The sequence below is a fragment of the Vicia villosa genome, linkage group LG3 (assembly GCF_029867415.1).
Source record: "Vicia villosa cultivar HV-30 ecotype Madison, WI linkage group LG3, Vvil1.0, whole genome shotgun sequence".
NCBI lineage: Eukaryota > Viridiplantae > Streptophyta > Magnoliopsida > Fabales > Fabaceae > Vicia > Vicia villosa.
The window spans coordinates 175,162,364-175,306,542 of record NC_081182.1 but is presented as its reverse complement, the minus strand read 5'-3'; the positions used below and the strand labels follow the sequence as shown (position 1 = coordinate 175,306,542).

The 144,179-nt window shown below is 37.5% G+C and overlaps 4 protein-coding genes, 2 long non-coding RNA genes and 4 other non-coding genes across 15 annotated transcripts; 8 read left to right on the top strand and 2 right to left on the bottom strand.

The window, feature by feature from the left end:
* Positions 1–45,187: 45,187 nt before the first annotated feature.
* LOC131662598 (uncharacterized) lies at positions 45,188–52,604 on the top strand. 5 transcript variants are annotated; one of them, XR_009301727.1, is made up of 6 exons: positions 45,188–45,530; positions 45,974–46,397; positions 46,537–46,864; positions 47,571–47,899; positions 48,398–50,418; positions 51,269–52,604. It is a non-coding gene; the product is annotated as an uncharacterized LOC131662598 (long non-coding RNA). The 5 variants fall into 5 exon arrangements; XR_009301730.1 differs by having other exon boundaries at positions 45,188–46,006; positions 46,235–46,397; XR_009301729.1 differs by having other exon boundaries at positions 45,188–46,397; positions 48,398–48,621; positions 50,286–50,418.
* On the top strand, positions 47,234–47,305 carry TRNAQ-UUG (transfer RNA glutamine (anticodon UUG)). The gene has a single exon. It is a non-coding gene; the product is annotated as a tRNA-Gln (tRNA).
* Positions 49,629–49,700, top strand: TRNAQ-UUG (transfer RNA glutamine (anticodon UUG)). The gene has a single exon. It is a non-coding gene; the product is annotated as a tRNA-Gln (tRNA).
* On the top strand, positions 51,001–51,072 carry TRNAQ-UUG (transfer RNA glutamine (anticodon UUG)). The gene has a single exon. It is a non-coding gene; the product is annotated as a tRNA-Gln (tRNA).
* Positions 52,472–52,543, top strand: TRNAQ-UUG (transfer RNA glutamine (anticodon UUG)). Its single transcript has one exon. It is a non-coding gene; the product is annotated as a tRNA-Gln (tRNA).
* A 21,578-nt stretch (positions 52,605–74,182) lies between the features above and the next one.
* LOC131659426 (uncharacterized) lies at positions 74,183–75,445 on the bottom strand. The gene has a single exon (XM_058928617.1). The coding sequence runs from the start codon at positions 75,443–75,445 to the stop codon at positions 74,183–74,185; it is 1,263 nt and encodes a 420-aa protein (XP_058784600.1).
* Positions 75,446–79,956: 4,511 nt separating this feature from the next.
* LOC131659425 (uncharacterized) lies at positions 79,957–83,146 on the bottom strand. Its single transcript, XM_058928616.1, has 4 exons — positions 82,612–83,146; positions 82,371–82,469; positions 81,869–82,328; positions 79,957–80,386 (listed from the first exon to the last, which is right to left on the bottom strand). Exons 1-4 carry the CDS (start codon positions 83,144–83,146, stop codon positions 79,957–79,959), a joined length of 1,524 nt encoding a protein of 507 aa, XP_058784599.1.
* A 23,470-nt stretch (positions 83,147–106,616) lies between these two features.
* Positions 106,617–113,240, top strand: LOC131662597 (protein IMPAIRED IN BABA-INDUCED STERILITY 1-like). 2 transcript variants are annotated; one of them, XM_058932415.1, is made up of 10 exons: positions 106,617–106,776; positions 107,023–107,260; positions 108,189–108,473; positions 109,133–109,450; positions 109,656–109,877; positions 110,010–110,107; positions 110,975–111,050; positions 111,340–111,801; positions 111,935–112,053; positions 112,188–113,240. In XM_058932415.1, the coding sequence occupies exons 2-9, from the start codon at positions 107,048–107,050 to the stop codon at positions 112,004–112,006; spliced, it is 1,746 nt and encodes a 581-aa protein (XP_058788398.1). In that variant the 5' UTR covers positions 106,617–106,776; positions 107,023–107,047; the 3' UTR covers positions 112,007–112,053; positions 112,188–113,240. The 2 variants fall into 2 exon arrangements, with proteins under 2 accessions (XP_058788398.1, XP_058788397.1); XM_058932414.1 differs by having other exon boundaries at positions 109,653–109,877; positions 112,188–113,236.
* A 3,124-nt stretch (positions 113,241–116,364) lies between these two features.
* On the top strand, positions 116,365–117,162 carry LOC131656936 (uncharacterized). Its single transcript, XR_009300385.1, has 2 exons — positions 116,365–116,738; positions 116,833–117,162. It is a non-coding gene; the product is annotated as an uncharacterized LOC131656936 (long non-coding RNA).
* Positions 117,163–120,958: 3,796 nt separating this feature from the next.
* Positions 120,959–122,508, top strand: LOC131659424 (uncharacterized). The gene is made up of 4 exons (XM_058928615.1): positions 120,959–121,916; positions 122,037–122,184; positions 122,233–122,416; positions 122,494–122,508. The coding sequence occupies exons 1-4, from the start codon at positions 120,959–120,961 to the stop codon at positions 122,506–122,508; spliced, it is 1,305 nt and encodes a 434-aa protein (XP_058784598.1).
* The last annotated feature ends 21,671 nt before the right edge of the window (positions 122,509–144,179 follow it).

The following is a 144,179-nucleotide window of genomic DNA, read 5'->3' as shown; positions in this document are numbered from 1 at the left end:
TACATGCACATCAATAATTATGCATACGAAATCAACATCGAATCATAGATCCGAACACGACTATCACAATTTATCATCAACTCACATCAATTATATGCAATAAACATCAAATCTAACCACAATTCACATGAACATTATCGATTCGAGCAATAACAAAGCAAATTCACCGATCAATCATCATCAACCATCCATAAATCAAGAACAAGATATAGATCTAGATCCTAATTCACATAATGATCAACAATTAAGCACTTAATTCAAGACCCAATAGCTTACCGGAAGAAGATCTCAACTGAAGCGCGAACACGAACACGATACGAACGCGAACACGACACGAACGCGACACGAACGCGAAAGCGGAATCCGAGGTGAGAGAGAGGTAGAGGCGCACGAGATTTGAGGAGAGAGAGAAGAAAATCGAACTTCGAATCTCAATTCTTCAATCCATGTTCTTGATCTTGATGAAGATTGATGAGTTTTTTGATGAAAGTTTGATGCAATTTGTGGTTTTGATTCAAGAGAATTGAGAGAGAATTGAGAGAAAGTGTTTTTGATCTTTTTGGTGAATTGAAATTATGAGAGTCCTCCTTTGATTTGTGAAGAGCAAAATGTTTATATATTGTCAACGAGAAATGTCCAAATTGCCCTCGGTGCGTCTTATTTTGGCTCGTTTTTAAGGAAACTCGGTTCGGCTCTGAATCTCGGAACAAAACCAATGCCACTGTGAAGATGACCAAATTCTTGACTCATCACCGCGAGAATCACCTCAATCCGATCAGCGATGAAGAAATTACACGCATTTGAATGACGAGAAACGTCGATTCATCTGGTGCGACTGTGCAGAATTTTGTGAATACCGCTCAAAGAACTCGATAAAACCCTACCTTCGGCTCAAAATCTGAACAAGCGTGTGTGAAGAAGAAACGAAGCTAACGAAATTTTCGAGAGAATTCCGCTGGAATGGACTTCATACGATAAAAATCGAAGAAGTTATGAATTTTCAAACTAGGCGCGACATACTCGAAAACACACTTTTTACCGAAACAACGCGACGATCCTTAAAATTCTGGGAATTTTCCGTGCATAATTGGCCTTCGGTCCGAACATATGAAATCTTGGTAATGATGGTACGGAGCTTCAGTTAAATTTTCAAGTGAACCCGGCGAGCGGATTAGGAGATACGAATTTTCCGAGGTCCGAAACCCTACATTCAGCACTGTTTTTCACCACGAAACCTCAAGTAAATTGCAAATCTGGCGACCTTCCTCAAAGAATTGGCTTCCGAGCCGAACACAAAAGTTGTAGATATCGTCGAAACGGTCAAGAAAACTCAGGAACTTAGCTCATATCACCTTCCAAATATGACTTGCGAATTTTCTCGTACTTCCACTGTTTAAACCATTTTTCACGCCTTTCTTCTTAAACCCATGAAAACTCTTTATTATATTTCTTCAATTTTCGAGTGACGAAATAAACGTCGTTAATAACTTATAGCTCAAATAAAGAGGGCAAATTTTGGGGTGCAACAGCTGTCCCTATTCAAACTTCTTGAACCTGACGAGTGAGAAATGAAAGTTTCGAACCGTTGAGGTGGAAGGAGATTGAATACTAGAATGAACTCGAAAATTTGCACTCTTGATCAATAGAAGATTCCATCTTGTAAAAATAAAGAATGTACCACCCCGCAGGCGAGGAGAAAAAACTTCAATCGATCTGGATAATAAATATGTTCCAACTTGCGATAAGAAGGAACGGGCACCCACAGGCAGGGGAAACACTTCAAATGATCTGGGCATCAAGAGAAGGAACATCTCGACTGATCTGAGTATCAGACGTAGCAAATGTCTCCGAACATGCATCGGGATAGATGTCTTAAGTCGATTTGGGAATCGAGGGAGATACATCGGTTGAATCGGACATCAACGGGTAATAGGTATCTCTGATCTGGGAATCATGATCTGGGAATCTGGGCAGACATCTCTTCTGATGCAATTAAATCATCAGGTAGATATTCCTACTAATCTGGGAATTAGTGGCTAGCTCCTTCGTAAGACCACGGGGATCCGGAGGCGGTTCCTTCGACTGAACTGGGAATCAGGATAGGAACAATATCTCTGTCGAACTGTGTACACCGGGGAAAGAATGCCTTTAAACTGATCTGGACATGATGCCAGAAAATAAGTAGGACAATCTTCATCTGAAAGACAAAGTCGATCAGGCAGACATCTCCATCTGATCTGATGATATCAGTGGCTTGCCCCTTCGTAAGATCTTGGGAGATCCGGAGGCGGTTCCTTCAACTAATCTGAATCTAAATATTAGGAAAGGAACAGATATCTCTTCCGAACTGTGTACGCCGGGTAAAGAAAGCGTCTTCAATTGATGGTTAGGCATCAGGACTGGGCAGACGAGTTTCTTCTTCTGAACGAACTAAATCGTCAGGGAGTAGATATTTCCAACTAATTTTATGTATCAGAGGGCTTGCTCCTTCGGAAGATCTATAGAGATCCGGAGGCGGTTCCTTCAACTGAGCTGGATATCGGGATAGGAACAAATATCTTCCACCGATCTGGGGGCATCGGGAATAGGAATGTCTTTGAACTGATCTGAGCTGCGCCAGAAAATAAGTAGAACAATCCTCTTCTGATTCAAAACATCAGGATAAGCGCCTGTAGTGACTGGGTGAATATTGCTCTTTGGGAAGCATTTGAATCTGGATAACTTTCCTGCAGAAAGAGACAGATATATATGATTAATGCATGATGCATGTATGAATGTGTATGGAATAACGCTCCCGAGAAGGAAGGCGCTACACGCTTAGAGAATGCAATGCGAATGATGCATGATTCGAACGTTGCTTAGGGAGACAACGGAAGAGCACTGAATTGCTGAAGCAGTCCTGGAGAGAGTACGGAACTCTGCGGGGAGGACAAGATGAGTGACCAGAAGTCACAAACTACGAGCTGGCAAAGATGGATCAGATATCTGCTGGAGATGATCAAATCTAGACGCGAGCTCTGGTTGGGGAATAAATCCTGCTTGGGGATATGGACATCCCAATTAACTGCTTAGGGAATACCCTGGCAACTTCACTGGAGAAGCAAATTCTCGACACACTGGGGATGAGGAGATAAGAGCAAGTCATGGAGATAAATCCGATGAGGAGTAACCAACTTGCTTGTATAGGACACATTCCGCTGGGGAAATCCTGGAAGGACATAGATTCTGCTGAGGATGCATGGGAATCTTTGCTGAGGAAAGAAACTCAGTGGGGAAGATGGATACTTCTGCACAGCAATCTGCTAGGGATATGAGAGATCCGCTGGGTATAAGGAACTTAACATAAGAACCTTTTGTTAAGGCAACTCCACCGGGGAGTAAGATGACTCTCCTGGGAAAACAGGTCAATCTGTTGGGGAGATAAACGCTCTACTGGGGAGAACGAGGAGTTTCGGGCAAGGAACCACATTAAGAGCTTGTCGGGGAATTAGATACCATCCAACCATGACTCAACTGGGTAGAAAACATTTTGCCGGGGGAATAAGGCTTCTGGAGCATAGAGAATGCATTGAGATGTGCTTTGATGAGGATATGAGAATCTTGGAACAAAGAAAGTCTCATCCAGATATACTCAGCTGGGGAATGAGAATCTCTCATTAGGATGCACTCGGCTGGGGAGTGAGAATCTCTCATAGCCATGTCTGCCAATATGTTGATACGAAGCGCTTGCGGGGACGTACCTGCGAGACAAACAAATGAAAAATGCCCCAGGACATAGCATGGCATCTTGGCCTGCCGTCCTGGTTACACAAGACTTCGAAGTAGATTCAAAGGTTTCATCATTTCTAATCATGTATCGTAAAAGCAATGCAGTTTTCATATGCAAAGTTTAACACAAATTCAGGACGTTTTATGCAAACAAAACAGTAAAAGAAAACATTTGTTTAAGATAAAGAGATTTTTATTAATTGCGAACAGAATACTCGTAAAAGAGCGAACACATTTCAGAAGTAGTTCCTAGTAAGAGGTAACCACGCATTTATTGAGTACAAGAGAAATGGCAATGTGAAACGGATATCCATTGGTTTCGATCCCGGTATCACTTTTATGACTCCGATGTTCTCATCTCCTTGCTTTGGAAGACCGTACTCATTAGGATTGATCACTGCCCGATTTAACAACGGATTGGTGTGACATCACCGAACTTGTGGACCCGACGGGGTTTGGTAAGTGCTTTAGGGATTTGAGCTGCTAGGTGCAAACTCAAGAACACGGAGTCTTGCTTATCCCTCGGTCGGGAGCCCTAAACAAAGTGATTGGAATTTGGGAATGCTTTAGGGATTTGAGCTGCCAGGTGCAAACTCAAGAATACGGAGTCTTGCTTATCCCTCGGTCGGGAGCCCTAAGCATGTATGAAGAGTGATTGCCAAGGTGGCATGCGAGATGTAGTCATTCGCTTTTGTCCCTTTTTTGCCTAAATCGCCCTTTCGGGTTTTCAACTTAGCGGGTATATTTGTTTCTTTTTCATTCTTTTGCCTGATTCACTTTCTTTTCTCTCTTCTTTTTCTTTTCTTTTTTCCTTTTATTTTCTCTTTTTTTTTTCATCAGGTCTATGCGAAGTATTTTTTGACTACATCTGCGTTCACAGGGTGCGGAAAGTTCTCGCCATCCATCGTTGCAAGCATCATGGCACCGCCAGAGAATACTTTCTGCACAACAAAGGAGCCTTCATACGTCGGAGTCCACTTGCCTCGAGGATCACCCTGAGGAAGGATAATTCTTTTAAGCACCAGATCACCTGGTTTGTAGCTTTGGGGTCGCACCCGCTTGTCGAAAGCTTTTCTCATCTTCCTTTGGTACACCTGACCATGTCCAATAGCCGCTAAGCGCTTTTCATCAATGAGGTTCAACTGATCCATTCGATTCTGTACCCATTCTGACTCGTCAAGCTCGACGTCTTTCATAATCCTCAGGGAAGGAATCTCAACTTCAACTGGGAATACCGCTTCCATACCATAAACAAGCGAGAAAGGAGTTGCCCCAGTCGATGTACGCACAGAGGTGCGATAACCATGCAAAGCAAAAGGGAGCATCTCGTGCCAATCTCGGTAAGTCACTACCATCTTCTGCACAATCTTCTTAATATTCTTATTAGCCGCTTCGACAACGCCATTCATCTTTGGACGATACGGAGAAGAATTGTGATGCTTGATCTTGAAGGACTCACAAAGCTCCTTCATCAACTTGTTATTGAGATTCGATCCTTTATCAGTAATGATCTTCTCAGGAATCCCATAACGACAGATTATGTTGTGCTTGATAAAGCGAGTAATCACTTGCTTGGTAACATTCGCATAAGATGCGGCTTCGACCCACTTGGTGATATAATCGATGGCGACCAAAATGAAGCGATGTCCATTAGAAGCAGTAGGCTTAATCTCTCCGATCATGTCAATGCCCCACATTGCAAAAGGCCACGGAGAAGTCAAGACATTCAAAGGCACAGGCGGCACGTGCACTTTATCAGCATAGATCTGGCACTTGTGACAAATTCTGACATGGTTATGACAATCAGTTTCCATAGTAGACCAATAGTAACCAGCTCTCAAGATCTTCTTAGCCATTGTATGCCCACTTGAATGGGTACCAAACTCGCCTTCGTGCATTTCTTCGATGATTTTCGAAGCTTCTTCTTTCACAACACATCGGAGCAACACACCGTCATGATGCCTCTTGTACAAGACCCCACCGTTGAGGTAAAACTTAGCTGCAAACTTTCTCAGAAACTTCCTATCAGTCACCGACGCTTCGGGAGGATACTCTTGAGTTTCGAGGAACTTTTTGATATCATGATACCAGGGATTTCCATCCAGGTCAACATCAGCCTCAAAGCAAAATGCTGGTTCGTCCAACCTATTGATGGTGATGTTAGGCGCTTCATTAGCCCATTTCTCTTTGAACATGGAAGCCAAAGTAGCGAGAGCATCAGCAAGATTGTTCTCTTCTCTAGAAATATGCTCAAATGTGATTTCATCAAAATACGGAATAAGTCTCATCACATGCTCCCTGTATGGAATCAGATTCTGATGGCGAGTTTCCCAATCTCCATTGATCTGACTAATGACAAGATTGGAATCCCCATAAACTTTCAAGTACTTGATTCGCAGATCGATCGCAGCTTCGATACCATAGATGCAAGCTTCATACTCAGCCATGTTATTAGTGCAATCAAAACAAATTCTGGCTGTAAACGGAATATGAAAACCTGAAGGAGAAGTAATTACAGCTCCAACACCGTTCCCGAGTGCATTAGAGGCACCATCGAACACGAGCGTCCATCGCGATCCTGTTTCGGGTCCTTCCTCTGGTCCGGGAATGTTACAATCTCTGATGTACAAAACATCTTCATCGGGGAATTCAAACTTCATCGGCTCATAATCTTCGACCGGCTGATGCGCAAGATAATCCGCCAACACACTACCTTTGATGGCTTTCTGGGTACTATATTGGATATCATATTCAGTCAAAATCATCTGCCACCTGGCTACTCTTCCGGAAAGAGCGGGCTTCTCAAAGACATAATTGATAGGATCCATCTTGGAAATCAATAAGGTGGTGTGAACCAACATATACTGCCTCAGCCGGCGAGCAGCCCACACCAAAGCACAGCAAGTTTTCTCGAGCAGTGAGTATCGGGATTCACAATCGGTAAACTTTTTGCTAAGGTAGTATATTGCATGCTCTTTTCGGCCAGACTCGTCATGTTGACCCAGCAAACATCCCATTGAATTTTCAAGAACTGTGAGGTACATAATCAAAGGCCTTCCTGGAACTGGAGGCATTAATATCGGAGGTTCCTGCAGATACTCTTTCACTTTTTCGAATGCTTTTTGACAATCATTATTCCACCTGGCTGTCTGATCTTTTCTTAGTAATTTGAATATCGGTTCACAAGTGGTCGTAAGATGAGAGATGAATCTAGCAATGTAGTTCAACCTCCCTAAGAAACCACGAACCTCTTTTTCTGTTCTCGACTCAGGCATCTCTTGTATAGCTTTTATTTTTGCAGGATCGACCTCAATACCTTTTCCACTAAGAACAAAGCCCAACAACTTTCCGGATCGCACTCCGAAAGTGCATTTGTTTGGATTCAACCTCGGTCTGAATTCCCGAAGCCTCTCAAACAACTTCTACAAATGAACCAAGTGCTCTTCTTCAGTGTGAGATTTTGCAATCATGTCGTCGACATACACTTCAATCTCCTTGTGAATCATGTCGTGAAAAAGAGTCACCATGGCACGCTGATACGTTTCCCCTGCGTTTTTCAACCCAAAAGGGATGACTTTATAGCAGAAAATTCCCCACGGTGTGATAAATGTTGTTTTCTCCATGTCTTCTGGTGCCATCTTGATCTGATTGTACCCAGAGAAGCCATCCATGAAGGAAAACACTTTGAAATGAGCAGTATTATCAACAAGCACATCAATGTGGGGAAAAGGAAAATCATCTTTCGGACTCGCCCTATTCAGATCTCTGTAGTCCACACACATCCTGACCTTTCCGTCCTTCTTAGGCACAGGAACAATATTCGCAACCCACGGCGGGTAGTTCACAACTTGCAATAAGCCAGCATCAAACTGTTTCTCAACTTCTTTCTTAATCTTCTCAGACATATCTGGGCGAGTCCTTCGAAGCATTTGCTTGACAGGAGGACTATTTTCCTTGAGAGGTAGACGGTGTACCACAATATCTGTATCAAGACCCGGCATATCCTCATAAGACCAAGCAAAGATATCCGCATACTCTTTCAACATATCAATAAGCCTCTACTTCACACTATTCTCAAGCGCAGCCCCTATCTTGACTTCTCGGACCTGCTCTTTAATACCAACATTTACCATCTCAATTTCCTCCTGATGCGACCGAATCGCTTTCTTTTCCTGTTTCAACAATCTGGCCAACTCGTCGGGAAGATCACAATCTTCATAAGCTTCCTCCTCGGCTTGGTAGATCGGATTGTCAAAATCATAACAAGCAATAGCGGAACTGTTACCAATGGAATCCATGGTAGTGGAACATCTGCATGATTAATGTCTTATTTTAGTTTTATTTTTAAGCCATGTGCAAGTGTGTGCAAAAAACATTGCCATTTAAAGGAAAAAGTTAAAAAGAAAGACAAAGAGCAAAACATTTGAATGCAAAAACGTCCTTTTATTTCATGATTAACTTTGAAAAATGCGAACTGCTTGGCCCTACAAATGATTCACTACGCCTTGGGCAGAGCATAGGAATTATGTCACGATAAGAAAAGTAAAAACAAGGAATTTACTCCTGAGCCTGTGTAACTTGGATGACATCTTCAAATGTCCAGTTGCGAGGCATCTCTCCAGGAATACTTGGACGAATCCAGCTATCAAAGTCACAATCACTATCCACCTCTTCACCATTGACAATGGCGTCAACATGACCGTCTTGAATGACACCCCCGCTCACGAACTTGATCGGGCTAAGGATACTAGGCTTGGGCGATGCATTCTGCCTTCCAGGATTGAAACCAAGACCATTCTTATCAAATTTGGGACGCACGTCAATTACTTGCCCCCAGCCTTCCACTCTTCCAGTCTCAACGACAACCTGAGCATCTTTCAAAGAGGACATAATCGTTTCTGGCTTTGTTATCTCATGAGGAGGAATTCTCACAGCATTCACAGCCTCAAACGCTTAGAAAGGCGTCTCATGTATCTCACCTTCGATCTCTACATATTGGAAAGAGGACAAGTGACTCACGATATAATCTTCTTCACCACAAACCGTCACTACTTTACCGTCAACCGGATACTTCAGCTTCTGATGAAGAGTGGATGTCACAACACCAGCCTTGTGAATCCACGGTCGTCCCAACAAACAACAGTAAGCGGGTTGAATATCCATCACATAAAAGGTTGTGGTAAAAATCTGAGGACCCACTTGGATAGGTAGATCTACCTCCCCGAACACAGACCTCCTTGAACCGTCAAAGGCGCGCACCAACAACTCACTAGGCCTTAACTCCACACCAGCATAGTCAATTCTCATTAGAGCTGATTTGGGAAGCTCGTTTAAAGAAGACCCAGTATCAACCAAAACACGAGACAAAGTCGTCCCCTTACACTCAATCGAAACATGCAAAGCCTTGTTATGGTTTCTCCCTTCTGGAGGAAGATCACGATCCGTAAATCCCAAACCGTTCCCAGCAGAGATATTATTGGCTACCGCCTCTAGCTGATTCACAGATATTTCATGCGGGACGTAAGCACCATTAAGGATTCTCAAGAGAGCATCTCTATGACCTTCTGAACACATCAGCAGTTGCAAGATGGAAATCTTTGACTGGGTCTGACCCAACTGCTCAACAACTTTGTAATCAGACTTCCTGATGATTCTCAATAATTCTTCCACATCCTTGGAAGACACAACACTATCAGGTGCCCCATTTTGGGTCGGAGAATTCTGAACATCAGTCACTACTTGTTTTCCTTTGGCCTTAGCCAAAGCATCTGCATTGTTTTGAACAAGCTGAGGGGAGTACACCATACCACTGCGAGTAATTCTACCAGTATCGGCAAAATTATCAGTGTTTGCAACTGAGGCCTCAACAAACTTCTCTTTAGATGGCTCGCCTTCCTCCTTCGTGCCATAGTAATATACGTCTGAACCATAATGCCAAGGGATGGCCTTCTCACTCTCATGTGGAATAGGCCCTGGCACAGTAATCATTAACGTCGCTGGTTGATCCTCATACGGGATACTGACAGGTGTCTGAATAGGCACTTGGATACATATTGGACCAACTGGATCATAAGGAATTGAGATCACAGACACTTCACCATCCTTACTCTTCGCACCTTTCAACCTTCGATAGAACTGAAGAGGACCCTCATCAATTAGCTTTTGTACCATACCTTTCAAATCAGCACAACCTTTAGGTTGACTTTTGCAATTCTCACAATCAACTCCACAGCCCGGGAAGATACCGCTATTAATTAGATGTTGCTTCACAGATACAAGAGGAAAAGTCAAATAGCTCACATCAAATACAACACTTATCTCTTCACTCTCAATGGCATTCACACCCGAACCTCCGTGAGTAGGCATCAGATTATTGACAATATTGGGTGTAGGAGTGAATTGGATTATCTTCTGATCCAACAAGTCCTGGACTTTATTCTTCAACGCAATACACCTCTCTGTATCATGCCCAGCGGCACCTGAATGGAAAGCACATCGTGCGTTTGCATTGTAATTCGGAGATTGTGTATCCGGAGCATTCGGAGCATCTCTCAAAGTGATCTTCTCAATCTTGAGCAAATGTTGAAACACCTGAGCATAGGTCATAGGAATCAGATCAATCTTTCTGTGAGGCCTAGTCCTGGGAGGATAACAATCATTATTGGAACGCTGTCCCTGCTGTTGTTGTTGTTGCTGTGGCACTGGGATCATAACATCATTAACCTGTGAATTGCTTCTCCCTAAACCCCTTCTTCCATATATGGCATCCGCATTTCCTTCCTTCTGGCATAACCTTCAGCTTGTTTCTTACCACCAGCAGAATTAGAAGAAGCTCCTAACTGAATTTTCCCCATCTTTAGACCCATCTCGACACGTTCGCCATATCTCACCATTTCAGAAAAGTTAGCTGAAGCACTGCAAGCCAAATAATAGTGTCCAGACAAGGTACTGGTGAACATGTCAATCATCTCACGTTCAGTCATAGGTGGTTGAACCCTTGCGGCTAACTCACGCCATTTCTGAGCGTACTCCTTGAAAGATTCTTTAGACCCCTGAACCAAACTTTGCAACTGGGTCCTGTTGGGTGCCATATCAACATTGTACTGATAGTGCTTAATGAAAGCCTCCACAAGATCTCTCCAAGAATGGATATGAGTGCGCTCAAGTTGAACATACCACTCTAAAGAAGCCCCAGCAAGACTATCCTGGAAGAAGTGCATTAGAAAACCCCCATCCTCAGAGTATACGGACATCTTCCGATAATACGCCTTAACATGAGTCATAGGGCAAGTCGCCCCATTGTATTTGTCAAAAGATGGAACTTCGAATTTTGGTGGAATTCTCACACCGGGAACCAACCCCAAGTCATTGATATCCATGCCTAACACCCCTTTGCCTTCAACAGCCCTGAGACGTTCTTCAATCAGACGATACCTTTCAACTTCATCATGCGCTCCTTCAGCACTATGCCTTGATACCTGATCAAAGTTCTCAACATTGAAATCCAAATTACCACGGTTCTGATTATCTCTCCTTCCCAACAGACGAGACGGAGGTGGAGGTGGAAACCCGTGATGCTGATTGAAAGGATTATAGTGCCCTCCCACGTGATCAAACTCATTCGGATCATGGTGATCATCAATCCTACCAGACACATCGTCAAACAGCCCTGGATGTCCTCCATTCTCAACCCTTCTGGAGTTCTCGATGAGAACCCGCAAGTCATCCTGCCCCTTGGTCACATTAGTCAATGCTTCCATAAACTGCGCCATCTGCGCATTCATCTGCTCTGTCAGTTGAGCTCTCATCTCTGCCATTTGTTCCTGAATCTGTTCCATCTGCCTTCTCTGATTGCTCCTAGTCGGATACGGGTGATTAGCCGTCTTAGAACTCCTTCTGATAACAAAACAGCGAGACATAAGATATAAGACCTGCAAAACCTGCAAATGTATGACATGTATGATATATGAATGATATGCATGAAATGTTTGTCAATTTTCAGGTATCCAAGAGTTCATCCCACTTTCAGATAGGACATAGAAACCCTGATACAGCATATATTCGAACAATAATCCACGCACGAGAATAATTTAGCAAACTGAGCATATTTCATTCAAACATAACTGGGAATTTGAGTTCATACAAACAAAACACACAACCGTGTCACAATGTGCTCATAAGGCATACAAAAGGAACCCAGAACATCAAAATGCGACCCCATCCAACAATCCTGGACATGGGCGACAAACATCAAGAATACACAGCAAATCGACCATGGGCCAACCAAATCTACTCTACAGCAGCACTAGGACCGTCTGATAACAGAATGAGCTCCTCCATCTCCTCTCCACTGGGCTCGGAGGCTTGCGAGCTCTTCTTCAAGTCGAGCCGACTTAGATTTTTCTTCGATCAATTGCTTTTCCGAATCCTGCACCTTTCTCTTGCTATTGTTTTCGGACCTTCGCAACTTCGCACATTCCTGCTGTTTTCGGTACAAGCTTTCTTCCATCAAGTCATGAGATCGCCTTTGGGCACGTGTCATGTTTGAACCTTCACCTTGCGCATGCTTGAGCTTACGAGCCAATTCCGCCTTTTCGTGATCTTGAAAATACCTCTCCAAGCCAACCTCATTGTCTTTTGCTTTTAGTTTGATGTTGTCCGCTTCGACTTGAATATAGAGTTCAGCCGCAACTGTATCATATAAAACCACGGGAGGTTGCTCATACAATGGACATGACCTCGCAAATGGAAGCAACAGATTTGCCACTCTTGCCTCAACCCATTTCCTGTAAGGACCCATAGCAATAGGAACCTTCTTGCTCAAAGTAGTCTGATCCCTTCTATGGACTTTAGTCCAAGCATACGATATCTTCTCTAGCTCCAGAGGATCTTTACCATTAGCAAAGTACACTGGTTCAAACTCTTCTACATCATTCTGAGCCCTTTCCATTGCATATCCCAATTGACGATAGGCGAGCGTGGGATTATAACTAATACAACCTCTGGTTCCCATGAGAGGAACGTTGGGATATTGACCGCAACTAGTGATGATGTTCCAAATCTTCCCCACACAATAGTTCCACCTGATGTCATAAGATGTGAGGTTAACAATCCTATCTGACCACTTAAGAGAACTCTTCTTGAGCACAAAAGGTCCTCTCACCGGCAAATGCAACATGAACCACTGATACAACAACGGAAGACAAGAACCAACAACATATCCTCCTTTCTTACTTCTTGAATGGATCAAAAAATAAGCATCTGCAAGCAACGTTGGCACGGGGTTTTTGTTCATAAAGACACAAATCACCGCCAAACTCACAAAGTTCTCTCTTGAGGGGAATAAGACAATACCATAAATCATGATAGCAAGCAAACGACTAAAATCAACCCATTGCTCCTTCTTAGCCGCATCCTCAGCCCTACTGATCAAAAAGCAAAGATAGAAACCAGAAACACCGCCCGATGACTTCCAATTTCTTTCCACCTCCTTTATACCCATGTGGAGAGCCTCAGCTATTTTTTCAAATCTCACAACCTCGGGAACTCGAATGAAAGGTACATCATCAGTGATTCGGATGTTGAGTATATAAGAAAACTCCTCGAGTGTTGGCACCAATTGATAGTCCTGAAATGTAAAACACCTCAACTGTGGATCATAGAACTGAAACAGGGTGATCAAAGCCATTCGATCGAAATATGTATTGAGGATGGAGAGCAAACTGCCATAATCATGATTGAAGTCACGGAGAACCTCCCCTTTCAACCGAGAACTCAAACATATCAACCCCGAAACATCAATATCCAGAATCTTATAAGCTCTGGTGTGCCTTGTACGTTCTTTGACAGTATCAGTGGGAATGTCCATCTTCAACTTGGGTGAACTCCTGAATGTCCCTGAAAATATGACATGCAAATGCTTATTATTATATCCTTTTTTTTTGCGTTTCTTTTGGAAATAAATATGCTATGATGCAAAGTGGTGGGACTTATTGCCGCCCACCAGGCATTCTGGACTGCCGGTAACACACATAGTACAGAGCCAAAGGTTCGGCCCCCAAATGGTATACCACACGGAACACGGAATGTCAATCCACAGAACCAAAGCCCATAGTCAATAACACACTGGAATAGAACACAGACTACCACTCGAACAAGAACCATAGTACCCCACGAACAGGAACCAATAGTACACTCGAACGAGAACAGCGGTAACCCTCGAACAAGAACAGCGGTAACCCACGAACAAGATCCAAAGTCACCATCAATGTACCTGTTAATCAATGATTGATTCCCGCCCCACTCACTGGTAAATCTAGGCCAAGGTAGGTCAAAAAGCCAACAGAGGATCGAATGTAGGCGCTATCATACGATATTGCCTTATTCCACCAAGCTCTTCCCGTGGATACGTGATCAAATCAATCAAGCATACGTGTCGCAACCCAATTTTTGACCCATATATTTCATTCATTTGATATTATCGCATTCGTATTTCATTTGCATTATATCGTCGCATTTCTTGCATTTCATTTTAATTTTATAAAAAAAATATCAAAAAATTGGGTTTTAATAATTTAGCTTATTTTTTTTGTTCATTTATTAGTTTTATCATTATCTTTTTATTATTTTTTTTTATTCTAATTTTTTGTTATATAGAATAGAATAGAAATTATTTTTTGTGTGAGGCCTATTTCTTTTTAAGAAGATTTTGTTTTTGTTTTAAACTATGAAGTTTTTTATGGTCCCACATTGTCATGTTCATATATTCTTTCTCAAGCAAAACGTTCCAAGAGGCCAAACACTACAGTCCACATCTCTGTTCCAAAACTCTATCCACGCCTCTGCTCTTGCTGCCCTGCAATTTGCTGCACTATACACTCCAAAATATACACCTAAATGATCATACCAAAACTGCATCAAGAAAGAACATAAATTAGCAAGCCACAATTGTTCAAATCTGATCCCAATTTCCCCCCAAAACTCATTGATATTCATCTATAAAAGCAGGGGGAATCGGACAGCCACAGGGGGAGAAAAAACCACAAGGAAAAGCAATAAAAAACTCGGCAGAAAACTTGTTGATCTTCCTCCAAACTTTTTCACCAAATCCACCTCCATAAACTGAATCTTACATGTCACCCTTACAATGCTAACTGAACTTTCATCACACAACTTCATAACTTCCCTGAGTCACTACTCCCTCAGCCTACACTAACCTCACACATCGACACGTAACACTGACGCTGCTCGAGGGATTTCACGCAGAGCAACAACATTTGTTAACATTTTTCCGACAGCTTCGACAAATTCTCCGCGAGATTCAACCAAAGTCTGAGTGGATTTCTTCTCCCGGTAACTTCCGGACGGTAATCGTATACTTGTTGCATTTAGTCGATGATTTAGACGTTCTCCCGTTTGTTGCATTTTGCTGCCAATGTGTGTTAAATGTTGCTATAATGATTGTTTATTGCATGACCATGCTCTTATGTTCTTCAATCTGGAACTTGTTATGATATTGTTTTGATTTCTGCCGTGTATTGATTTTGTTGTTTTCGTGTGAGAGCGCGAGAGAGAGAGATGAACAGAGGGAGTTTCTTTTCGTGAGGATTTTCTGGAAAATGTTGAAGAAAAGTTGAGCGTGAGATTTGAGAGAGTGAAAGAAGGGGCTGACCGAATGAGGTTAGGGGTTGGAGGCGGATCACTCTAGTGGGCTTAGGGTTTATTTTCATGTTTATTGATGTTTTGGGCTTTGTGGTAGAAAGTCTAATCTGATTTATTTTCATGTACACCCCTGCCAGCAATGCACCCTTGTCTATTTATTTCGCACTCCCCTATTCAACTTTTTTTTAGCCTATGTTATTTTATTGTTATTTGTTCCTATTTTTTAAGATTTGTATGTTTTATTTTTAGTCTCATATAAAAATTCAAAAAAATATGTTCTCAATTTAGTTTTTTTTTTATTTTTTATATTCTTATTAAAAATGCCAAAAAAATATTATATTAATCTTTCAATCCAAAAACTAATAAACCTTGGTCCAATGCCAAGTCGTTTCAAATAATTTCTCGATCCAACGTCGAGTTTCTTATTTACAAAAATTCATTAAACCATATCGAAAGATCGAGTGACAAGAAGTGTACACCTCTTGAATACCTTGATCTTTTGAATCAAAATACATTAATCAAACCAAGAGATTAAGTGACAAGGGGTGAACACCTCTTGAATACCTTGATCTTTTGAATCAAAACACATTAATCAAACCAAGAGATTAAGTGACAAGGGGTGAACACCTCTTGAAGACCTTGATCCTTTGAATCAAAACACATTAATCAAACCAAAAGATCGAGTGACAAGAAGTGCACACCTTTTGAATACCTTGATCTTTTGAATTAAAATAAACTAATCAAACTGAAGTGATCAAGTGACAAGAAGTGAACACCTCTTGAATACCTTGATCCTTTGAATCAAAACACATTAATTAAATCAAAGTGATCAAGTGACAAGAAGTGAACACCTCTTGAATACCTTGATCTTTTGAATCAAAATACATTAATCAAATCAAAGTGATCAAGTGACAAGAAGTGAACACCTCTTGAATACCTTGATCTTTTGAATCAAAATACATTAATCAAATCAAGAGAACAAGTGACAAGAAGTGAACACCTCTTGAATACCTTGATCTTTTGAATTAAAACAAATGAATTAACAAGGACAACAAGTGACAATGGGGCTCGCTCCTGTTGAGTACCTTGGGTAAAGACGCGCTAGGTGCACACCTATGCTTAATTCTTTGCTAAACGTCCACAAACATCTCCTTACCATTTTAAACCTCTTTTCATAAACGAATGCGAACATACTTCCACATGTGAAGATCGAATATCTTCCACTCGAATGCGGTGATGGCCAAAATCTCGTCTTACTCTTGATTTAGTCATCCATTCTTGTAGTGATCTCATATCCATGTGCGCGTAGTATTTCCATTTGAAAGCGATCGAGTACCTCTCGCTAAAGTCAATCAACAAAATTATCGTGGTTCTTCGTCCGAACTACGATTGCTCTGACTTTCCCATTGCACTAGGGAATACGTAGGCACAAGATACAAACGTCTTGGCGAGCATAATAATAAAAAATCTTTTCTTTTTCTTCATAATAATAAAAATCCTAAAAAAATCCTTTATTTTACTTTTTCTCGATTAATAAGTTAAAGAACGCAAACATTACACTAACACTCAAACACGAAACTAACTGAATGGGTCCCATCGAGTACGATGGAGGTGAGGGGTGCTAATACCTTCCCCTTGCTTAACCGACTCCCGAACCCTAATTTAGTTGCGATGACCATTTTATCCATTTCTTTTCATTTGTGGGTTTTATCGATATTTTCCCTTTCCTTCTTGGAATAAATAAAGTTCGGTGGCGACTCTGTTCTATTTCGAGTGTGTAAACATCTCGAGTAATTTTTAGCGCTATAGAAAGTGGCGACTCTGCTGGGGACATCCTAAGAGAGTCAACCCTAGTTTAGTTCATTTTGCGTTTGAGTGTTTGCTTTTGTTTGTTTATTCTTATGTTCTTTATGCTTATTCTTATATTCTTTATGTTTACTCTTATGTTATTTATGTTTCTTTTCTCTTGCTTTATCGCTTTTATTTTATTTCTGTATATATTCATTTATGGATATGGGAATGATATTTGAGTGAAGCTCTCAACCCGAGCTTTTGAAAAACAAGAGAAAAACATAAGTTAGGAGGTGGTTGTGTAGTGCTAGTCCCCAAGGTGAACACCTTGAATGGCTAATACGAGAACCCCACTTGGAGGAGACTTAGTCATGAGATTTGTCATAAGATGGTTCGCCCATCGCATGGCAGAAATCTGATTTCGTCGTTAACTCCAAGGACCTTTAGAACCCGTTCCATCTGTAGAGGTTATGTTATATCCAAAAACTCTAGAGCTAACCTTGTGAGGGGATTCTTGGGTAAAAGAACATAGAACTGTCCTATTATAAGAAACCTTCCTCAATAGGTCTTGTTATCCATTTACCATTATCATTTAAATTCAGTCTTTGTATAGCATCGTGTTGCATTCCATATCATGTGACATTGCATCATCCATGCATGTAAAAAAAAAATTAAAAAAAAATCATGCATATGCATTCATACATTCAAGTTGTCAACAAAAGACCCATTTCATTTGTCTTCACCCTCAAGTGGCTTGTCTACCGTCATGTTGATTCCTCAACACATTGAACTGGAGGCATGAATCTGAAGACTATGGAAGAACTTCAACGAGGCCAAGATTTCCTAAGAGTAGAAGTTATCCAATTGAAGAGCCAATATATCAGACAAGGCAGCTCATCCTCGTCACTGATTAGTCACTGGGCCTTGTTTCCTTCTGTTTGCAATTTCCTTATATTGTATTGTGTACTGCATTGAACTTTGTTTGTTCCTGAATGTTAATTTTAATGAAATGAGCATTGCATATTTGAATCAATTCATTTACATCCACTGTGTTTATCTTTCTAAAAAACAAAAAATATATCTCTTCTTCATTTTCTTTATCAAACTTGTGTTTTATGCGAAGATTGGAGGGAGGATGATGAAAACAAAATACCCAAATTGTTGAACTGTATGCTTTTAAATAATACTTTGCTGATGATGTAAAGGCATTGTTTCAATCCCCAAACTGGAGAAATGAGGAAGTTAATCCCTAGTCAACCCCTTTGAGCCTTCGAAGTTGGAGTTTCTTTTTTAAATGAAAAAACCCGCAATTTTAACCTCGGGCAGGGTAGTTCTCAGTTAATTTACCTGTGCATTCAAATTCAAGATAATCATTAAGTACACCTTTAAATAAGGGTTTCGATCAAAAGTGACCAAGATGGTTATCATTAATCATTTTCAAGGCAGTCACTATCTTTCAAATACAAAAAATATTTCAAAAAAAAGAGCCCGCTAAGTCAAAACCTACGAAGGAGACTTAGGAAAATTGGGGCATCCCGTTGACTGTAATCCTAAAATGAAACAGTTCAGGCAAAAGTTAGGGATATCAAAAAAAAAAACGGGAAGTCAATAAATTCCTTGAACAACAATAAGGCGTTGTGACTATCAAAAGGAAGGAGTGACTGCCATCTTAAAGATTCCCTTGGACTTTAAACCATCATCATTATCATAGGTGCAATTCCAAGCCTCTTGGAACCTGAATGTATAAGTTGATTTAACTGAGCGTAGGATTGGAGATCATCACGAAGAATGGGTGGGTACAAATATATTTTTTGAGCCTATATCCTTTGTTTCTGAAACCGTGAACCAAGCCACGTTACAACCTTCAAAAGACCTAATTGAAGCAAGGTTTATTTTGAAAGCATACTATAACAAGGTTGCGTTAACCTGACTCCTAAAGATCTTTGCAAATCGTTTGTTTTACCATACCTTTTGCTTTATCCATCACTTTGAATGTCTAGACCATTGTGTTTGAACCTTTGATTCATTTTCTTTACATCAATAATATCATTCAATAAATGGTTTTTGATTTCAAAATATGCTTTGAGCATCACATTAAAATTACCATTTTTGAATGAACATTTTATTTGCAAGTACTCATCTTTAAGGAAGTTCAAACAGTCGAGAAACTTGATCGGTGATCCTATCAGGGGCACGTTACTTCAAGATCCTGTTGTTCAAGATTTATATTGGGGCATGTGTTCCCGAAATTCATTTCAAGGACTGAAGCAACGATCAGATAACAATCAGTCAATCAGGGGCAGTTTTCTTCAGCGATCCCTAAGTAATTTATCAGTCTTTCTAAAGAGGGTCATCAGTGTGACATAACAGATTTGGCAATGTTCTTGTGTTGAGGAATCAGAGTTCCAATCTTCCCTCATAAAAGAGTCTACTTCAGTTGTCGTAACCAATTACATTACATTCACATCCCATGCATAGAACATTTAATATCATGCATCGCAACAAAACTCATACTCATTTGCATTCTTTAAAGGTCTCGTTGTTATCAACACTTCACCTTGAGATCAAAGCCCAACTTACTTGACATCTACCAAAACGATGTTTGTCTCTGTCCAAAGATACTGTTGGATTTGTATTTGTTCCTCTTCGTCCAATGCTACTATTGGATGTCTTTTTGTTCCTCTTCATCTAAAGCTACTCTTGGATGTATAATTGTCTCTCTTCATCCAATGCAACTATTGGATGCCTTTTTGTTTCTCTCTGTCCAAAGCTACTCTTGGATTTGTATTTGCTCCTCCCCGTCCAAAGCTACTGTTGGACATGTTGTTTCTCATCTTTTTATCCAAAGCTACTGTTGGATATCACAATCCCTAGTAAAGCATTATTCAAAGCTACTGTTGAATGATCTTTATATCTTTGAGCAGGAATACCATCCTTTTCTCATCCAAAGCCACTCTTGGATGTTCTTGAGTTTGTTTTTTCCTTCCCATCCAATGCTACTATTAGATGGTCGCTCGTATTTTCCAAAATTGGTATCCATTTCATCTATTGCTCCTCAGGATGACTCTGATATATTTCTAGGTTCCGGTCTCCTTTTTGCATTCAAAGCCACTGTTGAATCTCTTTGGTTTCTGTTTTATCCAAAGCTACTGTTGGATTATCCCCGTTGTTTTCAGAGTTTGGATTCCATTCGTTCAAAGCTACTCTTGGACGTCTCTGCCATAACTCCGAGTTTGTAGGTCTCCTCCTGCATTCAAAGCTACTCTTGAGTCTTGTTGTTTTCCTTCCATCCGAAGCTACTATTGGATGTCTCCGATGTTTCCCCAGAGTTTGGATTTTTTTTCAGATTCATTCAAAGCCACTCTTGAATGTCTCTGATGTTTGGTGTCGTCTAAAGCCACTCTTAGACGTTCCTACCCAAAGTTTTGTTTCAGAATCATTCAAAGCCACTCTTGAATATCTCTGATGTTTTCCGCCATCTAAAGCTACTCTTAGACATTCCTACTATCTTTTTACCCAGAGTTTTTATCTCTCATTTCCAAGTTTCTCCATCAACAGTTTGTCTTTTGTGACACTATATTCCCCACAGAATTCAGAGTGTCTCATCATATTGCATTAAAAAAAAAGAGTGTCCATTGCATTCATGTCATAAGCATTGTTGCGGCGATCTTAGGACAAAAATTGTGTACTTTGTATTTAAGTCTCTTCACATCTTCGATAGAAGAAACTTAAATAGGGGCATCTGCGCACCCCAATTTTTGACCCATATATTTCATTCATTTGATATTATCGCATTCGTATTTCATTTGCATTATATCGTCGCATTTCTTGCATTTCATTTTAATTTTATAAAAAAAATATCAAAAAATTGGGTTTTAATAATTTAGCTTATTTTTTTTGTTCATTTATTAGTTTTATCATTATCTTTTTATTATTTTTTTTATTCTAATTTTTTGTTATATAGAATAGAATAGAAATTATTTTTTGTGTGAGGCCTATTTCTTTTTAAGAAGATTTTGTTTTTGTTTTAAACTATGAAGTTTTTTATGGTCCCACATTGTCATGTTCATATATTCTTTCTCAAGCAAAACGTTCCAAGAGGCCAAACACTACAGTCCACATCTCTGTTCCAAAACTCTATCCACGCCTCTGCTCTTGCTGCCCTGCAATTTGCTGCACCATACACTCCAAAATATACACCTAAATAATCATACCAAAACTGCATCAAGAAAGAACATAAATTAGCAAGCCACAATTGTTCAAATCTGATCCCAATTTCCCCCCAAAACTCATTGATATTCATCTATAAAAGCAGGGGGGATCGGACAGCCACAGGGGGAGAAAAAACCACAAGGAAAAGCAATAAAAAACTCGGCAGAAAACTTGTTGATCTTCCTCCAAACTTTTTCACCAAATCCACCTCCATAAACTGAATCTTACATGTCACCCTTACAATGCTAACTGAACTTTCATCACACAACTTCATAACTTCCCTGAGTCACTACTCCCTCAGCCTACACTAACCTCACACATCGACACGTAACACTGACGCTGCTCGAGGGATTTCACGCAGAGCAGCAACATTTGTTAACATTTTTCCGACAGCTTCGACAAATTCTCCGCGAGATTCAACCAAAGTCTGAGTGGATTTCTTCTCCCGGTAACTTCCGGACGGTAATCGTATACTTGTTGCATTTAGTCGATGATTTAGACGTTCTCCCGTTTGTTGCATTTTGCTGCCAATGCGTGTTAAATGTTGCTATAATGATTGTTTATTCCATGACCATGCTCTTATGTTCTTCAATCTGGAACTTGTTATGATATTATTTTGATTTCTGCCGTGTATTGATTTTGTTGTTTTCGTGTGAGAGCGCGAGAGAGATAGATGAACAGAGGGAGTTTCTTTTCGTGAGGATTTTCTGGAAAATGTTGAAGAAAAGTTGAGCGTGAGATTTGAGAGAGTGAAAGAAGGGGCTGACCGAATGAGGTTAGGAGTTGGAGGCGGATCACCCTAGTGGGCTTAGGGTTTATTTTCATGTTTATTGATGTTTTGGGCTTTGTGGTAGAAAGTCTAATCTGATTTATTTTTATGTACACCCCTGCCAGCAATGCACCCTTGTCTATTTATTTCGCACTCCCCTATTCAACTTTTTTTAGCCTATGTTATTTTATTGTTATTTGTTCCTATTTTTTAAGATTTGTATGTTTTATTTTTAGTCTCATATAAAAATTCAAAAAATATGTTCTCAATTTAGTTTTTATTTTTTTTTATTTTTTATATTCTTATTAAAAATGCCAAAAAAATATTATATTAATCTTTCAATCCAAAAACTAATAAACCTTGGTCCAATGCCAAGTCGTTTCAAATAATTTCTCGATCCAACGTCGAGTTTCTTATTTACAAAAATTCTTTAAACCATACCGAAAGATCGAGTGACAAGAAGTGTACACCTCTTGAATACCTTGATCTTTTGAATCAAAATACATTAATCAAACCAAGAGATTAAGTGACAAGGGGTGAACGCCTCTTGAATACCTTGATCTTTTGAATTAAAACACATTAATCAAACCAAGAGATTAAGTGACAAGGGGTGAACACCTCTTGAATACCTTGATCCTTTGAATCAAAACACATTAATCAAACCGAAAGATCGAGTGACAAGAAGTGCACACCTCTTGAATACCTTGATCTTTTGAATTAAAATAAACTAATCAAACTGAAGTGATCAAGTGACAAGAAGTGAACACCTCTTGAATACCTTGATCCTTTGAATCAAAACACATTAATCAAATCAAAGTGATCAAGTGACAAGAAGTGAACACCTCTTGAATACCTTGATCCTTTGAATCAAAATACATTAATCAAATCAAAGTGATCAAGTGACAAGAAGTGAACACCTCTTGAATACCTTGATCTTTTGAATCAAAATACATTAATCAAATCAAGAGAAAAAGTGACAAGAAGTGAACACCTCTTGAATACCTTGATCTTTTGAATTAAAACAAATTAATTAACAAGGACAACAAGTGACAATGGGGCTCGCTCCTATTGAGTACCTTGGGTAAAGACGCGCTAGGTGCACACCTATGCTTAATTCTTTGCTAAACGTCCACAAACATCTCCTTACCATTTTAAACCTCTTTTCATAAACGAATGCGAACATACTTCCACATGTGAAGATCGAATATCTTCCACTCGAATGCGGTGATGGCCAAAATCTCGTCTTACTCTTGATTTAGTCATCCATTCTTGTAGTGATCTCATATCCATGTGCGCGTAGTATTTCCATTTGAAAGCGATCGAGTACCTCTCGCTAAAGTCAATCAACAAAATTATCGTGGTTCTTCGTCCGAACTACGATTGCTCTGACTTTCCCATTGCACTAGGGAATACGTAGGCACAAGATACAAACGTCTTGGCGAGCATAATAATAAAAAATCTTTTCTTTTTCTTCATAATAATAAAAATCCTAAAAAAATCCTTTATTTTACTTTTTCTCGATTAATAAGCTAAAGAACGCAAACATTACACTAACACTCAAACACGAAACTAACTGAATGGGTCCCATCGAGTACGATGGAGGTGAGGGGTGCTAATACCTTCCCCTTGCTTAACCGACTCCCGAACCCTAATTTAGTTGCGATGACCATTTTATCCATCTCTTTTCATTTGTGGGTTTTATCGATATTTTCCCTTTCCTTCTTGGAATAAATAAAGTTCGGTGGCGACTCTGTTCTATTTCGAGTGTGTAAACATCTCGAGTAATTTTTAGCGCTACAATACGCCTTCTGTCCGTCACGGCCACTCTAGTCCTAGTTCCTATGGTATCACTCATAGCCTGGGTATTGGGCCTTTTACCTCTTGAAACACCCACCCACAGACAGAAATCCAGACAGTCCAGAATATGATGCAGAAAAGTAAAAGCGCACATAGAATGCAATGCAAACAGGTAAATATGCAAATCAGTAAAGCACCCAAAGATAAACACACAAGCGCTAGGATCGACTCGCCGAGTCCGGACCCGCAACAGGTTGAGACGTCCCCAGCAGAGTCGTCAGCTGTCGCTACCGCGAAAATTAACAGAGTCGCCACTAACATATTTATCCTAAAAAGGAAGGGAATGCCAGCAAATCACAAAACAAAACAACGGTCTCACGACCAGAGAAAAGGGTAAGGGAGTCGGTTATGCGAGGGGAAGGTGTTAGCACCCCTCGCGCCCATCGTACTCCATGGTATCCACGCCTGTATCTAAATCTATGGGTGTGTAACAAATCTATGCTAATCTGGACTAAAATGCATGCAAAATGTAGGGAAAAGAAAGAGTTATACTCGCACGGTCCCTACCCCGCTGCCTACGTATCCGTTTTGCGGAATCAGAGGTACCGTAGCTCGGCTAACTAATTTTTGTTTGTTTTATGTTTTTTAGGTGAACGAGTTACATTCACACTCCGCTGCTCGACCTTTGGAGACTTATGCTGGGAAGGGAGCGGAAATAACAAGCTCTTAAGAAAAGAAAATCAAAGAGTGTGGTTTGTGTTTTAAAGAATGCATGAGGAAAACCTAAGCTAAGGGGGAAAGCTTGCTACATAATGTTATCATACAAAGGGTACAAGTCTAAACTAAACTAGCAACCTATGGGGAAAAAGGCGAATGCAAACAATAATATCACACAAACGAGCTCCGCTCGTAAAGCAAACAAAACCAACAACACTGGCCGAGTGGTAGAAAAGCGGTCCCGCCATAGCCAAGGGGAGCAACTCAACTCAAGTCAACCAAGCATTAGACCTCGCGAAAATGATCGGGCCATAGACAAGAGGGCGGACCCCTCTCCGCAACCAAGCCGTCACGGATCGTAAAGGAAAACGGTGCGTGCGTACACCGAGCATCAACGTCGAGCGACGTGAGCTATAGGAAAGGCGGGGGTCCGGCTACATGAACCCTTTTCCAGACATACTCGATAACAAGATCTTGTGCTAGTTCGGAAGCGAGCAACGCGTAGCGTGCGCATACCGAACGGACTCGATGAGACTAGGCGGGGGTTGATTGCTAACCCTTTCCGCGTGCCTTCCATGAGGACTTAACGGAGTGCCATATAGGACTTATTACACCGTGACTCCCTGCCGCAAAGCACAAATGTAAACACACCAACAAAAACAGAGCCTCTTTCGAGGGCTTGGCCAGATGAATGTCTAAGTCCTACTTCTCATGTTAAAGGATGATGCGAGAAAGCGATAAAGTGCAATAGAAATAAAATGAAACGGGATCAATACCAAACGGATGATGATCCGTAAACTAAAGCGAAGCAAAGCGAAGAAACTAAGAATCCCGCGAGCGAGCTAGCAAAGCAAAAGCAAATGGTCAGCACACCGATTAGCCATGAAAGCACACAAAGGTCGACATGCGCGTCGAGCACAATCACAATACACCTGCAAGAGGAACAAGCAAACCAAACAAGCAGATATAAAGTAAAAGGATCGTGTCTCTAGGATGAGACCACGATGCGAGCGAAGGAAATCGTGTTCCGCAAGTAAAGCGGAACACTCAAGCAATAAGCGCCAGTCGGTGACTATCCAAAAACCTTGCACACTAGCACACAAGTTAGAGATAACAAACATCACAATCTGAATTGCGTTATTACTATAAAGCGAAAGGAAACGGACAAGTAATGTAAACATGGAATGGATAATGAAACATCAAAGAGAAATCAAACATGGATGATCTACAAATTAATGAAAATAAAGCATCTAGTAAGATAGTACGTCTCATAAGCTTTCCGACGATATAAAGAACGTGCAAATCGGAGTTACGAGTAAAAAGTTATGCAAGATTGAAATTAGAAAAGAAAAAACACAAAAATTACACACAGGAACCGGTTCCTGCACAGGACAACCCGGTTCCTGGTACTAAAAACCAGAGACAGAAAACTGGGAACCGGTTCCCACCTAGGGACAACCCGGTTCCTGGTACTAAATCACAGAAGCAAACATATTTCATATTACTGGGAATCGGTTCCCACCTAGGGACAACCCGGTTCCTGGCACACAAATCAGAGGACAAAAACAACGCAGGAACCGGTTCCCACCTAGGGACAACCCGGTTCCTGGTACTAAAATGCAGAGAATCAACAATTTTGGATTGAGTGGGAACCGGTTCCCGCCTGGGACAACCCGGTTCCTGGCGTAGCAAAACCAATTTTTAAGCATTTTTAGGACCTCGGAGCCGTTCGCACTCAATCCAAAACCATTCCATTGGCAATCATCACAAGCACACATCAAATCATGAATTAAGCACGAGTCTACAAGTCAAATGATCCTAATTATGGAAAGTGCGACGCGTCGAGTCAAGCAAATATCAAGCAAAAGTGCACTACGTGCATTTATACAAACACTTTGAGTGCGTCACAAGCAACATACATGCACATCAATAATTATGCATACGAAATCAACATCGAATCATAGATCCGAACACGAATATCACAATTTATCATCAACTCACATCAATTATATGCAATAAACATCAAATCTAACCACAATTCACATGAACATTATCGATTCGAGCAATAACAAAGCAAATTCACCGATCAATCATCATCAACCATCCATAAATCAAGAACAAGATATAGATCTAGATCCTAATTCACATAATGATCAACAATTAAGCACTTAATTCAAGATCCAATAGCTTACCGGATGAAGATCTCAACCGAAGCGCGAACACGAACACGATACGAACGCGAACACGACACGAACGCGACACGAACGCGAAAGCGGAATCCGAGGTGAGAGAGAGGTAGAGGCGCACGAGATTTGAGGAGAGAGAGAAGAAAATCGAACTTCGAATCTCAATTCTTCAATCCATGTTCTTGATCTTGATGAAGATTGATGAGTTTTTTGATGAAAGTTTGATGCAATTTGTGGTTTTGATTCAAGAGAATTGGGAGAGAATTGAGAGAAAGTGTTTTTGATCTTTTTGGTGAATTGAAATTATGAGAGTCCTCCTTTGATTTGTGAAGAGAAAAATGTTTATATATTGTCAACGCGAAATGTCCAAATTGCCCTCGGTGCGTCTTATTTTGGCTCGTTTTTAAGGAAACTCGGTTCGGCTCTGAATCCCGGAACAAAACCAATGCCGCTGTGAAGATGACCAAATTCTTGACTCATCGCCGCGAGAATCACCTCAATCCGATCAGCGATGAAGAAATTACACGCAATTGAATGACGAGAAACGTCGATTCATCTGGTGCGACTGTGCAGAATTTTGTGAATACCGCTAAAAGAACTCGATAAAACCCTACCTTCGGCTCAAAATCTGAACAAGCGTGTGTGACGAAGAAATGAAGCTAACAAAATTTCCGAGAGAATGCCGCCGGAATGGACTTCATACGATAAAAATCGAAGAAGTTATGAATTTTCAAACTAGGCGCGACATACTCGAAAACACACTTTTTACCGAAACAACGCGACGATCCTTAAAATTCTGGGAATTTTCCGTGCATAATTGGCCTTCGGTCCAAACATATGAAATCTTGGTAGTGATGGTACGGAGCTCCAGTTAAATTTTTAAGTGAACCTGGCGAGCGGATTAGGAGATACGAATTTTCCGAGGTCCGAAACCCTACATTCAGCACTATTTTTCACCACGAAACCTCAAGTAAATTGCAAATCTGGCGACCTTCCTCAAAGAATTGGCTTCCGAGCCGAACACGAAAGTTGTAGATATTGTCGAAACGGTCAAGACAACGCGGAAACTTAGCTCATATCACCTTCCAAATATGACTTGCGAGTTTTCTCGTACTTCCACTGTTTAAACCATTTTTCACGCCTTTCTTCTTAAACCCATGAAAACTCTTTATTATATTTCTTCAATTTTAGAGTGACGAAATAAACGTCGTTAATAACTTATAGCTCAAATAAAGAGGGCAAATTTTGGGGTGCAACAATGAGTATGTTAGTCATGAACATAAATTTTACGTACTTTCAACCATGATTCATGGTTCAAGCTTACCTTATGATGCCTCTGGGGACTAATGGGAAGAAAATTTGGCTTTGATAATGGATGTATGAACCAATACGAAACCCTCAATTTTATTGAAAAATTTTCACGTTTCTTGGGGTTTTCTTGGAGGCTCCCTTCGTGAACCCTTGTGATGAATATATTGTAGTATATATAGAGAACACATTAGGTCAATTAAACTTGGAAAGAAATTATGCCTTTGGAAAGATTGAGATTTGATTTGAATTAAGTCCAAAATTTCTATTTTTGCACCATATCTTTCCTATCATCAAACCAACGAATTTCAATGATTTAAATTATATATTGTATTCATGATTTGATTGGAAAGTTTGCATGGTGTTCCTTTGTGTATTGTGTCGGATAGAGATCCGAGGTTTACTTCTGATTTTGGAAGAGTTTGCAAGAGGCATTGGGTTCTAAGTTGAGGTTGAGTTCTGCGTATCATCCTCAGACAAATGGTCAGACGGAGAAGACTATTCAGTCGTTGGAGGATTTGTTAAGAGCATGTGTTCTTGAGCAGGAAGGTTCGTGGGATACTTATCTTCCATTGATCGAGTTCACTTATAATAACAGTTACCATTCTAGTATTGGAATGACGCCTTTTGAAGCGTTGTATGGTCGGAGATGTAGGACTCCTCTGTGTTGGCATGAATCTAGAGAAAGTGTAGTACTTGGATCGAAAATTGTTTGAGAGACTACCAAGAAGGAAAAATTGATTCGAGAGAAGATGAAAACTTCTCAAAGTAGACAAAAGAGTTATCATGACAAGCGAAGGAAAGATTTGGAATTTCAGGCAGGTGATCATTTGTTTTTGAGAGTCACACCGGTGACTGGTGTTGGGCGAGCATTGAAGTCTAAGAAACTCACTCCTCGTTTTATTGGTCCGTATCAGATTTCGGACAAAGTTTGAAATGTTGCTTATAGAGTGGCTTTACCGCCTTCTTTCGAATTTGCTTGACGTGTTCCATGTGTCGCAACTCCGGAAGTATATTTCAGATCCATCTCATGTGATTCATATGGATGATGTGCAAGTACGGGATAATCTTATGGTGGAGACGATGCCTGTACGAATCGAGGATGATGAAATAAAGACGCTAAGAGGCAGGGGGGTTGCTTTTGTGAAAGTGGTCTGGTCGGGAGCTGCTGGAGAAAGCATGACGTGGGAGTTGGAAAGCAAGATACGGGAATCTTATCCCGAGTTGTTTGAATTAGGTAAATTTTTTAGGACGAAAATATTCTAAGTGGGGGGGAGCTGTAACGCCCGTAATTAATTAATTATTTAGTTAATTTATTTCTGATTAGTTGTCGTGAATTGTTGAGATATGGATATGTCGATTTAAGCTATTGTGTGGTTAGTTGATTAAATTAGTCGATTTAGTCATAGAAATAACAGTAGATTAAATGGGACTAATTAGTAAGTGGGCCTAGTTGTTGTGTTAGAAGTAGAATTGTGGGGGTGTGAATTAAGCCCATTAGGAATAACAGAAAAATAGAGTTTCCATTATATTAGTTAATTGGAATTAGAGGAAATATATAACATTAGAAATATCAGTAAAAACTAGGTTAGCAGAACAAAAACAAAAGCAAGGGTTTGGAGAGGACACGTAGCAGCTACAACACATAGAGGTAAGGTTGGGAAATTCAATCAGAGAATTTTAGAGTGACCTTAAATCCAAGGTAAGGGGCGGGGTTCTAACTCTATAATCAGGAATATGATCGATGATATGTGCGGTTTTGGAGTTGTTAAAAAAATTACTATTGTGTTTGGTGTTATTTGTTGTCTGTGTTTGGTATTGTCTGCTGTGTGCTTTTGAAATTGATAAGAAATTGTTTCTATCAATGAATGATTGGGCTGATTTAGCATGATTTAATGTCTTTATAATAGTAGGTGTTGTTAATGTTATTGATATCCATGTAATTGCTGATTGTTGTGTTACTGGTTCGTTGATAAAATTATGTATCGATCGAATTCTAGGAATATTCTGTGAATTAGTATAAGAGAAAAGTAATGGTTAGAGGAAGAAGGAAACTGTGGCGGGGGCCATTGAGGTTAAGGGGCGGGCACCCTATAAGTCTAGGATGGGCGCCCCTTATGACTACAAGGGTGGGGGCGGGCGCTTCACTTTAAGGGGGTGGGGACCACCATTTTCTCCTTAGGGTTTCTTAGTGATACGATAACATCTAATTAGTATAACTCCCTTTTGTCTCTGAATTAAATTTAGTAACAACAAGGTAATTAGCAGAAGCATGTCACATGAAATTGATACAGTAATAGAAGTTGGATTAACAGAAATTGATACTCATGTCGTATGCCTTGCGATGAAATTTGTTGTTGTTGAGTATGTGATGTTCCATTCATCGATTCACATACATTTGCATGTTTTTGCGACGGCCTAGATTGGTAAACTCCGATGAAGTCTTATTCCTTGTTGATGCCTCTATTTATTGGCAATTTAGCGATGGGGGCTGATGTTAGACGCTGGCCTGAGGATCTAGAGGGGGGTGAATAGATCTCACAGAGTTTTTCGGAATTATTTCGAACTAAAGCGAAAGCGGTTCTGAATCGACTTGCGTCTATTCCGGACCGTTATTGCAAGGGTCGTATATGTGACAAAACCACAAGATAATTGAGATTAACGATGAAGTGATATGTTATCGAATCAATACGTTTCACAGCTGAAAATCAATTAACTTCTAAATTGACAAACTTTGGTTTGCAATGCAGTAATAATGGAATAAGCAAAAAGACAAACACTTGGTGATAATGTTCAAATTGATGATGATTCAAGATGTGGTGAATTGTGATGTTTATGTAGAACCTTAATTCACAATTTTAACACTTGAATCGTTAATCAATTTTGCAATTATGACCAAATATGAACAGAACGTAAATGAAAAGATAAAAGCGACAAGAACACGATATTTGTTCAGGCAGTTCGTCGATCGTCCTCGCTACGACTACGTCTGCCCCCAATTCCAAATTGAAATTGGGAAATCTTCCATTAATGTTGAAAGCAGTTTATACAAAGAAGAAAACAAAGCGATAAACAATAAACCGAATTTGTCGATCCTTTGAATCTTCTTCCCCCTTAATCTTGAACCAGATCAAGGTGATCCAAGAGCTTCACTTGATCCCTTTTCTGCAGTGTCTTGAATTGCCTGGAACCCTTGTTCTTCAATCTTCATACTCAGATGGATCCTCAATGAAACCTCTTGATAAAAACCCCCAAGAAACACCTATCTTGGAGGACAAAACCCTCGGATTTTATTCACCAAAAACCCCACAAATCTTCACCCACTAGGAATCTTCAATTCCGTTCCATGGACGTTATCGAACTCGATCACTAACCCTCAACGCAAGAATGATTATGTGTAATTGTGTTGGAGATGATGAAGAACGAAGATGAGAAGACTTTGTGTATCTTTCAGTCGTTGGTGTGTTCTCTAGCAATAATGAACCTTGGACAATATATATGAGAGCTTATCAGTTGGAGCAGAGAAAACCAGAAATTTTGGCATTTTTGATCAGATAGGTCGACCTCTTGTGGTGCTTAGGTCGACCTAACAGAGCTGCATATCCTTTGGATGTCATTTGTTCCTAGTTAGGTCGACCTGTTAAAGAAGTAGGTCGACCAGAATCCCCTTCAGATGCGTTTTGGGGACCTTTCCTCAGATTAGGTCGACCTAGTTGTTGTGTAGGTCGACCTAGCAGAATGATATGTAAATTTCTTCATTTTAGGTCGACCTGTGTTGGGAGTAGGTCGACCTGACTGCTGTTTTTCTGAGTTCCTCTTATTTTGCTTGTGTTGAGTCGACCTGTATGCATAGTAGGTCGACCTGCTCTGTCATAAGTGATCAATGCTTGCTTTTCTTTGAGTTCTTCTGCTTGTGCCTTGTTGCTTGTATGCTTGTTGAGTTTGCCATGAATCAAAAACATCTTTGTGAGTGTGATCTTGTATTCACATACTCCCCCTTTTTTATGATGGCAAACCGGTAGTAGAATCTTTGGCAATAAGTGGTAAAAGCTCCCCCGTACACTCAGCATCTATTCACTCAGCTGAGCTCCCCCGTACACTCAGCATCTATCTCCCCCTTTGACAACATCAAAAGAGATACAAGAAAAACAGAAGAGGAGAGTAACGAGAGAAACATAGATAAAAATACCAGCATTCATAGTAATAGATAAAATGTAGATAGTGAAACCATGAGAACCAAACATGTTTAAGGCTACACTTCAACATACATAATAATCCAAGAAAAAAAACAAGTACGACAACATATAGGAATTTAACATAATGATAATGAAATGAAATGCAATGATATGATGATATGATGGAGAATGCATCCTAACGCCTGCCCCTTCTTCCTCGTCCTCTCTGAAATGTATGAGGGCGATCTTCTTCAACTTGTTCCAACAGATCCAGCACAGATAGGTTGAGAGTGTTGAAGCTTTGGCTCATGTTGGCATGACGATTCAGAGCAGTTTCTTCAAACTGATTCTGTCTTAGAGTCGAGTTGGATGCAAATGTCTCAAAATCGCTCTTGTGGTCTTGAACCAAGTTGTATAGCGATTGATATTGACGTTGTTGTTCGTCATATCGATCTTGTTGAAGTTATTGCATGGTTTGGAACTGAAGCTGTTGTGTTTCGAAATGTTGTTGTTGGAGTTGCATATTTTCAAGCATGGAGATGATGTTGGACTGATCCGGCGGAGGTGGAGCCGTGTATCCCCAAGGAATTTCTTCCTCTTGAGGAGGTACATATTGCCAATTTGAGTCCGTGTCATGAGCTACATCTTCCATGGTGTGATCCTCATCATTTGCTATTTCTTGATCATTTCCTTCTTCTTCATTCCCCGCAATGTGACCAAATTCCGTAGGATCATCATAGTTGTAGATGATTTTTCCGGTTCCCTTTTGAATGAGATAGTAGGTTTTCTTATTTGGATCCCAATGGTATCCCATGAGGGTTAAGGTTGTTTGGGAGAAGTCTTGATTCTGTTTCATGTGAATGTAGGACAATCCATCGAGTTTCATGCCGAAATGGTTCACGATTGTTTGAGTGATTGAGCCATAGCATAGAGCAGTAGTCTTCTGCTTGACCTCTTCAAACTTGGCAGTTAGAAAGTGTGGCCAGTGCACACGTGTCCTGTTTTGAATCAGGTACATTAACACAACCTCATTTCGTTCAATTCTTGAGAATCCGCCTGCTCGTGGTCGAATGACTCTTGAGATAATCCAGTTGAGGAGCCTAGGATCTCTTTTTAGGTGACCGGCTGTGATGGATTCATTTTACTTGTCAAAGACGGCAGGGTCTTTGAGAATAGATTTCATGTAGGCGACATGATCATAGTTGGCCGGAAAGTCACCGTCTTCTATACGAACTTCATCTCCCAAGAGAGTAAGACCAAAGATACTTATCCAGGCTCGTTTGTCAACAATATGGGATCTCGACCCCATCTTAAACCTAAAATTACAACATTCCTCTCTTGTGAACCCTGCATAGAAAGCCTTAACAGTGTTCTCACAGTACGGTGTGGCACATTCCAAAAGGGGGTGAACATTTTGATGCTGAACAAGACTGACAACATCAGGAATGTGCATGTGCTTAGCAACATGTTGATTAAAGATATATTGCTTGACTACCTTCCTCTTCATTTGCCATTTTTCAAAATTTTCTTTGCAATCAGGATGAACAAGGGCTACAACACTTACCGGTTGAGAGGATGATCCAGATGCGATTTCCTTTCCCTTTCTTGATTTTGGAGGCATTCTTGCTAATGATTTGTGTGAGAAGGATGATTTTTGACAACCTTTGAGCTTGAGGAATTAGGGTTGGCCGTACACAATGATGTGAGAATGAGTGGGAATGGAAAGAGGAAAGATTGGTTATGTATGGGGATGGGTCGGGTCGACCAACAGACCCAATTTTGGGAATTTTTACAGCAGTGGGTCGACCTAAATGAAGGCTGGGTCGACCTGACAGAAGCAGTGAGAAAAAGGATCAATTTAGGTCGACCTAAAATATGGGTAGGTCGACGTAACTGAGCATTTTTGGTTTCTGCTAAAAGTTTTCTTCTGTAGGTCGACTCAGATGCAAGGTAGGTCGACCTAAGTTGCTTCAAATGTTTGAAATGCCTTAGGGATGTTACTATATGATGCATTTATGCTTAGTTACTTGCTTGTATGCCCAAAACATGATATGTTATGAATGGAGATGATAGACACATATATGTAATTGAGATATATGGATAAACATACATGAAGTCACTATAAGCATGTTAATTGATAGCATATTATAGTATCAATAAAATTTTTGGAAGTGAACAATAAACATGTTACCGCTTTCTCAATGTGTAGGTGTTTTGTCATCATTATGTGGGATCTTCTTGTCAGTGTGCCACAATCCTAGATTTGATGATGAATTTGTCTTGATAGAATGTTTCATGTCTTGGTTGCTTGATTTTGCGAAAAACTCATCTAGTATCGATTACTTGATGTTCTCCCCGATGTGGGACAGGGTCCCAAACATTATTCTGCTTAGAATAGGTTTAAATTTCCTTGCAATGCAATTTGCCAATTGCTCATCAAGTAATGCGTCCTTTGTGTTTTTCGGGTTAACTTGTATTTGTGATGTATCTTATACATTAGTGGTGGCCAGGTCACCTACATTTCCTTTGCCAAGTATAGTTCTTCGATTGCTGTCTTCATAGATGACATACCAAGAGTGATATGTCTTCCTTTATGTGTCTTGAGCATCAGCTATCAAGGGATCATCACCTTTCGGCGATGTCAAGACACTTTTCCTGCAAAATTAATTTAGAGTGGAAGGTCCCCAATCTTCATTGGGTCCTAGGTGGTGAGTACATAAATTGTTGCACTTAGGCAACCATTGAAATACTCCTTTAGGAACTAAAATCCTCCTAAATTTGCATTTTTCAATGGTATGACCCTTTTTGCAACAATAATGACAGGTAATATGATGAGAATATGCTGTTTTGCTAGTTGATACTTTTGGTACAAAAGTGTATTTACTATATAAAGGAGTATACGATCTTTTGAACTTATTTGGATCAACCGCAAAAGTCACTTTTGGTTGTAGAGCCTTGTCTAACTTGGCTTTTAGATCTCTTACTTCTTTTTGCCAAATGTGACATGTCTCACAACCAAACCATGATGTAGGATCTATTTCAACTTTATCCTTTTGAATGTCTAGCATAGATTGTTTTAAAGCTTCCATATCCTTTTCGGTTTTCTCAACTTTTGATTCAAGATATGAAAAGATTTTCTTATTTGAGGCCAAAAGTTTGAAAGCTTTAATTGCATCTCTATGTAATTCTTCAAAAGCAAGTTTTAGTTGAGAATGAGATACCTTATCTACGAGTTCAGGTTTAAGATGACTTACAGCTTTCTTTTTCTTGTGTTGATGAGCCATAAAACATAGGTTTGCTGATTCTTCTTCATCGCTTGATGAGCTTTCACTAGATGAGTCACTTTCCCATGCTATGTAAGCTCTCTTAGATTTGTTATGACCTTTGCTTTGGTTCTTCTCTTTTTCCTTCTTAAGGTATGGACAATCCGGTTTGTAGTGACCGGCTTTCCCACAATTAAAGCAAGGGCCTTTGATTTTTCCTTTGTTGTTGTCATCTTGTTTGAACTTGTTTGATTGCTTTCTATAGTTGATCAAGCCTTTGTCAGAATGTTTTGCTCCATTTTTCTTTAGATATTTGTTGTATCTTCGCACAAACAGTCCCATTTCCTCATCATCGGAGTCTTCGTCATCACTTGTATCACTATCCTCTAGCTCTTGTCTTGAGGTCTTGGAGCTTGAAGCCTTTAGAGCTATTGACTTCTTCTCTACCTCTTTCTCCATGTTCTTTTCTTTCTTTGCCCTTTTCTCATGCATGTCAAGGCATTTAAGGTGTTGTTCATGTTCCTCTAGTTTACCAAAGAGAGTGGTAATGTCTAAGGTGTTTAGATCATTTGCTTCCTTTATTGCTTATTACTGTAACCTTGGGTTGCCATTCCCTGTTCAAACATCTTAAGATTTTGTTAGTAGCAACTGCATTGGAAACAGGTCTATCAAGAGAATTTAACCGATTTTTCAGGTGAACGAATCTCTTCTGCATGTTTTCGATGGATTCACCATCTTCCATGTGGAACAGTTCGAACTCTTGAGTTAACGTATTGATCCTAGCTAGTTTGACATCATCCGTTCCCTCGTGGGCAACTTGCAATGTGTCCCACATAGCTTTAGCAGATCTACAATGGGAAACGCGATAGTATTCATCAACTCCTAGAGCTGAGATTAGAATGTTTCTCGCTTTCCAATCGTATGCATATCTCTTTTCATCTTCAGCATCCCAAGTATTTTCTGGTTTTGGAACAACTGCACCAGCTGCATTTGTCATGGTGATCTGAAAGGGACCATTGACAATAGCTGTCCAGATGTTCCTATCAATTGCATTGATGTGGACACACATACAATCCTTCCAATAGCCATAGTTTTCACCATTGAAAACTGGAGCTCTATTGTGAGCCCCTTTAGGTCCGGAAGCCATCTTTCCAATAAGTGTTTCACGTAGCACGGAATAAAACAGGCTCTGATACCACTTGTTAGACGCTGGCCTGAGGATCTAGAGGGGGGGTGAATAGATCTCACAGAGTTTTTCAGAATTATTTCGAACTAAAGCGAAAGCGGTTCTGAATCGACTTGCGTCTATTCCGGACCGTTATTGCAAGGGTCGTATATGTGACAAAACCACAAGATAATTGAGATTAACGATGAAGTGATATGTTATCGAATCAATACGTTTCACAGCTGAAAATCAATTAACTTCTAAATTGACAAACTTTGGTTTGCAATGCAGTAATAATGGAATAAGCAAAAAGACAAACACTTGGTGATAATGTTCAAATTGATGATGATTCAAGATGTGGTGAATTGTGATGTTTATGCAGAACCTTAATTCACAATTTTAACACTTGAATCGTTAATCAATTTTGCAATTATGACCAAATATGAACAGAACGTAAATGAAAAGATAAAAGCGACAAGAACACGATATTTGCTCAGGCAGTTCGTCGATCGTCCTCGCTACGACTACGTCTGCCCCCAATTCCAAATTGAAATTGGGAAATCTTCCATTAATGTTAAAAGCAGTTTATACAAAGAAGAAAACAAAGCGATAAACAATAAACCGAATTTGTCGATCCTTTGAATCTTCTTCCCCCTTAATCTTGAACCAGATCAAGGTGATCCAAGAGCTTCACTTGATCCCTTTTCTGCAGTGTCTTGAATTGCCTTGAACCCTTGTTCTTCAATCTTCACACTCAGATGGATCCTCGATGAAACCTCTTGATAAAAACCCCCAAGAAACACCTATCTTGGAGGACAAAACCCTCGGATTTTATTCACCAAAACCCCCACAAATCTTCACCCACTAGGAATCTTCAATTTCGTTCCATGGACGTTATCGAACTCGATCACTAACCCTCAACGCAAGAATGATTATGTGTAATTGTGTTGGAGATGATGAAGAACGAAGATGAGAAGACTTTGTGTATCTTTCAGTCGTTGGTGTGTTCTCTAGCAATAATGAACCTTGGACAATATATATGAGAGCTTATCAGTTGGAGCAGAGAAAACCAGAAATTTTGGCATTTTTGATCAGATAGGTCGACCTCTTGTGGTGCTTAGGTCGACCTAACAGAGCTGCATATCCTTTGGATGTCATTTGTTCCCAGTTAGGTCGACCTGTTAAAGAAGTAGGTCGACCAGAATCCACTTCAGATGCGTTTTGGGGACCTTTCCTCAGATTAGGTCGACCTAGTTGTTGTGTAGGTCGACCTAGCAGAATGATATGTAAATTTCTTCATTTTAGGTCGACCTGTGTTGGGAGTAGGTCGACCTGACTGCTGTTTTTCTGAGTTCCTCTTATTTTGCTTGTGTTGAGTCGACCTGTATGCATAGTAGGTCGACCTGCTCTGTCATAAGTGATCAATGCTTGCTTTTCTTTGAGTTCTTCTGCTTGTGCCTTGTTGCTTGTATGCTTGTTGAGTTTGCCATGAATCAAAAACATCTTTGTGAGTGTGATCTTGTATTCACAGCTGAAGCCCTGGGTACCACATGCATGTGCATTGTTAGTGTCGCATTTTATGTTGCATGAGTATGAATTGATGTGAAGTGTTTGATAAGTGAAAATTGTAGCTATTTTTACATATACTTTTTAGTGCACTTATCGATTCTTTATTGTTAATTTCGGTTGAATAAACCCAAATTTTGTGTAAATACGTTTAGTTTGTGTATACTTGTATTTTTGATTCATTTATATACCTTTTGATAGTTTTCCATTCATTTTGTAGGTATTGAGGCGTATTTGGAGCATGAGCAATAAAGTGTCTAAAACAAAGCTTCAAACGCGCGATTTTGAGCTACGAAATTAATTCATCAAAGAATAAGGATCAAAATAAGGATTATAAAAATAATCAATTTGGTTTCCATTTTGTCATTGTTAGATAGAGCATTGAATAAGCTTTCCAACACTTCGAACCAGGCGCAAATTGGAGTTACGTTTCTCAAGTTATGGCTGAAACAGTGTAGAAATTTTTGCTGTTTCTAGTGTGTTCCGCCGGGCGAAGCCATTTAGCCGCCGGGCGAAGCGGTGCTGACAGAAACACGTTTTAAGGGCCAAAAACACATTTTTTAGGTTATGGTTTGGGTATTTTTTGCTCCCACTCCATCAACAAACATTATTTTAGGTAGATTAGCATAGAAAACAACTTTGGAGGTTGCACAAGGATGATCCGGGGTTGATTGATCATCAATCGGAGCTGACAAACTAGGAGATTTTTGGTTCATTTCTCTTCTTCTTTGTGTATTTCTCTTTGGTTGGGTTTTGTATATGATTTACTTTGAATTCATGTATATTTGTTGATCATGGTGTTGTATAAAGTTTGCTTTACAAATCATTATTGATGTCTTCCTTAGTCTTTTTTATTTATGTTTGAATTTGGGTTGTTATAGACATATACCTCACAAATCCTAATTAGGGATGGATATCTATTAGTTCTAGACTCTAGATATAGTTTTTGGAGCTAATATTCGTTGTAGGTATCGAAGCTTGCCTTTGTGTTGTTTGTGTTGGTTGAGAGATCGTCGACGCGAGCAATACGGTTGTCTGCTGTGTTGTTGAGGCTGGCTGAGAGATCGTCGTCGAGATGATATAGTAGTTCTCTCTACTTTGGGTTAGAAATGACTTAGGGTGTGAGCGATGCTTGATGATATTGATGAGTATTGTAGGTTGAGTATAACTGGTCGATAAGTTTAAGTTTGTGATAAGTAGATTATATGCAATGCCTGATAAGTCTTTTCTTTCTGAAAAATGAATCCTTTTTGTGTTGATATTTGCTTTTCAGTTTTTATGTTTTAACTATTCAATCCAAACTCATAACTGCGGAAACTGTTGAACGGCAGTTCAATGCAATAGTCCTTGTGGAGATGATAATTTTTCCCGGAGTAATACTTCCAAAACTTTTGTTGCTTGCCTCTTTACCGCTTCAACAAAATGGCGTTGTTGCCGGGGATTGGTGTTTTATTGAATTTGCATTGTAATAGTTTCTATATGAGTTTTGTATATATCGCACATTATATATTCTCACTTGCTAATATTGATACTTGTATATGTTTACTATACTTGTACATGTTTTCTATACTTGTAAATTTTTTATAGTATTGTTTGTTTCCTTTTACGTTTGCTTGTATGTGGTTAGGAATAGCCGGGCGAAAGTAACTTGAAGGAACTTTTTTAAATAACAGGCGTCGAGCTTATGACGTAAAACAAGCATGTTTATCCTTTTTAGTTTTTGTTTAGTTTAGGTAGTGTGATGCAATTGTATAAACAAATTTAGATCGGACCAGTTCTTAAATTTCAAATCTTCACTTTTAAATTTGTTTAGACAATTTCATCTGGTCTTTTAGTTTGTTAATATTAATAGTTGTGTGTTTGTCTTTGAGCTTGTTTTGAGTAGCTTGAGGAATTTTAGGTGATTTCCCAAGTTTGATCGTTTCAACTTGCGAGTGTATGGTAGTGATTTTGTTAAAGTTTTGTACACGTTCAAGGTATGTGTTTATCGCTTTCTAGACTTTAGCATATTCATCATACTTAGGCTTTTTACAACTTTTATGCCATTCATTCTTTTGTATACTAGTTCATTTGTGAATCAATTTAGTTCCTACCCTTTTTGTGAGGAAGCTTTCCAACACTTCGAACCGGGCGTAAATTGGAGTTATGGTTCTCAAGTTATGGCCGAAATAGTGTAGAAATTTTTGCTGTTTCTAGTGTGTTCCGCTGGGCGAAGCCATTTAGCCGCCGGGCGAAGCGATGCTGACACAAACACGTTTTAAGGGCCAAAAGCACATTTGTTAGGTTAGGGTTTTGGGATATTTGTTCCCAACTCCATCAACCTTCATTTTTTGGTAGAGGGGGGCTTAGAAACATCAAATGGGGTTGCATCTTAATGATCGGAGGTCGAATTTCTCATCGATTGGTGTTGACAAACCAAGAAATGTTTGGTCCCTCTTCTTCTCTTCTCTTTGTATACTCTATTTTTTGGGTATGTTTGTATATTTTACTTTGAATATATGTATATGTATTGATCATGGTGTTGTATAATATATATGCTTTACAAATCAATTTTGTGCTTTTCTTGATCTTTTTGCATTTATGTTTGGATTTGTGTTGTTGTAGAGATAGACCTCACAAATCTTGATTAGGGAAGGAAATCTATTAGTTTCTAGATTCTAGAGATAGATTTAGAGCTAATAATCACGTGGGTATCGAAGCTTAATGCTTCCGTGTTGTTTGAGTCGGTTGAGAGATTGTTGATAAGAGTAACATAGTTGTTCTCTCAGCTCAGTGTTGCAGAGATGGGCACTGTTGTGAGCGATATGTGACGATTTTGATGAGTATTGTATGTTGAGTGCGACTTATCGATATGTTTAAGTTTGTTTTGAGTAGTGAAAATTCATGCTTGATAGTTTCTCCTCTCCAAAGAGTGTATTCTTTATTGTTCATATGTTTAATTCCCATATTTACTTTTTACCAATTCAATCCAAACTCATAATTGTGGAAACTGTTGAACAGCAGTTCAATGCACTAGTCCCTGTGGAGACGATAATTTCCCGGATAAATATTTCCCAAAATTTTGTTGCTTGCCGCTTTACCGCTCCAACAGTGTTGTGATTTGAATTGTGAATTAAATTTCTTGTTGGATATAATGATGTGAGGTGAAGTGATTGTGATGATAATGCCGTGATGTGGTAGTTTTATGCGATCTCTCTAATATATTATTTATCATAATCTCAATTATATTGGTAGATATCTCACTCTTTTTCTTGTTGGTTGTTGCTTTTATACTAGTAACGTGTAGGTGATCCGCAGTGAGTGAAGATTTAGTTGTTGTCAGTTCGAGTCGGTGTCGTTGCTCTGATACGTAGCACTCGGAGGGATGAACGCATGTTTTATTGATTGTTGATTTTGTTTCGTTGCTAAATTTTCGAGTTGTTTTCCTTTTAGACTTGCCATTTTTGAAGTTGTTTTATGTCAAAATAAGATGCTATGTTATTTGAAATTTAATGTTATGAATCCGCTGCATGGCCCTAAGTGGTTCACATGAGAATTTCCCGCTCCCTCAACTGATCAAGAAGCATAGTCCTTGGCAATAGAGGCAGTTTTGTTTCTATGTGTTGACCTATGGATCGAATGTGTCGATCTCAAATTGAGAGACTTTTGTTTTGCAAAACATACAGTATGTGCGACCTGTGTTGTCTATATGACAACCTGAAATTCGTATGCGTTGTCTATGTGTTAACCTGTGTTGTCTATGTGTCAACATGAAATTCATATGTGTTGATCTATGTTATTTATGTGTCGACTTGAAACTTGTATGTGTCGACCTATGCTGATCAAAAAGTCATATTTTGCAAAAACACTCAGTATAGATTGACCTATAAGCTGAATGTGTCGACCTATAATGACTAGAAACTTTGGTTATGCAAAATTCACAGCATGTGTCGATATATGCTCAGATTTTTCACATTAAAATGTAATTTTGACTTGTAAAAACTTTTCTAAGATGCTTTAAATATCTTTAGGTTAGAAAGCGCAACTAAACATAGGATATAAGATCCAATATACACAAATACTAAATATTATAGTTTTGACATCATGCAGAACATTTCTAATAAGATAGTGCACTCACAATTTTCTAAGACGACACCATTGTCTGCTAGGGAACCTAAAATGTTTGATGAAATGTTGGAATATAGCCTTGATGTGATGTAGTGAATCCTGAATACAACGAATGGAGTGTTGTTGACTTGGAAGGTTGGCAACTAATGCCTAATTCAATAGGAGAACGAATAATAGAGTGAGGTATGAGTTAGAGAGAGTAACGCATGTCTCACGTGAGATGCCTTATATATGAATGACGATTATGGACGTTTCACATTCCGACATAAACTGGGAGTACATACTTTTTTCCCTCATATTTGTAACGAGTGCTTTAAAGGTAATATATCATATAAGAAAATTAATACTTATGGAAATTCACATTATGCCCTGCTACTCATACATGCTGCCACGTGGGTGCTTTCATTACACTTCTTTTATTTGTTACACAATGTATCAGCTTATTTATGTACTTTTGGTTTGCTTTCAACACTACTTTTTGAAATTGATATGTCAATGCCATAACATAATATTAATTATTTTTATTACCTTCCCAATGCAAAATTATCTAACCACATACTCAACCTATATACTACTTCTTACCTTTTTCATTATCTTTCTCAAAACTCTTATCTCTCTCTTATTCTCACGTTTTCTCTCTCTTTTTCCCTCAATTTTATGCATTTCTTTTATTTTCATATTTCTCTTATTAAATGTTTATAATTTAATTTATCATAATCTTGAATTAATTTTAGTATTTAATAAAAGAAATTGTTTTTCCATTTTCTCCTCTTTACACTCCATCCCACTATTCAAAACAATTTCATAATTCTTTTAATCCTCCACGGCTTCCAAAGTCTGCACCACTCCACTCACTTATCCGTTCAACTCTCTATTCCAACACCAAACCTTTGTTATTGTGTCAAATTTTCTAGGATGTTGTCTGTCTATCATTAAAATTTATTACATGTATCACATTAAAATTTTATTATAATAATTGTATATTTGATTTTTTGAGACAAAAGCTTCATTGAGCATAAACAAAATAATGACATTTCTTCAATAAAAATCTTTTAAAATTATAATAAAAAATGTTGCATTTAAAAAAAAAATTAGACTCGCACAATATATTTGTTATGTGACATTCAAAATCAAATTTTAATTTAAAAAATTTATGCAAGTTGTTTATAAGTTAAATTTGACTTCAAATATTTTCCATATATATGTTAAAATAATATTGTAAATTTAAATGTAGTAATTATATTTACAATATAAGAAAGTTTTATGTTCTGGAAAGAACAATATTGCCCTGCTGCTTTGATGCACTTCTACGTGGATGTCTTTACTGAACTCCAACCATTTCTCTTTCTTCATGATAAAGTAATTTTCTTTTTCTGCTTTTAAAAGGTTTATACCACCACTTATTTCATTTATATAATATATTTGTTAACAATTTTATAAAAAAAAATATCAATAGATTTTTAGTACTAATACTATACAATATATTTCAATAGGTTTATATTACTGGTTTAATAGACTTTTTTTAAACGATGTTATTTTGATATATAAGAGAAAAATGTCTATTGATTCAAATTTTTTTGTAAACGATAGCGAAACAAAATAAATATTTGTATATGGGAAAAACTATTATTATTCTTAATATTTTTATATACGAAAAATGATATTTATGATCAAAATATTTTTGATTAAAAAATGGTATACGGGAAAAAAATCTTTTACTGAATATTAACAGGAACATGAAGTTACTGATCTTAGTATTAACGGGAACATGAAATTACTGATCAAAATATTAAATATTAACGGAAACCTGAAGTTACTAATTAAAATATTTAATATAACGCAAAAATAAAGTTATTGATCAAAATATTGAATATTAACGAGAACATAAAGTTACTGATCAAAATATTGAATATTAACAAGAACATGAAGAAATTAATTAAAATATTGAATATTTTTTTTCACAGGTAACCAGACATTTTTCTATTAAAAAATATACATCTGAAAGAAATGTGTGTCCGTATCAGAACACGTGCACCAAAATACTTTTTATTAATTAGACTATTTACAATGGTTTCCAAATTCAACACCCTACTTTTTCACTTTTTATACTCCACATCATCTTCTCTCTCTTCCACCTAATAATTCAACACACATTAAACTTTTACTCACTACAATAGTTTTGTTTAATAAAATTCAACACCCTACTTTACCACCATTCACAACACACTGAAAATTCAAATAATCACAACAACCAATAGGATTTTGCAAAATATTATATGTGGCCCCCACTCTCATTCATTCAACATGTTGAATTCTTTCAACACAAAGTAATCCACGTCATATTAAACAAGCTATTAAACATATCATTGCATGAATTCAACAGTTGAAAAAAAATTTCAACACCCCCATTGTACATAGTCTTATACATTCAATTATTATTTTTGCACGGATAACCATCTATTTTACTATTAAAAAATACACATCTAAATCAAATGCGCGTCCCATATCAGAACCCGTGCATCCATTTTTTTATATTAATTATACATTCAATTATTATTTTTTACGGGTACCTGATATTTTTCTATTAAAAAATATACATCTGAAACAAATTCGCGTCCTGTATCTAAATCCGTGCGTCAAAATATCTTTTATTAATTATACAATCAATTTTTTTTTACTAGTACTATTTTTGGTCGCCGAGTCTCTCCCGCAGTTATCGGAGCAACGAAAAGCCAAAAGAGTCAACACTCAGTGACAACTGAGCAACCAATACAAAATTCCTTATCCGCAAATCATCTCTAACCGAAATCGATTTCCCACTTTCTTCACTATATAAAAACGCGTAACTCAAAATCAAAACCCGTCGTTCGAAGCAAGCAGTCTCGGTGACGCCGGCGAATGAAAACTCAACCGCGTTACAAAGGAGAGTGAGCGAGTTACGGCGAACGAGTTCAAATGTTGACCGGCTTGGCTTAGCGCCGTAGCTGGTGAAGCTATTCACGGCTGTGTTCCTCTTCGCGCCGATGATGTGACAAACTCGAGAAGGTTCACCACTGTTATTATATTTATTTTTATATCCATAAATTTAGGAACCTCAATAATTCCAAATCAAGGAATGAAGAAAGATGTTGTATACGATCTCATGGAAAATTAGTAAATTTTTTCATCAAAATATTTGATTGCAGATATTAGGGCAAAATAATACCATAAGGCCTATGAGGCACGACGAACACCACACTGATACCGTGACAGCAATTATAATTTGAAAAAATGAATAAATTAAATTACTCAAAAGTATCCGGGTAAGTGTCGGTGTCTCTGGACATGGACACACCATTTTTAGAAGTGTCGGCGAAAGTTGATTTATGTAATCGACCCCACTCAGTGGGATAAGGCTCCGTTGTTGTTGTTTGTATTGGTAATGTTATGTACATGCATGTTTATTTACAGTAATGATTTAATTTACCATTTCAGATTTCTCTTTGCAGGTTTCAGCAAATCAAACTTAAAATTCTCACAAGGTCAGTAGTATACATGAATATGCTTCCCATATGAAGATTGTATCTCAAGGAGATATTTCTTTTTCTGAACCATTACAAGTTTCAACATCAAGTGGCTTTGCTTGGGCAAAAAGCCGAAAAGACAACACTTCAATTCGATCATGTTGTTTATCTTTTTTTAGTGGACAGAGTATCAATGCTTTAGATTCTTCTGCATTAAACTCAAGTCATTTGGATACCATAAATCAGGAAAATAAGGAGTTTTGTGGGAGAACCCCAACTCTAGAGGGCATCATGACCTAGTTGAAATTTCTTACTCTTCAAAGGAAAATCCACATAATAGGTTCAATCGGAAATACTTATTTGATGCTTCTGATGAGTACCACTTGCAAGAACGGTGGATGACTCAATAGTAAGTTGGCAAGAATTATCATCTGTAATTAAATACTCTTATTCCAATCACTAAATGCTTTATAAGTTCTCATATTTTTGTCTAGTCTAATCCTAATATACCTTATCAAAATCAATAATGTCACTTGTTATCTGTGCAGGGACATCAGACTGCAGGGACGCGAGTTTGAACCTGCGAGATTCCACTTATACACCTTTAAAAGGTGAAATTCCAGCATATGCTCAAGGGTATAGTGAAAAGAAAAATGTCAGTTATGTAATTTATGTGTGCTTGGGTTAACATTACTCTTTATTCATTACCATCCCAGCAGAGTTATCAGGATAATGAGAAAATGTTGAATTTTCAAGACCACTGCTGCCTCAAATGCACACGGTTGACGAGCTCTTAGAAAGTAATGAGCGTCACATCCAGTGAACTGTCCGAAGATCATGGTTTCGGAAAGACACATTCAACATTCAAAACAACAGGTGGTTAAACATTTGAGTAATGTTTCAAAGCTTTTGGTATTTTAGAAATCCAATACATATAGACATTTTCTTCCAAATATACCCCTAAATTAATTCTAACATAATTTGATATTTGCTAGATTAGTTATGACATGTTTATAGTATTTTTTAAAGCATGTAATGATTATAATAGGAGTATTTCAGTATTTATGCATATGAATTAAGTGATCCTTTAATTATGTGCAAATACCTTAAATACAAACACATTAAGTATATGGTTTCCAAAAATGGAACAATTGGTTTTAACTTTTATAAATTAACACCCTTTCAACTTCTATTCTTATAAAAACTTATTCATTTTGAGTGTATATTTAACAAATATCACAATTGGGTTCTATGGTGTAGTGGTTAGCACTCTGGACTTTGAATCCAACGACCTGGGTTCGACTCCCGGTAGGACCTGGATTCCAATCCCCTCTTATGCTTGAGTTTTGCTCGTACATTTGAGAATTTATGGAAGGGCTGCCTATTTTTTAGTTAAGCCAGGGAAAAATGTTGCGGTCACAACTCATAATGCAGTTGGAGAGACTAGTAATATGTACTGCGGTTGCAGAATGCAATTTAGAACCTTGATGATAAACGTTCTTAGTCTTAAAACTTTCTAATTAAGTAGATATAACCTTACACAAATGTGAATGATGCTGAGCATTCCATGTTTGTTTTGCAGATTAAGTGCTATATGAAGCAATTGTTATCTGCTGTTGAGTATTTTCACTTGCGGGGCGTGATGCACGGGGACATCAAAGGATCAAATCTTTTGGTGTATAATGAAGGAATGATGCCGGAACATCAAAGGTTGCAGATTTTGGTTTAGGGAAATTCATTAGATCTGAGATAAAAGAGCCCCTCGCTATTTGTGTTATCATCTTATGGTATCGTCCTCCGGTGCTTTCGCTTGGTTCAATGGATTTTGATCCGTCGTTGGATCATTGGAGTGTTGGCTGCATCTTAGCAGAGCTACTTCTTAGGAATCCTTTACTTCATGGGAAAATTTAGGTAGTAGCCTCTTCCAAGTTAATAGATTCCTATATTTTGATGCATGTCATTAGAAAATGGTAAACTTAATCAAATTACTTCGCTGATATAAAGCTTAAATTAACTTTGCTAATGTATAAAGGGAAAAAAATTATAACACCTCATCGTAGCAACTTAATTTGATATGCTGATTGTTGTGGCATGGATAATATGGGGAATATAATCAAACTGAAGAATGAGATACTTATTTACATCAGTGTTCAAATAGCAGATATGGAGACACTAGCGCTATAACTGAAATTTAACAAATCACACTATTGTTCTTCAATATTTAGTATGAAGTGTTGTTAAATAGAGGTAGCTATAACGTTATAGCATTGTAACCTAGTGAAATTTGAACAAATTGTCATTTTTTTCGCGATCTACAATTGATAATACTGATTTACATTGTGTTTTATAAAAGGAAGTGATTCGGTCTGAATATATATAGATGAATAAGGTTTTTTTAAATATATGCAGGTGAGACTATTACATAAAATTTTCAAGATTTGTGGCTCCCTACCTGATGGATAAAGAATGAATTTTCTAGTGCAACTTTGATTCGACCGCGACAACTATGTGATGGTTGCTTCCGAGGGTACTTTAAAGATTTGCATCCAACCAATGTACATTTGCTACAAACTCTTCTCTTCTTCATTGAACCTAACAAACGTGGAACTGCCACGTCTGTTCTCTCGTCAGAGGTAGGTTGCTCTGATTTTGGAATTTGTTGAGAATTCATATTATGTTGTTTATTCTGTTGTTGATTGGAAATACTAAAAAAATACTTATTTCTGGATAGAATATTAATATACGTATCATGAGTTTAGTTTTGATACACTATCGGTGTAAAAAGTCTTAAATTGTTAACAACAAAACACAATCAATAAATGTGTGATTTTAGAAGTAGTTATGATAAAAATCAAATATGTTTAATGATCTGCTGATTATGCTTGATTGACGGTTTAAAAAAACATTACACCGGCAGAATTTATGGATTAATTTTTTTATACAATATTGTTGATTTCCTTTGTCCATAATAAACCAGACAATCCACTTTGGTCATTTAATTTTAGGCGTATCCATAAACGTTAATCAATTCCTTTTTCTTATGTTAGGCCTAAATACAACCTTATGACTACTCATCATTAGAATATGTTGAAGAACTGTTCTAGTGTTTTGATGATATTACCTTACCACTTTCAGTGTTTCAAAACAAAACCTTGTGCATGTGACCCATCAAGCTTGCTGAAGTACTTGCCTCTTTAAGTACTCGTCTTTGGATTACATCTTTTTTCTATAGTTAGTTATCTTGAAATTAGTGTTACTAGATAGCCATGGCAGAATTCTGTGGCAGATTTTTTGACAACCGGTCACCATAGGTAATTTGTGAAGAGATAATGCCATAGGCTGCAATGGCGTGTTTATACAGTGGATTTTTGGCCTTCCTCCATTAGTCATTGACAACACTGGTAGAAATATGTCCTTTAATGTTGTAGTTAACAATCATTCAGCTTCTATTCTTATAATCACTCATTAACAACACTGGTTGAAATATGTCTTTGTACAGCAGATTTTTCTGCCTAGTCTTGAAATAATTAAAAAAAGTAGAAACATATTCTTAGTCTTTAAAAATAACATCCATTCAACTTCTATTCTTATAAAATATTTATTCATTTTGAGTGTTTATAATTGACAATTATCACAATTGGGTTCTATGGTGTAGTGGTTAGCACTCTGGACTTTGAATCCAGCGACCTGGGTTCGACTCCCGGTAGGACCTGTTTTTAATGTCCTTAAGTTCTTTTTCACTTCGGAAAAATTAAAATTGTCTTCTAGTCCTCGACGACAGGCGCCTCAAAGTGATTGTCACCATGTGGTATCGAAATAGAGGTTTTGCTTGGTTTGACAGATTATGATTCGTCGGCGGATCTTTACAGTGTTGGCTGCATCCTTGCAGAACTAGTTGTTAAGAATCCTATACTTCAAGGGAAATGTGAGGTTGAAGCCTCTTCAAAGTTAATGGATTCCTATATCATGATGCATATTAGTTTGGTTTGTGTTGTTTACATCTCATTAGGAAATCAAGTTATTTGGTCTGAATATTGCTTATTAGATGAATCAATTGGAAATTACAATTTCTAGACTATATTTGAATTTGTTGTTTTGAAACACTTTTTAAAACCAAAGAACACCTTCAGTCATTGACATCACTGGTTTAAATATATCTTTTTAGTGTTCCAATATCACTAGCATTGCTTAGTCTATTATTTTATTCGACAAGCAAATTTTGTTCAATACAAGTTCAACCATGCAATATATGAGTACTTGGGTTGACATAAGTATTTATTTGTTACAATCTATGCAGAGTTATCAGGATCAAAGAGAAAATGTTGAATTTTCAGGACTCCCTACTATCTGCAATACACACGGTTGACGAGCTATTAGAAAGGAATGAGTGTCTCATCCGGCGAACCGTTTTGAGATCATGGTTTCTGAAGGTACTCTCCATTTCAAAACTATGGTTGGTTAAACATTTTACTTATGTTTCAAGACTTTTTAATAACCATTTGACCTTTCACTCCAAATTTTCCCTAAATATAATTAATATAATTTGAGTTTTGATAAATTATTCATAAGTGTTTCTAGAGCATATAATGATTATAATAGGAGTATTTCAGTAATTATACAAATCAATTAAGCAACCCCTTAATTATGTGCAAATACCTTAAACAACTACTGAAGTTTTGAAATAGAGGAGGAATTATATTACAAGCATATCAAGTGCATGGTTTCCTTGAAAATAAACAATTGGTTTTGTTTTTTCGAAATCTTGGTATCCGGCCTTGCGACCGACTAATCCAAGGGGGACCAATCCCACCGTCCACTTGCGGGGCCGTTTAAAGCTAGAGCAAAATTCTGTATGGACTGACCCAACACATGAATTGTTTTATCTCATGTTTTCTGCTTATACTTGAAATCATATTTTTAGTTTATATTAAGTAATACTCATTTAACTTCTACTCTTATAAACAGTTTATTACTTTTTTTTCTTCTGTTTTTATTTAACTAAACAACAAATGGGTTCTATGGTGTAGTGGTTAGCACTCTGGACTTTGAATCCAGCGACCTGGGTTCGACTCCCGGTAGGACCTATTTTTAGTTAGGAGATGCAATCGAGACGAATTCATGATGTTCGTTGGATGTGCATTAAACTCTTGTTATTTTCTCCTTTTTTTAAAAGAGAGCCAACATAATTGGAATGTCTTTAATAAGTTCTTTTCATTTCGATAAAAATTAAAATTATCTTTTAGTCCTCCGCAGCGAGTAATAACTGTTTTTGTATTTTAGTGAAGCTTCAAGGATGGATTACATCTAGTTCGCCATGTACCTTATACCACGTGTGTGTTTGAGTACATGCAGCATTGTAGAGTTCTTGGCAGTCCAGATATCAAGTTCACTCAACCGCAGATACTAATAATAAGGTTAAATCTTTGTGTTATAGGCTATGAAGGAACTGGTGAGGTTTTAAGTGAGCCTAAGGTTAAATCTTTGTGTTATAGGCTATGAAGGAACTGGTGAGGTTTTAAGTGAGCCGCATCTATTGCTCGTTGAAAGCTATTTCCATATACTTAAGTCTGCTAAGACCTTTGAGAATTTCTGGAAGAGCTCATTTTTTTGAGTAAAGCCTTACAATTTTTTAATTTTAAAAATAACAATATATGCTTTAAATTATGGTTGTGATTGTCGTTGTCGGTATAGTGCAATTTCTTATATTACGAGAAAAATGTTGCAATCACGAACTCATTATGCGGTTGGAGAGACTGCTAATATGTATTGTGGTTGCAAAATTCAGTTTAGAAACTTGACGATAAATGTTCTTAGTTTTATAATTTTCTAATTAAGTAGTTATACTCTTACACAAATGGAAATAATGTTGATTGAGCATTGCATGTTTGTTTTGCAGATTAAGTGCTATATGAAGCAATTGTTATTTGGTGTTGAGTATGTTCACCCGAGGGACGTGATGTACTGGGACATCAGAGGATCAAATCTTTTGGTGAATAATGAGGAATATTGAAGGGTTGCGGTTTTGGGTTAGCAAACTTCGTTATATCTGGAAAAAAAATACCCCCTCACTAGTTGGGTTATCACCTTATTATTGTATCTTCCACCAAAGCTTTTGCTTAGTTCAACGGATAATGATTCTTCGGTGGATCTTTGGAGTGTTGGCTGCATCTTTGCAAAGCTACTTGTTAGGGATCCTATACTTCATGGGAAAACTAAGGTATTAGCCTCTTCAAAGTTAATGTTCCCATATCATGATGGATATTAGTTCGGTTTGTTTTATATAAGTTCCAATATCATTAGCATTGCTTAGTCTATTGTTTTATGGACAACAAACAAAATTTGTTTCATCCAGGTTCCAAATTCCAATATCATAACCATGTCCATTACTTTAGTCTATTGTTAGTACATATATAGTCTTGATGAAGTAATTCACATTTAACTCATAGCTATAATACATTATTTATATTGTTCAGAACACAAATGGGTTCTATGGTGTAGTGGTTAGCACTCTGGACTTTGAATCCAGCGACCTGGGTTCGACTCCCGGTAGGACCTTTTCTGTTTTTTCATTTTGAATAAGATTGAACTGTTTGTGTTCGGAGTTTGAAATCGGGGTCTTTACTAGAGGTTTTTCTTTAAATTTGTGGGGGTTTTTAACCTCCGAAAATCATGTTTTCCTAAATATTCAAGTTCCAAATTGTTTTAAAACCTGCTGTGTGATATGGACTTGAAAACAACCATAATTTCACGTATAGCTCTACACAAATTATGTTAATAATAGTATGCAGAGCAGGTGGCCTTCTAGTTACACTTGCATGAAACTCAGGAGTAATTGAGTAAACAAGTATTAACAGCTAAATCATTTTGAGGAGGTTGAAAACTCCACAATTTAGAAACAACCTCCGCTAAAATCATCAAGTAAAGAATAATAGAAAATAACTTGAAATAAGTTATTGCAAATGTGACGGTGCTACATTATCAAGTGAACTTTCATGTTACTAAAATTTAATATTAACTTAAAAAAAAAGACTAACATCTTAAAAAGTAATGAAAATAGAGGGATCAATAAAGCCATTAAATTTTTGACAATTTCTATTACACTAATATAAGTAAATTATTAACAAAACGAAACCAAATCTATTAGCAAATAATAAGATAAATTAATAAAAGAAATAAAAAATTAAACGGAAAACTCTTACCTTCACTTAGCTTTAGAAGAAAAAAAAAGAGAAGAATGAGACACATATAACTTAGTGTTGCTTCGTGAGAGAGAATATAAATATATTGATTTAGTTATTATATTTAAGGCATAATTAGTTACGAAGAATTACAGAAGTCACATGGAAATAATTGTAATTTTTTAAAGTGGTCAGGTTATAAAATTGTTGATGAAGAGGATTTGAAAATTGACAGAGAGAAGAAGAAAAATTTAAAATTGAAGGAAGAGGTTGTTTATACAAGAGGATGGTTGAAAATGTAACTGGTTGTTGGGATTTTGAGTTTAGGGTTGAATCTTGTGATTTTAATATGATGATTTTTGGACATTTGATCAGAATTTCATTAAACAAGAAATGCATATAATAATTGTGGTATTAAACCAAGATTCTTACACCAAAATAAACATACACTTCAAAATAAGGCGTCTAACTCAAAGAGATTCTTACACCAAACAGAAACATAAGGTGTCATTAACATACACTACAAAAAATAGAAACGACATTACATAAGAAGTCATTACTACAATCTCTACTTCAAACATAAATGATTAATATAATTATGGTTGGCTTTATAAACTATCTTGTTTAAACCAACATTCCACTTTGGTTGAGTCTTCTCTATTATATCTGTCAACTTCAGACTTAAATTTTCTCTTACATTAGTTTGTATCTTCTTTCCTAACAATTTGGAAGTAAGGAACTTAACCTTATAATTTCTATTACATGCAGTGGCGGAGCCAGGAAAAAAGAAAAGGGATGACCGCTAATGTAAAATAAAAATTATAAATAAAAATGTAAATCATATTTCATAGAAAGCATTTAAGTTGAAATAAATATAAAGTTGATCATCAAAAAATTAAATAACATGACTTGAAAATACCTTATAATAAAGTTTTACGTGTTCCAAGTGACTTGAAATCTTCAATAATAGACTCAGAACTAATATTTGCACTAATCTCCCTTTCAATAAAAATTGTTATGTGTAATACGGTGAACTGACTTTATCGAAATATTGCGGATAGCAAGAGTCGCCACCAACTTTTATTTTATCCAAATATCAGAAAGGCTAAAAGAACAGGAAAAACCTTTTAAATAAAAAACTGAGTTCGGGGGGTAATTTATGCAAAGGGAAGGTGTAAGACACCCTTTGCATCCATGGTTTTCCATGGGCTCTTAATTGCTTTGCTCTTTTGAAAGAAAAGTAGAAGAAGAAGAAAACAAGGACTTTAGCTTGTAAATGAGCGTAGCCTTGAGAATGTTTAGAAAATGGAGTAGAAAAAGATTTTTAGAGCAAGACAATTAGGAGCAATTACCTGGTTAGATGAAAAATGTTCTTTTTAGCCTTTCAGGGCTATCCCTGCCATAGGAGGGCAAGGAAGTCCTTTGATTTGGAGGTTGAAGGGTCGTCGAATTATCGTTCGCCATAAGACTGTCCCTAGCCATAAAGAAGGCAAGTAGTCTAAGGGAAAGATCAGAATAGCCTTTTTCGTTTAGGCAACCAGAGGACACCTCAGCATTTCGTAGGCAACTTCGAGGGACGAGGTCATATTTGGCGAATCGAAGGCAGCATCATTAGGGACTTATGACCTTAAGAATGAACTGAGGGCAACATTGCTGAGGTATCCTCGTATTCGAGGGACAAGGCTATTCTGCAAAAAAAACACAAGGCAACAGACAACGGGCAACAAGAAGGGTACCATAAAAGGTGCGTGGGTGCAACAATCACGTGATCATATTCAAAATAATTTATCTTGTAATTAAGTGATTCTAATTCAATTCAGGGTTACCACTCCCTAAATTACTAACCACACAATAATATGAACAATATTAAGTGCCTTCAAGGCCAAACAATACAGCCTCGAAGCAGTTACAAAAAATACTATGGGGAATGGGAAAAAGAAACCAGCGGACCAACAGTGCAAGAGGTCTGAAATAAATAATAATCAAAACAAAAAATAAATGAGGTTAGATTTTAGGGTTACCGACTATTGAGCTTTGACGGTTGGCAAACCCTGAAAATTGGAAAAGGGAGAAATAAACAGAAAGTAGTGATTGTATGGCTAATTCAATGACAATTAAGGCTAACCCTAATTTGATGAAAGAAACAAAATAAAATAGAATGAATATTTAAAATAAATATGAAATAGGACTTAGCTTTTGATTTGATCTGATATGGTTCGTAGTCGGGAGTAGCCTCGGGGTTAACCTTCGTAATAGGCAAGGCGCATAGTCGGAGGAAACCCTGTTGTTAACCCTGAAAAATGCACAAAGAAATATTTTTTCAGTGTAGGGAGTGTTCTTCGTAAACCCTTATTAGGATACGAATTAAATAAAAATTAAAAGAATAAATGATCGATTTAATTAATTATTGGTTTTTCAACCTAATTAATTAAATCGATGGCAAAAATAAATTCGATTAAATGTATGACATTCTCATAATATTTTATAAAAAAAACAATTATTTATGATTTTATGAAATTATGTGAATTAAAGAAACCAAAAAAAAACATAATTGAATAAACAAAATAAAAGTTTTAAAATAAAACAAGTTTATTAAGAAAAAATTATAGAGAAAAAAAAGGAAAAAAAACAATGAAAATATATATATATATATATATATATATATATATATATATATATATATATATATATATATATATATATATATATATATACTGAAGGATAGAAAAACACTTAGAAAGGGGGGGGGGGGGGTTTGAATAAGTGTAGTCTTAAAAACTTGAACGGTAAAAACAAATTGCACAGTTATTTTTATCCTGGTTCGTTGTTAACTAAACTACTCCAGTCCACCCCCACGGAGTGATTTACCTCACCTGAGGATTTAATCCACTAATCGCAACAGATTACAATGGTTTTCCACTTAGCCCACGACTAAGTCTTCTAGAGTATCCTGATCACAACCTGATCACTCCAGGAACAAATGCTTAGACACAAGCTAAGACTTTCTTAGAGTATCCTGACCACCACGTGATCACTCTAATTACAACTACTTAGACACAAGCTAAGACTTCCTAGAGTATCCTGATCAACACTTGATCACTCTAGTTACTTACAAATTAATGTAATCAAATAAGAGTTTTACAATGCTTCTGAAAAGCTATAATCACAACAGTGATATTTCTCTTAACGTTTAAGCTTAATCTCACTAATATATTACAACAGCAATGTAGTGAGCTTTGATGAAGATGAAGTTTCTGAGCTTTGATTTGAACAGCGTTTCAGCAAGTTAATATTCACAGAAATCGTCAAGAAAAATTGGTAACCTTGCTTCTCATCAGAACTTCATATTTATAGGCACTTTGAGAAGATGACCGTTGGGAGCATTTAATGCTTTGCGTATTCCGTATAGCATTGCATTTAATGTTTCACGCTTTTGTCAACTACCTCGAGCCTTGTTCACGCTATGTCTACTGACGTTGCCTTTAATAGCTTCCAACGTTCCTTTTGTCAGTCAGCGTAGCCTGCCACCTGTACTTTCTTCTGATCTGATGTTTGTGTATACAACGTTTGAATATCATCAGAGTCAAACAGCTTGGTGCATAGCATCTTCTTGTCTTCTGACCTTGAAGTGCTTCTGAGCGTGATACCATGAGAACTTCAGTGCTTCTGCTTCTGATCTCAAGTTCTTCTGATGCTTCCATAGACCCATGTTCTGATTCTGCCTGCTGAACCTTCTGAGACAAAGCTTCTGAGTGCTGATTTGTGCATACTCTTTATATATTTCCTGAAAGGGAAATTGCAATGTATTAGAGTACCACATTATCTCACACAAAATTCATATCCTTGTTATCATCAAAACTAAGAATATTGATCAGAACAAATCTTGTTCTAACATATACAAATAAGAAAACCGGTTTGTGTAATAATAAATAAAAAAGTTTAAAAAAACCTTAACTTTTAATCCTGTGTGGTAAGATCTGTAGCGAGCATGATGCACTTGTGTCTTCACGCGCGTTAGATTGAAAGAGAAAGGGATTGGAAGGCTGGATTGAGGCAGGCGTATTGTACACGTGTGAGCAAGCACGCACCAGATCCCTTTTTGTTTTAAAATTCAGCGCGCGCATGCCAACCAATAGGGAGGGAACACGTACTCATCCTCTTCCTCCCTCCGTCGTTTTAAGTCTGCAACAAGCTTTTAGCGACGGACACCTCCATAGCTAGAACCTGTGTTTTACGAATACAAGCAAACAATACCAAAATTTTTTCGCGAGGCTACTGTTACGTTCGTCTAACCTTCACGAAGACAACCATAGCCTCAATTGGACCTACCTTTACCTGTACAAGAAAACCCTAATCGAAACTTTCTAAACCTAACAATGGTGGAACATTCATAACAACATAGAAACGCAATTAAAGCTATAGAAACGATCAATATATCATGACAAACACATATATGCAATTGGATTTTAATATGGATGCATGAACAAACGTAATCGATTCAGTTTAGATTTAGACAAACCGTGGCTTATAGGGGCTTATTCGTGTTGATTCAGGACCTTGCAAAGATTGGTACACCTTCAAGGATGTCCAGGGAACGTGTCTAAATGATCAAAATTCCTTGAATTGGCCTGTAACTGTGAAATCGATTTTGGAAAACTCTTGACTTTTACAAGCTCGGTTAGGGTTCTAATCTCCAGCCAAAATCCTCTCCAAGGGTTTGGTTGTGTTGTGTTTATATAATAGAGTGAATTAGGGTTGTTATTCTGACTTGAATCTTCAAGAATCTCTAATTGGCAATCTCAAAAATATGATTCATGGAAGTTTCTATATTAGGTCCAATTTCAATCTTTTTTTATCAATACCACATTGCACGAATTTGGCTATAATATATGGTGTTTATTTGATGGAATTTGATTGAAAATTAAATCCAAATTAAATCTCTTCCATATTTCTTTGAATATTTGATTTAGATTACTTTTTAAATGAATAAAAAATAATATAAAAATCAAATAAAATTTACAAATTCGTGGCATTTGGATTAGAAACTCTTGGATATTTGGGAAACAAGTTTGGACCATAAAAAGTTGGGCCTCTTTGTGAAAATATTCACTTTGAATCCTTTTTTCTTCACATTTATCCCTCCAAGGTGGTCCAACTTTGACAAGGCCTATCTCCCTCAATTTTTGAGGTATGGAGGAGTTCTAGGACTTTCTAGAAACCTTAAAGAGTCCTCTAACCAGTTTTTTTGGTCTCATGTCAAAATGATTTTCCATTCTCCTTGTGTGTTCTTTTGAAAAAAATGACTTCTGGTTGACTTTTGAAAAGGACCTATAATGTTTTGGTCCATATCTCTCAAATGAAGCATTTTTAGACTTGGCTTTTGAGAGACAAAATTTTAGAGAATCAAATTTCCTTTAAAATGAGCTTTAGATGGAAAATTTCTGATGTTCCATGTGGGAGTTATGGCTGGTCAAAGTTCAGTTGACTTTCTCCTATAAAAACCCTAATTTAGAAACTTTTGGATTTGTTGATTTCTGATCTTTCCTTGATGAACCATGATCATTTCTTGATCAAATGGTGAATGATACTTTTAATATGAGGATGTTGACAAAAAATCAGGAGTTTTGACTGTACTTTGACCACAGTTGACTTTTAGGTCAACCCAGTCGACTGTTGACTTTTTGAGCAATTGAGTGATCAATCTTTTGAATTGGGACCTGAAATTTGTCATGGAGGTAGTGTGAGGCATCATAGACCATATGGGATGCCTTGGAGCCTTTGGTTCATTGACTTTTCCTCAGAACAGCAAAACCCTAATTCTTTGAGCCTTGTTTAGGAGAGGGCGTCTTTGAGCTTTGTACCTTGATTTGAATTTGAACAAGAGAAATAGTATGGGCAAATTTTGGGGTATGACAGCTGCCCCTGTTTAATCTTCTTAAACCTGAGGATGTAGATTGGCTTGTGTGCCTGTCGGAATCTGAAGGTAGAAGAGGATTGAACACTAGAATACCCAGGAATTTGCCCTAGCTGATGATGAAGGGACTTTTGTCGAAGATGGGCTTGAAGATGCCATCCAGGTGTTTGGGAAAGATGTATGATGGGGATGGGCTTTAAAGATGCCATCCTGATGAGCATGCATTAGACTATGTCTGAAGTGTTTGAGAAGTAGTTGTTTGTATGTTGATCGTGTCATTACTGTTCGTAGTAGATGAACTAGATCTTTGAGGGTCGATCGTGTCAGCACCGTTCGTAATACCTGAATCAGATCTTGGAAAGATAATTTATCGTGTCCACATCGTTCGTGATGCTGGAATCAGATTTCTTAAGGGTTGATCGTGTCAGTACCGTTCGTAGCACTTGAATTAGATCTTGGGAAGATGATCGTGTCTACACCGTTCGTGATGATAGAATTAGATTTCTTAAAGATTGATCGTGTCAGTACCGTTTGTAGCACTTGAATTAGATCTTGGGAAGATGATCGTGTCTACACCGTTCGTGATGATAGAATTAGATCTCTTGTCGTGTCAGCACCATTCGTAGTAACTGAATTAGACTTTAGGAGATAATTGGTCGTGTCCATACCGTTCGTGATGATGGACTTAGATCTCTGCGAGTTGATCGTGTCAGTACCGTTCGTAATACCTGAATAAGATCTTTGAGAATGATCGTGTCATCACCGTTTGTGGTAAATGAATTAGATCTTCGAGCGTTGACCGTGTCAGTACCGTTCGTAGTAGCTGAATTAGATCTTGGAAAGTTGGAGATTTCGTTCATGTACCTGTTTTCTGCAATAGGTATAGCAATTTTATGCAATGTCATGATGCATGTATTACGTAATGAGTCCCTCAAAATAAATGAGAAACTTTGTATGTCATGCATGAGTTTATCATGAGATACTATGTGCAAATGTATGTATGTGATGTATGATCTTGATTTATATCTTGTGAAGTATCTTGATCGGGACCCTGATGTCTTTTTCTGGTCTGAAAGATATTCAGCTGGGGATTTATGATTTCTGCTTGGGGATGACCATTTGAATGACTGATCTTGATGTAATCTGACTGGGGATGAGAGATATTGATAAACCATGTTGGAGGAGAGCCACATGTCAGAGAACCGACAGTGTTGAAGATGTAAACTCTGTTGGGGAGCTATGTCTTTTGTTGAGTATTTGAAGATAGCTTCTTAATGATTACTTTGTGGGGATTCCTCCATATTATTGACTTTGAGGGAGGACTTCTGGATTACTTCGGACATTGTCTGTTTGCCTTTCCTATTTTGCAAAAGACAAGATAAATGATAATCATGTTCATATGCATATGTTCATTCAAAATTATCATTGGACGTTTGCGTATTCGAGGAAGAGTGTCATACCCTAATTTTGACCACCCCTGAGATGTCATACTTTCAGGCTTTTCATCAGAATCAAAACAGATACTCAGAACATTCACTTATTCATCTGGTGCTTAATCGAGGGTGTTCAGAAACAAAAGAGCTCAGGCAAAGGATCAATCAATGAAAGAGATGGTCTCCAACACAAACATAGGACTCAAAAACTTCATTCTATTCACCTATGATTGATTAGACACCCATCACCTGGACCCAAATTTTGCTTACTTCACCAGTCTAGGGTTTTGAGCCCCATCAAGGACTAAAATCAGGGATCACATTTGGGAAACCCTAGAAAGCTCCAGGGCATCACTCAAAGGGATCAATCATCTTCAAATAGCTCATGTGACAATATCCATAAGGCATTACACTTCAATTCAAGATCTACAGCCATCAATTTCATCTGGTCGACAATTAGGGTTTTTGACCTAATTCACCAAGATAGTTGACTTTTAATCAGGACATGGTACCACAACTCAAAGCATAGCTCAATATCCTACAACAACTAAATATGATCCATTCATATCATTCATTTGATGAGGATAGCTTAATTCATTTGAAATCTCCCGAAACGCGATTCACCTGAAAAAGTCAACTGTACAAGATCACCTTGGACCTTTTGGAAATTTTGGTCAACCATGACTTTTGAAGTTTTAAATCATCAATATATGATATTTAAAGTCATTTGATCAAGAAAAATCAAGAAAATCAATCAAGAATAAAAAAGTCAAAGTTTGACTTTTCATACTTAGAAAATTTTCTAAGTGTTTTCAAGTGGTTTTTACCAAACTTTGGAAGGGAATATCTCAAAATTTCACCTACAAACTGAAAAATACTTCCAACATGAAAGTTGTAGATTTTGATCCAATGAAAAACTTTGTCACATATAATTTTTTGGCTAAAAATCAACCATTGAAGAGATATGGAGCTTCAAAGTGACTGCCTTCACAAAACTTGCAAGAAAACCCTAGTTTTTCTTCAAACTTTATGGGACTTTTTCACTAATTTCCCTAAGGATTTTGGGCAAACACCAAACTAATGAATTGAAGTACATATCAAGGGCTTTTCAAATTGTATTCAACCATCTTCAAATTCATTATGAGCTAAGAGATATGGTTGATCAAAGTTAGGGCATTTGAAGTGAAATTATGGGTCATGACCAAATTTGAACTTTGCAAACTTTGTACCAATGCCTATACCAATTGATGCATTCTTGTACATGATATATCAGAAGGTATTTAGAGGAATGAAATACATTATTGCATCATTTTTGGCCAAGTTGCAAGAATTCAATGCCATGTGATTAAGTAATCATTACAAAATGGAATATTGGTGAATCATCAAGGAATCTTCTCCTAAGCTAATTGGAGGCTTCTCTGCATCAGAAATAGTCCCTAAAGATCAGATTAAATCGAGGGCTAGGGCTTGGGATCAAGAGGAATCAAATTGTCATCATTGCATTTTGGATATTTTTTTGAATTCCTTCATAGCCAAGAAACCAAATCAACCTCACTAAGCAAGCTCACTCTCTGCAAACATACTAGACTCTTTGCCTATAAATAAGAGAGCATACCTCAGTAATTAAACACACCAAAGCAACAAAATTCTTGCTTTCTCTCTTCTTTCTTCATACTTAAGTTTTTCAAAGGTTCTTTGGCAAGAAGACTCGGATTCTTCAAACCAAAGCTCTTCCTTTGGAATTAAGTATTCAAACACATTAGGGGAGGTATTTAGAGGTGATCCAAACCTCTGAAACACTTCTGTACGTGGAGAATCATTATCTTCACCTCTCATTTGGAGCTGTTGCAGTTGGGGTCGAGCAAGAGGTTCTGGGCACTTTCAATCCAAGTTAAGCATCTCAACACCTTCCAGGAGGATCACTGAAGCTATCTGGATCGTTGCAACAACTCTGTAACACACTTTGATCAGAGCCAGATCTCCATTTTTAAGGTAAGTTCCAAAAGCTTCAAACTCTATAATTTACGCATGATAAATCTAAAATGAAGTTACCAGTTGGTTTCTGCACCTTCATAGATCATTAACCCTCAATCAATTGCATCAAATCATGCATATAGAGTATTTCATGTTTAATTTCAGTTTTAGGGTTCTTAGTGTTCATGCTTGCGAATTTTAAGTTACACTCAGAATAAATAAAATTAAAGGATACCATCATGATCCTCGTCCAAAAACGAGCAAAATCCATCTTTACATCTTTGGATTTGGTTGAGAATTGAGAGAGATACGATTTCCAGAAATTCAAAAGCTTGAGGTTGAAGATGAAGATGGTGGCGCCATTTTTCAAATTTCCTAGGTTTTAGTTTATTATATTTTGAATGGTTTGTGTTTAACCTACGAATTCATCGTAGTGTCCCAATGGTTACAGCGCGCGTCCAAACTCTTGCCATGCCTTAGGTCTGGGGTTCGAGCCCCCCTCAGACCTTTTGTCCATTTTATTTTTTTTCAAATCATTTTTATGCTTTGCTTTCACATATAATCACATGGGCACCTCTGATAATCAGTCCATGCGCGTGGCTCAGTTGGTAATTGTTTTGTTGGATAACCAAGAGGGCGTGAGTTCAACCCTTGGTGAGACCAAACCATATTTTTTACTACTATTTTTCTTCTATTTTATTTACAACTTCACATAATTATTTCACCTATCAAATTAAATTATTTTTTCTTCATTTTTAATACACTTATCATTTAATATGTCTATTTTATGAATAATCAAAAAAATCACAAAAATATTATTTATTTCATATATTTTTATTAGGTTTAAAATGGTATATTTTTAAGTATTTCTAAATACTTTTAAATAAACATTTTCATTTGATTTTAAACCTAATCAATTTTGTGAATAATTTTATGATAAAACCCTAATCATTTAGGTCTTAATTAGGTATGGATTTTGTCTTTACCTTAATTAGGTTGACTTTTGTCAATTTCCAAAACTGTTTTTTTTTTCAAATCTCCGATTAAACAGACGATCAAGGTTTTCAGACAACAAAACCCTGTATCATTTCATTTTCAATTTTTTTTTTATAAATAGTAAATCATTTTCAATGGGCCTCTAATAGAGTGTAAGTCCCAGCCCCTTTTTCTTTTCTTAGTTTGTTTTCAAAAATTGTATCTATAAAATCTTCTTTCTGTTTTCAAAAACATTCTTCTGGTATTTGAAGGGCATTATTCCCGGTGAAACTCTTCAGATACCTATGTGACCTTTGTCCATCTTCACTTCTTCTGTTTTCAAAAACCTTTAACTGTTTATCATAAATATTCAACTGTTATCAATAAAATTGCTGGTGAGGCTTTGTACATACATCTTCAAAGGCCTCCACTCCATCCAGGTTAGGCTTTATAGATTCAATTTACAGTCTTTATTTAAAATTACTGTCAAATATAGAACTGTTTATATATTAAAACTACGTCTGAGTGTAAACCCTAAGACAATTAAACTATATATATATTATAGGACTATGGCCTAGGATTGAGAATGTCTTCCCGGTGAAGGCTCTTTCCTAATTAGAGATCTTTTAGTTCAAACCCTCAAGATGAATTATTCCCGGTGAAACATCTTGAAAAAGCCTTAGAACCCAAACTAGGATACATCCACCCAAGAGGAATTATTCCCGGTGAAACCTCTTACCCATTTGCTTAAAGCCAAAATAAGTTCAAAACCACATAGCTTTCTCTTGTGCTATAACAAGGACCCTCGATGACCCTCGATTAGCCTCCTCTTGGGCTTTGTACAAGGACCCACAGGCTTCTTAAAAGCATTTCCAGCTTCCTCTTGAGCTTGTATACAAGGACCCATCAGGTTTCTTATAAACATAGGAATAGGTCTTTAGTTACCTTTTAGCCTATCCTGGTGAGTTTCTTCCACTTTAAACCAGACTTTAAACAAGCCAAGTTTGTCTCAATCTCATATTGAGTACACCTTTTGGAATGAGAGACATGGACAGTCTCTGTCACCCTTATCTTCATTAATTTCCTTAGCAGAGTCTAGGATCCATATTTGCTTATCCTCAGCAAGTGTCAGCCTTAATCTTGGGCTTTAAACAAGAAGTCTCCATTAGACAATCTTTCTGCTATAATTCAAAAAATCCCTGGAAAGGGTTAGCCTCCAAAATCACTCCTTTAAATCCAAAACCCCTGGAAAGGGTTAGCCTCCACACATTCCTTCATTTTAACAAAACCCCTGGAAAGGGTCAGCCTCCAAAAATTCATTCTTTCAAAAGATAATTTCCCCAGCTAAGCCAAAAATCCCTGGAAAGGGTTAGCTTCCAAAAATTCAATCTTTTAATATATAAATCCTCCAGCATAATAAAACTCCCTCAGTGAGTCCTTCACCATCAAGTAGCCACAACCTTGGGCTTTGTACAAGGCAGATAAACCACATTTCCTGTGTCAAAGATTCCTAATCTCAAGGATCTTTTCCCCATGGAGTCCTCCATACTCAGTTTCTTTAAGAGTCCGCCACAACCTTGGGCTTTGTACAAGGCAGAAAATAATGTTTTCCCTAGCCAGAGTAGCCACAACCTTTGGCTTCATACAAGGCACAAATTAATGATTTCCTCAGTTAAGAGTCAGCCACAACCTTGGGCTTTATACAAGGCACAAAATAGAGTCATCCATAGTCTTCAAAAATTCAGTTTCCTCAGCAGTTAGCCAGAACCTTGGGCTTCATACAAGGCACAAAATAGAGTCTCCCTAAGTAGAGTCAGCCACAATTCTGGGCTTTGTACAGAACACCAAATAGAATCCATCAAATAAACACTCTCCAACTAGAGTCAGCCTCAATTCTGGGCTTTGTACAGAACACAAATTCCCTGTAGTTAATCCCCAATAAATTTATCTCCCAGAGTCAATAAAAACAATAAAAAAGCCTTAAGCTTGGGCCTCATACAAGCCAGCTAAAAAATAAAATCTTTCAAACAATAGATAGACATAGCTTATCTCTATAAAGAGATTTTTCTCCTATCTCACCACATTCAAACAAACATTTCAATTTCAACTTCAATTTCAAACATTCTCCCATTTAGGACTCTGAAAGGCATGCTCTGAGGAAAACAAACCCAGACTTGTACACTTTCCTTAATTTGGATGAGAATCCTTCTTTCATTTAAGAGAACGCGACTGGCATACTTGCAAACATACAAGTAAGGTCCATATCTTAATGAAATGAATTCAGCTTTTCTGTCACTTTAAAATGTTTGTGGTGGAATAGTAGAAATACCTCTCTATAAAGATGACTTCATGTCTCTTTAATGTAAACAGAGATTTAATTCAAGCTTCAACCTTGAGCTTCAAGCAAGGCACCCAAAAAATATTAATTTCCCTAATTAGTTCCCCGAACTACATTAAGCTCTGACTTCCATTAGGGATATGTAGGCATGAGGTTCACAAGGAATCTCAGCGAGCTAATAAAATACCAAAAATAGTCAGTCTGTCTGTCTTTCTTAATCAATTTAATTCCTTCTCCTAACACAAAGGAGAAACTTTCCCAATCATTAGCAGTAAACACAATCACAATGACACAGAGAAGGTTCCCGTAGAGTACTACGGATATGTAGGGTGCTTAAACTCTTTCCTATGTATAACCGACCCCCCGAACTCCAGAATTTCTAGTCTAGGTGAATCCCCACACTTAGAAAACTCCTAGGGTTAATTTGAGATCCTTTTCCCCTCTCCTACTCGTTAGGATAATTAAAAAGTTCGTGTGATATCGTAGGAAGAACTGAAACAAAATTCATCCCACCACGGGTGCTTCCTCCTTCAAAATTTCGCGTGAAGGGTCTAGCATGCCGTCCTCCCAAGTGAAACGGGGAGGTAAAGAAAACGACACCACAAAGAGAAAAACTCAAAAACATAGAAAGAAGGATAACTTGTATTAAAAAAGTCGTGAATAGGCAAAGTAACAAGAGAACATTTGTGTGTTTTTAGAAAGGTACAGAAGTAAAAGAAACATAGCTATGTGGAAACAATCCTATTGATTTTCAATTCTGCTATTGCTAATATGTCTTCGAGCGTCTCATCCCTTGCTTGTTGGAGAAAGATGATTGAACTGGTCCGTGCCTTTTGAACTCGATATTGTTGATGGTATTGAATGATGGATGATCTGAACGAGACATAGTCGTACGCTTTAATCCTTAACTTTTGCCTAGGCCGCCCTTTCAGGTTTTCAGCCTACCAGGATACCCTTTTTTGCCCAAGTCGCCCTTTCGGGTTTTCAACTTGCCGGGTGTACATTTTTATATATATATATCCCTAACTTTTACCCGAACCCTTTTGGTTCACCGGGATGCCCTTACTTTTGCCTAGGTACGTCGACCTAGCGGGTCATATTTATGCATAGTATTTTTTGACTATGTCTGCGTTCACAGGATGCGGAAAGTCTTCGCCATCCATAGTAGTGAGTATCATTGCTCCTCCAGAGAATATTTTCTTGATCACGAATGGTCCTTCATATGTGGGCGTCCACTTTCCCCTAGGATCACCTTGCGGTAGAATAATTCTCTTTATGACCAAGTCACCAGTGTGGTATGCTTGTTGTTTGACTCTCTTGTTAAATGCCCTGATCATACGCTTCTGATACAGTTGTCCATGACAAACAGCCGCGAGCCTCTTCTCGTCAATCAGGTTTATCTGGTCCAGCCGAGTCTGAATCCATTCATCTTCATCTAACTCTGCATCTTTTATGATCCTCAAAGAAGGAATCTGAACTTCTATTGGTAACACAGCCTCCATACCATAGACTAGTGAGAACGGGGTTGCCCCAGTTGAGGTACGTGCAGAAGTGCTGTAACCATGAAGAGCAAATGGTAACATTTCATGCCAATCCTTATAGGTCACAGTCATTTTCTGTACAATCTTCTTTATATTCTTGTTGGCGGCCTCCAAGCGCCATTCATCTTTGGTCTATACGGAGAAGAATTGTGGTGCTTGATATTGAACTGTGCGCAGAGCTCAGTAATCATCTTGTTGTTCAAATTGGTACCATTGTCTGTGATAATCCTTTCGGGGATGCCATACCGATAAATAAGATTGTGCTTAATGAATCGAGCCACCACATTCTTAGTAACGGAGGCGAATGAAGCAGCTTCTACCCATTTGGTGAAGTAATCAATGGCCACAAGGATGAAGCGGTGTCCATTGGAAGCAGTAGGTTTTATTTCCCCGATCATATCAATGCCCCACATTGCAAAAGGCCAAGGAGCAGTCAGAACATTCAGTGGAACTGGCGGTACGTGTACTTTGTCAGCATAGATCTGGCACTTGTGACAAGTTCTGGAATGCTGATGGCAGTCAGTTTCCATAGTGGACCAGTAGTAACCCGCTCTCAGAATCTTTTTAGCCATAGTATGTCCACTAGAGTGAGTTCCAAAGGTACCGTCATGCATGTCTTCCATAATCTCTTCTGCTTCCTTCTTGTTCACACAGCGAAGCAAAGTTGAATCATGATTGCGCTTGTATAGGGTACCATTGCTTAGGAAGAACTTGGAAGCAAACCTCCTTAAGAACTTCTTATCATTGATAGATGCCCCTTCAGGGTATTCCTGAGCTTCGAGATATCTTTTTACTTCATGAAACCATGGTTTTTCTTCGACCTCGTCAGTAACTATCTCGTAGCAGTACACCGGTTCATCATGTCTTTCAATAATAACTATATGAGCCTCATTGTGCCATCTGACCTTGAACATAGATGACATATTAGCTAGGGCGTCTGCCAGCTGATTCTCTTCTCGGGGAATGTGTTCAAACGTAATCTTTTCGAAGTGTGGAATCAAAGATAACACTAAATCTTTGTAAGGTATGAGGTTAGGATGCTTCGTGTCCCATTCTTCTTTGATCTGACTAATTACTAGGGCTGAATCCCCATATACTTCCAAGAACTTGATTCTTAAGTCAATAGCAGCTCTGAGACCCAAAATACATGCTTCATACTCAGCCATATTGTTGGTGCAGTCGAAACATAGTCTTGCTATGAACGGGGTGTGTCCACCTGCAGGAGAGATAATCACAGCGCCAATGCCATTACCAAGTGCGTTCGAGGCTCCGTCAAAAACCATAGTCCATCGGGATCCTGGTTCAGGTCCTTCATCCGGACCAGGTTGTTCACAATCAGTTACAAGCATCACATCTTCATCTGGAAATTCAAAACTCATTGACTGATAATCGTCTACAGCTTGCTGAGCCAAATGATCTGCTAACACACTTCCTTTGATGGCCTTCTGTGTTGTATACTGGATGTCGTACTCTGTTAGTATCATCTGCCATCTTGCTATTTGTCCTGAGAAAGCGGGTTTCTTGAACACGTACTTGATAGGGTCCATTCTAGAAATCAATAAAGTGGTATGGTTCAACATATACTGTCTCAATCGGAGAGCAGCCCATGCCAAAGCACAACAAGTTTTCTCGAGCAGTGAGTATCTTGTTTCACAGTCGGTAAACTTTTTGCTAAGGTAGTATATTGCATGCTCTTTTCGACCAGACTCGTCATGTTGCCCCAGTACACACCCTATTGAGTTCTCCAATACTGTTAAGTACATAATTAGAGGTCTTCCTTCAACAGGTGGTATCATAATCGGAGGTTCTTGAAGATATTTTTTGATTTTTTCAAAGGCTTCTTGACATTGGTCATTCCATTTCACTGCTTGATCTTTCCTCAGTAGTTTGAAGATTGGCTCACAAGTAGCGGTCAGATGGGAAATAAACCTGGCAATGTAGTTCAGACGTCCCAAGAATCCTCTAACTTCTTTCTCATTCCGTGGAACCGGCATTTCTTGTATGGCTTTTACCTTCGCAGGATCGACTTCAATACCTTTGCTGCTAACAACGAAACCTAGTAGCTTACCAGACCTCACACCAAAAGTACACTTATTTGGATTCAGTCTCAACTTGTATTTCTTCAACCTATCAAACAACTTCTGCAGGTGGACCAGATGTTCCTCTTCGTTGTTGGATTTTGCAATCATATCATCAACATAGACCTCTATCTCTTTATGAATCATATCATGGAACAGAGCCACCATCGCACACTGACTTTGTAACAGAATGTGCCCCAAGGAGTAGTGAAGGTCGTCTTTTCCATGTCTTCAGGTGCCATCTTAATCTGATTGTAACCTGAGAACCCATCAATGAATGAAAACACTTTGCATTGTGCAATGCTATCAACTAGAATGTCAATATGCGGTAGGGGAAAATCATCTTTAGGACTTGCTCGATTCAAATCACATTCTGACTTTTCCGTCTTTCTTAGGTACCAGTACTATGTTGGCGATCCATGGTGGATAACTCACAACTTTCAGGAAACCGACATTGAACTGTTTCTCCACTTCTTCTTTGATCTTCTGAGCCATGTCAGGTCTGCTTCATCGTAACTTTTGTTTAACCGGGGGACTGTTTTCTTTGATAGGTAGACGATGAACCACAATATCAGTATCAAGCCCAGGCATATCTTCGTAAGACCAAGCAAAGATCTCAACATTGTCTCGTAACATCTAAATTAACCTCTGTTTGACAACGTCCTCTAATTCGGCCCCTATCTTAATTTCTTTCTTTTCTTCGTCAGTACCTATATTTACAACCTCAATTGGCTCTTCGTGCGGCTATATAGTCTTTTCTTCTTGCTCTAGCAATCTGGCAAGTTCTCTAGGCACTTCATAATCTTCCTCACCTTCATCATCCTCAGCTTGGTAGATCGGATTTTCAAAATCATATTTAGCAATAGCAGAGTCGTTATCAATAGGATCCAGGGTGGATATGGATCTGCAGTGCATTATGTGGGTGTGTGTAAGAACACATAGCTATAGAAAAGTAAAGAAGAAAAATAAAATGCGAACACACAATTTTAAATACGAAACGTCCAATGTTTTATTGAATGAAAATATGCTTATGAAATGACAAGCCCTAACAATGGACCATTGTGCCTCGGGCAAGACACACGGTTTTAAAGTTTATTGTTTATTGAAGTTCATAAATTAAAATTGAAAGAAAACAAAACTAGAAACGGCAATTACTCCTGACTATAGGAGATATAGACAATGTCTTCGGTCTTCCAGTTGTCCAGCCCTTCGTCAGGTGTAGGAAAGATCCACTTGTCTAGGTTGTAATTATCTCCATCTTCTCCAATGGCATTGACTCCTTTGCTGATGAAATGATGCTTCAAACCTTCTGGACGAGGATGTTGTTCTCCCTTCTGATCCTTAGCAGTGCATCCTAAACCCCATTTATTGGACTTGTACGGAATGTCAGGTAATTGCCCCCAGATAGTGCAGCCACCTTCTTCTACCACAGCCCTAACATCTTTCAGGGAAGCCATTGTAGGATGAATTCTGGTAACTTTAGGAATAGTCTTGATGGGTTTAGTCTCAGGAACCACTTGAGGGACTAATTCATACGCTTGACGGGGAGATTCAAAAGCTTCTCCAGTGAACTCAACATACTTGGTCTCATCTATGAAGCTCACCACATACTCTTCTTCACCATACACAGTGACAATCTTGCCTTTTGCTGGATATTTCAGTTTCTGATGGAGAGATGAAGTCACAGCATTTGCCCCATGTATCCAAGGACGTCCAAGTAGACAGGAATAGGCGGGACGAATATCCATCACATAGAACACAATATTGAAAGTTTGGGAACCTACTCTGATCGGGAGCTCAACTTCGCCATACACAGTACTCATTGTACCCTCGAAAGCTTTTACTATCACATCACTGGATTTCAGCTCAATTCCGTCAACATTGAGTTTGTCCAGCACCAACTTGGGTAGCACATTCAAAGACGAGCCATTGTCAACCAGTACATGAGCCAGAGTGGTGACCCCACATTCAATGGAGATATGCAGTGCCTTGTTATGATTCTTTCCACTAGGACTCAGATCAGCATCAGAAAACCCAAGGTAGTTATCTGTCGTCAGGTTTGCAATACAATTCTCGAGTTGAGTGACAGAAATCTCTTGTGGCACATGGGCAGCCTCTAGAAACTTCATCATAGCTTTGGCGTGAGTCTTGGAACAACTCAAAAGTGACAGCATAGAGATCTTGGACGGAGTATGCCCCATTTGTTCAACAATGTCGTAATCGCTCTTGCGGATGATCTTCAGGAACTCATTTGCTTCTTCAGGGGATGAATTTTCAGTAACAGTCTCAATTGGTGTCTGGACAGGTTCCTTACCTTGAGTATCAGCATTTGGAGTGATAGTAACAGCGGGTGAAGCAGTGTTCGGAGAGATCTCTGGAGAAAACACCCTTCCACTTCTTGTCACCTTACTAGTTCCAGCAATATTACCCACATCAGGATTGGCGTCTTCAGAAGCTTTGTCAGATATGAGTTCTTGCTTAACTCCTCGAATATAGACCTCGGCACCATAGTTCCACGGGATAGCCTTGTCAGAAGATTAGGGGAGTGGACCAGGCTTAGTAATGATGATAGGGGCCACACGGGGTTCAGCAGAAATCTTGAAGGGAGCCTTAGTAGGGATCTTTAGTGGAGCTTTTGAAATTACAGACACATCTTCAATCTTCAAGCCACGAGAGAAACCTTCGCACAAATCTTCAACAGAAGGAGTCTTCTCGAATCTGATAGTGCCACGATCCATCCAGCCTTGGATACCTCTTTTCAGATTCTCACAACCATTGGGTAGGGATGCATAGTAATAATAACCTGGGTCGCAACCTGGAAATAAACCAGCTTGCAGCAGCTTTCTCTTGATGTCAGGGAGAGGAGTTGACAGATCTCTCACATCATATACATGAACTGTGTCCATGATAGCATTAACAGTCTTGTCATGCTTTGGCATAGGAGCAGTGATGACATTAGGAGTCTCTGGCGGATCAAACTCGATTTCACCAGCATCTATCATGTCTTAGATCTTATTTTTCAACGCCCATCAATTATCAGCAGTGTGTCCTGGGCAATTAGAGTGGTACACGCATTTTGCATTAGGATCATAGTTTGGAGATGTAGTAGTGACGTTCTTTGGAGGATCTCTTATGGTGATCAGATTGGCCTTCAACAGATGTTGCAGAGCTTGAGATAAAGGCATATTGATTTTGGTGAATTGCCTTTTAGGTGTGTCCGGCCTACCCTGATACCCTTGTCTAGGAGCTTGTTGAGGTGTTGGTGTAGAGATGAGAACAGCTCCAACAGATTGGTCCTGATCATTCTTATTACGACCCCTCTGACTATGAACATCATTAGACTCGTTTCTTCCATGATAGGGCTTCTTTGCAGTACCAGAAGATGTGCCTACTTGAATCTTCCCACTTCGAATACCACTCTCCACACATTCTCCAGTCAGTATGAGATCAGTGAATCCAGATGAGGAACTACCCAGCAAGTGACTATAGAAAGGCCCAGTTAGCGTACCCATGAACATGTCCACCAATTCCTTATCAGTCAACGAAGGTTGGACTCTTCCAGCTAAATCTCTCCATTTTTGAGCATACTCCTTGAAACTTTCCTTAGGTCCCATAGACATGCTTTATAGTTGCATGCAAGTTGGTGCCAGGTCAGCATTGTATTGATATTGCTTGTAGAAAGCAGCAGCCATGTCTTCCCAAGTGCGGATATTGGCATTCTCCAGCTGATAATACCATTCCAATTGAGTCCCAGACAAACTCTCTTGGAAAAAATGAATCCACAGTCTTTTGTCTTCATTATGAGGTTGGATCTTCCTCACATACGATCTCAGATGCATCTTATGGCAGGAGACTCCATCATATTTAGCAAAAGTTGGAGTCTTGAACTTTGGAGGAATAACGACTCCATGAATGAGTCCCAGTTCCTCAAAATCCAACCCAGGTACTTTCTGAATTTCCATGTTTCTCAGACGCTCCTCTAGTAACCTGTACTTCTCATCAACATAGTCTTCTTCATGGAAATAGTCTCCCTCATCATCATCTTGATTAGCAGAACCTACATTGCTTCCAGCGTTGGTCTTGATACTAGCATCATCATCTTCTTCTTCCTCTTTGGGAGTTTCAGCTTCTTCAACCTTTTTGAGAGGGCCTTTGAATCTTCTTCCTAGATTGAGAACACCTTTAAGTTTCTTGGTCTTCTTCTCCTTCTTAGTCAAAAGGGATTTCAGCTCATCTTGCCCTTTGGACAAGTTCAGGATCAAAGCTTGGAACTCAGCATTTTGAGCTTGGAGATTCTTGACAGATTGTTCGAGATCCATTTTCTCACTGAAATAAATAGCGGAAAGATGAAGCATTTGCTTTATAACACCTGTGATGTAATGTTTATGAATGGTATGATGATGCGTATGCAATGTTTCCAAGAAATTAAAGGATTTTTAACACATATTGAAAAATAAAAGCAAAAATATTAATTCTCTTATAAAAATATAAAATATAATGTTATAAAGTTAATAGTTACATCTGAAAATAATATAAAATAAAATATAACATGAAAATAAATAGAAATCAGTCTTCGAGTCGACGCTTTCTCTTTAAACTTCTGATCTCTTCTTTGTGAGCTTTAATCATCTCGTTTCTTTCTTTGACGAGTCTATCAATCTCTTGCTTCCATGATTGTATCTGATCTGGAGAGACGAAATCCTCAATCTTCCATTTACGGGAGAAATAGTCAAGCATACCATCTCGCTCTTTAGCATCAGCCACTAACACTGCTTTTCAGCCTCAACCTCACGTAAGAGCTTTTCGAGATCCGCCTTTTCTCTCCTTAAAGAAGCAACAGTAGCAGCAAGGTTTTCATTTGGAGCGGGAACATAAGGCTCCAAAACCACGGGAATGGCCGGAGGGGTGACCCTTGGCACAACAGGGATATCAGATGGATATGGCATACCATACTCAACAACTCGATCATAAATCCACCTAAAATAAATATCTGAAGGGATGTAGTTCCTTAGTCCCAATTCTCTCGTACATACTTTCTTTACCTTGGACCAAGCTTTAATAAACAACTTCTTCTTTCTGGTGGCATCTGATTCATAATCAAAATTTTCCGTGCTAAGGTATATGGAGCGAGGTTTGTCTTTCAACGCGAAACCAAACTGATGTCGAGCTAATATGGGATTATAAGTTATTCCTCCTCGGGTACCAAGAAGAGGTGCATTTGGGAAATCTCCACAACTATCAAACAAATGGGTTCCTTCAAACTCTTTTTGGTTCCAAATAATATCGTCGTATGAAAGCCTCATGACTCTTTGAACCCAAGTCCCACCTTCTTCATTCTTTATGACGGAACGGGGTAAGTGAGAAATAAACCACTTATGAAGAAGAGGTGCACACCCAAGAATGCAGCCTTTCCCTTTAGATGATCGCTGATGGATGGAATTCAACAAGTCACCCAATAAGGTAGGAACCATATTATTACTGATGAAGATCTTAATGGCAATCACATCTACAATTTTGTCATAACGAGGAAACAAGACTTGCCCATAGATCAGGAGAGCGAGGACTTTTTCAAGAGCATCCATACTTGCAGCATTAATCAAGATTTCAGCTTGACTATACAAGAAGTCAATAGGCAAACCAGTGTAGTCTCCTTTATTCACCCAAACCTTTTTGATTTCTGATCGAGGCAAATGCAATGCAGCAGCAACATCTTCCAACTTAGGAATTTCTTCTTCGCCAGTGTAAGGCATCTGATCAAGCACAGGTAATCCTAGGATGGAGGAAAATTCCTCTAATGTGGGAACCAACTGAAAGTCCCTATAAGTAAAGCAATGAAGGAGAGGATCATAAAACCAGATCATTGTGTTGAGGAGCATTTCATCCACTTTGGTCCGTACCAGGCTGATTAATCTGTTAAGAGATTCAGAAAGCACAAAAGCACCAGAAACATTATCACAAAGAATCTTCAGAGATGTAGGTACTCCCTTGAAGCTGAGGCAGAAAGGTTTACGAACTTTGATTCCCATGGCCTACAAAAAAAATTATGGTTAACAATCCTTTAACTCCTTAGAATGAGTTAGTCATGATATGTATGAATGATGCATGGATGCATGAGTCACAAACACAGATAAGTCCACGCAAATCACACAATTTCCTTAGGCTTGGCTTGCATGGAGTTTGACCGGGGGAGATACCCTTCCCAAAGGTACTTCTATGGATAAAGAGATTTCAGCAACGGGTTCTACCAGTGACCCAGAATTGTCAGCCCCCTCTAAAGCACCCTCGAACGTGATACATGCATACCACGCAATGATACTTTAGGAAGAAACCTATCTGAGCTGTAGTATCGGGTCGCGACCATAACTTGGCATGCACCAAGAATATCCCTCCCACTACGTTCCTAAAAGTTAATATGGGTTAAAGGTGACTAAAGGTCCCTGAGCTCCGACGCACCTAAAGATACATGCATAAACCTCTCTCATGCAAAAGAGGTACACAATAACCAGTGGAGGCCTAACTCAAGCGCGAACTTCATTTTGACCAATCCCAAGCATGCACAAGGGAGGTATCCATGACTATGCCGCTCCTATCTTAAGTGTTCTTGAATCCGGGAATAGGATTCGTCCTTCACTTTTCCCAAAACAACCCTGAAAAATAAAGCAAGCAAAGCAAACAATAGAAAACATTTTTAAAGTGAATCCTAAACTTTTAAGGTAACCCCTCTTTTATTCGAAATTGTCCCTAGCAGAGTCGCCAGTTCTGTAATACGGTGAACTAACTTTATCGAAATATTGCGGATAGCAAGAGTCACCACCAACTTTTATTTTATCCAAATATCAGAAAGGCTAAAAGAACAGGAAAAACCTTTTAAATAAAAAACTGAGTTCGGGGGGTAATTTATGCAAAGGGAAGGTGTGAGGCACCTTTTGCATCCATGGTTTTCCATGGGCTCTTAATTGATTTGCTCTTTTGAAAGAAAAGTAGAAGAAGAAGAAAACAAGGACTTTAGCTCGTAAATGAGCGTAGCCTTGAGAATGTTTAGAAAATGGAGTAGAAAAAGATTTTTAGAGCAAGGCAATTAGGAGCAATTACCTGGTTAGATGAAAAATGTTCTTTTTAGCCTTTCAAGGCTATCCCTGCCATAGGAGGGCAAGGAAGTCCTTTGATTTGGAGGTTGAAGGGTCGCCGAATTATTGTTCTCCATAAGACTGTCCCTAGCCATAGAGAAGGCAGGTAGTCTAAGGGAAAGATCAGAATAGCCTTTTTCGTTTAGGCAACCAGAGGACACCTCAGCATTTCGTAGGCAACTTCGAGGGACGAGGTCATATTTGGCGAATCGAAGGCAGCATCATTAGGGACTTATGGCCTTGAGAATGAACTGAGGGCAACATTGTTGAGGTATCCTCGCATTCGAGGGACAAGGCTATTCTGCAAAAAAAACACAAGGCAACAGGCAACAAGAAGGGTACCATAAAAGGTGCGTGGGTGCAACAATCACGTGATCATATTCAAAATAATTATCTTGTAATTAAGTGATTCTAATTCAATTCAGGGTTACCACTTCCTAAATTACTAACCACACAATAATATGAACAATATTAAGTGCCTTCAAGGCCAAACAATACAGCCTCGAAGCAGTTACAAAAAATACTATGGGGAAGGGGAAAAAGACACCAGCGGACCAACAGTGCAAGAGGTCTGACATAAATAATAATCAAAACAAAAAATAAATGAGGTTAGATTTTAGGGTTACCGACTATTGAGCTTTCACGGTTGGCAAACCCTGAAAATTGGAAAAGGGAGAAATAAACAGAAAGTAGTGATTGTATGGCTAATTCAATGACAATTAAGGCTAACCCTAATTTGATGAAAGAAACAAAATAAAATAGAATGAATATTTAAAATAAATATGAAATAGGACTTAGCTTTTGATTTGATCTGATATGGTTCGTAGTCGGGAGTAGCCTCGGGGTTAACCTTCGTAATAGGCAAGGCGCATAGTCGGAGGAAACCCTGTTGTTAACCCTGAACAATGCACAAAGAAATATTTTTGCAGTGTAGGGAGTGATCTTCGTAAACCCTGATTAGGGTACGAATTAAATAAAAATTAAAAGAATAAATGATCGATTTAATCAATTATTAGTTTTTCAACCTAATTAATTAAATCGATGGCGAAAATAAATTCGATTAAATGTATGACATTCTCATAATATTTTATAAAAAAAAACAATTATTTATGATTTTATGAAATTATGTGAATTAAAGAAACCAAAAAAAACATAATTGAATAAACAAAATAAAAGTTTTAAAATAAAACAAGTTTATTAAGAAAAAATTATAGAGAAAAAAAAAGTAAAAAAAAAACAATGAATATATATATATATATATATATATATATATATATATATATATATATATATATATATATATATATATATATATATATATATATATATATATATATATATATATATATATATATATATATAAGAAAACCGGTTTGTGTAATAATAAATAAAAAAGTTTAAAAAAACCTTAACTTTTAATCCTGTGTGGTAAGATCTGTAGCGAGCATGATGCACTTGTGTCTTCATGCGCGTTAGATTGAAAGAGAAAGGGATTGGAAGGCTGGATTGAGGCAAGCGTATTGTACACGTGTGAGCAAGCACGCACCAGATCCCTTTTTGTTTTAAAATTCAGCGCGCGCATGCCAACCAATAGGGAGGGAACACGTACTCATCCTCTTCCTCCCTCCGTCGTTTTAAGTCTGCAACAAGCTTTTAGCGACGGACACCTCCATAGCTAGAACCTGTGTTTTACGAATACAAGCAAACAATACCAAAATTTTTTCGCGAGGCTACTGTTACGTTCGTCTAACCTTCACGAAGACAACCATAGCCTCAATTGGACCTACCTTTACCTGTACAAGAAAACCCTAATCGAAACTTTCTAAACCTAACAATGGTGGAACATTCATAACAACATAGAAACGCAATTAAAGCTATAGAAACGATCAATATATCATGACAAACACATATATGCAATTGGATTTTAATATGGATGCATGAACAAACGTAATCGATTCAGTTTAGATTTAGACAAACCGTGGCTTATAGGGGCTTATTCGTGTTGATTCAGGACCTTGCAAAGATTGGTACACCTTCAAGGATGTCCAGGGAACGTGTCTAAATGATCAAAATTCCTTGAATTGGCCTGTAACTGTGAAATCGATTTTGGAAAACTCTTGACTTTTACAAGCTCGGTTAGGGTTCTAATCTCCAGCCAAAATCCTCTCCAAGGGTTTGGTTGTGTTGTGTTTATATAATAGAGTGAATTAGGGTTGTTATTCTGACTTGAATCTTCAAGAATCTCTAATTGGCAATCTCAAAAATATGATTCATGGAAGTTTCTATATTAGGTCCAATTTCAATCTTTTTTTATCAATACCACATTGCACGAATTTGGCTATAATATATGGTGTTTATTTGATGGAATTTGATTGAAAATTAAATCCAAATTAAATCTCTTCCATATTTCTTTGAATATTTGATTTAGATTACTTTTTAAATGAATAAAAAATAATATAAAAATCAAATAAAATTTACAAATTCGTGGCATTTGGATTAGAAACTCTTGGATATTTGGGAAACAAGTTTGGACCATAAAAAGTTCGGCCTCTTTGTGAAAATATTCACTTTGAATCCTTTTTTCTTCACATTTATCCCTCCAAGGTGGTCCAACTTTGACAAGGCCTATCTCCCTCAATTTTTGAGGTATGGAGGAGTTCTAGGACTTTCTAGAAACCTTAAAGAGTCCTCTAACCAGTGTTTTTGGTCTCATGTCAAAATGATTTTCCATGCTCCTTGTGTGTTCTTTTGAAAAAAATGACTTCTGGTTGACTTTTGAAAAGGACCTATAATGTTTTGGTCCATATCTCTCAAATGAAGCATTTTTAGACTTGGCTTTTGAGAGACAAAATTGTAGAGAATCAAATTTCCTTCAAAATGATCTTTGAATGGAAAATTTCTGATGTTCCATATGGGAATTATGGCTGGTCAAAGTTCAGTTGACTTTCTCCTATAAAAACCCTAATTTAGAAACTTTTGGATTTGTTGATTTCTGATCTTTCCTTGATGAACCATGATCATTTCTTGATCAAATGGTGAATGATTCTTTTAATATGAGGATGTTGACAAAAAATCAGGAGTTTTGACTGTACTTTGACCACAGTTGACTTTTAGGTCAACCCAGTCGACTGTTGACTTTCTGAGCAATTGAGTGATCAATCTTTTGAATTGGGACCTGAAATTTGTCATGGAGGTAGTGTGAGGTATCATAGACCATATGGGATGCCTTGGAGCCTTTGGTTCATTGACTTTTCCTCAGAACAGCAAAACCCTAATTCTTTGAGCCTAGTTTAGGAGAGGGCGTCTTTGAGCTTTGTACCTTGATTTGAATTTGAACAAGAGAAATAGTATGGGCAAATTTTGGGGTATGACATCATGCTATCTCTTAGAAATCCATCATCCATCTTGTTTCACAACTTAGTCTTGATAATTTTAATTGCTGAAAAAGACCTTTCAGTTGTGGCCGTAGAAACTGGAAGAGTCATGATAAGGCGAAGTAGCCTATCAATCAAGAAGTAAATTCCAGCTTGTCCAGTTTCCACCAAACATGAACATAGTTCTTGAATAGTTGATAAATTATTCAAATTTGATGCTTGGCGAGCAACAAATAGAAAATGCCGAAGTTGAAATTGCAAATTATTCTTCTCTTGATCACTAAAATCCATAGGATAATATTTTTCAACTAGAGAACAAATAATATCAATGTTAAAAGCTTTATAGTCATCCTTAGGAGACAAAACACAAGAAAGGTTTAATAAATCTATTGCCTCCTCACTAAATCTGCTATTCAACTCTTGTAATTGTTTGTTAATGGTAGTGAATTGTGAATACAAGATCACACTCACAAAGGTGTTTTTGATCCATGGCAAACTCCACAAGCAAACAAGCAACAAGGCACAAGCAGAAGAACTCAAAGAAAAGCAAGCATTGGTCACTCAAGACAGAGCAGGTCGACCCACTATGCATATAGGTCGACTCAATACAAGTAAAACAAGAAGAACTCAGAAAAACAGCAGTCAGGTCGACCTACTCCCAACCCAGGTCGACCTAAAGTGGAGAAATTTACACATCCTTCTGCTAGGTCGACCTACACAACAACTAGGTCGACCTAAACTGAAGAAAAGTCCCCAAAACGTATCTGAAGAGGATTCTGGTCGACCTACTTCCTTAACAGGTCGACCTAACTGGGAACAAATGTTATTCAAAGCAAATGCAGCTCTGTTAGGTCGACCTAAGCACTACAAGAGGTCGACCTATTTGATCAAAAATGCCAAAATTTCTGGTTTTCTCTGCTCCAACTGATAAGCTCTCATATATATTGTCCAAGGTTCATTATTGCAGTTTTTAACACCAACAACTGAAAGATACACAAAGGCTTCTCATCTTCGATCATCGACACAACTCCAACACAACTACACAAAATCATTTTTGCGTTGAGGGTTTGCGTTCAAGATCGATAACGTCCATGGAACGGAATTGAAGATTCCTAGTGGGTGAAGATTTGTGGGGTTTTTGGTGAATAAAATCTGAGGGTTTTGTCCTCCAAGATTGGTGAATTTTGGGGGTTTTTATCAAGAGGCTTCATCAAGGATCCAAATGAGTGTGAAGATTGAAGAACAAGTGTTCAAGCAATTCAAGACATTGTAGAAAGGGATCAAAGTGACGCTCTTGGAAGACCTTGATCTGGCTCAAGATTAAGGGGGAAGAAGATTCAAAGGATCGACAAATTTGGTTTATTGTTTATCGCTTTGTTATCTTCTTTGTATAAACTGCTTTCAACATTAATGGAAGATTTCCCAATTTCAGTTTGGAATTGGGGGCAGACGTAGTCGTAGCGAGGACGATCGACGAACTGCCTAAACAAATATCGTGTTCTTGTCGCTTTTATCTTTTCATTTACGTTCTGTTCATATTTGGTTATAATTGCAAATTGATCAACGATTCGAGTGTTAAAATTGTGAATTAAAAACTTGTATAAACATCACAATTCATCACACATTGAATCACCATCAATTTGATCATTATCACCAAGTGTTTGTGCTTTTGCTTCTTTCATTATTACTGCATTGCAAATCAAAGTTTATCAAATTGGAAGTTAATCGATTTTCTGTAGTGAAACATATTGATTCAATACCATATCATTTCATTGTTAATCTCAATTATTTTGTGGTTTTATCACATATACAACCCTTGCAATATCGGTCCGGAATAGACGCAAGTCGATTCAGAACCGCTTTCGCTTTAGTTCGAAATAATTCCGAAAAACTCTGAGAGATCTATTCACCCCCCCTCTAGATCCTTAGGCCAGCGTCTAACATGAACAAGATTTCAACTTTGAAGTAATGTTGAATTGTGACTTGATTTTCTTCAAGGCGAGATCGTCCAAATCTTGTTGCTGAATGAATATTATTAAGACCGGGAGTCTCAATACCATGCTTTTCACAAAAAGATGTCACTGTACTAAACAATATATCCCACCCATTTTCTCTCAAGTCTTGAATAAAACTTTTTGTTGAACGAACCAAGTCCATAGCATTAACTACATCTTGATTTTGTTTTTGTAAGGCTTGACAAAGCATATTTGTTGTCCCCATAATTTCTTTCATCAAATGCAAAATAAATATAAAATCAAATTGCTTCAAGTAATTGTAAGAACTATCTGCATCCCCACGTGTAGCGTAATTTCCTCTTTCTTTTGCAATTTTTTTAAAAACTGAACAAGTTGCTTCATACATGTTTATCAAACTATAAATAGAATTGTAATGTGATCCCCAACGGGTATCTCCAGCTCATTTCAAAGTAACAATTTGATTTGAACCTTTACCAGTTACAATCTCACCAATCTCTAACAAATGTGCAATCCCTTCTAATTGGGAAGCTTGTAACTCATCATGGCGCTTAGTGGAAGAACAAACAACATTGACTACAAAAATCAGTTTATCAAAGAATTTATGAATTGGTTTGACTTCTCTTTATGCTGTAACCAAGGCAAGTTGCAATCGATGAGCAAAACAATGAACATAGTATGCATATGGACAATCCTTCATAAAGAGTGCTTTGTAAACCATTCCATTCTCCTCTCATGTTGCTAGCACCATCATACCCTTGTCCGCGAATGTTAAACACATCAAGGTTATGTCGAGAGAGTATATCACATATTGCTTCCTTAAGAGTTAAAGACGTGGTGTCTTTAACATGTGCCACATCAAAAAATCTCTCTTGTATTAAACCAAATTTATCAACAAATATTAATACAAGAGCCATTTGTTCCTTTTTTGACTCATCACGATCTTCATCTACAACGATACAAAATTTGGAATCACCAATTTCCTCACGAATATGCTTTTTCACCGTACTAGAATGAATTTGCAAGAGCTCTTTTAGAATTTGATGTGAGGTATATTTGCAATTTTGTGGAGCATTTTCCAACACAACTTTTGTGATTTCATCATTGTAAGATGCTAAAAGTTTTAACAACTCAAGAAAGTTACCTTGATTTCTTGAATTGCTAGTTTCATCATGACCCCTTAAAGCACAAGCTTGAAGTGTTAACCAACGAACAATGTCAATTGAAGTTTTGAGATGAAGCCAGTTACTCATTCATTGACTTGAACTTGAATAACATTTGTGATATGACCATCTTGATTCAACAAGTCTTGACAAGCTTGCATTGCATTGTTGTGTGTGAAGGGGTGAAAAACACTTAGAAAGGGGGGATTGAATAAGGGTTGTTTTGTTTTTGGCAAATAAAAATAATGAACACAATTATTTTTATCTTGGTTCGTTTGAACTCAACCTACCTCCAGTTCACCCTCACAGGTGATTTACCTCCACTAAGGATTTAATCCACTAATCAAAAACTGATTACAATGGTTCTCCACTTAGATCAACCTCTAAGTCTTCTTGAGTCTACAGATCACAACTTGATCACTCAAGGAATTTATGTTTACAAAGATATAATCAAATACAGAGATTAATGATGCTTCTAAAAAGCTGTAATCACTCTCTTAATTTTATAATCTAGAACTCACTAAAAATATACAAAAATATGTGAGCTTGAAGAGGAAGATTGCTTGCTTTATTCAAGAGCTTTTGCGTGAGAAAGATTCAGAGTGTGTTGTAAGTTTGTAACCTAAGCTCTAGCCTTTTTCTTTGGCTGACAAGTTCCTTTTATAGACGTGAGAATGTGACCGTTGAACAGTTCTGCATTTAATGCTTTGCGTAAACAGTACAATGCTGCATTTAATATTACATACTTTTGTCAACTACCTCGAGCCTTGCTTCAACTGCTTTTTCTGACTTTGCCTTTTGTAGCCATACTTCTAACGTTCCTTTTGCCAGACACACAGACTAGCCTTTCTAGCTTTTTATCATATGCTTTTATTCTGGAATCAGACTTTGTGACTTGCTTTGTTCATCAGAGTTTCTAGCGTTTGGTGCAAGTTAGAACTTCAGCGCTTCAGACTATGGAAGTTCCTTAGAGCGTGATACCTTCAGATCTTCAGAGCTTGCTTCTAATAGTCATGATCTGATAACTTTAAGACCATGTTCTGATGTCTTCAGGACCATGTTCTGATGTAGCCATCCAGAACATCTGGGTCAGAGCTTCTGAAAGATAAGATATTGCAGACTCTTTTACACTTTTCCCGAAATGGAAAAAGTAACTTATTAGAGTACCACATTGTCTTATACAAAATTCATTTCTAATGTTATCATCAAAACTAGAAAATATGATCAGAACATTTCATGTTCTAACAGTGTGGTGAACATGGATCCATCCATATGTGTTTAAGAAAGGAACAATGTTTTCCATTCCTAACTTTCTTCGAAGTTGTAAATCCCGTAGAAATGTAGACATGTGATCCGGGACGTCCACTTGGTTTTTTTTGCTAAAAAGGTAACATGGTAAGCAGTATGCAGCATCTTTGGATGGTGAATATTCTAACCAAGAGGGAAATATGCTAAACCAAGTGTGTTAAAACCTTCTTGGATGATCCTCATTATCGGACAAAGGATAGTTGTCTAAATGAATTTGATATGGACCCCATTTTAGATAAGCTCTTTGTATTGCATCCACTTGATTTGGTGGATATTGCCAAATCGGGCGACGCTTTCCAGGATCACGTTCCAAAAAATTTTCAAACCCATGATGCTCTTCAATTCTTGAAATCTCAAGAATTGTTTCAGGTTCAGATGTCGGGATTATAATTTCTTCATCTCTCTCCTCTCTTTCAATTTCACATGCTTTCCTCTTGAAAAAAGAATCAATTTTTCTATTATTCATCTTTACTTTTCTGATGAAAAAATGAAACATAATAAAATGTAAAAAATTATCACACATAGAGAAAAAATTATCACACATAATAAAATGGAAAAACTTATCACACATGAAAAAATTATCACACATAATAAAATGAAACATAATAAAATGGCAAAAATTATCACTACAGTATTGATACTGATACTTGAGACTTGAGGCAAAAATTATCACTACAGTATTGCGACTTCAATTTTAGTTACAATCACTCAAACTTGAGACTTTACAATCTTTGTTCTATCAAGCTTTTCTCTCTAAATCTAATACTTTCATTCTTAATAAAATTATCATTCAAACTGCAATTAACAATCACAAATTACACATAAAAGAACAAAATAAAACAGTATTTCATCTTTTAACTAAATTTAATCAAGTTCCAAAATTACAAAAAAAATAATACACAATCGCCCAAAATCAGGTTCTAATTACAATCAGGTTTCAACATTAAAAAAAAAACTAACATCTAACATTTTAGAAATCCCTAAATCACAAATTCAACATTTTAGAAATCCAGAAAATGTCTCAGTAAGTACCCCGAAAAACACAATACAGAGAAATCTGAAAAGAAATCTAAAACCAATTTTCAGCACCCCTTAATGATTAATCTAACCATTTTCAAAGAAGAAGAAGATGAAAACCCTAAAAATACAAAATTAACAAAGGAATAAGAAGACCTTTTTTATTTGAGAATATTGCAATGATTTCTCTGGAAACCGCGGCAGCAAGTCGGCAACGTCCGCTCGATGGATAGATGGAAGTAGTCATTTCGTTTTCGTGAATCGCTTCTTTCTTTCGTGAATCGCTTCTTTCGTGAAAGAGTGAAGGAAAATAAAAAAAGGAATGAATTTTGACTCAAAATGAGAGTATTTTAGTACTTTCCTCTATCTAAAAAAATTATAAAAAAAATAAATAAAAGGGGTGGCCATGGCCTTCCCCTGTACCTACGTGGCTCCGCCACTGATTACATATATGTTTGTCAACTATTTTTCTCAATTGCCAAGTCTCTTCTTGTGGTATTTTTGCCCAGTAAGCCTCCCATTGACAACTTGCCTTGCATATCAATCTCATCCACTTGTTATCATTTTTCTTAAATTTCAGATTCCTTCCAGAATGAATAACATATTTTCTCATCCCTCCTTAAAATCCCGCTCTCTAGAAAAATATATGTCTACTTCCCACTTATAATCTTCCATTATTCTTAGAATCTTGAAGGTTTGAAAATCAATCTATGTAATACTTTTATCTTCAAGGTCATACTCATTAGGCATCTCATCACTGTTATATTTATCAATGTCACTCATTCCTTTAAAATTCTCCTTTGGCACATCCTCTACATTCACACCATCATGCAAACCACTCCCTTCATTAATCTGATTACTTTGTTTACTTGGTCTTCCCACCTTCCTTTTTCTTTTCCCTTTACTTTTTCCTTTCCCCTTCCCTTTACCCTTACCCATACCATTTCCTTTCCCTTTAAATTTACCTTTTCCTTTCCTATTTTGTTTACCTTGATCCTCCCGTGTTTCCTCTTCTAATGCTTCTTCAATTGAAATATCTTCATCAATTTCCAATATCATCATCTGAATCCTCAAATTTTACTTCCAAAACACTATCTTCACTAGCACCACTAGTTTCTTGGTTACAATCAAGTCCCTCTTCTTCTTCTTCCTGGATGAAGTCAAGTCCCTCATCCACTGCTTGATTGAAGCCAAAGGCAACATTTTCCTTCTGGTTAAAATTAAGCCACTCATCTTCTTTCTGGTTGTAGTAAAGTATCTCATCCACTACCTCATTCAATTCAAAGCCAATATCTTCCTCTTGGTTACAGTCCATTCCTTCCACTTCTTCCTCATGGCAGTTAGATCCCTCATCCAGTTCATGGTTCAAGTCAATTCCAACATCTTCCTTATGGTTATAGTCAACTCATTTTTTTTTCTTGTTGGCTACATTCAAGTCCCTCATCCACTCTCTGATTCAACTCAGTGGTCCCTTTAACAACAAAATCTTGTTCTACAATAGTAGTCCCTTCCTCATTACTCTCTTCAACAAATTTAGTGGTCCCATCTAACTTGCGTTTTAATCCATTATTCAATTCCTCTAATATGTCTTTTACTACATTATTCATTTCATCCAAATTATCCTTTTGCATATCATTCCATACTTTGTCATTTTCTAATACTACACATTCTTCTTCTTTTTCATTGGTTCCTACAATATTATACTCAAGTGAATGAATTGGCTTTTCAATGATATCAGGTTGTAACAGTGGATGAATAACGTAAAAAAGCACATTCATAATAACCAATGCAATGATTTCTATCCTCTTTGCACCCATGTTATCTTTCAATGGAACAATCTCATTAATGTCAACTGCATCATGATACCACAAGTTCTCCACTGTTGGGTATCCTAAGTCTTTCAAACCACTCAACACTTTAAAAATTGCAATTTTATCCTTAAAAATTGCAGTTTGGATGGTTTGCAATATTCTCCTTAAAATTGCAATTATATGAGAGACTTTGTAATTTTGTCATTGTAAAATTAGAAGTTGAATTATAATTTTTGAGTTTTATTTATAATTTTTTCGCTTCTTTTCTTCTTTTATGGGTATGCTTCTGCGCGCATAAATTTCTTACTTTCTTTTTTTCCCAACAATTGATATCAAAGTCTGGTTTTGATCGAGGGAAGAAGAAAAAGTCACAAAAAAATTTCAATCAAGCGAAAAAGAAAGAGTAACAAAAATTCTTATAAGGGAGAAAGAAGAATTTTTTTGAAGAATAAATGTGGCTAATCATTATAATTATAATGATCGTTTTCAAGATGAAGTAAAGGAAGATATGTGAGACTTTGAATGAATGGAGGATTTGTTGGGTTAAATAGTATATTCATCTCAGCCCCACACCGGGTAGTACGAAAAAAATAAATTTGAGTATTAATATATATAGTGATAAATAGTGATAGTTACTTTGAGTTTTCTGCACAACAACAAAATTTAGTCTTTTCGGGTGTATTGAGGATTTGGGTAGAGAGGGTTTTCTATTTTTTAAAAATAATTTGTTGAGAAATTTTTCTATTTTTCTGTTAAAAAATAGTTTGTTGAGGGAATTTGCAAGTTTTCGGTTCAAAAATAGTTTGTTGAGGGAATTTGCAATTTTTCAGTTCAAAAATTATTGAGAGAGTTTGTAATATTTCCATTCAAAAGCTGCAATTGAAGGAGGATTTGCAATTTTCTCCTTTAAAATTTCAGTTTCGAGGGTTTGCAACTTTCTCTTTAAAAATTCCAATTATAGGAAAGAATTTGTAATTTTGTCATTATAAAATTAAAAGTTAAATTATAGTTATACCGAAAATAAAATCAAAAAATTATTTTGCTATTGTTAGACAATTTTAGAGAAATACGATATCAGACAAACTGATATTTATCGTAAAATAGTCTTATTTGAACTATCATATAATATCCCAAAATAATATTAAAATCAATAAGACTGTAAAAAATCTAAAAATTGAATTAAATTGTCGAACCGAAATGAATTGAAGTTATAATAATTGAATCATTATGTTTGGTTAATGAACTAAACCATAAAATGCACAAACAATTCTAGAATTTTTTTTTTTGAATAACCAGATTTTTAAAAAAAATTTCAAAAATAACAAGTTTTTCAAAAAAAATTACACAAATGTCAAACTTTTTTTAAAATTAACACGTTGTCGCCAGGGGGGTGGCGACAACACTTAGCCCATAACATTGTCGCCATTGGGCCTGGCGAATACATTAAAAAAACAGGTGTTGTCGCCACCCCCCGGCGACAACACCCCCCTTTATTTTTATTTTTTCATTTTTTTATATATTTTTTTTTAGCTGTTTTTTTTCCCAATATATTTTTAGTTTGAGAAAATAATATCAATAAATAAAAAAGTACCAAATACATTAACCATTAATCATAATTAAAAAAGTACATTAAAATTAAAAACAACACAAAATACATTAATAATTATAATAATTAAATTTCTATTGTCCGCCGCGTGGACCATGGTACGATCCGCACTCAGGTTGTCTAATAACTCGTGTCAAAGGTTCACGAGTTGGGAGTGCTCCCCTATTCCTGCAACGATGCCCCCCTCTATTTGGTTCCTCTTGTGTTTGAGTCGACGGCCCCTCAATGCATTCCGGGTCTACAAAATCTGTGAGCCGTCCTTGACCTCTAGAATTCCCACTATAGGAAAGGCTGGTGCCCTCGGTGCCGTCAAAGCTTTGTTTAGGTGGGTTGAAATTTCTCCTAGTGGGTGCGGCCTCGAAGTTTGGTCTTTGGAAGTTGGTGGTGGATTCGGTTTGGTTAAAATACATTGGTTGTGGTGGTGTATTGAATTTCAATGGTTGGTTGGGGTATTGTGATGTTGGTTGGTCGAATGAGTTGTATGGCTGGTATTCTTCTTGTATGCCTATGTCGGGGGTAAGTGGTGGTGATCTGGAAGAACTCGCCATATTGAGTTCTTGGAAGCGTAGGTGGTGGGGTTGAGTTTGTGGTTGAGTTTGAAATGGTTGTTGGTGGTGGTATTGTTGGGATTGTTGTTGTAGTTGTTGGTAAATAGGTGTTTGTTGGTTTATTGGTTGTTGTTGGTAATTTTGTTGTTGTTGTTGTGGTGGGTAATTTTGTTGTTGGAAATTTGGTGGTGGTTGATGATGTTGGAAATATGGTGGTGGTTGTTGTTGTTGTTGTTGGAAATATGGTGGTGGTTGTTGTTGTTGGAAATTTTGTTGTTGTTGTTGTTGTCCTCCAAAATATGGTTGTTGTGCTCGCGGGTCTGCCAAATAAAAAGGGTCAGACACAAACATTTCGGGATTTGTGACCGTTCTGTACCAGTTGACATATTCAGCCGTTGGTTTCATTTCGTCCGGCGCCACAGGAAATTGTAGGACAGTGGTGGAACGGCGAGCCCATATTTTACGCTGCTCTTTAGCAAACGTCTTCCAATTTTCTACGTATCACTATTGGCTAACCTTTTGCAGATGCCAAGGTGCCAAAGACTCATGCTCAGGGGGGTCAGGGATACCTTGATGCATGCCGAATTGGAGCTTCACACGGTCACTTTGGTGCATCTCCACAGTGGTGAACCGTATGATGGGCGACTTTGCCGTCCAAACAGCAGCCTCTCTAGGTTCGGGTTCATGGTCCAGTCCCAAGTACGGTCTCCAAATAAACTGCAACGAAAAAAAATATTAATTTCAAATTATAGAAGATAGTTTATTTTACAAATATATTTAGAAATGATTTTAGTGGTATTACATCTTGAGATCGAAGTCGATCCAATAGTTGGCGGTAAAAAATGATTTTGTTTACAGGCATAACACTGTAATCCATCCCAAGTGCATTAAACCTAAATACATCCAAAAATAAAAATCAATATAGTTACAATTAATAATAGAAAAAATACACTAATTAAAATAAGATCATTAAGTTACCTTGATGCGTAAGGGAAGACGTAAATGTGCGGATTTGCAGGGGCTAATATCGGCATTCTCCACCATCCCCATGCTTGTAGCAAGAATTCACATCCATTAAATGTACAACTATCCTTTGTTGCACATTTGCACAAGTAGCTATAGAGGTATGCGAACACCGCCGAACCCCAACTACATGTCTTAATTGCATCAATATCCTCAAGTAGACACAAGTACATAAAATTAACACTATTCCCCGTGCCTTCGGGAAATAGAAACCTACCAAATAACAACATAATATACATTCTAGTTTTTTGTAGTTTATTTTCTTCGCTAGAAAACTCATCCAACTTAAGGGCATCATAAGCTAATTGAAGGCCAACAAGCTTAATACCTTGGCCCCTAGCTCTTTGTCGCCCCTCACCCTCTATTAAATCTACACCCAACATTTCGACGCACAGAGCATTGGGTTGTTGGACATTTCCAAACACAACTTTTCCATTTGTGTTGAGACCCAATAACATGTACACGTCCTCTAGCGTGACGGTACATTCACCCGTTGGAAGGTGAAAAGTATGAGTCTCGGGCCTCCAGCGCTCACACAACGCTAATATAAACTTGGTATCAATTGAGGTATGTATTAAATTCATTACTTTCCCAAATCCCGCACGTTCAACATAAGACACAATCCATGGGTCGGGAGCATTCATCGGTTTCGCACGGGTCCTAAATCTCGTGAAATCCTATAAAAAAATGATGAACCATAAGTATTTGAATGTTTGAAATTAGTAAACTTAATTAAAAAAATTAAATGTTTAGACCATAAATAAATTAAGTTTACTAAAACTTACGTATGCGGCGATGTTTGCTATGGTTCCTCGATGCTCTTGACCCATAGTTAGCAGAGACATGTTTGCAGGAGTTATAAACTAGTTGCTCTGATGTTTGCTATGAAATTTGTTTGGTGATGATGAAAATGAACAAGTTTGGGGTCCTATTTATAGCCAAAAAAACATGCAATGAATAATTAAAACACATAGCAAAGTGTGACAAGACAAGTGCATGCAATGGTTGAACATTTGCCTCGAAGCAAGTCGCCACCCCCATTGGCGACAACACTCCTTTTTACAATGTAGTCGCCACCCCCATTGGCGACAACTCTTAAAGAAACAATGTTGTTGCCACCCCCATTGGCGACTTCCATAAAAGCATAGGTGTGTAAGAGATTCCCTAGCATGCATGCATGCTTGTGTAAGAAGAGGTGACATAAATGCATGCATAGTGGCACACGAGATTCCATAGTGGCATGCATTAGTCTTGTCATGTTTGATTCTTGCATTGAATAATTGCATGTATTCTTGCATGTATTACATATATATGAACCACTTCACAATTTTATACAACACATTTCTCCCAAACATTCCTTCGTTCACATATATTTCTCACAAATAGCTATCACAAATACCTATCAAAATTATGGCATCCACCTCGCAATACAAAGTTCGTGTTCACATGAACGGTGAGACTTACCACTGCGACACAAACGGTTTTCTATTTAGAAACACTAACTCAACACGTTTTGCTCTAAATAGAAAAGCGGATTTCTCGTATCTAAAAAAGAAAATCGAATCCAAAATTAGAGAACCAGTCTCTCAAATATTTTACCAACAACCCTTAGTCGAACCTAACAACTCGGTCAAGTTTTATCAATCACAGATACAGACTGACATAGAGGTTCAAAACATGTTCCTCACCCATGAGTATTTTGGTTATGATTATTTGGAGCTGTACATAGTGGTTGAACAAATTGTTCCTTCGCAATATTTTCAGTCACAGGTTATTGATCCTGTTGTTGATGACGAACAACAACCCGAAGATGTCGTCGATGAAGAAACTGAAATAGAAGATGTCGTTGATGAGTTGGTGAACCGTGATTCCGAAGATGACGAACAAGTTCCGATACCGGATACACATGCATATTCACCTCCAGCGCATTTCACAACACTTAATTTGGGAGAGGACGAGCCATCATCTGATATGTTCTACAATCCATATATGAGGTCAGACGAGGAGTTAAAAGAGGGTGACACGTTTCATTCGAAGGATGATTGTATGTTAGCTATAAAAAACTGGCACTTAGCAAATTGTGTTGATTTTAAAGATGATCGCTCAAATCCAGAGAGAGTCACTATTTTGTGCAGAAACCCGGAGTGTGGATACATGCTGAAGGCATCATTCAGGAAGAAATTTAATGCGTGGGTGATACGTTCGATTTCTCAAGGCCACACTTGCGTCAACACAAATATGGCGCAAGATCATCGGAAACTAAGTCATGACATGATATGTCATACCATCATTCCGCTCGTTGAAACTGACCCATCACTGAAGGTTAAGACGATTATTTCTCATTGCGTTTCTGTGTTCAAATACAGACCTTCGTACAGAAAGGCTTGGTTAGTGAAGCAGAAAGCAATTGAAAAAGTCTACGGCAACTGGGAGGAATCATACCAACAACTTCCTCGCTACCTGGCAGCACTGCAATTGTATTCACCTGGGACTGTTACTATATTGGAGACATTGCCGGCACAATCCCAAGACGGAACCCCTCTCGAAGGTAATGGAATCTTCCATAGACTGTTCTGTGCGTTTCGACCATGCATCATCGGTTTTGGTTTTTGCAAGCCGATTATTCAAATTGATGGAACCTGGTTGTATGGGAAATACAAGGGAACATTGCTGATGGCGGTCGCGCAGGATGGAAATAGCAACATTTTTCCAATAGCCTTTGCTCTGGTAGAAGGAGAAACACCTGCTGCTTGGAGTTTATTTCTGAAGAATCTTCGAGCTAGAGTTGCTCCACAATCTGATCTTTGTTTGATTTCGGACAGGCACGCTTCTATTGACAGCGCATACAACAATCCGGCATATGGTTGGCACAACCCCCCGTCTAAGCATGTCTACTGTATTAGGCATATAGCACAAAATTTTATGAGAGAGATCAAAGATAAATTTTTGAAGAACCACTTGGTGAACGCGGGGTATGCCTTAAACCAACCTGGATTTCAATATTACCGCCGAGAAATAGCGTTGACAAATCCAGATGCAGGGAGGTGGATTGACAACATTGACAGAGCGAGATGGACTAGGTCATACGGCGATGGGGCTAGGTGGGGTCACATGACTACAAATCTTGTGGAATCAATGAACGGGGTTTTCAAAGGCATACAAAACCTACCTGTAACTGCTTTGGTTAGTGCTACGTATTTTCGGATGGCAACCTTGTTCGCCACAAGAGGTAAGTGGTGGAATTCAGTGTTACAAACACAACAGGTATACAACGATGTCTGCATGAAATATATACAACAAGAATCTGCCAAGGGTAACACTCATCGAGTGACAGAGTTTGACCGTCACGGCCACACCTTCAGTGTAAAAGAAACAATTGACCACAACCAGGGGCTACCAAGACAACAGTATTGCGTCTCAATCCCAGATCGTTGGTGCGACCGTGGCCAATTTCAAGCATATCGCATGCCTTGCTTCCATGTCATTGCAGCATGTTCACATACTCACTTTGATGCATTATCTTTGGTATCAGAAATTTACAAGGTATCAACGTTGCTCAACGTATACGACAATTACTTTCCAGTGGTAGCGATGGAGGCATATTGGCCTGTGTACGAGGGGGAAACAGTTTGGCATAACGATTTAATGCGTCAGAATAAAAACGGACGACCAAACAGCAGGCATATTAGAACCGAGATGGATGCCACTGAAAAAATGCAGAGGAAGTGTAGTATTTGTCGTGAGGTAGGACATAATAAGAACAATTGTCTCACTCGTGGATCTAGCTCCACAACATAGTTTTTAGTTGCAATGATATTTGTAATTTACTTTTTCAATGAAATGGACTTTTTTTATTAATTAGATGGGTTAGAACAACACAACAAACAACACAACAAACAACAAACACTAAGACTAGAAATAAATTTCTACCTAATAACATAACAACACAACAAACAACATAACAAACAACATAACAAACAACTAAAATCTAGGAAATTATAACGGTTAAAACAATGTCATCTGTTCCATCCATTATTTGTTCAGTATCAAGGTCGATTTTCACATCAACCCACCAACGGATCGTCTCTCCGGTCCTAAGCGACACCCTTGTTCTAAGCCTCTAAATCCTTTTTATTTCTTCCCCAGGACTGTACTCCCCTTCTAACTGTGCCATCAGAGTCCGCTTCAGGTTGTTGAAGTCGTGGATGTTCCAGAACGTCACCGCCATAGGGGGTTTGACCGGGGAAAAAATTACATGCCCATAACATCTCTTATATTCCGGCGCCGGCACAGGACAACTGGATGATGTTCGTTCCCATGACTGCGGCCTTATGCGAGACATGATCAATAATGTGAAGTGAAAATGGAAAAATTGAAGGAGAAAATAATGAATATTGATTGCATGATGAGCTGCTATATATAGGCAAAAATATTAAGTGTTGTCGTCACCCAAGGAGGCGACCCGGACAGCTGGATGCAGCTAAAAAAAATAATATAAAAAAATTGGGAAAAAAAACAGCTAAAAAAAATATATAAAAAAATTTGAAAAAAATAAATAAAGGGGGGTGTTGTCGCCAGGGGGTGGCGACAACACTATGCATTTGTACATATTCGCCAGGCCCATTGGTGACATCATTGGGCTTTAAGTGTTGTCGCCACCCCCCTGGCGACAACGTGTTAATTTAAAAAAAAAAAAATTGACATTTGTGTAATTTTTTTGAAAAACTTGTTTTTTTTTTTTTTAAATCTGGTTATTCAAAAAAAAAATTCACAATTCTGAAATTGAATCGAACTAAAACTAAAAATGAAAAATACTTAAAACAAATTTTTTTTTTAAATTAAAAAAATAACTTAACAGTTTAACGATTCAGTTCTTTAATAAACGATTTGGTTTAAAAATTTTTGTCCTTCAACGATTCGGTGTGGTTCAAAATTTTAAAATAATATACAAAACTAATAATTTTGATAGGGTTTGATTTTTGAAAAATTAAAACAATTTGATTCAATTTGAGTGAATTTTTACACTAAATTAATAATATTGATAGGGTTTGATTTTTAATAAATTAAAATAATTTGATTCAATTTGAATAAATTTTTATTATTGAGTGAATTTTCACGACCACTACCATAAACAACCCTAGAAATCAATACGACCGTCGTGAGAAACAACCATATCTCATAAAGCATTATATACAAGAAAAAATAGGCCACCTATTTTGTTGCAAAAAATACTCATTAGTCATAACTTTCTCCGCAATCAATTGAAGGATAGAAAAACACTTAGAAAGGGGGGGGGGTTTGAATAAGTGTAGTCTAAAAACTTGAACGATAAAAACAATATGCACAGTTATTTTTATCCTGGTTCGTTGTTAACTAAACTACTCCAGTCCACCCCCACGGAGTGATTTACCTCACCTGAGGATTTAATCCACTAATCGCAACAGATTACAATGGTTTTCCACTTAGCCCACGACTAAGTCTTCTAGAGTATCCTGATCAAAACCTGATCACTCCAGGAACAAATGCTTAGACACAAGCTAAGACTTTCTTAGAGTATCCTGACCACCACGTGATCACTCTAATTACAACTGCTTAGACACAAGCTAAGACTTCCTAGAGTATCCTGATCAACACTTGATCACTCTAGTTACTTACAAATTAATGTAATCAAATAAGAGTTTTACAATGCTTCTTAAAAGCTATAATCACAACAGTGATATTTCTCTTAACGTTTAAGCTTAATCTCACTAATATATTACAACAGCAATGTAGTGAGCTTTGATGAAGATGAAGTTTCTGAGCTTTGAATTTGAACAGCGTTTCAGCAAGTCTTTCAGAATAATTTTGTTCAGGATTGGTTAACCTTGCTTCTCATCAGAACTTCATATTTATAGGCGTTTGAGAAGATGACCGTTGGGCGCATTTAATGCTTTGCGTGTTCCGTACAGCTTTGCATTTAATGTTTCACGCTTTTGTCAACTACCTCGAGCCTTGTTCACGCTGTGTCTATTGACGTTGCCTTTAATAGCTTCCAATGTTCCTTTTGTCAGTCAGCGTAGCCTGCCACCTGTACTTTCTTCTGATCTGATGTTTGATTATAATATTTGAATATCATCAGAGTCAAACAGCTTGGTGCATAGCATCTTCTTGTCTTCTGACCTTGAAGTGCTTCTGAGCGTGATACCATGAGAACTTCAGTGCTTCTGCTTCTGATCTCAAGTTCTTCTGATGCTTTCATAGACCCATGTTCTGATTCTGCCTTGACCATCTTCTGATGTCTTGCCAGACCATGTTCTGATGTTGCATGCTGAACCTTCTGAGACAAAGCTTCTGAGTGCTGATTTGTGCATACTCTTTATATATATTTCCTGAAATGGAAATTGCAATGTATTAGAGTACCACATTATCTCACACAAAATTCATATCCTTGTTATCATCAAAACTAAGAATATTGATCAGAACAAATCTTGTTCTAACAATCTCCCCCTTTTTGATGATGACAAAAACATATATAAATGATATGAATTTGCGATCAGAAAGAGCAGACGGCTAAAGACAAATTACACAGCTATAGCATAAGCATGTGAATATGTCTCCCCCTGAGATTAACAATCTCCCCCTGAGATGAATAATCTCCCCCTGAAATAAATACTCGAAGAACTTTAATAATAAAAGACTTCCCTGATTATTTCGGTAGAGACGATCACATAAGCTTCTGTCTTCTGATAATTCATAGCTTCTGACTTCTGCTTCCATTGGACAGCTTCAGAACTTGAATTTCTTTAGATCCCTAGAACACTCACAGCTTCTGATTCCTGCTTCCATTTAGGACAGCTTCAGAACTTGAATTTCTTTGATCTTCAGAACATTCACAGCTTCTGATTCATGCTTCCATTTAGGACAGCTTCAGAACTTGAATTTCTTTGATCTTCAGAACATTCACAGCTTCTGATTCATGCTTCCATTTAGGACAGCTTCAGAACTTGAGTTTTCTGGATCTTTAGAACATTCACAGCTTCTGATTTCTGCTTCCCTCGGATAGCTTCAGAGCTTTGAATTTCTTCTTACATCTCTTCATGCTAGATTGTATCAGAACATTGTTGAATGTACCAGAGCATCATCAGAGCATTTCTACATCCTGAAATGTTACAGAACAAAACTAAACGACAAAAGTCAGCATGAATGAGTTAGAACATAAGATGCGTATCAGAACACAAAATATGTATCAGAGCCATATAAGCCATATAGAATATATCAGATCCAATAGACAATGTATCAGAGCAAATAGACAATGATTTGGATCATATTCTATTATCAGAATTTCTGATCATTCTTCCTTCTTGCTTCTGATTCTGAAGCTTCCTTGCACTCAGCTTGCTTCAAGAATCCAAGAGCTTGATTCTCTAAAGAGTTGCTTCATCATCTCGTTGCTTATCTCGTTGCTTCTTATGTTGATCTTGAATCTTCGATTCCTGCAACAACACAACTTAAAAACATATGAAGCTTGCAGCTTCTGTTAGTAAATGTGGGGTCTTTTTACTCGGTAACTGATAATATTAATCAGATCATTTATCATATATTTCTCCCCCTTTTTGTCATAACATCAAAAAGCATAAAAAGATTCAGATGTAAAGCAAGAGACAAAAGGAAAGAAACATAAATAATCATTGATAAAAAGCGGAAGTACAAGAGTTATGCAAAATAAGCTTTTCATTGATTAACCAAGTAGGATTACAAAAGATGTATGCTGATACATAAGTGCAACAAGCAAAGAAAACTACAAGGACACAAAGACTACAACCCTAGCCTAGTCCTAATCTAAGCCAGCATATCATGAATCCCAGCGATGTTCTTGCTCTTGCTTGGTCATCAAATCTTGAAACTCTGCATGCTTGAGCAGCTCCCAGAGAAAGAAGTAAATGAATACAAAGGAGGAACTGAGAACAGTTCACCAGGAGAGAGCGTATTCTCATATGGGCTTTCCCTTAACATAGAAGTTAAGTCCTTATGGAACCCAACTTCATCCAATATCTCAAGAAAGTCTTCTTCCTTTGGACAAATGTTGATAACATCATCAAAGAAGAGATCTGACTTGAGAAAAACTTGGAATGCCATCCCGAGATATGTTTCTCATCCTGTAACCGATTAACCCTTCCATCCGTTCTATTCAAATAGATCAGCCACTGTTGAGACTTAGTTTCTTCAACTGGTTTAAAGTTTTGATGAAGGGAACTGGGCGAAAGATTCATGATGAATGCTAGATCGATGAAGAATGAACTTAGGGTTTTCGCAAACGATATTCATAGAAAAGTGAGAGAAAGAGAGAGGGAGCGCAAAGATTGATTGAAGAATGCAAAGAAATGGAGAAATAAATAGAGGGAATGTGGGGAAGGAAAACGTTCTAGGGAAGGGAAACGTTTGACTGATATAAAAACGAAAAGAACAATAAAAGAAATGATGAATGGCATTTAATGTTACGTGACGTGAGGAGAGATAATAATGACAAAAGACGAGATTTGCACAGTTACCTAAGTAGACGTCCCCTCAACTGCACGCACGCTTGTCCAGAAATAGTGAACACGTGTTTACCATCTGGATAGCCAGTTACAGCTGTTTTGCTTTTAAAGAGATTCTGAATCAACTTAGACAATGAAACGTTAGTAATAACTGAATCACAATTTCTAATTGATTTCAATCAGAACTTCTTATAAAAAAATATCCAATTTCATTTCAGAAGATACTCATACATAAGATCTTCTCATCTTCTCATTCTGGGCATAGATCCATACTGATATTCTTCAGAATGAACTTAAACCTATCTTCAGCAAGGGGTTTTGTAAAGATATCAGCCCATTGATGGTCTGTATCCACAAAGTTTAAAGATATAACACCCTTCTGAACATAGTCCCTTATGAAATGATGTTTAATCTCAATATGTTTAGCTTTTGAATGTAAAATAGGATTCTTAGATAAACATATAGCAGAAGTATTATCACAGAAAATAGGAATGTTACTCTCATATATCTGATAATCTTCCAGCTGACTTCTCATCCAGAGCATTTGTGTGCTACAACCAGCAGCAGCAACATATTCTGCTTCTGTTGTTGAGAGGGCAATAGTAGCTTGCTTCTTGCTATACCATGAGATCAGATGACTTCCAAGAAATTGACAACTTCCAGAAGTGCTCTTTCTTTCTATTCTATCTTCAGCATAGTCAGCATCACAGAATCCTACTAAGTTGTAATCTTTAGATCTTCTGTAAACTAAACCAACATTAGTAGTACCTTTCAGATACCTTAGAATTCTCTTAACCGCTGTTAAATGAGATTCTCTTGGATCTGATTGGAATCGAGCACACAAACAAACACTAAAGAGAATGTAAGGTCTAGAAGCAGTTAGATATAGAAGAGATCCAATCATACCTCTGTACAACTTCTGATCTACCTTCTTACTTACCTCATCCTTACCCAGTACACATGTTGGATGCATAGGAGTTTTGGCTTCTTTGCTTTCAGAAAGATTAAACTTCTTCAGAAGTTCTTTCACATACTTCGTTTGATGAACATAGGTTCCATCGGAAGTTTGGTTGATTTGAATCCCAAGGAAATACTTGAGTTCTCCCATCATGCTCATTTCAAATTCAGCCTGCATAGACTCAGCAAACTCCTTTCCAAGTGTAGCATTAGATGTTCCAAAGATAATATCATCAACATATATTTGACAAATTAAAATATCCTTTTTAAATGTTTTACAAAAGAGAGTAGTGTCCACTTTTCCTCTAAAGAAACCATTTTCCAGAAGGAAAGAACTCAAACGTTCATACCAAGCTCTGGGAGCTTGTTTCAATCCGTATAATGATTTCTTTAATTTAAAAACATGATTTGGAGACATGGAGTCTTCAAAACCAGGAGGTTGATGGACATAAACTTCTTCATCTATGTAACCATTTAAGAAGGCACTCTTAACATCCATCTGATAAAGAGTGATGTTGTGTTGAGTGGCAAAAGAAATTAATAGACGAATAGATTCTAACCTGGCCACTGGTGCAAAGGTTTCTGTATAATCAATCCCTTCTTGCTGACTATAACCCTGAGCAACCAGTCTGGCTTTGTTTCTTACCACTTCACCTTTCTTACTTAGCTTGTTTCTGAAAACCCACTTAGTACCGATGATGTTAAATCCTTTTGGTCTAGGAACCAAGTCCCATACATCATTCCTTGTAAAATGATTTAGTTCTTCTTGCATGGCAATTATCCAGTCTGGATCTTCTAGAGCTTGATCAACAGAAGTTGGCTCGATGAAAGAAACAAGACCTAATTGACATTCTGCATTGTTCTTGAGGAATGCCCTTGTTCTGATGGGATCATCTTTCTTTCCAAGGATCACATCTTCTGAATGAGCTGAAGCAAGTCTAGGTGATCTTCTGACTGTAGGTTCTTCAGAGATTCTCAGATTCTCTAAAGATGCAGCAACTTGATCTTCTGATTCATTGCTCCTGAGACTGCCAGCTTCTGCAGCTTTGCTTCTTGATACTTCAACTTCTGATATATCAATATCAAAATCTGCAAAATTCTCAAACTGCTTTGGTTTTTCAAGACCAAGCTTATCATCAAACCTGATATTGATTGATTCTTCTACAATCAATGTTTCAGTATTGTATACTCTGTAGCCTTTAGAGCGTTCAGAATATCCAAGAAGGAAACACTTTTGTGCTTTAGAATCAAACTTACCAAGATGATCTTTAGTATTCAGAATAAAACATACACATCCAAAAGGATGGAAATATGAAATGTTGGGCTTTCTGTTCTTCCACAATTCATAAGGAGTCTTATTTAGAATAGGTCTGATAGAGATTCTATTCTGAATATAACACGCAGTGTTAATTGCTTCTGCCCAGAAATGCTTAGCCATATTGGTTTCATTGATCATGGTTCTGGCCATTTCTTGTGGAGTCCTATTCTTTCGCTCTACAACTCCATTTTGCTGTGGAGTTCTAGGACAAGAGAAATCATGGGCAATACCATTTTCTTTGAAGAACTCCTCAAAGAATTTGTTCTCAAATTCACCACCATGATCACTTCTGACCTTTATGATCTTGCACTCTTTCTCAGATTGAATCTGAGTGCAGAATTCAAAGAACACTGAATGAGACTCATCCTTGTGTTTCAAGAACTTTACCCAAGTCCAGCGGCTATAATCATCAACGATGACTAATCCATATTTCTTCCCTCTGACAGATGCTGTTTTGACTGGGCCAAACAGATCAATGTGCAAGAGTTCTAACGGCCTTGAGGTAGAAACAACATTCTTAGACTTGAATGCAGGTCTGGAGAACTTGCCCTTCTGACATGCTTCACAAAGAGCATCTGATTTGTATTTAAGATTTGGGAGTCCTCTGACTAGATTTAGTTTGTTAATCTGAGAAATCTTTCTCAAACTAGCATGACCTAACCTTCTGTGCCAGACCCATTGCTCTTCAGAAACAGACATAAGACAAGTCACCTTCTGCTTCTCAAGATCAGAAAGATCAATCTTATAAATGTTGTTCTTCCTCTTGCCTGTAAATAGGATTGAGCCATCCTTCTGACTTACAGCCTTGCAAGACTTTTGATTGAAGATTATATCATAACCATTGTCACTTAATTGACTTATGGACAATAAGTTATGCGTTAATCCTTCTACAAGAAGTACATTAGTTATGGAAGGAGAGTTACCAAGACTTATGGTTCCAGAGCCAATGATTTTGCCCTTCTGATCTCCTCCAAACTTGACTTCTCCACCTGGTTTAAGCACCAGGTCTTGGAATGTAGACCTTCTTCCCGTCATGTGTCGCGAGCACCCAGAGTCCAGGTACCATGACATTTTGCTTTTTGTCCTATTTTCCGCCAAGGATATCTGCAATAGGAATAATCTTTTCCTTAGGTACCCACAATTTCTTGGGTCCTTTCTTGTTAGTTCTTCTCAAGTTCTGATTGAACTTGGTTTTAGCAAAATATTTAACAGGAGGAACAGCATGATATTCCTTATTATGAGTTCCATGATATTTCTTAGGTTGTGTCACATGCTTCTTGGTGCGTGTTATGTGAAAACTTTGTGCATGTGATGTGTGCTTAATATCATGGGAGTGGCCAAATTTAAATTGGTTATACAGAGGCTTGTATGATATTTTCATATCATCCACAGATTCAAGCTTGTATGGGATTTCACCCTCAAAACCAATGCCAACTCTCTTGTTCCCAGACACAGCATATATCATAGAAGCTAGCTGACTTCTGCCAATACTTCTAGATAAGAACTTCCTGAAACTTAAATCATATTCTTTCAGAATATGATTCAGACTGGGAGTGGATTTTTCTGAATCAGAAGGAGATCCAACATTATTGGATAATTTTAAAACTTTTTCTTTTAATTCAGAATTTTCCAACTCAAGCTTCTTAGTTTCAAATTCAAATTGCTTTTTCAGCTTTTTGTATTTGATACTAAGATGAGCTTTTAATTCAAGAAGCTCTGTTAGACTGGAAACTAACTCTTCTCTAGATAGTTCAGAAAATACCTCTTCAGAATCTGATTCTGATGTAGATTCTGATCCATCATCTTCTGTCGCCATCAGCGCAAAGTTTGCCTGCTCTCCTTCAGAGTCTGATCCTGATTCTGATTCAGAATCATCCCATGTTGCCATAAGACCTTTCTTCTTATGAAACTTCTTCTTGGGATTCTCCTTCTGAAGTTTCGGACACTCGTTCTTGTAATGTCCAGGCTCATTGCACTCATAGCAGACAGCCTTCTTCTTGTCAGATCTTCTGTCACCAGAAGATTCTCCACGTTCAAATCTCTTTGAACTTCTGAAGCCTCTGAACTTCCTTTGCTTGCTCTTCCAGAGTCAGTTCACCCTTCTGGAGATCATGGACAGTTCATCTTCTTCTTCAGATTCTGATTCTTCAGGATCTTCTTCTCTGGCCTGAAAAGCGTTAGTGCATTTTTTAATATTAGATTTTAATGCAATAGACTTACCTTTCTTCTGAGGCTCGTTTGCGTCCAGCTCAATTTCATGGCTTCTCAAGGCACTGATAAGCTCTTCCAAAGAAACTTCATTCAGATTCTTCGCAATCTTGAATGCAGTCACCATTGGGCCCCATCTTCTAGGCAAACTTCTGATGATCTTCTTCACATGATCAGCCTTGGTGTAGCCTTTGTCGAGAACTCTCAATCCAGCAGTCAGAGTTTGAAATCTTGAAAACATCTTTTCAATGTCTTCATCATCCTCCATCTTGAAGGCTTCATACTTCTGGATTAGTGCGAGAGCTTTGGTCTCCTTGACTTGAGCATTTCCTTCATGAGTCATCTTCAAGGACTCATATATGTCATGGGCCGTTTCCCTGTTAGATATCTTCTCATACTCAGCATGAGAGATAGCATTCAGCAAAACAGTCCTGCATTTGTGATGATTCTTGAAATCTTTCTTTTGATCATCATTCGTTTCGCTTCTCGTGAGCCTTACACCAGTAGCTTTAACAGGATGTTTGTAACCACCCAGTAGAAGATCCCATAGATCAGCATCTAGACCAAGAAAGTAACTTTCCAGTTTATCTTTCCAGTATTCAAAGTTTTCACCATCAAATACTGGTGGTCTAGTATAACCATTGTTACCATTGTATTGCTCAGCAGAGCCAGATGTAGATGCAGCTGGATTTGTTGGGATTTCACCAGCCATCTTTTACTGAAGCGTTTTTCTCTTCCTGAATCTTTTCTAAACACGGTTAAGTGCTTGCACCTTAGAACCGGCGCTCTGATGCCAATTGAAGGATAGAAAAACACTTAGAAAGGGGGGGTTTGAATAAGTGTAGTCTAAAAACTTGAACGATAAAAACAATATGCACAATTATTTTTATCCTGGTTCGTTGTTAACTAAACTACTCCAGTCCACCCCCACGGAGTGATTTACCTCACCTGAGGATTTAATCCACTAATCGCAACAGATTACAATGGTTTTCCACTTAGTCCGCGACTAAGTCTTCTAGAGTATCCTGATCACAACCTGATCACTCCAGGAACAAATGCTTAGACACAAGCTAAGACTTTCTTAGAGTATCCTAACCACCACGTGATCACTCTAATTACAACTGCTTAGACACAAGCTAAGACTTCCTAGAGTATCCTGATCAACACTTGATCACTCTAGTTACTTACAAATTAATGTAATCAAATAAGAGTTTTACAATGCTTCTTAAAAGCTATAATCACAACAGGGATATTTCTCTTAACGTTTAAGCTTAATCTCACTAATATATTACAACAGCAATGTAGTGAGCTTCGATGAAGATGAAGTTTCTGAGCTGTGAATTTGAACAGCGTTTCAGCAAGTCTTTCAGAATAATTTTGTTCAGGATTGGTTAACCTTGCTTCTCATCAGAACTTCATATTTATAGGCGTTTGAGAAGATGACCGTTGGGCGCATTTAATGCTTTGCGTGTTCCGTACAGCTTTGCATTTAATGTTTCACGCTTTTGTCAACTACCTCGAGCCTTGTTCACGCTGTGTCTACTGACGTTGCCTTTAATAGCTTCTAAAGTTCCTTTTGTCAGTCAGCGTAGCCTGCCACCTGTACTTTCTTCTGATCTGATGTTTGAATATAATATTTGAATATCATCAGAGTCAAACAGCTTGGTGCATAGCATCTTCTTGTCTTCTGACCTTGAAGTGCTTCTGAGCGTGATACCATGAGAACTTCAATGCTTCTGCTTCTGATCTCAAGTTCTTCTAATGCTTTCATAGACCCATGTTCTGATTCTGCCTTGACCATCTTCTGATGTCTTGCCAGACCATGTTCTGATGTTGCATGCTGAACCTTCTGAGACAAAGCTTCTGAGCGCTGATTTGTGCATACTCTTTATATATATTTCCTGAAATGGAAATTGCAATGTATTAGAGTACCACATTATCTCACACAAAATTCATATCCTTGTTATCATCAAAACTAAGAATATTGATCAGAACAAATCTTGTTCTAACATCAATTTCATTTTATTTTATTTAAAGGGTTTTCATTGCAATAGATAGATTAAAAGCAATTTTCGATAAATTTCAAGAAAAACACAATCTTAATTGTATAAAATTGAATCAAGTATTTACTGCACAATGAAGGCTAAAAAAAGTTCTCTTTTTTATACCCTCTAATAGGAGAATCTATTTTATGTACGACCTTTTTTTAAACAATAATGCTATTTGTACACCAAAGCAGTGGCGGAGCTAGGAATTTTAGACAGACTGGGCAAAAACTCTACACCATTAATTATTCATCTATTTTAATTTTGACACCCTATTTTTACTAATTTTGCCCCTGATTTTATCTAAAAATCGTCTATTAAATTGGGGGGAGTACAAAGAAAATAGGGGTTGAGCCCGGGCGCCTGCCCGAGCTAGCTGGGCCTTGGCTCCGCCCCTGCACCAAAGCGTACACCTACACCGTATGTACGGACGGCACTGTTCATGTACGGACGGTACTATTCACCGTTTGTACATGAACAGTGCAATATTATATTAATTTTTTTTTTACATTTTTTTTAAATTTTTTTTTTTAAATTTCTTTTATGTTTTTAAAAAAAATATTTGACAATACCTGCGGATTTATTTCCGGATTTACCTACGGATTTGATAATACCTGCGGATTTTACTTGCGGATTTACCTACGAATTTGACAATACCTGCGAATTTATTTGCAGATTTACCTACGAATTTGACAATATCTGCGGATTTACTTGCGAATTTACCTACGAATTTAGGTAAATCCGCAGATAATTTTAAATGCAGGTAAATCCGGAAGTAAATCTGCAGGTATTGTCAAATATTTTTTAAAAAAATATAAAAAAAATATTTTTTTAAAAAATAATATTTAAAAAAATAAATAAAAAACGTAAAAAAAAAATTAATATAATATTGCACTGTTCATGTACGGACGGTGAATAGTACCGTCCGTATATGAACAGTGCCGTCCGTACATACACCAATACGGTATAGGTGTACACTTTAGTGTACACATAGCATTGCTGTTTTTTTTAAAAAAAAGTATTCACGTGTTTCATTTAATAAAAAATAAATATTTAAGAGAATATCAAAAAGAAAATATTTTTAATTTTAACACTCATCGTTTTCTTATACTTTTCAAGATTTAAGTCTGATTTGATTAAAAAAATTCAAAAATCTAAATTTGCATTATATTTATTTTCGTATTTTTTCTCTAAACCATACCATTTTAAAAGTTTGTTATAATAACATGCAAACTTAAAGATTCATTTCATCTTAACGTTTGGATCCAATCAGGAAAGAAACACCACCGTTCAATGGCGCTGCTCCTAACATTCTTCCACCGCAAGCCACCACACCGTCCTCCGGAGATCTCTGAGAGAGACGGTACGTTTTCCAAATCTCAGATTTTCTTCATTTATCTCTCCCGCAGTTATCGCATCAACGAAAATCCAAAAAAGGCAACACAGTTCAACATTCCGTTTCCGTATTTCAATCAACGATTCTTAATTAATTCAAATTGATTCACTTCAAAAATAATCTTCAATCTGAATCTTCAGATTCTTCACTCTTCACTGTTATTATATATATGTATAATAAAATAGCGTAACTCTTCGTTATCGTCGTTGTTAGATTTAGTAATTCTCACAGAGTTCCGATGGGTTGTGCGAAGTCGAAGGAAAGGAGAGTGACTGAGTTAGGGCGAACGAGTCGGAATGAGTCATTGAGTTTTAGGTTTGGGAAATTGGATAAGTATGTTCAACGTCAACTCGTGGCGGTTGGTTGGCCGAAGTGGCTTGTTGCTGCGGCTGGTGAAGCTGTTCGCGGTTGGATTCCACTACGCGAAGATAACTTTCAGATTATGGAAAAGGTTCATTATAGTTATTAAATTATTATTAACTATGAGCAATATCGATTTTAGTTGAGTTAGGATTTGATTAACTCTCTCTATCTCTCCAAATTTATTTAAATTTAAATTTCTATGGTATACTATGTTTTTGGGTTTTGGGCATTCAGAGAAAAAACATGTAGATTATGTGGTAAGGACAATAGATGTAGAGAGAAGAGAAAAAACATGTAGATTCTGTGGATGGTCAGGTCATGTAGAGAAAAAACATGTAGATTATGTGGTAAGGAGAATATTTCAAATGTAGAGAAATCAAATAACTAAAAGACTATAAGAGAAGTTAGTAAGAAAGATCTTGATATTAACGATTTGGATAGAAACATGATCTGACTTTGTTATTATTGTTGTTGTTATAGTATATTTTTAAATTTAGAAGACAAAATCATAAAAGAAATATTTGAGACCAAAATTGATAGCTACTTTGGAGTTTTCTTGCTTTTTTTTTTAATGAATAAAATTTAAATTTATTTTGGAGTTTCATTTATTAATTAAAAAAATTATTTTGTAGTTTTTTTTTTTTTTATATTAGAGTTTAATGGATATACACTTTTGGTGCACATTCCATTTTCTCTCTATTTTATCACTCATTTATTTCTAATTTTAGTTTTATTAGTTATTTTGATGTTTTGTTAATTTCACAAAACCAATGCCGGGAAACTCAGATCTCCCTTTGAGAGTATGAGTGTCAAATGATGCTTGCCACATTTTCTACATACCAAGAAAAACAGTGATCCACTTAATAGTTGTCAATGTTTTAAATTTGCTGTTATTGTTGCTATTACAGTTATGCCAGGAAACTCCAAAGTTATCCGAGTGACATGTGTAATAGATATGTTTTAAAATGTTGAATATTAGTGTAGTTAGTTTTGTTATTGATTATGTTGTGTTTCAGATTGGAGAGGGTACATATAGCAAAGTATTTAAGGCGAGGGACCTTAAGACAGGGAAATTAGTAGCACTGAAGAAGGTGAGGTTTAACAGTTTAGACAGGAAAAGTGTAAAGTTCGCGGCAAGGGAGATAGTGATTTTGAGAAAGCTTGATCATCCCAATATCACGAAGCTTCAAGGGTTGATTACTCCTAGATTATCTAGTACCTTATACCTCGTGTTTGAGTACATGGAACATGACTTTGCAGGTCTATTGGGCAATCCTAATATCAACTTCAGTCAACCACAGGTACTAATAATAATGATTAAATTTTAATCTAATATCAACTTCAGTCAACCATAGGTACTAATAATAATGATAAAATTTTAAGTTGCGAGAGTGGTTAGCTGGTCGCAAATTTGAATTAATATTTATTTAGATTTGATAAGATTAATTTAAGGAGTAGACTAGATTTGATTTTAAATTTAAACTAGGACTAGATCTTATTTGATTTGATTCAAATGTGATTTTAGGACTAAGTTCAATTATTTGATTAGGTGAATAAAAGAGTTCAAATGAAGGATAAAATTGAAAATAAAAAGCTACACCCAAATTTAGTATTTCTTCTATAACTATATAGTTTATATGTTATCTTAGCTAATGACTGTTGTTCTACCCCTGTGAATGTTTGTTGTTTTGTTATGAGGTTTCTTTGATATTATTATTATTATTATTATTATGATTATTATGATATGGCATTGCAATTTTTATCAGTAAATTGTAAACAAATGCAACTGTGAATTTGCAACTTGGTCACAATGCAGTTGGAGAGACTACTAAAAGCTTTATGCTATGAGCATACTTATTGTTGTGGTTGCACAATGCAATTTAAAACCTTCGATGCTAGTTATTTGGTTGTCTTTACTTTCTCATTAAGTAGTTATGAGCATTGCATGTTTGTTTTGCAGATTAAGTGCTACATGAAGCAATTGTTATCTGCTGTTGAATACTTTCACTTGCATGGTGTGATGCACCGAGACATCAAAGGGTCAAATCTTCTTGTCAACAATGAAGGAACGTTGAAAGTTGCCGATTTTGGATTGGCAAACTTCATTACATCGGAGCGAAAGAAGGCCCAAACCAATCATGTTGTCACATTATGGTATCGTCCACCGGAACTTTTACTTGGTTCGACAAATTATGGTTCTTCTGTGGATCTCTGGAGTGTTGGCTGCGTCTTTGGAGAGCTTCTCCTTAGGAAGGTTATATTTCAAGGGAATTCTGAGGTAGTAGCCTCTTCAAAATAAATGATTTTTTCACATCATAATACACGAGTTTGGTTTTTAACTTATTTGCATCGTATTAGAAAAATGGCAAACCTAATGAAATATTGCTCAATAGATGAATCAATTGCATTTTGCAATTCCCAGACTATATTTGAATTTTCTGTTTTGAAATTCTTTTAAATTCATTTTGTTAAACATGCAGCAGGACCAACTAAACAAAATTTTCAAACTTTGTGGCAACCCACCTACTGAATTCTGGAATAGGACTAAACCTCCTTTTGAAACTTTGAGGCCACAACTACCATGTGATGGTTGTTTCCAAGATTCTTTTAAAGATCTGCCTCCAACCAGTGTAAATTTGCTACAAACTCTTCTATCTATTGAACCTGACAAACGCGGGACTGCCGCATCAGCTCTCTCGTCAGAGGTAGGTTGCATTTGTTTTGGAATTTGATGAGAATTTCTGTAATTCTGTGCAAAGACTTTTATTACTATGCTTTTAATTGAATTATATTATGGACTCTTCTAGTTTCTAATACTTCTGCCATGCCGCTTTCAGTATTTCAAAACACTACCTTATGCTTGTGAACCATCAAGCTTGCCGAAATACCCTCCTAGCAAGGAAATTCACGCAAAGAAAAGGGCGGAGGAGTTAAGGTACGGATGGTTTTGAAATGTCATTTTATGTATGATTTGTTACAAAGCAAATGTTTAGTTTGTCACATTTCATCCAACTGATGTCCCTGGGTAGCATTTGTTTCTGAATGGTCAAATATGAAAATATGTGCATAGCATGTTCATTTCACTTATTTGAGTTTACTACCATATATATTTCTTAAGCTGATCCATCAGGGAACAATTTTTCATTGCTTGACACTTGCTAAGTATTAAGAAACCAAAATAAACATTCTAACAACAGTTTTCTCATTGAATTGGATCATTTACAATGGTCAATTATATACAAAACTAGTGACTTGCATCCTAAGTTATTGCAGGTATGCATCACTCTATCATTACTTGATTTGCAAGTAACTGCCACAACTAACATTCTAACTGTTTTGTAACAGAAAACTAACTAACACTATTATCCTAACTAATTTCAATTGGCTTGTTGAATCGGTCTTCTAAATGCTTCAATAATAAGATCTAGCTTTTGCGATCATATTCCTAGTGACAGGAATGAAATAAAAATGGTTACCTATCAATAAAGTATTTCCTTTCTGAGAAACAAATTAGTTATTGTTTTTGTCAAAACAGCTTGAACATATTATAGGACTAATAGTCATTCCATACTTATATACCCTTAGTTTTTCTCCTCTTTTTCTTTTGATTTTTGTATGATTTATTTTATTGAGATATATATTCTTTGATGTTGTCAAATTGAAAGGATGCAGTCAACCGTTTAACGATATTTAGCAAATGCAACAGACAATATATTTCAAGTTCCAATATTGTTAACATTACCGCATCGTCTATTCTTGTTTTTGAATTTTCTCATTAAAACATATTTTGATGGACTTTCAGGAAAAGGAAGGATAGACAAGTTCGTCGAACTGAAACAATGAAACAATCAAGAAAGCCGCTAGAATTCCCAGCAGAGGTCTATCTTACTTTCTCTTCTTGCATCGCTAGAGTTTTCCTTAGATATTTATTTTGATGCACTGTTAATGTACAACTTTTCACAACTGTCAACCAATCACAACTATCATTTATTTATCTCACTTTTAAAGTTGATATAATTCAAGTCAAATATTTTTAGTGATCCATCGGTGACGATCAATTGACATTTGATAGTGTAAAAAATCTTTACACACTGACGGTGCACATCAATTAAATCATTCATCTTATAACCATGTAAACCAATTCTCAACTCAGAGTTTTCTTTGCAGGGTTCGGCATTTCAAACTCAGAATTCGCACAGGGTCCGTAGTAGATCTCTCCAAATCATTAAAGAAGAGAAGGCATCTCAAGGAAACATTTTCTATTCTGGCCCATTACAAGTTTCAACATCAAATGCATTTGCTTGGGCAAAGAACCAAAAAGACAATACTTCAATTCGATTAGATTGTCGAACTACTTCTAGAAGACACAGTTTCAATGCCTTGGATTCTTCCGTATTTAACTCAAGGAATAAATTGGACACAGTAACCCAAGAAAAGAAAGAGTTTTGCCGTGGAAACACCAAATGTAGAGGCCTTGAGCTACTTGAAATTTATAAGGCTTCAAAGGATAATCATTGGAGTAGGTTTGATCGTCAAAACTCATTTGATACTTCTGATGAGTACACCTCGCGAGAATTGCCGACGGTGCTTTCTGAGGGAGAAGATCCTTTGTCCAAAAGAAGTAATTTGGTAAGTTTGTTAGTTGGCCAGATTTATTCTTGTTTATTTGCCACTGGCATGTATGAAATTCCTGGATGGTGTCAATCATGTGATTTAAGTGTGATTGGATAGAAATAATTCTTATTTATTGCCATCCATGCAGAGTTATCCGTATCAAAGAGGAAAAGTTGAATTTTCAGAGTCTCTAATGTCTCAATTAGACACGGTTGACTGATGAGGGTTGCATCCCGCGAATGGTCAGACCATCACCATTTAAGAAAGGTATTCCCTCCATTTGAAAACATTACCTGTTATAAATAAGTCTTTGGAAAATATTCCCTCCATTGAAGAAACCAGTTTTATGAAATTTTTTTGTTTGGTATTTCTTCTTAACCTCTGTGATCCGTGTATTCCAGATAAGAAGCATGTGACAGGAATATAGTAATAGCAACTCAAGCAACATTTTTTGAAGCTTGGAAATCTCAACAAGTGAATTCCTAATTTTATTATAGATGTAGGAATTTGTTTCTCCATGATCTCAACTTTTCCTCCTAATTTTTTCCATCATTACTAATTTGGAAGTCTCATACAGAAATTATGCTTATTTCATGTGTAGTAACTTGAATTAGATACAAGAGGTTTTATTTCTAGAAACTAATACACCACATTAATCGTTTGCATCTTTACTTGGAGCCATATTCTTTGAATTCTACTGCTTCATGGAGATTTATTACAAGCATACCCAACACATCATATGAAGAGATATATAAAGTGTTGTTGGCTGACTTATTTTAAGACAATAATATGCTGAATTCTTTTTAATTTTATCTATTCTGGGTTCATGTTGAAAGTGCAACTTTACAGTGATTATCTAGAGTAAATAACTCAATTTTCTCTCACAAAGTCACACATAAGCATTTCCTTCTTTACTTTCTAAGACTTACCCAGTATTTTATATTAACTAAATTCTAAAACAAATATTATATGGTCTTGATAGGAAGACAAACAAATATTTCTAACAACATTGCAAACAAAATGTCCATCAGTTCATGGTAAATATACACTAAATAATCAAATCATCTCCCATTAATAACAACCTCATATTCATATGGTCACATAATTTGAACCATGTAAGTTTGTATATAATAGTAATAATATATTAATAATTGACAACATAGACAATATACTAATAATTGACAACATAGACAAATAGAAAATCAGATTGACAACATACAGGTGAGACAAATAGAAAACCGGATGACAAACTCTCTTTGTTGGAATTAAAGGTGTTATTGAGCTCATGAATAGTGGACTCAATTGAATATAACTGTCCTGCAATGGAACTACCCTCTAATGGTTGAAACAGGCAAACATAAACCTTGACAAACTTTTTAAAACAATTTTTTTCAAATAGAACACATCCCAGACTAGTTTCCAAACATATCTATTTACAAGATTATACGTTAATATTTTCCAGTCATGTGAAATAGAAATAGATATTGCCATTTTGAATCATCAAAGTATATTTTTCATGAAAGCAACAAATGCATTCCTTCCGGACTAAATTACAAGTCTAGGAAACAACACCAATCAAACAGTTCAATCTATCTCTCCCCCAACTGCCTTTTACATCCTCACATAGCAATGCCCTATAATTAGATGTTATTTCTATGAATTGACAAAGGTTTCTTCATATCCCATTTTTTTCCTTATTAAAAAAAATGCAAATTATACTTACAAAAATTATAACCAGCTCGACAGTGCGAATTGCGGAAGGAGTAACCCGAAGCTCATAGACGAATCAAACGAGCAGTGTTGTAACACCCCTTTTTTAACCCCAAATATAACATACAATCTCACAGAGTAATCATGAATAAGGAAAAAGGGCGCCACATATTGATTTCCACAAAATGAAAATCCCAAAATAACATACATACAACATTCATAATATGCAAAGATCATATTGTAACACAATAATGTAAATCTCATGCTTCCATATTTTATGCATAAACGCTTGCGGAAAACAAAAGAATTGCTATCACATAGAATTCAATGAATATGTCCCATACCATATTCATCTACCAATTCAAAATAACATTAACATCCATGCTACTTGAATTCACAAATCTAGGCTACAAGGCCTTTAAAACAACATATTCATAATCTCAAACAAATACATCCGAATATCCAACAAGGCATAGGAAATAGCAATATCCAAATATAAGCATAAGTCTAAGAAAACCCCCAAAGTGTTACATGATCAGAGAATATGACTTGCTACCTAATCAAACAACAAAAACTCGGAGCTCTTCGGCTAAGCCACGAACAAGCAACTACTCTTCTGAACCTGCACGTTACCAACCAAGGGCATTCAAACAGAAGGGTGAGAATTCAAATTATTATAGAAATATAATAATGGAAAATGCAACATAAACAAACATACATTTCACAATTCATCACTCTTCTCAAGAATATACAATTATACACCAAGTATCAATTAACACACACATCAATTACATCAACACAAAACAATCACATAGCACACAATGTGACTCAAATGTACTAAATGTGACTCAATGCATGTGGTACCAAGTGAACCCAATGTTTCACCGCTTTCCGATTCAATATCTAAAATCCAAGCCGCGCTTCCAATCCGGACAAGATCAAAGCCATTACGCCTATTTCCAAATTAAGGATCAATGTCTAGTTGTGAACCTTCAGTTCCACCACTTCCACCATAAAGCCAACCATGAATGCATGTACAATTATCCCAACACATATGCAATTAAGATTATCTACACGAATCTTAACATACTGCATACCTCAATAATTCACACATTGAATTATCCACCAATTGTACAAGATTCGCACACCAAAATAACAATTGCAACAAGGTATAACAACCATCATATATCCAATCACAAACATCATGAATATATATCTCACCAAAGTATTTCAACAATTGTTATTCATCACATACCCAAAATATAAGCACATGAGACAATTAGATGTTATTTCACATAACAACATCATAATTAAATCAATAAAGTGCAAATCAATCCTACAATATCATATAGAACATTAAGATAGCTTCCTAACGCTTCAAACGGTGCATAAAAAGGAGTTATGGATCAAAAGATACTTCATTTCAAAGTTTGGAAAAGTTTTGTAAAACAGGGTCCGCTCAGCGGCCATCAAGCGGGCTTATAGAAATAAAAATTCAACAACCCCGCTTCAAGCGGCGATGGGTGTAGCGACCTGCCCTAAAAATTTAGATTTTAGAGTCGCCACCTATTCTTCCAGGGCGAATAGGAAACCCTACGAAGTTTAGAGATCTGAGTAAGTTATTATAATCAGGTCAAGGGAAGGTGTTAGCACCCTTAACCCTTTCCTACGGTTTTTTTAAGGCAAAGGTTTATGGCTTAAAAGTATTAAGGTCAGGTTTGTGGCTACATAAAGAAAGGTGACAGAAAGTTAATTAGGGTAAACCTTAACCCTATTGAAGTTTTGGGGAAGGGGACTCGCCTTGGTTACCAAGTGCCTACGTACCTCCTTAGGGAGGATCAGAGCCTACGTAGTTCGGGGTATGTTGTGTTTTTTTAAGAGGTTGTATGCATTTGAAGTTTGTATGTTGAAGTGTGTTTTAAATCAATCGCAGTACGCAGTTTGCAATCAATCGCAATTTTGTATAATTCGTAGTTGGTGAAGGTGTTGAAGGTTTATTGATAGCATACAACCCTGTTTAATATTTTGAAGTTTTATTAATCGCGTTGATCCATTGATTTGATCAACATAATTAACAAATTAATAAAGAATTACTAATTATCATAACCAATTTATTCGGTTAAAACCTTTAGTAAATAAAACCTGTCTGAATATATTATTTAAATTAAAGTAAATTGAATAATTTATTATTAATCATCGTAATTAATTGATTTGATTAAAACAACTAATAAATTGGCCTTAACCTAAATTTAGCTTTGACAAAATTAATTTTTTCCGCTAATTATCGTAATCGATTGATTCGATTAAAACAATTAACGAATTAAACCTCAGTTGTGTATATAAAAATATATTAAATTATTAATGTTAATTTGCATATTTTTTAGTCAGAAGAAATATTAACAATCAGCGCGATTATTGAGTATAATCGAACCAAATATCAATTATTTTTAAAATTAATCTTATCATTAAACAATTAATTATTTAAAATAAAAACGCAGGGTGGGGGTGAGGTTTTAGCTCTGATAAGCAATTTAAGGGGTGTTAATAACTACAGGCCAGGCCCAATAGAACTTTGGATCCACTAGGCAGGGTGCAAGTGAGTGCGTGGGAATTAACGTAGTTCACAGGATCTGAATCATTGATCAAATCCAATGGCCCACCGAGATGTGATCTGGGGCTTAGATTCCACTTGTAATGATCTAAGGGCTTGCATGCGTCTTTGGATGAGGGTATACACTAAGGGAATGCATCGGATCAAAGTCCGCATGCAAACCATGTGGCCATCAAGAGGCCACATGGCAGCGATTCGCTGGCTGAAAAGAGGGTTACCTCTCCCCTCTCTCACTCTCCATTTCATTTTTATTTTCTTTTCTCTCTTTTCACTCTCTCGTTCCTTGCTCTCTCTCTGCTTCCCTCATTCAAACATAAACCCAGAATCTTCATCACCACCACCACCACCGTAAACCCCTTATCCCCGCCGTAAAAAACCGCCCCTAAACCCAGTTTTCCGATGAATGTTCATCAGAACATTCAACCCCCAAACCCAGTTCTTCAATTCAAACCCAGATGAAGATGGATCTTCATCTTCAACCTCCGATTACCCTCACCTCCAAGAACCCTAACCCTATAAGTAAGAACCCTAACCCCAAAAATAAGAACCCTAACCCTAACCCTTTGTAAATAAGAACCCTAACCCTTCGATTCTCCAAAAAAACAACATCAAACACATGCAATCAACAAAAGTTAAGTGATTTTCGTGTTTACCTCTTGTAGATCTGAATTTGTTTCTCTCTGAGTCCACGCCTTTAATCTCTTCTCCTTCTCTTTGCCTTGCAGGTACCGATTTAATGGGGCTGAGCTCAAGAACTTAGGGTTCTGATTGATGAACCCTAGGTCTTTATGGATCTAAGTCGAGCTTTGAGTGAAGGTGATGGTATTCGCAGCGGCTAGCTCAGGGTTTCTTTTTAAGATTCTTCCTCCCTTTCTTTAGGTTTAGGTCTTTGTTTATATAGTCTTTAGGATTAGATTAATTAGGAAAGATTCAATCTGTTGTAGAGATTTGATTTTGTTTTTGTTATAACTTTGATTTGATTTGTATTTGATTAGGATTTGATTTGTTGTAATTGATTGTAAATTGATTCACGAATAAGATTGGATTTTTGTTTACATTTTAATTCGAATTCATGGATTTGGGCTTGGTTAGAGTTAGGGTTTGTTGATGTTGCAGATGAGTGTTGGTGATGGCCGCGGCATGCTCCAAGGAAGGGGAAGATGAACAGGAAACCCTGGTTTCCTTTGTTGACTCGGTCAATGCCCTCAAAAATAAAAATAAAAATGTTTTTATAATATTTAATATATTGATTTAATAATATTAATTAATTGTAATATTAATACAATAGATTTTTTTAATAACACTACTAACTAATAAATAAAATAAAGATAAAAATTTATATATAATTTGTATATAAAAGAAAAAAAAACAAGTTTTAAATAATAAAAAAACCGAAATATATTAAAATATAATGAATGTTATATATAATTTAAACAAATATTAAAAATTAAAATCAAGTTAATGGGCCTAAATTTTCAATTTGACCCAAATGATTTTTTTTTCTAAAAACACCCCTCCGTTCTGAATTTTGGAGAAGTATTTGAGAATGGGCTTGACAATTGAAGTGTCAAGCCCAATAGACACCCTTGTTTTTAAATACACCCTTATAAGAGATTGGGTTTAACAATAGAAGTGTTAAATCCCATGACCCTTATTTTCATAGCCCTGATGAATTAATATACGTAGATTGTATCAGGTAAATTTTGGGGTATGACAGCTACCCCTATTTAATTATCTTGGATTGAATGGCGTGAGAATACGCAGGTCTCACGCTTTTCGGATCGAAGAGTTATTAAATAATAGAAGACCCCTAAATTTACCTTGTAGAGGGTCGTCCTGCTAAAGCCTGGGACTTACATAGCGAGGACTCGCAGTTTGTTGTGGGAAACAATCCACTCGCTATGTGTAACGCCCGGAAAAATAATTATTTTCTTAATTTAGACATTTGTGATGTTTATTGAAATTTCCGCGTTTTAGGACGATTCAGTCGGTATTAGTTCGGGATAGCAGATCGATATTTAATCGGAGATTTTAATATTTTTAGTATTAGAAATATTAATGAGCTAATATCTAACGTTTTGGGAATTTTTTGAGTAATTAAGTTTAGACCGGAAATATGAGACACTGAGTAATAAGTCGGTATATTAAAATAATCAGATTTTATTTTAATGAAGTTTTAGTGGATATATTATTTTTATATTAAGTATGAAAATAATATTGGGCTTAATTAATGACATCTCTAAGTATTAAGGGGTATAATTTGTTAGGCCCATTTGTGTATTAAATAATTAACATAGTCTATTTTTTTAAAATAGAAGTAGAAGAGAGGTAGTGAGAAGTAGTATCATAAGTAAAAGAAATAAAGATAAAACCGTGAAAGAAAAGGAGAAATAGAGAAAGAGGGGAAAAGCTAGGGTTTTGTGGAGAGGAGAAAAGGAGACCAAAAGTGTTGCTCTAAAGTGTCATTTTTCTCCAATTTTTCATTGAGTCTTCTTAGAGCTGCACTCAATCCAAGGTAAGGGGAGATTCTTTCTGTCTAAATAGAAATATGATGCATTTTATGTGGGTTTAGGATGTAGATTGTCACTGTGTTGTGTTGAATTGATTTCCATATTGCAATTGATTTTCAAAAGTTAATGTTGATGTGTATTTGTTCATTGAAATGGGTATTAGAAACACTAGATTCTAGAATAATTATTTTATGATGTTGTTCATGTGCTATGAAATTAGATATATTAGAATACTTTCGGTCTGAACAAATGAATAGTGTCTGGGAAATATCATGACTAGCTTTAATGGTGGTGGGTCCACTTATTTCTTTAATCCATGATTGTAGTTCTTCATTGTCTTTTATTTCTAAACATATAGTATAATTTTATTATACTGATAGAATCTAGTTTAGTTCACTATATTAAATAGAATTAAATAGGACTATACTTGTAAGAACCTTGTTACTTATAATTGATAGAGTAATATAAGATATAATGGTTAGAAACTTAGAACAAGAGCAATAACATAATACTCCCATGTTTCTTGTTTTTCTGTTTCACTTGTAAAAGAAATGTAATTAAAAACAGTCCCGTTTGACCGAAATAGACAAATTAAGCGGTATAATTAGTTGTCCGGAATTTGATGAAAATTTACGTGGTAGCTAAGTTTAATTAGTAGGTTAATGTGGTAGTGATATTTTGTTGAAATTGTGCTATTTTACGAACCGACCGAAATTGTGTAGATTTGAGTATCCTTTTATTAAATGTTGGTTTTGGAATAGAAAATAAAATAGTGACTCAAAATTAATATAGTGTAATATTAATTGGTTGATTAAATTAATAGTTGAATTAATTTTAATAAGTCAATTAAATTGGAAAAATACTTAGACTTAGATCAATTATTCGGTTTATCGGTAAATTACGATATCTTGAGAATTTGACCGTAACCGAGTTTTGGTTGAATATTAAGTTGTGGATTAACTATTTTTTAATGCAATGATGTTGTTTTGATAATTAACATGATATCTAATTAGTTAGATGTTAGTTTGAAGGTTGTTTTGGCTTACTTGGCATATTGCGATTATTTTACGAATTGGCCGCAATTTGTGATTTTGTTTTGGATGCATTTGTTGCGATTAATATTGTGATTGCCAATATGATTATTTTGTGCATTGTTATGTGAATAGTCTCATGGTGTGAATTATAGCAAATTTTGATATTTTGTATATAACGCTATGAATTGATAAGTTGTGTTGTGAGCCTTTGGCTAAAATGGAACGGTGTGATGTTGATATGTGACCGTGGTTGTGTTGTTGTTATGTCGTTGTGTCGTTGTCGAATTGTGGTCGTTGTATGTTTCCGCATAGCATAGCATAACATAAAGTTGAACGGTGTGATGTTGATATGTGACCGTGTTAAAGGCTTTGCCTTATGCCTCGAAATTACTGGCAATGTTCTAAGTTGGGAGTTTTACTCCAATGGTACCACATGCATATGCATAGTTGAGTCGTATTCGAGTCGTTGTCAGTTGTTGCTAGTTGAAGTTGTCGTTTATGCATTGTAAAGACTATGTGTTGATTTGTGGAAGATGCGTATGTGCTGATATAGAGACTATTCTTTGATGATATTCATGTGTTGTTTATGTTGATGTTGTATGAAGCGGTGATTCGTTTATATTCTTTACCTAATATATGATTTATCATAATCATGTTTATATAGTTTGATATCTCACCCCTTTCTGTTTGAATGTTGCCTCCACGTGGGTAACACGCAGGTAATCCAGATAAGTAGCTATTTCCGTTTATAGTCGAGTTTTGGGTGTCATTGCTCTGATACGTAGCACTCGGGGGAAATGAACGCTTGCTTGATGTTGTTATTTGTTTATTGAACCTTATGATGTATTTGAAGAGTTGTTTGTATTGTTGCTTTTTATGATTCAAAAGATGCTATGACTTAATTGTGAATCATCGTGAATCTGTTGCATGTTGAACCTAAGTTTGGAATATGCTATGAATACTATGTTATTTAGAAGTTGAGATATACGTTATGAGTTCTGTTCATTCCAATCCTGATAGTGTTATGTATTAGTTTAAAAAGCATGGCAGGCTTATGTTTATGTTGAATATGTGACATCCTGATTCTGTTGAGAATTTTTATACTCTGATATTTTCCACATAAATGCTTGGGTAGATTTGGGGTGTTACATTAGTGGTATCAGAGCAGGTCGGTCTTGTCTGGCCAAGTGTTGAGTCGTAGTGTAGTCTAACAATCGTGTATTGTTGTTTGTGCTGAATTGTTTTTGTGTTGTAGTGACTCTATGGCTGGGAGGAATGATGCTGCGATAGCTGCTGCTTTGAAAGCGATGGCTCAGGCTATGCAGAACCAACTGAATGCTGACGAGAATGCTGGATCTCGTAGTTTGGCGACTTTCCAAAGGGAGAATTCGCCGGTGTTCAAGGGTACGCATGACCCTGATGGTGCTCTTGATTGGTTGAAGGAGCTCGAGCAAATCTTCCATGTTATGGATTGCACTCCTGCTCAGAAGGTCAGATATGGCACTCATATGCTGGCTAAGGAAGCTGATGATTGGTGGTTAGAGACGCTTGCTAGGTTGGAGTTTTCAGGTGAGGAAGTCACTTGGAATGTGTTCCGTAGGGAATTTCTGAGGAAGTACTATCCTGAAGATGTTCGGGGTAAGAAAGAGATAGAATTCCTAGAGTTGTCGCAAGGGAACAAGTCTGTGACCGAGTATGCTGCCAAGTTCACTGAGTTGATTAAGTTCTATCCTCACTTTGATGGCGAAGGTGCTGAATTTTCTAAGTGCATCAAGTTTCAGAATGGGTTACGCTCGGAGATCAAGAAGGTTGTTGGGTACCAAAAGATCCGTTTGTTTTTTGATTTGGTTGACAGTTGTAGGATCTTTGAGGAAGATAGTAATGCTCATCACAAGATGATTAGTGATAGAAGGGGAAAGAATCAACAAAGTCGCGGGAAACCATATGATGCTGGTAAAGGGAAACAAAGAGTTACTCATGGTCAGAGGTCCAGTGGGGGAGATGCTCCTGCTAGGATTGTATGTTTCAAGTGTGGTCAACCTGGTCATAAGAGCAATGCTTGTAATGTTGATGCGAGGAAATGTTTCAGATGTGGTAAGATGGGACATGCAATGTCTGATTGCAAGCATAAGGACATGGTATGTTTCACGTGTGGCGAAGAGGGACACATTGGTAGCCAGTGTCCAAAGAAGAAGGCGCAATCTGGTGGAAAGGTGTTTGCTTTAGCTGGGACTCCTACAACAAGTGGAGACCGACTCATCAGAGGTATATGTTTCATTAATAGTACTCCTTTAATCACTATTATTGATACTGGTGCTACTCATTGTTTTATTGCTTCTGATTGTGTTGAAAGATTGGGTCTTATGTTGTCTTCCATGAATGGAGAGATGGTTGTCGATCTTCAAGCTAAGGGATCAGTGACTACTTCTCTGATGTGTTCAAAGTGTCCTTTGTCGATCTTCAACAAAGACTTTGCTGTTGACTTGATTTGTTTGCCGTTAAGTGGATTAGATGTGATATTGGGTATGAATTGGTTAGAGTATAACTATGTTCATATCAACTGTTTTAACAAGTCCTTGAGGTTTTCTTCTCCCGAGGAAGAAGGAGTTGGTTTGTTGACTGGTAAGCAGTTGAGGCAATTGATGCAAGACGAAGCACAAATGTTCTCGTTGATGGCGTCATTGTCTTTTGAGAATCAAGTTAGAATTGACGAGTTAAAGGTGGTGCGAGAATTTCCTGATGTGTTTCCTGATGAAATTCCTGATGTAACTCCAGAAAGAGAAGTTGAGTTTGCGATTGATCTTGTACCTGGTATCAGACATGTTTCTATGGCACCGTATAGGATGTCCGCATCTGAGTTGTCTGAATTGAAGAAGCAATTAGAAGAGTTGCTTGAGAAAAAGTTTGTAAGACCAAGTGTATCACCGTGGGGAGCGCCCGTGTTGTTAGTAAAGAAGAAAGATGGAAGTATGAGACTTTGTGTTGATCATCGGCAATTGAATAAAGTAACGATCAAGAACAGGTATCCGCTTCCAAGAATTGATGACTTGATGGATCAATTGGTGGGTGCTAGTGTGTTTTCTAAAATTGATTTGAGGTCCGGATATCACCAGATTAGAGTAAAAGAAGATGATATTCAGAAGACCGTGTTCAGGACTCGGTATGGACACTACGAGTATTCGGTGATGCCCTTCGGTGTTACTAATGCACCGGGAGTATTCATGGAGTACATGAACCGTATTTTTCATACTTACTTGGATCGGTTTGTAGTGGTATTCATTGATGACATTCTTATTTACTCTAAATCTGAAGAAGAACATGAAGAGCATCTGAGAGTTGTATTAAAAGTTCTGAAAGAGAAGCAATTGTATGCTAAGTTGTCTAAGTGTGAATTCTGGTTTCATGAAGTTAGTTTCCTTGGTCATGTCATTTCTGGTAGTGGCATTGCCATGGATCCTTCTAAAGTTGATGCGGTGTTACAATGGGAGACTCCGAAGTTAGCTACTGAGATTAGAAGCTTCTTGGGTTTAGCCGGATACTATAGACGGTTTATCAAAGGATTTTCTAAGTTGGCTCTTCCATTGACAAGGTTGACTTGCAAGGGAAAAGCTTTTGTGTGGGATATTCGATGCGAAGAAAGTTTCAATAAGTTGAAGAAGAGGTTGACGTCGGCTCCAGTTTTGACTTTACCTAATCCAGGAGAGACTTTTGTTGTGTACTGTGATGCTTGTCTGATGGGGCTAGGTGGTGTGCTTATGCATAATGGTAAAGTGGTGGCTTATGCGTCTAGACAGTTGAGAACTCATGAAAAGAATTATCCTACGCATGATCTAGAGTTGGCTGCAGTGGTCTTTGTGTTGAAAATTTGGAGACATTATCTTTATGGTTCTAGATTTGAAGTGTTTAGTGACCATAAGAGTTTGAAGTACCTTTTTGATCAGAAAGAGTTGAATATGAGGCAGCGAAGGTGGTTAGAATTATTGAAGGATTATGATTTCGGTTTGAACTATCATCCCGGAAAAGCTAATGTTGTGGCCGATGCTTTAAGCCGAAAGACCTTGCATATGTCAGCTATGATGGCTAAGGAGTTGGAGTTGATTGAGCAGTTCCGAGATTTGAGCTTAGTTTGTGAAGTGACACCGCATAGTATTATGTTGGGAATGTTAAAGATTAACAATGACTTTCTTGACAATGTTAGAGAGGCTCAGAAGCTAGATGTGAAGTTGGTGGATTTGATGGTAGGAACCGGTCGACTTGAGAATGATGATTTCAAGTTAGATGCGCGTGGTGTGTTGAGATTTCGAGATCGTATTTTCATTCCTGATGATGAAGAGATTAAGAAAGTGATTCTTGAAGAGAGTCATAGCAGTTTGAGTATTCATCCAGGAGCTACAAAGATGTATCAAGATTTGAAGAGTTTGTTGTGGTGGCCTGGTATGAAACGTGATGTGGCACAGTTTGTGTATGCTTGTTTGACTTGTCAGAAGTCAAAGATTGAGCATCAAAAGCCTGCAGGGTTGATGCAACCGTTATAAGTTCCAGAATGGAAATGGGATAGCATTTCGATGGACTTTGTGACAGGATTACCTAATACCTTGAGAGGATTTGATTCGATTTGGGTGATTGTTGATAGGCTTACGAAGTCAGCACACTTTATACCTATTAACATCACATTCCCGATTGCGAAGTTAGTAGAGATATATGTCAGGGTGATTGTAAAGTTGCATGGTGTTCCTTTGTGTATTGTGTCGGATAGAGATCCGAGGTTTACTTCTGATTTATGGAAGAGTTTGCAAGAGGCGTTGGGTTCTAAGTTGAGGTTGAGTACGGCGTATCATCCACAGACTGATGGTCAGACCGAGAGGACTATTCAGTCATTGGAGGATTTGTTAAGAGCATGTGTTCTTGAGCAGGGAGGTTCATGGGATACTTATCTTCCATTGATTGAGTTCACTTATAATAACAGTTACCATTCTAGTATTGGGATGGCACCTTTTGAGGCGTTGTATGGTCGGAGGTGTAGGACTCCGTTGTGTTGGCATGAATCGGGTGAGAGTGTGGTACTTGGACCCAAGATTGTTAGGGAGACTACTGAGAAAGTGAATCTTATTCGAGATAAGATGAAGGCTTCTCAAAGTAGGCAGAAAAGTTACCATGACAAGAGGAGGAAAGATTTGGAATTCCAAGCTGGTGATCATGTATTTTTGAGAGTCACACCTGTGACTGGTGTTAGGCGAGCTCTGAAGTCTAAAAAGCTCACTCCTCGTTTTATTGGTCCATATCAGATATCGGATCGAGTTGGGAAAGTTGCTTACCGTGTGGCGTTACCGCCAAATCTTGCTAATTTGCACGATGTGTTTCATGTGTCACAACTCCGAAAGTATGTTTCTGATCCGTCTCATATGATTCAGATGGACGATGTGCAAGTGCGTGATAATCTCACAATGGAGACGATGCCTGTGCGAATTGTGGATCGTGAGATGAAGATTCTAAGAGGTAAAGAGATTACATTGGTGAAAGTTGTCTGGTTAGGAGCTGCTGGTGAAAGCTTGACATGGGAATTAGAGAGCAAGATGCGAGATTCCTATCCCGAGTTATTTGAATCAGGTAAATTTCTATTTTCGAGGACGAAAATATTCTAGTGGGGGAGAGTTGTAACGCCCGGAAAAATAATTATTTTCTTAATTTAGACATTTGTGATGTTTATTGAAATTTTCGCGTTTTAGGACGATTCAGTCGGTATTAGTTCGGGGTAGCGGATCGATATTTAATCGGAGATTTTAATATTTTTAGTATTAGAAATATTAATGACCTAATATCTAACGTTTTGAGAATTTTTTGAGTAATTAAGTTTAGACCGGAAATATGAGACACTGAGTAATAAGTCGGTATATTAAAATAATCGGATTTTATTTTAATGAAGTTTTAGTGGATATATTATTTTTATATTAAGTATGAAAATAATATTGGGCTTAATTAATGACATCTCTAAGTATTAAGGGGTATAATTTGTTAGGCCCATTTGTGTATTAAATAATTAACATAGTCTATTTTTTTTAAAATAGAAGTAGAAGAGAGGTAGTGAGAAGTAGTATCATAAGTAAAAGAAATAAAGAGAAAACCGTGAAAGAAAAGGAGAAATAGAGAAAGAGGGGAAAAGCTAGGGTTGTGTGGAGAGGAGAAAAGGAGACCAAAAGTGTTGCTCTAAAGTGTCATTTTTCTCCAATTTTTCATTGAGTCTTCTTAGAGCTGCACTCAATCCAAGGTAAGGGGAGATTCTTTCTGTCTAAATAGAAATATGGTGCATTTTATGTGGGTTTAGGATGTAGATTGTCACTGTGTTGTGTTGAACTGATTTCCATATTGCAATTGATTTTCAAAAGTTAATGTTGATGTGTATTTGTTCATTGAAATGGGTATTAGAAACACTAGATTCTAGAATAATTATTTTATGATGTTGTTCATGTGCTGTGAAATTGGATATACTAGAATACTTTCGGTCTGAACAAATGAATAGTGTCTGGGAAATATCATGACTAGCTTTAATGGTGGTGGATCCACTGAATTTTTTAATCCATGATTGTAGTTCTTCATTGTCTTTTATTTCTAAACATATAGTATAATTTTATTATACTGATAGAATCTAGTTTCGTTCACTATATTAAATAGAATTAAATAGGACTATACTTGTAAGAACCTTGTTACTTATAATTGATAGAGTAATATAGGATATAATGGTTAGAAACTTAGAACAAGAGCAATAAAATAATACTCCCATGTTTCCTGTTTCTCTGTTTCACTTGTAAAAGAAATGTAATTAAAAACAGTCCCATTTGACCGTAATAGACAAATTAAGCGGTATAATTAGGTGTCTGGAATTTGATGAAAATTTACGTGGTAGCTAAGTTTAATTAGTAGGTTAATGTGGTAGTGAGATTTTGTTGAAATTGTGCTATTTTATGAACCGACCGAAATTGTGTAGATTTGAGTATCCTTTTATTAAATGTTGGTTTTGGAATAGAAAATAAAATAGTGACTCAAAATTAATATTGTGTAATATTAATTGGTTGATTAAATTAATAGTTGAATTAATTTCAATAAGTCTATTAAATTGGAAAAATACTTAGACTTAGATCAATTATTCGGTTTATCGGTAAATTACGGTATCTTGAGAATTTGACCGTAACCGAGTTTTGGTTGAATATTAAGTTGTGGATTAACTATTTTTTAATGCAATGATGTTGTTTTGATAATTAACATGATATCTAATTAGTTAGATGTTAGTTTGGAGGTTGTTTTGGCTTACTTGGCATATTGCCATTATTTTACGAATTGGCCCCAATTTGTGATTTTGTTTTGGATGCATTTGTTGCGATTAATATTGTGATTGCCAATATGATTATTTTGTGCATTGTTATGTGAATAGTCTCATGGTGTGAATTATAGCAAATTTTGATATTCTGTATATAACGCTATGAATTGATAAGTTGTGTTGTGAGCCTTTGGCTAAAATGGAACGGTGTGATGTTGATATGTGACCGTGGTTGTGTTGTTGTTATGTCGTTGTTTCGTTGTTGAATTGTGGTCGTTGTATGTTTCCGCATAGCATAGCATAACATAAAGTTGAACGGTGTGATGTTGATATGTGACCGTGTTAAAGGCTTTGCCTTATGCCTCGGAATTACTGGCAATGTTCTAAGTTGGGAGTTTTACTCCAATGGTACCACATGCATATGCATAGTTGAGTCGCATTCGAGTCGTTGTCAGTTGTTGCTAGTTGAAGTTGTCGTTTATGCAATGTGAAGACTATGTGTTGATTTGTTGAAGATGCGTATGTGCTGATATAGAGACTATTCTTTGATGATATTCATGTGTTATTTATGTTGATGTTGTATGAAGCGGTGATTCGTTTATATTCTTTACCTAATATATGATTTATCATAATCCTATTTATATAGTTTGATATCTCACCCCTTTCTGTTTGAATGTTGCCTCCACGTGGGTAACGCGCAGGTAATCCAGATAAGTAGTTGTTTCCGCTTATAGTCGAGTTTTGGGTGTCATTGCTCTGATACGTAGCACTCGGGGGAAATGAACGCTTGCTTGATGTTGTTATTTGTTTATTGAACCCTATGATGTATTTGAGGAGTTGTTTGTATTGTTGCTTTTTATGATTCAAAAGATGCTATGACTTAATTGTGAATCATCGTGAATCTGTTGCATGTTGAACCTAAGTTTGGAATATGCTATGAATAATATGTTATTCAAAAGTTGAGATATACGTTATGAGTTTTGTTCATTCCAATCCTGATAGTGTTATGTATTAGTTTAAAAAGCATGACAGGCTTATGTTTATGTTGAATATGTGACATCCTGATTCCGTTGAGAATTTTTATACTCTGATATTTTTCGCATAAATGCTTGGGGTAGATTTGGGGTGTTACACTATGGTTCTAGCAAGCTTTCGCAGTTTGTAAATAATTCACCTACTATAGTTTTAGTAAGTTTTTGCAGTTTGTAAATAACTCACTCACTATAGTTCTAGTAAGTCCTTGCATATATCCTGGATGAGGAAGGGATCACTTGCTATAGTTCTAACAAGCTTACCTGCGTAAAGGGATCACTTGCTAAAATTCTAACAAGCTTACCTGTGTAAAAGGGATCACTTGCTATGGTTCTAACAAGCTTACCTGCGTAAAAGGATCACTTGCTATGGTTCTAACAAACTTACCTGCCTAAAAGATATTCTTGCTATAGTGCTAGCAAGATCACCTGTGTAAAAAGATTTACTTGCTATAGTACTAGCAAGATCACCTGTGTAAAAGATTTACTTGCTATAGTGCTAGCAAGATCACCTGTGTAAAAAGATTCACTTGCTATAGTGCTAGATCACCTGTGTAAACAGTTGTATTGTAAATGTGTATGAACCATGTACATGCATGTGATCATGTTGTTTGTACAATGGGGATGTATGAACCGTTTGTATATGAGTAATGTTTGATAGTGTGATGCTCGTACGCATGCATAATCATTGTAGATGCATGATGCCTGGATGTCGAGTGTAAATGTTGCATGTATGTATGTTAATGCATATGTATGTATGATGATCCCAAAGTTTATCTCCTCATAACCTATTGACTTTGCTTAACCCTGCTTGGCCTTGTGCCACGGCTTTGCTTATTCCGGTTCGTAATGTTCATGCGTAGAATGTTTCTGAGCAGAACTTCGAGTTTTAGTCTCCTTTTAGACCGTTAGGTCCTGAACCAATCCCCTGGTACCCTTTGATTTTGGAATTGTCTAGATGTTTGAGATGTGTGGGATGTTTATTTAGAATAAATCCTGATTCAGATTGTATTTGAATGATCCATTGATAATGTTCTTTGTGATTGTAAGATATCATTTGTAAAAGGATCGTGATAGATCAAAATGATCGTGGCGTAGGGCGTATGTTATCCTCCGGAGATTTTTTCGCAGTTTCATTTCGTTGCTTTTGTATTAAAAATTTTGTTTTGTAAGTTTCCCATAATAAATTCGGTGTAAAATTTATGAAACTTTTGTCCTTACCAATGGTATTGAAATAACGAGAAAGTGCGGTATGAAGGAAAGAAATTTTTTATTGATATTGCCTTAAGTCGGCGAATGTACAAGATGTGAAAAGAAAATGACAAATAGAAATGATATTAATACTGCCGTTACTCCTTTGTTCTCGAGGGTCCTAGTAATCCTTTGCCTTTAGACGTGAATGATTGCACGAATTCGTATCCTTTGTAGTTCGTCTTTGGTTCATAGCCTATGATCCTGCCTTTGTTAGGCGTAATATTTCTTGACCGCATCGGAATTGATTGGGTGCGGTAATTCATCCCCGTCCATTGTAGTGAGGACAAGTGCTCCTCCTGAGAATACCGTTTTTATGACATATGGACCTTCGTAGTTAGGTGTCCATTTTCCACGGGCATCAAGTCGAGGTAGTAGAATTTTCTTGAGGATGACATCACCTTCTTTGAAAGTTCGAGGACTGGCCTTTTTATCGAACGCCTTCTTCATCCTTTTTTGATAGAGTTGCCCGTGACACAAAGTCGTCAGTCGCTTTTCTTCAATGAGATTAAGCTGATCAAAATAGGTTTTTACCCATTCCGATTCTTCTAACTTTGTGTCAGCTAGGACTCGTAGTGAAGGAATCTCCACTTCGACAGGAAGGACTGCATCCATACCGTAAACCAAGGAAAATGGTGTTGCTCCTATAGATGTGCGTACCGAGGTTCTGTAATCATGCAGAGCGAAGGGAAGCATTTTGAGCCAGTCCTTGTATGTTTTCACCATCTTTTGTATTATCTTTTTAATGTTCTTATTCGCAGCTTCGACAATGCCATTCATTTTAGGCCGGTATGGTGAAGAATTGTGATGTTAAATCTTGAAATCTTCGCACAGTTCCTTCATCTTGTTGTTATTTAGATTCGACCCGTTGTCTGTGATAATCCTGTTTGGAACCCCATACCGGCAGATGATGTTATGCTTAATGAACCGGGTGACTACTTGTCTTGTCACGTTGGTGTAAGAAGTGACTTCAACCCACTTGGTGAAGTAATCTATGGTAACCAATATGAATCGGTGTCCATTAGAAGCTTTCGATTTAATCATCCCTATCATGTCAATTCCCCACATTGCAAATGGCGCGGTGAACTCAGAACGTTCAACGGATTAGGCGGCATATGTATTTTGTCAGCATAGATTTGGCATTTGTGACATGTTCTTGCATATTGGAAACAATCAGCTTCCATTGTCAACCAGTAATATCCTGCTCGTAGTATTTTCCTTGCCATTGAATGTCCATTTGCATGGGTTCCGAAGGTTCCTTCGTGTACTTCCTTGATAATCTCCTTGGCCTCATTTTTATCCACACACCTCAGTAATACCGAGTCATAATTTCGTTTGTATAGGATATCTCCACTCAGGAAGAACTTGGCTGTCAATTTCCTTAGTGTCTTTTTGTCAATCGTGGAGGCATTCTCCGGGTATTCTCGTTTCTCCAGGTACCTTTTGATATCATGGAACCATGGTTTGTTATCAGGCTGCTCCTCGATTGTGAGACAATAGGCCGGTTCATCGAAGTGTCTAACCGTTATTCGTGGTTCGTGGTTCGGCCAATTTACTTTGAACATAGAGGAAAGTGTTGCCAGTGCGTCAGCCATTTGATTCTCTTCCCTTGAGATATGAGTGAAAGTGATTGTTTCAAATTCAGCCATTAACTCCAGTATGAGGTCCCGATAGGGGATTAGCTCTGCATCTTGAGTATCCCATTCTTTATTGACTTGGTGGATCACCAGTGCTGAATCCCCATACACCTCAAGCAGTTTAATCCTTAGGTCAATCACGGCTTCTAACCCTAATATGCACGCTTCATATTCTACAAAATTGTTGGTGCAACCGAAGCATAATCTCGCAGTGAAAGGTAAGTGACGATTGTCAAAAGATGTCAAGACTGCCCCTATACCATGTCCTAGTGCATTTGAGGCCCCATCGAATGTAAGTGTCCATATTGACCCTGGTTCAGGTCCTTCGTTGGGTCCTGGTATTTCGTAGTCTCTTATCACCATGATGTCCTCGTCAGGAAAGTCGAATTTCATAGATTGGTATTCTTCGAGGGGTTGGTGGGCAAGATGTTCTGCCAATACATTCCCTTTTATTGCTTTCTGAGTGACATATTGTATATCGTATTCTGACAGTAACATTTGCCACCTTGCAATTCTACCCATGAGATCTTGTTTTTCGAACGCGTATTTCAAAGGATCCATCCTTGATATCACCCATGTGGAATGTGTCAGCATATATTGCCGTAGACGTTTGGAAGCCCGTGCTAGGGCACAACATGTCTTTTCCAATGGTGAATATCGAGATTCGCAATCCATGAATTTCTTGCTAAGATAGTAAATAGCGCGCTCCTTTCTGCCTGTTTCATCCTGTTGCCCCAGTACACATCCCATAGACCTTTCGAGAACCGTGAGATACATGATTAGTGGTCTCCCTAGCACGGGAGGTATGAGAATCGGTAGATTTTGTAAGTACCTCTTTATAGCTTCGAAGGTTACTTGACAATCGTCATTCCATTTGATCGGCTGATCTTTCCTTAGTAACTTGAATATAGGCTCACACGTGGCTGTTAGATGTGAAATGAACCTTGAGATGTAGTTCAACCTACCCAAGAACCCACGAACCTCTTTTTCTGTCTTTGGAACGGGCATCTCTTGTATAGCCTTCACCTTGTCGGGATCTACTTCTATGCCTCGCTGGCTCCCAATGAATCCCAATAGCTTTCCCGACCTCACACCAAATGTACACTTATTCGGGTTTAACCTTAGCTTGAACTTCTTCAAGTGCTCGAACAATTTCTGCAGGTGCGTAATATGCCCTTCCTCTGTACAGGACTTAGCAATCATATCATCCACGTATACTTCGACCTCCTTGTGGATCATGTCATGGAACAGTGTGACCATGGCACGTTGATATGTTGCCCCTGCGTTTCGTAGTCCAAAAGGCATTACTTTGTAGCAGAAGATGCCCCAAGATGTCATGAATGTTGTCTTTTCCATGTCTTTCGGAGCCATTTTAATTTGATTATACCCAGAGAACCCGTCCATGAAGGAGAAAATCGAAGCTTGTGCTGTATTATCCACCAACACATCTATGTTTGGTAGTGGAAAGTCATCTTTTGGACTTGCTTTGTTCAGATCCCTATAATCCACACACATGCGTACTTTCCCGTCTTTCTTAGGAACTGGCACTATGTTAGTGATCCATGGCCGATAGTCAACTACGGCAAGAAACCCTGCGTCGAATTGTTTGAGCACCTCTTCTCGGATTTTGTTATCCATGTCAGGACGAACTCTTCTACGCTTTTGTCTGACCGGTGCACATCCTTCTTTGAGTGGTAATCTATGTACCACGATATCCGTATCTAACCCTGGCTTGTCACGGTATGACCAAACAAATATTTCTCTGCGTACTCGTGAAGGAGCTTGATTAGTGTTGTTTTTATGTCCTGGTTCAGTGTTGCCCCAATTTTGATTTGCCTGGGTTCTTTGTCCGTACCCAAGTTTATGATGTCGATGGCTTCCTGAGGAGGGAGCATACTTTTGGATTCTTTGTCTATTAACCTTGACAATTCTTCGGGAAGTTCGTCGTCTTCCTCATCCCCTTCCTCAGACTGATTAACAAGAGCCTTGAGTTTGTATTGAGTTTCAGCAGTATTATTATCGATAGTATTAGAAGGTGATCTGCACATGTTTTATGTTTTGCTTTTAGTATGCAGATATGGATGTGCTTTTGTGAAAAAGTTTATTTGTCATTTTGAAAAGAAATAGATGCAAGAATAGACAAGATTTTTTTCAATACCAAACAAAAAAACAATTTTATTAATAAACCTTAAATTTTGAAAATAAATGGGGCCCTTACAAACCAACTATGTGCTTCGGGCGAGGCACGAGCGTTATTGTCTTTATTGAAAAACAAAAGAAAAGCAAATTACTTTGAAACGAAAACTATATCTGGTATCTCCAGGCTTGTCCAATTCTGGAGCTGATCTCTTGATCTGATCCTTCAGATGAAGTTGGATGTTCCCTCCTTAGAGTCCATGTTGGATATCATAGCTACATGTTCGTACCCGCCTGTCACGAAAGTCTGCATAATCGGGGGGAATCGTTGTTCCTCCTTCGTAGCGCTTATGATCTTCGACGGTCGATATCCTAACCCTAAGCGATCCTTCTTCTCCAGGATCTCTGGCACCTTGCCCCAGCCTTCCACATTCATGTCTTGTAGGTCTCTCCAAGATGTTACCGCCCTTCGTATTTTCTCCACGGGTAGTGTGACTGCAGTTGCAATCTCTAACGCCTGGAACACAATTTCTAATGCCCTTCTCCAGCCTCAATGTATCTGTATAAATACAAGTTGCTGACGAATACATCTTCCTCTCGATTGACGGTTACTATGGAGTTTCCATCCACAAATTTTATTTTCTGATGAAGAGTGGACGTGACCGCCCCAGCTGCGTGAATCCAAGGACACCCTAGTAGGCATGTGTAAGCCGGATCTATCTCCATCACTTGGAAGTTGATACAGAAGGTATGTGGAACAACTACAACTGGTAAGTCTAGTTCCCCAAACACTAGACTTTGTGATCCATCAAAGGCTTTGACCACTAGACAGCTTGGTCTGACAACAAGACTTTCTAGGGCTATCTTTTTGAGGGTTTCTTTTGGCATCACATTTAGTGACGAACCTGTATCAATAAGAACCCTAGATAGATGAGCTTTTCCGCATTGTATAGAGATGTGCAGGGCTTTGTTGTGTGCTTTTCCCTGCGGAGGTAACTCATGATCACTAAACCTCAGACATGCCCCAGCGGTGAGATTAGCCACCATCCCGTCGAATTGATTCACAATGATGTCTTTAGTTACATGGGAGGAGTTTAGAATTTTCATCAAGGCGTCTCGATGCTTCTCGGAGTTTACCAGAAGTGATAGGAGCGATATTTTGGATTGTGTTTGCTGTAACTGATCTTCCACCCTATAGTCACTTTTCTTGATCAATGCCAAGAACTCTTTAGCATCCTTATCAGCGGCTTCTTTATCCTTAGGAGTTGTTTCAACACTTGATCCTACCGCGGCTTGATCACTAGTCTGTGCCAAGTTTCCATTAGGCTTTGGTTGTGCTTGTGTAGTTTTGAATATGCGACCGCTACGGGTCATGCCTCCAGGTCCCAAGATATTTGACACAAAAGTATTAGCACCAGAATTGTATTCCCAGGTGTAGCAACCTGCTTAAAAATTTACGTTCAAACGAGAGTTGCCACCCACTTTATTTGGGCAAGTGAGAAACCCTTTAAAACAAGAGATTTGGGTAAGTAGGTAAATTAGGCAAAGGGAAGGTGTTAGGCACCCTTTGCCTCCCTTGTACTCAAAGGGACCCATTTAACCTTTAGGTTTTAGGTTTTTATAATTGTCAATTAATAAATTTAAAAAGTTAGCCTTTGCCCAAAAGGGTAAATCTCAGTTTTGATAAAGCCATTGTCACATCGAGACAACAACAGCCGAATGCCAAAAGGCATATAAACAAAATTGTAATAAAAATAATAGGCCTCAATGCATCATCATTGGCCAAAACAAGGTTTTTAAAAGGGATTTTTAAAAGAGGAGCCTCATAGAAATCATTGGCCAAAATAAACATTTTTAAAAAGAAGCAAGCCTCATAGAAATCATTGGCCAAAATGAATATTTTTGAGCATTCGAAATCATTAGCTAAAACATGTATTAAACGATGAAAACAATATTTTTTTAAAAAGAGAGGCCTCAGTTATCATCATTGGCCAAAAAGGTAAACTTAAGGGTTTTGACATAGTCATTGTCAGATCGAGACAACAATGACCAAAGGCCAAAAGCCATGTATAGTGAAAATAAAAATAGGCCATTGTCAGATCGAGACAACAATGGCCATAAACCCCTTTTTTATGGGAGGCCGGCCATTGTCAAATTGAGACAACAATGGCCGAAAACCCTTTTTTGGGGAGGCCTCATAAGTAATCATCGGCCAAAAATGTTTGAGTTTGTGATTGAGTTTGAATAATTTGAAATTGCGTTTGAGTAGTTTGAAAATTGCGTTTGAAGAAGGAAAGAGTTTGTCAGCTCTTGTCAGTTAATCGACAATGGCGGATTAGGGATGTTCAAGACAAACCCTAAGACAAACCCTCAAAGAGAGAAGAGAAAAAGCGTAGAAGACAAGTACGTGAAAAAAAACCCCTATAGGATTGTCAAAGGCCCTATTTATAGTGTTAGAAAATTAGGTTAAAATCCACAAAAGAAAAAAACTTAAATTTTGTCATTTTTAGAAATTAGTAATAATAAAATAATAATAAGAATTAGTTAAATAATAATAATCCTAATACTAATAATATTAAAATTAATAATACTCAAATTCTAATAAGAATCAGTAATAATATTTAATAATATTTAATAAAAACCCTTATGATAAGATAAATGGACTGACTGGTTTTGGGCCTAAAATACCTGCTAATTAAACCCCAATAAAAATAGTTTTATAAGAGCGTGGGTTTAACAATAGATATGTTAAACCCCATAACTCTTAATTTTAATACCCTTGATAAATTATTAGACGAGAATTGATCAGGAAAATTTTAGGGTATGACACCAGGGTACTGCTTTCATTTTGTCCAAAGGACATGGAGCTCTATTCTTGTTGGTCGGGATTACCTTAGTATGATCTTGTGTAGGTATCCGCAATGGAGGTTTAGAGAATGGGATGATTAATAGCTTCCTTGTCCCTTGGCTAGGTATCACCAATGGTTCGTTTCTATCTACCATAGCTACATATTCCTCCTCAGAGTGTTCCTTTAGTTGAATCAACCCTTGATCCATGAGTCTTTGCAGAGTGACTTTGAAAGCTTCGTTATGTTCTAAGATGACCCCCTTTATGAGTAGATTAAGTGCATCTACGGGGGAACTTCTTTGTTGAACCAACTCTTGCTTAGTAACGACCTCTATTGCATTGAATGCCTGTTGGCTGGAGATTTCGTTTAAAGAAAATATTCTTTGAAGAATCAGAGTTCGGAGAAGGATGGTTACTGATGACCATTTCGAGAAATAAATGGCTACTGATGGCCATGTTCGAGAATATTATTTAAGTTGACGTAAAGACAATAAGTATTGGAGCTGGTTCGAAGTGAATTGTCTTTAAAAGACTTAAGCGTTTTTGCGAAATACGAAAGGTACTGAAGCTTGGCGTGTTTTCGTAAAGCATTCTCGGTGTTGATCACGTTGCCACGTATCGAAAGAGAATTCAGGCGGGATGATTTGAATTTCGAAATAATCTGTGTAACCGAACGAGGACAGATGGCGCCCCAGGGATTCGAAGCGTATGCATGTGAGCAACGTGGCATCTTATTAACGTAGGACCGTTAGGGTCGAAATTAGTATAAATAAGGGTCTTAATGTTAGGATTCAGTGTGTTCATTTTGTACAAATCACTCACAAATCACTCAAGTATTAAGCGTTAAGAGAACGAGTTCACTGAGAAATGTACGTATGACCCCACCATCTTTAATATGTTTGTATTCATTTTAATACAAGTATCTTTTCCAGTATTTTTCCTTTCTTTCGTTACATTCCAGTCATTTACATTCTTGCAATTTTATCCTTCGTTTTAACTTATTTCGAAACATTTACTTTCTGCAAATTACATTCTTGTACTTTAAGTTTCTGCAAGTTTATCTTTGCAATATCCTTCGCCAGAATTATATTTACGTGTATAACAAGGCGATTGTTAGTTTTTACACTTTGTCTATTTAATTCTTATATCGAAGACCAAATAATCAACCAATATGAACCAATTCATCATAAATAACAAACTTTTTGACTATGTCCTATGGAAGACTAGCGGTTGTTTACCGGAAATCACCATAAACAAATTGGCACGCCCAGTGGGACAGTGTTAGAGAGATTGTTTTTAATTGGTTGTTTTGTTTTGTCTAGAACATATCAAGACCTTGTATGAACCTTAGGAACGGTAAATTAACAAACAGTGCGCCACCGATTCCAAAAAGAAGGTACAACAAGAAAATGGTCAATTCGACCAGTGGAGGGGGGGCAACAAGATCCCCCACAAGGGTCAGGAACAGTACCAGCAAATACTACACATGTTTCAACATCTACATCACAAGAACAGGAAATACCCGTTTCGGGAGGATCTGCGACTGCAGTTAGTTCCCAAGCCATCCCCGAAAACACAACAGGAACGATCCCAATTTCCAGTTCGACTACTGTGCCTCATGCGACAGGCACAAACGAGATGCTTCATTTCTCGACAAATCAAGTACATTCTCCAAGGCCATTCTCATCTCCATTTGATGTATGGAGGCCTGGAAATCCTTATGGAATACCGTACTCTTATATGGCAGGATCTACATATACTGCACCTAATGTCACAACATTTTCGCCTAATACAGGTTCGGTAGGTCGAAGTGCACAAAATGCAGGCACGTCCAACCAGTTGCCTCTTTTAACTACCAACAGTCAAGCAGAGTTTAGGCAAGAAATGGACGCAAGTAACCACGATATGCTAGGTGCTCTTGCTAAGGAAATAGGGTCACTCTTTAACCCATTTGTGACAAACATGGCCAGAACTAACCAGGACAATGTAGAAATATTCCAAAAAATATCATCTCAAATAAATCGAATGGCCGATTTCATGGGAGTTCCACAGACTAGGCGAAGAAACACCCAACCCACTTAACGAGAGGGTGATCCGATCATGGAACGTATTCAAGATGCGGTTCCCCCCGCCTAGGGCAACACCTGCGGATATAGTTCCTCCGCCTAGAGCAACACCCGCTGACATAGTTCCTCCGCCTAGGACAGCAGCAGTTGAAAGGAAACAAGTGATAGATCTGGAGAACACAGGTCGAAGGACCAACTTTGGTCAACAAGAGACCATCGAAGAGAGACCCAGATTAAGGATAGTTGGTAGTAACGAACATCCAGACGAAGTAGTCCAAAGGGTTAGGAGAGAAAATATGGCAACAGAGAATAACTTAAGTGCCATGATAGAGAGGATTATGGCCAATAATGGCCTTAACATTGGACTTTGACGTCCAAATTACACATCCCCCATAGCAGAATTTATTATGCAAACAGAATTACCAAGAGGTACCAAGGTACCAGAAATTCACGAAGTTTTCAGGAGACACTAGTGAATCGACGGTAGAACACATAGCCAGATATCTGACGGAAGCCGGGGATTTAGTAGGCCATGAATATTTGAGAATTAAATATTTCCCTAGTTCGCTAACAAAAAATGCTTTTACTTGGTTTACAACCTTACCCCCAAATTCCATAGATTCATGGACACACTTGGAGAAATTGTTCCATGAACAATTCTACATGGGTCAGACCAAGATAAGCTTGAAAGAATTGGCTAGCATCAAGAGGAAATTCACAGAGTCTATAGATGATTATTTGAACAGGTTCCGTTTGTTAAAATCAAGATGCTTCGCAGTTGTCCCAGAACATGAATTAGTCGAAATGGCTGCAGGCGGTCTAGACTATTCAATCAGAAAGAAACTGGATACCCAATACCTGAGGGATATGGCCCAATTGGCATGCAGGGTTCGACAAGTCGAGCGACTAAAAGCAGAAAATGCCAGAGCAAATAAGAGTTACAAGAAGGAGAGGGTGGCGTATGTTGAAGCTGAAGACGCTGAGGGCGAACCATTCGAGGATTCATACAGTGTTGAAGAGGTCGAAATAGACCTAGCCGAATTAAAAGAGGCACCACCTTATTCTTGCAAGTTGCTCACTCCTTCGAATGGAAAAAATCTAGTCGAGAATGATAAGAGCGATAGCTTTCCAAAGAAAACCTATTTTTTTGACGTTACTAAATGTGACAAAATATTTGATTTACTAGTAAAAGATGTCCAGATGATAGTGCCTCCTAATTCCAAAGTTCCTCCGTTAGAACAACGGAAGAAACGAGGCTTTTGTAAATATCATGGTTTCTTAGGCCATAAAACCTCACAATGTTTTCTTTTCAGGGATCTAATTCAGAATGCTATTAAGGATGGACGTCTGAAATTCGCTGACAAGACAAAGAATCATATGAAGGTTGACGCAGATCCTTTGAATGTTTCTGACACTAACTTGTGTGAACCATTCGATGTCAACATGGTGGAGGTGTCTGAAACCGATGTTGCTGAATTGGAGTTAATTTCATCTAGAAAGCAGGCTACTGAGAGCCTAAATGACAGTGCAACCTTCAATAATGATGTTGAAGAATCTGCCGAGATCAAAGTTGATAAGGATATGGAGGAGAAAGCCAGTGAGGCCACTGAAGACCTCAGGATGAAACTCCAACAGACAAAGATCTCCGAAGCTTCCCCAGCAGGCGTTAACATGGTGAATGTTAGACACCCCTTATCTGAAATAGAGGAGTTGGAGAAGTGCTTGTTGAGAGAACAAGGAAACATCAATGTGGTGAAGCTCCCACACAAAGTTGAAAGTTTGAAAGATTATCTCTGGAGGTGCCATGAGAGGAATCATGGACAAATGCTAATGTGTCCAAGATGCTCGATCATGCTGAATCGAAGGGTCCAAGCTAACTATGATAGGGCCCAACGAGAAAGGATGGAACAACCTTGGAGAGAAGGAAACCTATTGCTGAGAATTTATCCAAGGCCAGAAGAAACTCTGGTGGGTTTCCTAGTCAGGTGTCACAAGGAAAACACAGAAGTCGTTATGTGTCCCAGATGCGGGGTAGTCTATGATAACCTGATGCCACAATATTTCGAAAGAACGATACTCACTACTGGTAGAGAGTCTCAAGGACTCCGTCCCAATTTGTATGTGTTCGACAATCGAACACCATCAAGAAGGCCTGATAGTCCTCACCCTAAAGCTCGAAGAGTGACATTCAAGCTTCCTGCAAACATACCAATGGATAGATGGACACAAGTAGGTGCAAGAAACAACAAGTGGCGAAGTTGGGACCAAGGAGGAAGAACTGCAATGGCTTATAGAAAGCAATTCTAAACCTCAAATCGAGAGATGTACAAGTTGGAGAATTACAAGGGCAAGCATCCTATGTCCAGATCCCAATGGGGAAGGCACCAAAGAATGAAGAAAGCTCACAGGGAAAATAAGGCAAAAGAGGTTGGAGAGTATAGCAGTACCAAAGTCCCAATGCAGGGGGCACGATCAAGCAAACCTCCCTTAGAGCGCAAGCTATTCAGTTATGAAAATGAGAAAGAAGAAGAGAAGATGCATTCCAGTCCTTGGAAAGAGGACGATAGGATGACAAATGACTTTGACTCTAATGGTGTGTCATCTATAAACTTCAATTGCAACGTTGTGTCTGTGCTCCCTCATGAATTCAAACAGGAAACTGAGGCTGAAGATTGCGAGGAAGCTGATGCAGAAGAGATGGCAAGACACAGACCTGTGTGTTATTATGTGCTAAACAATGGAGTTGTCGAAGAACAAAATGCTTTCTTCGAGAGGCCTGACAAAGGTATGAGAAACCATCTAAAACCACTTTACATAAGGGCTAAGATCGAAAATGTTGGCATTAACAAAGTCCTAGTAGATGGGGGGGGGCAGCAGTAAATCTAATGCCCCAATACATGCTGAAAAGGATAGGTATGTTCGATACTGATATAAGGCTACATAACATGGTTCTGTCGAACTACGAAGGGAAAATAGGTCAGACCTTGGGAGTTGTTCAAGTGAATTTAACTGTGGGTTCAGTTACGAGGCCAACGATGTTCATGGTAATACCAGCAAAGGCAAATTATAATCTTTTGCTAGGAAGAGAATGGATCCACGGAGTTGCTGCAGTACCTTCGACTATGCATCAGAGATTAACCATCTGGAGAGAGGATGGTATAGTTGAAAACATCGAAGGTGATCAAAGTTACTACATGGCTGAAGTTAACCAAGTCAATAAATCCAGTTTCGACAGAAACTTGGCTAACATAGGGCCATGCCATGCTGCGGAAGAAATATACTCCCCAAATAAGAATGCTTTATACTATCTATCCTTACACCCAAACGGATTCCAGTGGAACAGAGAAATAATGGATGGCCCAGAAGATACGACACCAGTGGAGAATTTTCCATCGATACGACCAACAGGCTGGGACGATGACGTCGATCATGTATGAGTCATCTTTCTTCGAAAGGATTTCGGCTTACATAGCCGAGAACAAAAGAAAAGCGGCTCTCGAAGCCGAACTATCAAACATGACCGTCCATGCAACTCAAAAAGAGGCAGAAGCGACAGGCCCTGGGGTATATTTTATCCCTCACCCTCCTGATGATACAGTTCAAGGTGAAAAGGCCTCAGGCGAAGAGCTAAATAAAAGGCTAGACGCGATCTATGATGAAGAGCCGTTAGGATTCGAGAAAGATCCAATGGCGTCAAACATAAAAATGTTAGCCCAAGACCCACTTGAAGAAGTAAATCTTGGAGACGAAAATCAGAAAAGGGTAACATACATCAGTGCGAAGTTAGATCCAGCTTTGAAATCGAAAGTCATTGCGTTACTCAAAGAAAATAAAGATTGTTTCGCCTGGGACTACGACGAGATGCCTGTTTTAGGGAGAGATTTGGTCGGACTAAAGCTGCCTATAAAGGAGGGAAAGAAGCCCATCAAGCAGACTCCAAGAAGGTTCGCACCAGAGATTCTCTCGAAGATCAAAGAAGAGGTCAAAAGACTTCTCCGCTGCAAGTTCATCAGAGCTACAAGGTATGTCGAATGGATTGCTAATATTGTGCCTGTTATTAAAAAGAACGGTTCATTAAGAGTATGTATAGATTTTCGTGATCTAAATGCAGTAACCCCCAAGGATGAATATCCCATGCCTGTGGTAGAAATGCTAGTAGATTCAGCCGTAGGCTTCGAATACCTAAGTATGTTGGATGGATATTCTGGATACAGCCAGATCTTCATTGCAGAAGAAGATGTGTCCAAAACATCCTTTCGTTGCCCAGGGGCAATAGGCACCTACGAATGGGTCGTAATGCCTTTTGGTTTGAAAAACGCTGGGGCAACCTATCAAAGAGCCATGAATTCTATATTCCATGATTTTATAGAAACATTCATGCAAGTATACATAGATGACATTGTTATAAAATCTGTTTCAGATTTCAGTCATCTTGACCATCTAAGCCAACCATTTGAGAGAATGAGAAAACATGGCTTAAAGATGAACCCCCTTAAATGTGCTTTCTTTGTGCATGCTGGAGATTTCCTGGGCTTTGTAGTCCACAAAAAGGGAATAGAAATCAATTAGAATAAAACAAAGGCTATTATGGAAACAAAGCCTCCATCCACGAAGAAAGAACTACATTCTTTATTGGGAAAGATAAACTTCTTAAGAAGATTTATCTCTAATTTGAGTGGACGCACGCAAGCTTTTCCCCCCTTACTTCGGCTGAAGCAAGGAAGGTTCGAATGGCATGCTGAACATCAAGAAGCTTTTGAAAAAAATCAAGCAATACTTTATCCATCCACCAATATTGTCTCCCCCAAATGGGAAGAAGCACATGCGCCTATATATCTCAGCTTCAGATAACACAATAGGTAGCATGTTAGCTCAGGAAGATGACAATGGCATCAAAAGAGCCGTCTATTACTTAAGTAGAGTACTCAATGATGCAGAGACTAGGTATAGTGCAATAGAAAAACTCTACCTTTGCTTATATTTCTCTTGTATTAAACTCAAATATTATATAAAGCCAGTCGATGTTTACGTTTCATCTCATTTTGATGTCATTAAACATATGCTATCTAAACCAATATTGCATAGTCGAATTGGCAAATGGGCGTTGACCCTTACTGAGTACTCTCTAATCTTTCAACCTCTTAAGGCAATGAAAGGACAAGTTGTATCAGATTTCATTGTTGATCATGCAGTGGTTGAAAACCCTCAGCAATATGTAGAGTTGAAGCCTTGGAAGTTATACTTCGATGATTCAACACATAAAGAGGGAAGTGACGTTGGGATACTAATAATTTCTCCTGATGGAATTCCAACAAAGCTCAAGTACAAGATCGAAGGCCCCTTATGCTCCAACAACGAAGCTGAGTACGAAGCATTGATTGCTGGACTTGAAGCCTTGTTGGAATTGGGGGCAACTAGAGTCGAAATGAAAGGAGACTCAAAATTAGTAATAAAGCAGTTGACGAAAGAATACAAGTGCATCAAGGAAAATTTGATCATGTATTTCGTCATAACAAATAGGCTGCTTAAAAAATTCGAGTACGTGGAGTTAAAGCACGTCTCAAGGGTAAATAATCAAGAAGCAAATGATTTGGCCCAATTAGCCTCAGGATACAGAGTATCGAAAGGAAAATTAGAGGAACTGATCGAAGTAAGAGGCAAAGCAATGGCCACAAAGCTATCTCCAAGTGATCTGGAGAACTCACAATTAGGCTTCGCTAACAAAGAAGAATTTAAAGTTCTTAATATAGACTCCTTAGCAGATACAGATTGGAGGAGTCCAATTGTAAACTATTTGAGAGATCCTTCGACAAATACAGATAGAAAGATAAAGTATAGAGCTTTGTCATACTTCTTGATGGGAAATGAATTGTTTAAGAACACTTCTGAAGGTGTTTTACTAAAGTGTCTGGGCGAAGCTGAAGCATACTTGTCTCTCTCGAACGTACACAGTGGGGCATGTGGTGCTCACCAAGCGGGGCACAAAATGAAATGGCTTTTGTTCCGCTATGGAATGTACTGGCCCACTATGTTAAAAGATTGTATAGAGTTTGCAAAAGGGTGTCAAGAATGTCAAGAACACGCAAGTATTCAACATGCACCTGCAAACGAATTAAGTTCGATAATAAAACCATGGCCTTTCAGAGGTTGAGCATTAGATTTAATTGGTGAAATTCGTCCCACATCTTCCAAAGGTCAAAGATATATTTTAGTAGGAATAGACTACTTCACAAAATGGGTCGAAGCG

Coding starts and splice junctions, on each gene's coding strand:
- LOC131659426 (XM_058928617.1), bottom strand. CDS start 75,445: ATGGGAATCAAAGTTCGTAAACCTTTCTGCCTCAGCTTCAAGGGAGTA.
- LOC131659425 (XM_058928616.1), bottom strand. CDS start 83,146: ATGAGTAACTGGCTTCATCTCAAAACTTCAATTGACATTGTTCGTTGG. Junction 82,470..82,611: donor CATGAGAGGAGAATGGAATG/GTTTACAAAGCA, acceptor TGATTTTTGTAG/TCAATGTTGTTTGTTCTTCC. Junction 80,387..81,868: donor TACTTCAAAGTTGAAATCTT/GTTCATGTTAGA, acceptor CACCTTTGTGAG/TGTGATCTTGTATTCACAAT.
- LOC131662597 (XM_058932414.1), top strand. CDS start 107,048: ATGGGTTGTGCGAAGTCGAAGGAAAGGAGAGTGACTGAGTTAGGGCGA. Junction 110,108..110,974: donor AAAAGGGCGGAGGAGTTAAG/GTACGGATGGTT, acceptor ATGGACTTTCAG/GAAAAGGAAGGATAGACAAG. Junction 111,802..111,934: donor TGTCCAAAAGAAGTAATTTG/GTAAGTTTGTTA, acceptor CCATCCATGCAG/AGTTATCCGTATCAAAGAGG.
- LOC131659424 (XM_058928615.1), top strand. CDS start 120,959: ATGGCTCAGGCTATGCAGAACCAACTGAATGCTGACGAGAATGCTGGA. Junction 121,917..122,036: donor TGGAGACCGACTCATCAGAG/GTATATGTTTCA, acceptor CCATGAATGGAG/AGATGGTTGTCGATCTTCAA. Junction 122,185..122,232: donor GTGATATTGGGTATGAATTG/GTTAGAGTATAA, acceptor CAAGTCCTTGAG/GTTTTCTTCTCCCGAGGAAG.